The sequence below is a fragment of the Panicum virgatum genome, chromosome 4K, assembly GCF_016808335.1.
Source record: "Panicum virgatum strain AP13 chromosome 4K, P.virgatum_v5, whole genome shotgun sequence".
Taxonomy (NCBI): Eukaryota; Viridiplantae; Streptophyta; class Magnoliopsida; order Poales; family Poaceae; genus Panicum; species Panicum virgatum.
Genome location: NC_053139.1, coordinates 20,512,076 through 20,656,254, shown reverse-complemented (window position 1 = coordinate 20,656,254; position 144,179 = coordinate 20,512,076). Strand labels below are relative to the sequence as shown.

General features: G+C 47.0%; 3 protein-coding genes and 1 pseudogene across 4 annotated transcripts; all 4 read left to right on the top strand.

The window, feature by feature from the left end:
• The first annotated feature begins 54,124 nt into the window (after positions 1 to 54,124).
• LOC120703454 (vacuolar protein sorting-associated protein 45 homolog) lies at positions 54,125 to 66,342 on the top strand. Its single transcript, XM_039987548.1, has 13 exons — positions 54,125 to 54,307; positions 54,382 to 54,583; positions 54,676 to 54,755; positions 54,860 to 55,087; positions 56,074 to 56,199; positions 56,281 to 56,361; positions 56,454 to 56,595; positions 56,694 to 56,872; positions 63,135 to 63,290; positions 64,391 to 64,498; positions 64,569 to 64,690; positions 65,570 to 65,701; positions 65,825 to 66,342. The coding sequence occupies exons 1-13, from the start codon at positions 54,218 to 54,220 to the stop codon at positions 65,880 to 65,882; spliced, it is 1,704 nt and encodes a 567-aa protein (XP_039843482.1). The 5' UTR covers positions 54,125 to 54,217; the 3' UTR covers positions 65,883 to 66,342.
• Positions 66,343 to 80,611: 14,269 nt separating this feature from the next.
• LOC120703452 (protein MICRORCHIDIA 6-like) lies at positions 80,612 to 94,239 on the top strand. Of its 2 annotated transcripts, none has more exons than XM_039987547.1 (20): positions 80,612 to 80,809; positions 81,946 to 83,298; positions 83,699 to 83,773; positions 83,893 to 83,927; positions 84,226 to 84,304; positions 84,622 to 84,711; positions 84,794 to 84,869; positions 85,513 to 85,588; positions 88,515 to 88,649; positions 89,289 to 89,387; positions 89,727 to 89,819; positions 89,891 to 90,037; positions 90,251 to 90,343; positions 91,402 to 91,450; positions 91,593 to 91,704; positions 91,845 to 92,161; positions 92,232 to 92,338; positions 92,422 to 92,477; positions 93,310 to 93,352; positions 93,659 to 94,036. In XM_039987547.1, exons 2-20 carry the CDS (start codon positions 81,954 to 81,956, stop codon positions 93,794 to 93,796), a joined length of 3,165 nt encoding a protein of 1,054 aa, XP_039843481.1. In that variant the 5' UTR covers positions 80,612 to 80,809; positions 81,946 to 81,953; the 3' UTR covers positions 93,797 to 94,036. The 2 variants fall into 2 exon arrangements, with proteins under 2 accessions (XP_039843481.1, XP_039843479.1); XM_039987545.1 differs by having other exon boundaries at positions 80,666 to 80,809; positions 85,510 to 85,588; positions 93,659 to 94,239.
• A 4,968-nt stretch (positions 94,240 to 99,207) lies between these two features.
• Positions 99,208 to 110,787, top strand: LOC120703451 (alpha-glucan water dikinase, chloroplastic-like). The gene is given in 33 exon segments (XM_039987544.1): positions 99,208 to 99,271; positions 99,274 to 99,440; positions 99,521 to 99,562; positions 100,005 to 100,114; positions 100,238 to 100,316; positions 100,393 to 100,484; positions 100,575 to 100,758; positions 100,854 to 101,087; positions 101,166 to 101,501; positions 101,577 to 101,684; positions 101,784 to 101,882; positions 101,969 to 102,103; positions 102,213 to 102,304; positions 102,385 to 102,519; positions 102,996 to 103,158; positions 103,288 to 103,377; positions 103,456 to 103,641; positions 104,921 to 104,983; positions 105,066 to 105,128; positions 105,205 to 105,264; positions 105,434 to 105,586; positions 105,702 to 105,785; positions 105,943 to 106,119; positions 106,186 to 106,292; positions 106,458 to 106,671; positions 106,756 to 106,859; positions 107,500 to 107,638; positions 107,769 to 107,894; positions 108,739 to 108,849; positions 108,951 to 109,049; positions 109,124 to 109,390; positions 110,106 to 110,221; positions 110,302 to 110,787. Coding segments are annotated over 33 exon segments (4,389 nt in total). The 5' UTR covers positions 99,208 to 99,222; the 3' UTR covers positions 110,507 to 110,787.
• Positions 110,788 to 110,891: 104 nt separating this feature from the next.
• LOC120703453 lies at positions 110,892 to 112,614 on the top strand (annotated as a pseudogene).
• Positions 112,615 to 144,179: the final 31,565 nt, after the last annotated feature.

Below are 144,179 nucleotides of genomic sequence, written 5' to 3'. Positions count from 1 at the left end.
TAAAAAGATCTAATCCACGACGGTAAAGGCTTCACTGCTAGATCGGAACATCCTACACGTGATTGGGCCTAATGAACGTAACAGCTAACTAAACCATAACCAAAACAGAGGCCTAAGAACTAGCAAGAGCCGATTCCCGGATCAATTCCATGTTAAGACTAAAGCAGAACATCTAACACACCACCGGATCATCCAACCCGTTTGCAAGGCCTAACCTAGCAGATATTACGCCAACTCTCAAGAATAAGAGCAAACCGTAACAGATCAGATCTACTAAACATAAAGGAAGCAGGGTGTTGCCTTTACGCAGCTAACTCTATGCAACAAGAGCTAATGTAAGATGATAGCATGATCGCGTAAAGACAACATGATATTTGTAGACAATAAGCAACAAAGCACGACAGATCTACTAAAAGCCATGCTACGAACATCAGGATAACTAGTACTACTCGCCATCAAAAACGCTTCAGTACGAGTAATACCGAGGTAAAAGCAAGAACAACACTGCCCTGATCGCGAGAAGCGATCAGGGCAGCATGGCGCTTACTTGGATGAAACCCTAAGATTAGGGGTGGCGATGCGCCGAGATTGTTGATTGCGAGATGTGATGATGTCCTCCTCCTATGAATAACATAGGGTACATATTTATAGTCCGGAGACTTGGGAAACAATCTAAACTAATATTGTCCCGATCGGACTCTATCTCTAATCTTGAACTAATTATACAAATACATGGCCCATGTGGCCCAAATGCTCACGCAGGAGCCGATTTACAAGTCTTCTAATTCTCTTGCTTCAAGCACATCTTGCTTTCGGCCCATAAATTAATTCTGTTAATTTATGGCGATAACACATGGTCAACTCCCGGATTGTCTGGATGTTAGCCCGGATACTCTGGGCTATGCCCGGATTCTCCGGAAATTCACCCGGATAGTCTGGACGGAAATTTTCTCACAATTTGGGTGCGACCGGTCTGACCGGTCCGTCGGACCGGTCTGACCGGTCTAACTCGGTAACTGTCTTTTACCCCCTCCATGGGGTAAAACAGTCAAAACTTCACTCTTTTCACCGCTTTGACACTGACTCCTTCCTCCTCTCACCCGTGCGCCGCCCCTCCTCCACTCTCCTCTCCATCCACTCCTCGGTTGGAAATTTGAAGTTCTAGTCCTCGGACCGTCTACTTCTTCACTTGTTTTGAGGCTAGAATGCGTGGATTGACATGTGGTGCGGCTGGATTTGGAGTTCTCCACGAGTTCATCTCTCTCCCAAGGTATCAAACAATCTTCTCGCCCGATCTCTTAGCTCGGAACACATCTCTTCGATTCCTTTGGGTTACTAGTCCCTGCTAGGCCTAGGAACAAGTCCCTAAGAGATCAAATTAGTTCATGAAGCACATTGCTCGGAATCAAATCCTAGGGTTCGGGCGCCGCCAGACCGGTCTGACTGGTCCGCCCAAGCGGTCAGACCGGTCCATCTGGCCAGAACCCAAAACCATCAGCTTAAGACACACTTTGCTTTGTGAAGTGCTAGATAATCTTAACATTGTTTATCAAAGTTCTCTAGCATTTTTCCTGAACAAAGATCATCAAAACCGAGCCTTTCTCCAGTTTCTGTCAGGGACCGGTCTGACCGGTCCATCCGACCGGTCTGACCGGTCTGAGGCTAATAGAACTCTATTTTTTCAGTTTCAAGTGCAGCTATAATCTATTCCTATCCAGATCTTGTGGTTTGCTTCTCATGATCTAATTTCAGCACAAATTCTTCCTATCTCAGGTTGGAAATCATGCCTAAGAGACATCGTGAGAAGAGAAGCAAGCTCAATGAGGATAGAGTTGCATGAGCAGCTACTGGAGTGGGTTCAAGCAGTGGTGGCACTGAGGCAGCTACAAATGTGTTCGCTTCACAGTCTCTTGCAGCAGCTCCGAGTCAGCGTGAGTTGAGGCCTAGAAGGGCCAAGACAGGGGCACAGCAGATGGACATTGACGAGTCATCCGGCAATGACACAGAGGAGGATGCACCCTACTTGAGAGATCCTCGTGATGATGAGGACACTAAGACAGATGCAGATGCTGGTGCAGATGATGCTGATGATGACGATAATGATGATGACAGCGATGATGAGTCAGAGGAGAGTGCAGCAGGCAGCTCAGACTTGGAGGGTCCTATAGTGACCCCAGCTATTCAGGTTCCTGTCAGGCAGGCCGGTGTGGAGTTAGTGAGTTACTATAACACCGGGATGACAGTAGGCTGCATGTCTGCTGAGATGTGAGAGTCCTTTGGATGTCCCAAAGGACACAGTTGACTACAGGTTTCACACTCGCTTCCAGCAGGACTTCTATCAGACTGTCATTCTTGCCAAGGCAGGCATTGCTTCAGAGGCCCAGTGGGTAGATTGGACACACATGGCAAACTTGGGCAATGAGATTTGTGTTGAGGTGGCTCAGATGTGCCAGGACATGCACATCAAGGATATTATGGGGTTCCAGTATGATTGGAACAAGGAGGTGATAGCCCAGTTCTACGCGACTGTATATTTTGGGCATGATCCAGAGAATGGCAACGAAAGGACTATCTACTGGATGATAGAAGGATACCGCTACCAGTGTTCCTACACCTCTTTCTGTAGGTACTTGAGACTTGATGATCAAGATGTGAATCGTCCTAAGCTTCACTATGATTTACCTCTGTCAGCTGATCAGGTGAGATTCATGTATCCGAGGGATAGGGTTGGCAATGCAGGTAAGGTCACGGGGCTGTACACCTACTACTCCATCCTGAACAAGTTGTTCAAGAAGACACTCACACCCCGGGACAGGAATCCCAGTGATATTTCAGCGCATGCCAAGAACTTGATGAACAGGATGCAGCCAGATCCCAGAGGTGGTGACTTCAGTGTTGGTGACTACATATGGGAGGAGATAAAGCACATATCAGAGACTCCTCTGAAGACTTGTGGATATGCACCATACATCATGAAAGTGATACTGAAGGTCACCAGGAGAAATTTTGGGATGGATGTGAAGCATGAGCCACTTAGGATCAAGCATCCTAAGCATGTGAGAGTTCCTTCTGAGGGCAGATATGACGAGGTTCAGGAGGAGGATCAGGAGGATCAGGGTCCACTACCTGATCAATGCAGATGCACAGCAGTACGCTTAGGACGTGCCTCAGCAGGAGGAGCCAGCTGGAGGCTTTGTGCCTCATGAGGGTAGAGATGCTTCCCCTCCTCGCAGGTCTTCCTCTTCCTTCAGGCGGATGTTCAGGACATTTGCAGGCATGATCAAGAACCAGAGAGACATTCTGATTAATCAGGAGAGGGAGAGGAAGAACAACAAGAAGTTGAGGGATAATCAGAAGAGGGTGTACACTGCCATGCAGCTCTAGCCACCTCTGTCGCCTATCTCACCAGAGCCAGATGCAGCAGAGATCCCCTCACTTGACCAGATGATTGAGAGCTTCTAGAGGATGGACTTTGGGCAATATGACCATCTGGGCGAGCAGATGTTCTTTGGCTAGGAGAGCCAGCCAGGTGGATCTTCCTCAGCTCACCAGTTCCCTCACGGACCTCCACCACCCTTTGCTCCTCAGTTCCGTCCAGGTCCACAGTTCTTCACTTCGGGCCCATAGATGTTTGCAGGACAGTTTGTGGGGTCTCAGTTTGCTGGACCATACTCAGGGCCCCCACCGTTCACTTCCAGTTTCATGGGGCCGATTCCACCTTTCAATGCAGGACCTCAGTTTGGGACACATGTCAGTTCGTCGACAGTTCCAGGATCGTCGGCGACATTCCCTATAGCTTCTGCACCACCTCCACTTCACTTTGGGCTTGGAGGGATGTTTTCTTCACCAGATACAGGGTATGCAGGGACAATAGCTTCACCTTCTCCAGCTCCTGACTCAGTTGAGGCAACCATGGCCAGCTGGAGTGATTCGATATTTTCTTATCCTGGTAGTTCTGGTGGTTTCTCTTCGGGTGGACAGTGACTTCAGATGGCAACACACTCTTCTCCTCTTATGCGCTTTTTGTAGATGGATGACAAAGGGGGAGAAGTTTGGAGGATTAGAGCTTATTTTGTGGTTGTGTGTGTGCCATCTTGAGAGTAGATGTTGAGAGTAGATGGGATATGTACCTTGAGATCATCTTGTCTCATCTAGCTCTTTATGATATATCATGTATGGATGATGGATGTATGGACATCATGATTTGGATGTATTTGGATATGTTTGGTTATTCTTGTCTCATCTTGTAAAATCATATCCATCTCTTTCGTATTAAGGATTTGTGCGGACTTGAGAACACTTGTATTGAATGCTATTGGGTGTATTTATCATGTTTTAAATACATAAGGAATGTTTATGATAGTGTGAAATTTTTGAGTGATGTGATGTCTTTTGTTTCAGCCTTGGGCTGTTCTGGTAGTCTGTGACCGGTCTGACCGGTCAGAGGGGACCGGTCTGACCGGTCCAAGCGCGTGCCGGCTGGTGTGGACCGGTCTGACCGGTCCCAGGGACCGGTCTGACCGGTCTGTGGTAGCAGCACTGCTCTTGTGTTTGCTTGAGTGCGTTACATGACATATTGCAACACGGATTTATTTATGATGATCACACACACTTGTTACACCCCACGGATGCTAAAATTTAGGGGTAGTCTCATTTGTGCTCAATATGTGTAATTTGGCATGTGAGGCCAACTTGTGTTGAATTCGATTCATATGCACATATTGAGGGGTATTGAGGGGGAGCTCCAACTAAATCTAAGAATTCAAAAGCTTTATTGAATATTTTTTTGTAAGCTTTAATCGGGTTATCATCAATCACCAAAAAGGGGGAGATTGAAAGAGCATCTAGGCCCCTAGCGGGTTTTGGAGTATTGATTGACAACACGATTAAAGGACTAACTTATTTGCATGAGATCATGAGCAGGTATTTAATTAAGCAATGGATACTAAATGAGATGGCTCATGTGTTGCAAGCAAGTGTGTTTATCCCATTGGTAAAATGTGTATGTGACAAGCAAAACAAGAAAAGGAAAATAGAGCAAGGTATTCATGGTTGATATAAAAGCTCTAATATGCGAAGGCTTGTTTTGGTTTAAAATTGGATTTAAAGTGATAAGTAAAGATTTTGTGAATGAGATGTGATATGCTTATACACAATCTCAAATATGGAAGATCTTTTCACATGTGATAAATGGTTATTAACTAAAAAAAGCAAGCAAGGCAAAAGAGAATGAGACAAGAGTTGATGCATATATGATGTCTCAAATTGGAAAGCTTGCATATAAGATTGAATTGAGAATTCGAATTGACAATGAAGATTTCATGCATGACACAAATCAATATGAGTTCAAGATGGACGGCTAGGATAAAGGTAGAGGACCGATAGGCGTGTTTCAAGAGGCTACGCAAGCGACGGCTTGGGGGGAGCAAAGAAACCGATACGGGTCAAAGGTCGGAGATCCTAGAGTCATGGAGATCTCTATGTTGAAGAGTGTTATTATTCAAGTAAAGAAAGTGACTTGTGAATCAAGTTGGATTTCACTCCTATGCAAATCAAAGATTCAAAGTCACTAGCTCAAAGCAGGTATGCTCAAAGAATGAAGATGTTGATGCCCTCAAAGTATTGAAGAAAGGACGGCATGATCAAAATGTGAAGCTCAAGTTGTGATTGTGGAAATTGTATATTTCATTTATGCACTTGAGTATAGGTATGCTGTACTATCAAGAGGGATGCAACATCAGTAGGTTTAGACAATACTAAAAGTGCTCAAATAGTCCCTAGAGAGAATAGCCAAAGTGAGAGAGTGCTAACTGCATAAAACAGTGAGGGACCGATCTGACCGGTCCAAGGGACCGGTCTGACCGGTTTGAGCAGGGTGAGCCTCCAACGGCTAGTTTTGAAAACTGACCGGTCTGACCGGTCTAGGGGACTAGTCTGACCGGTCTAACACTGACAAGGCAACGGCTGGTTTTGTGAGAAAGGGTATTTATACCCCGTGACTTCATCCATTCTTGAGAGCCTTGTGAGCACTTGGAGAGTCCTCCCCAACCTCTCTTTGTGAGGATTGCTTGATTCAAGGTGAATCTTTGAGTTGGGTTGAGTGAATCCATTCTTTGAGAGCCATTTGAGCAAGAGAGAAACATCTCGAGCTTTGAGCACCTGAGGTTGCGTCGGTCATCTCGATTGAAGCATTTGTTACTCTTGGAGCATCGGCTCCTAGATGGCTAGGCGTCGCCGGCTAGCTCCCAAGGTTGTGGTGAGCAGCGGCAAGTTTGTTGCGGCTTCGATCATGTGCCAAGAGGGCACATGGTTATATAGTGGAGAAGAGGAGATAGCTTGACCTTGGCGTCACTACGATCTTCCTCAACGGAGAGTAGGATTCACACGTGGGTGCACGGGGTGAATCCGAACTTCGGTCAAACAAATCATCGTGTCTTCATTGCATCATCTCTATTTCGGTTTGATTTACTTACCTTGCATTTATAGTTTTGAGTTTGAATTGTGCTTCCGCTCGATCTACTTGGGTGTGCTCTACTTGTGTGTAGGGATTTGTTTATATTGTTAGAAATACTCTGCAAGACACATATCCCAAATTTCTTATAGGTTCAAGCTCGAGAGGGGACTTGTTCCTGCTGACTGGGCTGTCTGCCTGCATAGACCGGTCTGACCGGTCTGGTGGACCGGTCTGACCGGTCCAGGCAGTCCCAGCGGGGATTAAGCGCCAAATTTTGAAGAAACGCCTATTCACCCCCCCCCCCCTTTAGGCTACGACATCGCGTGATCAAGAGTCTTACAACAACAAAATGTTCTGCTTCAAATTGAATGAGTTGGTCGAGATTTTGCTCACCCATGTTACCTTAGTCTCCATGGGGTTTTTGGCTTTCTCCTTGTCTTGGGCGGTTGAGAGATAGAACGATTCCCATTTGATGGCAAAATAGTTATTTCACATGTTTGTTCGGCACCGTTAGATGGAAAAGTTGACGGAATGGCGTATAGATAAAAGAAAGTTTGTGCAATAGTATACAAGTGTGAGAGAATTTTTTAGTGGCACACAGGTAATTACCATCTTTTATAATAGTGTATAGGTAAAAGACTCGAATTTCAGCCAGCCTAGCCGGCTGAATTTTAGCCCATCGGAAGAGGCTAACAGAAGGAATGAATCAAAACTTCTAGCACTTAAAGATTTTTCAAAAATTTTACGGTAATGCTCGTTAGCAGGCGTCCGATGTCCACAAAATATCGGACGCTACGTGGCCGCTTCGTGTCCATGTCATACACCAGTCTGGTTAGATATTTTTCATCCCCCACCGCAAAACAGCATCGCAATCCTCTCCTTACTTGCAGTAGTTACTGCCCCCATCATCACATACACGAGCCCCCTGCGCTCCCTCGCGCCTCCGCTACCGGTCCAGGGGTTGACCGTGGCTAGGCCAGCGGCGCGCGAGGCCGCCGACTGCGGCGCGTGAGGCCGGCGGCTGCCGCGCATGAGCTCTGAGGTGGCAAAGCACGAGGCCGGCATCGAGCTCCGAGCTGGCGACGGGATATCCGAGGGCGGCGGCGGTGGCGGAGCTGGAGCTGGAGGTGAGGCGGGTTGATGGCATACGAGGCTGGCAGGCACTGGTGCGTGCGGTGGGGCCGTCGGCGCGCGAGGTCGGCGACAGCTACAGTTGCAGACACGGGACCGGGGAAGACTCCAGTGTGGCCGCTATCACGCTCTAGGAGGAAGAAGACTCCACCGTGAGAGGCACCAAGCATCAGTATGGCAGGGAGATTTGTGATGTTGGAATAGGTATTTTGAGATGTTTTGGATAGTGTTTCGCTAATGTTGCAAGATTGATTTTCGAGATATTCTATACTATGTTTGATTTTTTTTGTTACAATGTTTGACCTGAGATGTTGCAGCAGTGATATTTTTATGTTGCGTGGCTGATGATGATTTTCTTTACGAAGGTTGATGATGATTTATTACTGGATTTGGAATGTTGCAACTGTAAAATCGAGATGTTGCATTACATGATGTATGATGTTGCACAAGGTGTTGCGAGATGTTTTGGATTAAAGGAATTTTCCAATGAAATGCTGATTAAAACCTTGCCAAATGTTGCGATAGATCTCCTTTATATGTTAGAATTTTGTTCTTAGATTTTTTTCATGTTGCATGCAACATGTGACCCTTGATGCAGCGGGATTTTTTTTCACTTTTTGTTGGTATTTTGCAACGTCATGAATAAAATCCGCAAACGTACGGATACCGTTGTAACTTTCACTCAAGAGTACTCCAGGGTATCATATCCACTGAGGAATGTAAGTACACTATCTACAGATTTAGGCTCATCTAAGGACACACACGCCGGTATGGAGAAGACAGAAGAGAGGACTTTCTATATCTAGAATTTATGCCTAGTAGAAGAGATCACGTCGTCGTTATACTTCGAGCTACCGGTTTCGACCGGCTTATACAAGCCGATAGCTCCAGTAATAGTACTCTATCCAATATCCAAATGTGGAGCATTACTAGGGCTCGAACAGGGCTGTCACCACCTGCCGGCTACCTCTACAAACCATGGGACTATTGGACAACTGAGTGGTATAGTCCAGCCTAGACACCACGTCTACGCCTTTCCCTACTAACCTTAGCCCTGGCCAAGACTACCCTTTTCTATCCGGGGTCTTAAGATAAAATCAAATGCTATTTGCTAGCATACATATCAACTAATATGAGGCAGAGATGATAACTTGCGATCTAAACTCTAATTCTAAATAAACAAACAAATAAAGTCTCGAACCCTTACAACCGAATAAGCATCCGTCGAGGTACAAGCGGAGAAGAGTGCCGACAGACCCGGCACTTCCCTCGACTCCTCACTCTCCTCCTCTTCTTCTACACCTCATAGTCTACCTAAGCATCTAGGATGAAGGCCTCAAGCTCCAAAGGAGAAAGGTGAGTTGAGAGGGTGTGTTGTGTGTGTATCCATTTCTCTACCCCCTTTGTATTTATAGGAGGGAGCCACGGGGTGAGCTGCAGCCGAGTCTCATCAAACCGCCATAAGCAACCAATGGGAGACCTCCACATGGAACCTGAAGGTGGTGAGGCCCACGGGCAGGTCGCCCAAACCCCTAGTGGGCTCACCGACCTTGCATTTTGGTATGTGAGTCTCTTCCTGGGCCCACTTGTCAATGGCACGGGGATTGGCTTTTATCATGTCGGTTTCTTGCTCTGGTGGGCCCTCTACTCCATATTCTAACATGTGTCGCATCTTGATTCGCCGGAACGTCGTGTCTTGGATCAAACCTCACCATTATGCTGCAAAATTAGCTCAAAATCACCTGCACACATTCTAGAACATCATCTGTGGAATTCGTTAGTAAATAAATATATTCTAGCATTTATTCCATATTTTGGTTCCTTTTTGTGCAGGAGTTGACGGTCAAAATTGGTCGTTAGTGACCATCAACACTTCCCAACCGTCCGACGCTAGTGCCTCGGATAGGACGTCCGGGCGCTAGCAGCTCCCAAAATTTTATGACAGAGGACAACAATTTTGTGGCATTCGAAGGAATCAGCTCTGTTGGTGTTGGCGTTGGTCGGCGTGCGTTAAACTGCCTGCCAAGCCCGCGGACGGGTTCACACGCAAGGACCCGCAAGAACCTTCGCCGCCACCGCCGTCGAAATCCGGAGTGGATCCCATCCCCTTGTCACTCTCCCTTTTCAGGGTTTTTACATCGTTACCACTATAACGAATGGCACTAATCTGTTTAGCACTCTTAAAATGACGCCTATATTTTTACCACTCTCGTCTCGCGGTGCCTTTATATTTACCACTTTTGCCTACGTGGCACGCCACTGAGGCATGACACGCTGGCGCACAGTCTAACAGGGGCACGCGAAATGTCCTTCCTACCCCTGACAGCTTCTCTCTTCTCCCTCTCCGACAGCTCGGTCCCACAGCTCCTCTCACTGCTAGGTGGGCCCCACTCGTCAACTTTGTCTTCCACCTCCAGTAGGTAAAGGGAGTTGCGGCCCTCCGGCCGCACAGGAAGGAGCGGTGGTGCGGACCCGCACAGGGAGCAGTGGCGAAGCAAATTGCGTGGGGAGCGCAAGGCGCAGCCTCGCGGGGAGCTGGGGCAGGCGGCATGAGTGGAGAGCTGCGCCGGGGCGGCCGCACGAGGAGCGGGGAGCCTGCGTGGTTCACGAAGCAGCCGCATTGGTCGACGGCGCGTTGCCGCCCTCTCGCTCTAGTGCGGACACGAGCTCCCTGCCCAGGTTGCACATCAGCGTCAAGGTCGAGGTCTCCAAGGCCGCACGGCCAGGGGTGGCGCTCAACTTCAAGTGCTCCGTGTGGCCTGACGGAGCTTTTTGGATTCTTGCCATTATGGGAAGTGGGCTTCGGACATATGCCACTCCGCAAAGGAGTTTCAGAGATTTGCCATTATGAAACGTGTCACACCCGCTGGAATGCCATCCGAGAGTCTTTAGCTTATTTTCTTCCTCTTCTACCCCTGCTTCTTTCTTTTTCCTTTCCCCTGGCACGTAACGGAGCAGGCCTAGAACTGATCGAGCTCTCCTCTTGCTGCTCGCCTCGATCCCATGGCAGCGCGCACCACCGCCCCCACGGCGAGCCCCCTCCCCACACGGCCCCCACCCCCCATGCCGCCTAAGCTGCAGACCCTGGTGCAGATCCTCGGCGGCCTGCGCCCCGACGCCCTGCGTCAGCTACCTGCGGCCCGCTTGCCATGGCTGGCCCCAGTTCACCTTGGCCATGCGACTATGGCGCCTCCTCGCCGTTCTCCCCCATGGCGGCCATGGAGTCCAGCACGGCAGCGACGCCCCCAAGGCCGGACATGAAGGATAGCAAGTTCTCAGTGCCGCGAAGCCGAAGGATTTCAAGCAATGAACTCCCTCTTGTTCATTGCAAGGATTATCAGATGCATTTTCTCAAGGCCTTTATAGCGAGGATGAAGAAGAACTACGGCCGCCAATTCTACGTTTGTCCAACTTGAACGGTGAGATCAATGAGCTGCAAACTTTTGTGTGATTTGTTGACTGACTCGATTTGATTGGTTTCCCTTCATTTGGCGACAGAGGGAAGGTGCGGCTATCCATTCTGGGAGTGGGAAGAGGGATATGAGCAATACTTGGTTGATAGTAAATTGGTGCCTCCAGATTATCAACTTGTTTTCGAGTCTACTAAGATGCCACGGCAAGTCCCAATTGTCGAAAACAAGCCGAACTGTGGAGAATCAAGCCACGAACAATAACTTAAGCAGCTTAGGGAGATAGTAATGTTGCTGAAATGTTTGATTGTTGTTTGTGGGCTTCTGTTAGTTAGCAGTTTGTATGCAATTGTAAGGAGTGGGTGAATCTTGCGTACTTGTTATCAAAATGTATCAGTTGTGGCAACGAATCAATGAATCAATGATCTGTTAGAACACTGGATCCAGCAAATTCAATTTATGAAAATGACACATGTTCTCAAAAGACAACATCCGACAAGTCTAGTAGCACACAAGTTTTAAAATGGAAAAGGTTCACAAACTCATACAAGACACGTTGACAAACTCATACAAGTCAGGTAGCACACATGTTTTGAAATGGAAAAGGTTCATGAAAATGAGATAGATTCTCATATTTTTTTCATTTTCCTTGGTGTCAACTTCTTTGCTGTCGACCTCTTCTTTCTTGGTGTTTCTTGAGTACGCTGGCCATCTGTGCCTTCTCCCATCAGAAATGCCAAGCCTCTGAAAAAATGAACAAAATTAGAAAGATTGCAACTTCCAGAAAATATAGATGGCTGACATTACTGACTTTACCTTCATGTTAGCCTAATTGGGCTCTCTTGCAAGATTGTCTCCTTGGTACGTTTGGGGGTGTTTGTTACTGCAATTGCATTTTCAGATTGCACAATTGCATTATCAGGTTGGACAATTGCATTCTCAGGTTGGACAATTGCATTTTCAGATTGGACAATTGCATTCTCAAGTTGCATAGTAGAATTTTTAGACTTCTTAGACTTTTTAGCTTTTGGGACTTTAGCATTTGGCCCATACTTGGTAGTATTTTTCCTTGGCTTTCTTTTCCTGCAGGGTGCAAACAGGTTAATAAAAAATTTAAACCATGATGGTGCAATCAGCCAATAAATAAAATGAAGAATAAAAGATGGTACCTTTTCTTTGTCCCATTGAGCTTGCACTTGTAGCTGGTTTCTCCATGACCCAGCTCACCGCACCGTTTGCACTTCCTTTTTCCTTGTATTAATTGCCTCTTTCCCATAGCAGCTTCTGCAACTTCTATTTCTGCATCCTTATCAGTTTGGTTGGCAGCATCCTTTGCATCATTTTTGCTCTTGCCACCACTTCCCCCCTCCAGACATCCTTTGATTCGCAGTTTTCTAGGCTTTCCAGGAGCTCTTTTACCTAATAGTGCGTTAACTGTAAAGTCAAGCACAACTTCAGGCCAATGGGTCCTATCTGGAAGTGGCTCTATTAGTCTCTTGTAGGCATTCTTGAACCTCTCCACTGAGTAATAATCATGAAAAAAAATTTCCATCTGAACATCAGAACTTTGTTGTGCTGTTATGAGGACCAAGGCATGCTGACAAGGTTTTCCAGTGTGCTGCCACTGAAGACATGTACATTCATGCAACTGGAACTTGACAACATGTCTATTATGTGTGCTGGTTGTGTCATGCACCTCTGCAGCAAAAGGGCATGCCTTCACAATTGTTAGGTTTTCCAAGCCCCTAGTCCTTGCTTTCAATTGTTGTAGCACTGCAGGTAGGATCCTCCCATGAAGCTTCTCTGAAATTGCACGTCTCTTGTTCCATAGTGTCATTATCATCTCTCTAACCATGTCAGCAAGGTCAGTTATAGGTAGGTCTTTCCAATCTTTGACCCAATTATTGAAACACTCTGCAAGGTTGTTGGTAACATAGTCACACTTGATTTTTGGGTTGAAGGCACTTCTCATCCACAAAAAATTGTGATGGGCGCAAAGCCATTCCATTACTTCAGGGTTATCTGTCACAATTTGATCAAAGAAATATTTGAATGCTGCAAGATACATCTTTGAGAAAGTATCTCCCCCAAATCTTCTAGTAAAATTCTTCATTAGGTGCCTAAAGCATTCTCTCTGCTCAGCTTGAGGGAACACTTCTTTGACATCATTTTCTAATCCTTTGCAAGCATCACTGCAAATAGCAAGTACTGGTAGGTGTCCTATGGCCTTATGTAGCTGACTCATAAACCATGTCCAGTTGTCCGTTGTCTCACCATCTATGAACCCATAAGCAAGTGGGTACATCCAATTGTGCCCATCTATAGCAGTAGCTGCAGCCATATGCCCACTCCATCTACCATTAAGTGCCGTTGAGTCTATGCTAACATAAGGCCTACAACCCTCTAAAAAACACTCAATGCAAGGACTTAATGCACAAAAAAATCTGTGGAAGTAAACTTTCCCCTCTACCTTCTTAATGTCAATTTCAATGATGCTTCCAGGTGATCGCTTCAGTACCTCTTCCCTCCAATTGAACAACATTTGGAAGCTTTGTTCACAGGTGCCAAACAACTCCTGCATAGCAATTTGTCTTCCCTTCCATACGGTGTCATAGTGAATCTGACACTTGTGCTCATCTTCTAGCAGCTTCTTCATGGCTTTGGTCCCTATGTTAGAATCCTTCCTGAGGTGAACAATGGCCTTTGATGCCACCCAGCCACTTGATGGAGTGGTGGTCCTCCTCCTTGCGCTAGAAGTACAGGTATGCAGAGCGATCAAAGCTGTAACCTGCAACAATCCAATATCCAAATATTAGATATTTACAACAAAAAAAGGTGAAATATAGTTAGGAGATTGTTATACACCTTGACAGTCGTCTTATCAGGTTGTGTTCGCCCATTAATATGCCAAGGGCAACCATCTGCATTGCAATTAGCAATGTACCTCTTCTTATCTGTTTTCACTAAGTGCAGTTCAAACTCCTCATTTATTGCAAATTGTTTCATGGCCAGTCTAAACTCCTTCATGTTTGGATACACGGTGCCAATAATCATACAAGGCTTGTTAGGATCATAACCATATATTCTTTCCTATGGCACATGATCATCAACAGGAATTGCAGCATCAGTTGTGTCAATATCAATGTCAGCAGTTCTATTTCTAGCTGTGCTATCCTGTGACACCCTAGGTGTTTAAAAGTCAATCAAAATACAAAGGAAATAATTAGTTGAATTAAAGAGAGAGCAAACAAGTATTAAATGACAACAAAAGATAAAGGAAATTCAAATTCAAAATATTGTATTCACAATGTGAGGGCAAATTAAGAATGTTCCAACTATATATCATGTCCAAATCACCACACCAAAAGATTGTATACAAAATTCTGGTACAATTAGTAACATGTGTTTAAATGGAAGTGGGCCCAAATTCAGCCCAATTAAACAAATTAAATTGAAACCTTTTATGAAATATTTGAATCTTTTAATTTAACTCACAAACCGTTGCTCAAATAAAAAGTGCCTGAAACAAAATTTGTAGATCTCGAAAAACTGAACAAAAATGGAATTCAAAAGTTTTTTATTTGAGGCCAAGAAGAGGGAGAAAAATGGTGTTTACAGAACTGGAATTTTGGACTTCGAGAAAATTACGAAATTGCCACTCAGCATCTCTCTCCTCTCTCTCACGCCGTCCGTACGCCGGCGCCCCGGGACGGCAAACTCCTCCGGTTTGGGCCTATTCCGCCCCCAGTTTGCCTCCTGGACACCACAGCTAGACGCGCGGGCGCGCGACACACACCCCGGACCACTTCGACGCGCGCCACGCCACCCCGCGCAGCCTGCGGTGCCGCCGTCGCCGCCTCGACGCGTCGCCGACGCCGTTCGCTCACCCAGACGCCAAACCGGCTTCCCCTACATGTTGTGGACGACCCCCAGACTACTCTCCCCCTCATCCCTTGCCTATAAAAGGGGTAGACCCCCCTGCGCGCGTGCACAGCCGTCACCGCCCGCCATTGACGCCGGCAAGCTCCAGCTCGCCGTGGCGCCGTCGCTGCACCACCCCATTGCCCGTTTGAACCCATCTACCACCTTCCCAGACCTCCAGTGAAGCTCCTAGGCCCGGTTTTTCAGCCCAATCATCGCCGGAGCGCCGTCGCCAACGGGAACCACCACCGCCGGCTTTGCTCCTCCACGGACCCGCCTCCTCTGGCCATCTCCCGACGAGCCCATACCCTCCAAAGGTAGCCCTTGGTCTCCTCTTGCTCTTCCCTTGCGACGACCATCCTCGCCGGGAATAGCGCCGCCGTCTCCTCCTCTGTTCCCAACCGGCCAGGGACCTCGAGTTAAAAGAAAGCAAAGTTACAGGGTCTAAACTGCAAAAATGTAAATGAACTCAAAATAGCAAACTTTGAAAATGCGTAGAAATTCTTAGAAAAATAGTAAAAATACAAATCCAAATGTTCTGGAATCCTTGTCACAAGATCTACAAGTTTTGTTACATGCACATCTTCAGAATCTATCTACATTTTAATCTAGGAAAAAAATTAGATTAAAAAGGCTATGTTTGTTCTAGTTGTGCTCAGTAACTATAGATGATTTTTGGCTAGAATATGTCTTGTACTGTTTATAGTCGCTGGTAAAAATTTGAACACATTTTGACATCAATAACTAGGTCAAAACTCCAAGATTCCTAGATCTACTAGTGTGCTTCATATATTAATACTGGTAGAAATAATAAGGTTCTGTGTATGAAACTTTTTCCTTGCATGCATATCACTAAAAACTTACTGTTGTTCAAGTTTGAGAAATTTTCGATCTGATTAGCTATATATTTAAGTTAATGCTTGTTAAGTAGGCTTCATTTGTGATAAATAGTTCCTTTGTTTAGAAAAATCTGAGAATATTTGTGAAACACTACTTTGGTCATAGATGCATGTCTGCAAAAGTTGAGATATATTTTATTAATAGAACTGTAGATACAAATTGTGCATGTTATGCCATGACTAGAGTTGTTATTTTTGTTCTGGTAACAATCATGCTTGAATGCTCATGATATTTTCGCCCAAGGTTAATCAGTGTGACTAGATGCTATAGAAAAAGTTTGACATGCTTTACTGCACAGTTATAGTTCGAATAAAAATGCATGTGTATCCATTGCTTTATTCCCTGATTAATTTATAGTTGATGAAAATGCTTTATATTTTTACTGAAGCATTATTAGATAGAAACTAAGCTCTCGTAAAAATTTTAGGTGCATAAACCTGGTAGAACTCTCTGTATAATTTAAGTTTGATAAATGCATGTTCATTTTCTCTATTTTGTATCTCCTGTTATATGGGTAGATTAAATCTGGAAAAAATACAGCACTGTAAATATCATTCCTAGTTGTTACTTTTAAATTTTGAGCTCCAGAAACCATGCATATCAATCTGTACAAAATTATGAAGTTGTTAGTATAATCTGAGTTAGTGAATTTTTATGCTTAGATGCCTTGCTGATAAATTCTGAAATTTTTTACAGTGTATTCCTGAATACCTGATCTGTTAGATGTAAAATTCACAGTGCCAGTTTATGTCTACAGCATCTGTTTTGGTTTTTGTAAATAATCTCATGTTTCTAGTCTAGAAATTAAAAACTACAACCCAGTTCATTTTAGAAAGTAAAGTAAATTTAAGAACTACTCTATAAACGAAGTAATTAAGAAACTTCATAATAAAACTTGTGCTACAACTCTATAGTGAAGAAAAGAAATGTAATTTGTTGTCATTTTTGTAACATGAACGTTTTGCATTCATATAGACGCGACTACTCTCATCGACAGAACGAACGAGATGGTGCCAAGTCCAAGAATGAACCACATGAAGCTCAAAATAATCTAACTAAGTTGCCGAAGACCCGAACCAATGTTCGGAAGAGCCCAAGGCTAAGTTTTGTCTAGGAAGGCATGCCCCGGTGCATCTAATGCCTATATTTTTAATCGAGTAAATTGCACCCACCATACAACAACTTGTCATGTGGGTGCAAATTGGTCCAATAACCTGTAAAGTACTCAAATTAGTACAATAACTTGACAGATGGGTGCATATTGATCCAACAATTTCAAAAATACTTAATTTAGTGCAATAACTTGGTAAATTGGTGCATTCTCAATCCAAATGTTATACTACAATGTGTTTGCTAACGTCAGGTCACAATAAAGACTATATTCGCATCGGAATGTATTATTTGACTATAGATTTTCGTATCGCAATGGACGCCAATAATTTTATTATCATAATAAATTAATTATAGTTTTATTAAAAACAATATATTATTTAACCACTATTACAACAACAATATATTAAGCAAAGTAGATGAGCGTTAGTAATTTGTAAATTTTATAAATGGAAATTATTGATGGTGATCCTGTTGTTGTTTTTCAACTATATACAAATTTTTATTAGTTCAAATTCAATGAAATTTTAGAATTACACCATTAGCATCACTCAAACACTGAAGTCGATAAGAGAGACTCTAAAACTTTAGGTTTCTTCTGCGCTTCGGCTCATGTATTCAACAATGCTCATGTTTGTTTCTATTTATTTAGATCATTTTTCCTTTCTAATGAATATAGGAGGCTTTAAAAATATATGTACCAAGCTCCTAAAAGGTACCAATAGTTTGTATTAACATATTGGCTTTTTTTAGCTTAACAGTGCATATAATCAAACATATCCAAAATAGTGAGGGTGAATTTTCAATATTGAATATAAAATTAAATAGTTTTAACCAAAATTAAATCACTATACAAAATAATTATGTAAAGACATAACATTAATATCTAAACACTGAGGGTTCTTATCTTGACCTAATATATTGCCATGCATGTGAAGCATGAAAATCAATGGTCAAGTAATACTTAATAATTTGTCCTAACGTGAATATACTCTCTATTGAGACTTTGCGCTAGTTACATTGCCGTGTAATGTTTGGACTGTGAATGCACCTATTTACCAAGTTATCGCATTAAATTGGGTATTTTACAAGTTGTTAGACCGATCTGCACCCACCTGTCAAGTTATTACAGTAAATTGGGCATTTTACAAGTTGCTGGACCAATTTGCACCCACCTGACGAGTTGTTGTATGGTGGATGCAATTTATTCTTTTTAATCTATGCAATCTATGTTGTACTATTATTTATTGTGCATTTACGTTCAGGCGTTGGTTGAAACCATAGATGCATGATCCTAGGTACCCATGTTTTGAAAACTAGAGGTTAAGCTCGACTAGATGCTCTGCTAACTAGGACCGGTAAAAGTCGAGTAGTTTTACTACTCGCGAGATTATAGGATCTGACTGTTTTACCACATACTGCAAATATAAGGTTTATGGACGGATCATGGGACTCCGTCGTAGAGAGAAAAATGGATAAGGTTGCAGTGCGTGGTACAAGTTGTTAAGCGTTTGAACGTACTAGCCACATGCCGAGAATATGGTAATCGGTAAGCTCGGTACCTGATTGGACCGGCAAGTGGACTTCTCCCACCCTTCTAACTTCGGTCCCATTTAATGGTGAGTACACGTGCTGGCTCGACCCGGCGCCATCCGTAGTCTATGAGGCCATGTACTCTGGGGGGTGGCCCTGATCCACGAACCGGAAAGAAAGGAGAAAGGTTGCTTGGGGTGACCCATCGGTGCTCCGGGTGTGTGTGTTAGGTTAAGAAACTCGATTCGAATCGTTTCACCGCTCACGGACAATGAGACTGCTTAACACTTCTGCTACATAGAGTAACAGGTGGAATATGTTGATAATGATAATACTGTTGTATGATTAATGTTTTTCACTACCATGCTTGATTAGAGATAGATGCTCATCTAGAATGGTTAATTGGACTAGAATATGAAAAAGGTAAAATCTGAAATTAAGGATCTACTCTTAGTCGCTTTTTCGGCAAAACAAACCTCTCCAGCCAAAAAGCCTTGCATGTCTAGTTAAGTGGACTAAGTTATATCCGTTGACGGGTAAGTCTTGCTGAGTATTAGTATACTCAGCCTTGCTTGTGGCTTTGTTTTCAGGTATTACTTTTGAAGATATGTTTGCTGATTTAACTACTTTACCTCCGGGTTGGTCTGTGGTGTGGGATGGATCCTTAGCTGTTGCTGACGCTTCTACTCCCGAGTGATCTCTCGAACGGGCTTTATCGACATGTCAAGTTATCGTTAGTTATTGTGTTTTTACCTTCTGCTGAATAATTGAACTCTGATGAACTGTTTTAGATAAGACTTCTATAGTACTACTATTTCCGCTGCAAGACTTTGTGATGTATGAAATGTGTGTTATTGTACTCTCTGGACTCGCCTTCGTGTGAGGTTTGCTTATTCGATCCCAGTTTTTCGTGGCTTTAATCGAGATTTTACTCGAGGAACTGCCGAGGTACGTTCGAGTTAGATCAGAGTTGCCTTTGCAACGATGGTTAGCGCACTAATCCAAGCTATTTTGGGTGGTTCCGCCACATGTCCCCCTCAGCGGCAGCCTAAGCATCAGCCTCACTAGGCCTACCATGCTGATCATCATCATCATTTCTCAAACCTAAGAGATAGACCAATCGATCCTCATCGATTACATCTAGCACACCCTCGCCCTCTTCATCAACTATATCATCAATCTGTAATCCGTCCCAATCAACACCTCCATGACATTCTACAGTGTCTGAACCGCCAAAGACACCACCAACAGCACCCAACAACTCAGGCTCTATAGGCTTATCATTGCTATTAACATCTGCAATATGTTCTACCTCATCTACACTGATCTCAGGCTCTGCATCATCGAGGCTGGACAAATTGCAAAAAAATAGATCTACTGTTAGAAACTATTGGACAAGATCATTGTGTTGGCTTCCCAATCCGAGTTAGTGAAATACAAATGCAGCAAGAGAGAGGAATCATACCAAATTAGATCAATCTAGCTGCAGTCCATGGGACTCGCTTGGAGTCACAGTAGCAACCTGAAGCGGAGGTGCGGCCGGGATGGGCTGGGCGAGGGTACTAGGAGGGCGGGCATGGGTGCTGGGAGGGCGGTCTGCAGCTTAGGCGGAGTGGGGGGTGGGGGCCGTGGGGGGAGGGGGGCTCGCCGTGGGGGCAGTGGTGCGCACCGCCGTGGGATCGAGGCGAGTAGGAAGAGGACAAGTGTAACACCCGGTTTATAAAAGAACATAAACCGAGCAATCATATACGTGCCAGGATCAAGTCACACGTATATACAACAGAATGAACAGTATATCATAGCACATATCACGTATAAAGATATAATAAAGTGAATACGAATGTTATTTATTACATTAATGACAAAAATGTCTGATATAGCGGAAGCGAAGTACAAAATACGAAAAAGCTCTCCGAAGCTGAAGCAGGGCGCCACAGGGACGTCGACTGGGAGACGAAGCACCTAGAAGTCCTCGTAGTCCTGGTAGCGCTGGACGAACTCCCTCGTGTCGGCAGGAACTGAGCAGCAGTAGCGTAGCCAAGAGGAAAAAGTAGAGAAGAGGCAAGAGTGAGTACACAACTTGTACTCAACAAGTATAACACAAACTATGAGGCTCTAGGCTGGCTGACTCAACTGCATTAGCTTTTAAGTGTTGGCAAAATTTTATTAAAGCTATTTACTACGAGTTGATGAATTACCATTAACCCAGTTACATAGTAATTAATCAAGATTAAACATGTTACTACTGAGAAACCAAACCAAAACCAAGCCACCAAGGTAAACCCCGAGAAGCACCTCCCTCGTCGGAAGGAGATAACTTCACTAATCAAAAGGAGGATCTGGGCCGCTCATAACCGTGAGCACGGCTAGTATACCAGTTTTACACTCTGCAGAGGTTGCACATCTTTACCCACAAGTCGTGAGCTACGCCAGTTGTTCATCACACTTCCTTAGGTGAGATGGCCAGCGACTCACTACGAGGCCTTTAAAAAGAATCTCGTTGGTAAAGCGTAACCGCGAGAGTTAGGTCGGCGACGATGGGGCCCACCTCCGGGGGTACAAGCACAGGAGCGCAATCCAAGCACAGACCAAGCCGAAGGAGCAGGGACCATTGAAGCTTACTACTCTTGCTCCGCAGGTAAGTTACTCCAAACCAAAAAGATCTAATTATTATGCCAAGTCTATCCCATTCTAGCCTTGTGGTAGCGCTGTTGTCCCAGGTTGTCGCTCTATGAACCGGTCCTTATGGAGAGTGGCCAACCAAGCACTAAGCACCGTGCTGGCCCCCTAAACCATGTTTCTAACAAAAGCCAATTTTAACGAGACGTGAGCCACTCAAGCCACACAGAGTGCCACTCTCAGAATTAAGTTCAAGTAAACCATTAATCAATTTAATTAAAAAGGACCAGAGTGTGTTATAGCGCAGCAACCTAGCACAACTAACCATAATGCAACCCAAGGATATATATAAAGGATATAAACTGGCTAGGAAATCCTTAAAGGCATACAGTATTAAAATGCAGTATGAAAATGTATTTAAAAGTAATGGGTTGTTCATGTTATACTTGCCTTCCTCGTACTGCTCCTGCTGCTGCTCAAAGTGCTCGGAAGATAGCTGCTCCTGGTACTGGTACTGAGGCTCCTCAGATGGATCAACGTCTACTCACGAACACATGGCCAAAACAATGCACGAAAAATAAGCATACAAACAAACATTAACAAAAACTAAGAAACATTACATCAATACATAAAAACAGTGCACAAAACTACTCTAGAACTATTCTACGCGTTACAACGATCGCGTGGACATAAAGAACGCTAAAAACGGAGCTAAAACGCACATTCTAGGCCAAAAACAAGTTCTAGGGGCTTAATTGTAAGAAAACTGAAGTTCCAGGGGGTTTTCTGCTAAAACCGAGGACTAAAATGCAATTAACCATTAAATCTAAGGGCTAGCGTGCAAAAAGACCTAATCTGGACTGCGGGTACTAATATTAGGAAGGTCAGGGGGGTTTGGTTAAAAACCGGGACCTAACCGTAATTATTTTTGACTAAGGCTGGATTGCGGGTTGATATCAAGAAAACCGAGGGGCTCTTTAGCAAAAGACGCAGGCCGAAGGGGTATGTTTAGATCTGGATCGCCGGATCTGGATCCGATGGCTCAGGATAGACTGGATCCCGATCTAATCTCAGGCGTTGAGACGAGATCTGACGGCTGGGATCGATTTGGGCGCGGGGCGGCGGCGGGACGTCGCCGGCGGCTCTGTTTCGCGGCGGCGCGGCGGAAAACTCGCCGGACTTGGCCAAATCTGGCCGTCCGGGGGTCAAATCGACCCGTTCTTGGGTCTGGGGTGACCTACAGGGCATGGGTAGTCTACCTGGGCTCTAAACGGAGCTCGGGGAGGCTCGGTTGAGGCTCGCCACGGCGCGGGGCGGGCTGCACGGCGGCGCATCGCCGGAGCGAGCTCGCACGGCCTCTGGGGTGCGCTACAGGCTAAGGCAGCTAGCGCAAAAGTACGGCGGGACCTTGGGGGCGCTCACCGTGCTTTGGATTGAAGGGAAGGCCGGCGCGGTGTGCTCGGCGACGAGGATCGGCGGCGGGGAGACGGAGCTCGCGTCCTGGGTCGAGGGAGGGGGTGCGCCGGGCTCCTGGACGCCACAGATCGACGCGGGGTGCTCCTGCGGCGAGGCCAGGGGTTCAGGGGGGCGGAATCGGCACCGGGGTGAGGATAAACGGCGGCAATGGCACTTACCGGCGGCGGCGGTCCTGGCGGAGGGATGCGGCGGCGCTGGTGGTTCGGGCGTGGAGTTGTGGGGCGAGGATGGGGAAGAGAAGGTCGCAGGGCCCAATTATAGGAGGGATCCGGGGATCTCGGCGGGGCGCAGCGGGATAATGATCCCGGCGAGCTCGCCGGGGATATCGGGAGCGCTGCGGAGCCGGGAAGGAAGGGGGAAGAGGGGGCTGACGCGTGGGGCCGGCTGGTCAGCGGCGGGGCGCACGTCGCGCGGCTGCCTGCCAGGTGGGGTCAAGGCGTCGGGGGAGCGGGTGGGATGCGCGCCGCGGCGTGGGCCGTGCGGGAGAGGTGGAAACGGCGCTGGGCTGGGCGCGTGGGAACTGGCCGTTGCGGTTTGGGCTGGGCCGAGTGGGGAGCGGAGAGAAGAGTGGGCCGGTGCTGGGCTGCTAGCTGGGTTTTGGGCTGGGTTTGGGTTTGAGTTTTGTTTTGGGTTTTCTTTCTATTTCTCCTTTTCTATTTCTAATTCAACCAAAGTTTGAATTCAAATTTGAATTTGAATTCAAACCACACTCAAATAAAATTATGCACCAGCATGAATGCAACAAAAATTTAAACCTATGATAAATTTTTAATTAATTAAGGAACAAAAATTAGATTAAATGCCAACTAAACACAATAAACCTTAGAAAAATAAATAAAGCCAATTAAATTTATTGATAAATACTAAAATTTAAATTAGGGTGTTACATACCCTACCCCCTTAAAGAAATCTCGTCCCCGAGATTTAGCTGGGCTGGCTAGCAAAGAGATCTGGATATGTCTTCTTTAGCTCATCTTCTCGCTCCCATGTTGCCTCAGCTTCACTGTGGTGACTCCACTGAACTCTGCACATCTTGATGCGCTTGTTCCGCGTAACCCTCTCTGATGTCTCCAGAATCTTCACCGGATGCTCGGTATAAGTCAAATCTTCCTGGACATCGACTCCATCCAGAGGTGCCTGCTCCTCGGGTACTCGCAGACATCTCTTCAGCTGAGATATATGGAAGACATCATGAACTCCTGAGAGGCTGAGAGGTAACTCCAGGCGATAAGCAACTTCGCCTTTACGCTCTAGCACCTTGAATGGCCCCACATAACGAGGTGCTAACTTCCCTTTGACATTAAATCTGCGGATTCCTCTCATCGGAGACACCTTCAGATACACATAATCACCGACACTGAAAGTCAGGTCTCTCCGTTTGCCATCAGCATAGCTCTTCTGTCTGCTCTGTGCAATCCTCAGATTCTCTCGCACAGCCTGAACCATCTGCTCTGCATCATCTATGATCTCAGGACCGAAGAGCTGCTTCTCACCAATCTGATCCCAATAGAGAGGAGTCCTGCACTTTCTGCCATACAATGCCTCAAAGGGAGACTTCTTCAGACTGGCCTGATAGCTGTTGTTATATGAGAACTCAGCATATGACAGGCACTTATCCCAACTAGTACCGTACTGAATGGCACAAGCTCTTAGCATATCCTCCAACACTTGGTTGGTTCTCTCTGTCTGCCCATCTGTCTGAGGGTGATAAGCCGTACTGAAACGCAGCTTCGTATCCAAGGAATCATGAAGCTGCTCCCAGAACCGAGAAGTGAACTGAGACCCTCTGTCAGATATGATCCTCTTGGGCACACCATGCAAGCAGACAATCCGAGAGATGTACAACTCTACAAGTCTAGCACCGGAGTAAGTAGTGTTCACTGGAATGAAGTGAGCAACTTTCGTCAATCGATCCACTACTACCCAAATGGAGTTGTACCCTTTCTGAGTACGAGGCAATCCAACAATGAAGTCCATCGTGATTTCCTCCCATTTCCACTCTAGAATCTTCAAAGGCTGTAACAGACCTGCTGGCCTCTGATGCTCAGCCTTGACTCGCTGACAGGTGTCACAAATAGCCACGTACTCTGCCACTGAACGCTTCATCCCATACCACCAGAAACGTTCCTTCAGATCATAATACATCTTCGTGCTGCCCGGATGAATAGAATAAGCTGTATCATGGGCCTCACTCAGAATCAACTTCCGGAGATCATGCACATCAGGCACGCAGATCCGGTTCTTGTACCACAAAGTACCCTGATCATCCTCTCTAAAATGTGGGGCCTTGCCCTTCTTGAGCAACTCCCGAATCTCCTGCAGCTTCTCATCATCTTTCTGATGCTGCCTGATCTCTGCCTCTAGAGTCGGTACTGCCTCAAAAGCTGCACTGGAGGTATGATGCAAGAAACCCAGACTCAACTGCTCGAACTCCTCGCATAACTCTGGAGGCATCTGGAAAGCCACGGCCATGTTGACATAACTTCTTCTGCTCAGAGCATCTGCTACAACATTGGCCTTGCCCGGATGATAGTGAATCTCCAGATCATAGTCCTTGACCAACTCTAACCATCTTCTCTGCCGCATGTTCAGCTCATTCTGCGTGAAAATATACTTGAGGCTCTTGTGATCAGTGTAGATATCACACCGCTGCCCATACAAGTAATGCCTCCAAATCTTCAGAGCATGCACAACTGCGGCTAACTCAAGATCATGAGTAGGATAGTTCAGCTCATGCCGGCGTAGCTGCCGTGAAGCATAAGCTATCACTCTGCCCTCCTGCATCAGAACACACCCAAGACCATCCTTCGAAGCATCACAATATACGGTGAACCTCTTCGTCTGGTCCGGCAGAGTCAGGACTGGCGCCGTAGTCAACCTTTTCTTCAGCTCATCAAAGGCCATCTGACGCTCATCAGTCCATACAAAAGCCACATTCTTCTCCAGCAAGGAAGTCAAAGGCTTCGCGATCTTGGAGAAATTCTCAATGAACCTCCGGTAATATCCAGCTAAGCCCAAGAAAGATCTGACTTCCTTCACTGTCTGCGGTGTTTCCCACTCGAGCACATCTTTCACCTTGCTCGGATCAATAGCAATGCCCCCCTGAGAGATAACATGACCGAGGAATGGCACCTCGTCAATCCAGAACTCGCACTTGCTGAACTTGGCATACAACTGATGCTCTCTCAATCTCTGCAATACGAGTCTCAGATGTTCCTCATGCTCTTCTTCTGTCTTGGAGAAAATCAGAATATCATCAATGAAGATCACCACGAAGACATCCAGATAATCCATGAAGACCATGTTCATCAGATGCATGAAGTAAGCCGGGGCATTAGTCAAGCCAAAGGACATGACTGTATACTCATATAGCCCGTACTTGCAGGTGAATGCCGTCTTCGGAATATCCCCAGGACGGATCCTCAGCTGAAAATAGCCCGAACGAAGATCAATCTTCGAGAATATACGAGCACCTCGAAGCAGATCGAAGAGATCCTCAATACGGGGCAGTGGATGCTTGTTCTTGATAGTGACTGCATTCAGCTCCCGATAATCCACACACATCCTCTTCGAGCCATCCTTCTTATCTACCAGCAGTAATGGAAAAGCCCAAGGAGAGAAGCTGCGATGGATATAGCCCTTGGCTAGCAACTCATCAATAGTCTTCTTAACTTCTTCATGCTCTATAGGTGCCATACGGTAGGGCCGCTTTGCAATAGGAGCTGTGCCAGGCAAGAGATCAATACAAAACTCAATGGCGCGTTCAGGCGGCATACCTGGCAGATCATCCGGAAAGACATCCGGGAATTCAGACACCACGCGAATACCGTCCGTGGGTCTAGCCTCCATCTGATGAAGAAATCCAGAAGGCTCTACTGCACTGATAACAACCTCTTGGCCACTGGAAGCTGATAATAAGACTGTCCTCTGAGCACAATCTATCCGGACTCCCCACTTGGCCAGAGTCTCCATTCCCAGAATGACATCAATGCCCTTGGTGTCTAGCACCATCAGATCAGTACAGAACTCTACTCCCCTCAAAGAAACACTGACCCTCGGGCAGTAAGTGTGAGACCTCAACTGTCCTCCCGGTGAAGATACTAACAGGCACCTCTTTAATGTGCTAGTATGAATACCATGATGCTCGACAAAAGACTGAGTAATGAAGGAATGCGTAGTACCAGTATCAAAAAGCACTGTAGCTGGATATGAATTAACCATGAACGTACCAATAACCACGTTGGGAGCCTCGGCCGCTGACTCGGCCGTCACGTGGTTCACCCTGCCCTGTGCTGGCGCCCTGGGCTGAGCTGGGCGTCCCTGCTGTCCCGCCTGCGCCTTCCGGGGGCAAGCGTTGGCGTAGTGCCCCGGCTGGCCGCAGTGAAAACAGGTGCGAGGAGGTCCCTGAGCCTGCTGTCCGGTAGGAGCTGCCGGACGTGGAGCCTGCGGTGCTGGTGGAGCTGGTGGAGCACGAGCCGGAGGTGCTGGTAACCTCTGGCCCTGACCTGCCTGCTGCTGTCGAGGCGGGTACTGCTGCGGTGGCCTCTGCTGGTACTGCTGAGGAGGCCGGTACTGCTGCTGGTACTGCTGGGGCTGCTGGAGTCGAGGACGAGTGTTGCTGCCGGAAGCAACGGGGACAATCTTCCTCTTCTTGTCCTCCATCTCCAGGTGCTTACGCTCAGTGTTGAGCGCACTGTCAACCAGATGGTTGAAGTCGTCGAAGCGGAGGTTGAGCAGCACGTACTGGAGGTAGTCCTCAAGACCCTCCATGAAGTGCTCCTGCTTCTTGCGGTCATCCGCAACGTCGGCAGGGGCGTAGCGAGCCAGCTGAAGAAAGCGATCACGATACTCCGTGACCGACATAGTCCCCTGAATTCACAAAGACAGATAGATATCGGAAGATTAACTCAAGATTCATAAGGATAGAACAAAGGGGCATAAGCTCAAAAGAAACCGCTGAATGATTATACTTAAGATTACCTGCTTCAGTGCAAGGAACTCCTTCTGCTTCATCTTCATAACGCCCGCGGGGACGTTGTGGCTACGGAAACGCTCCCTGAACTGGAGCCAGGTGAGAGACTCGCGGTCGTGAACTGGGTGGGACTCCCACCAGTCCAAAGCTGCCCCTCGCAGCTGTCCTGCTGCGTACAAGACGCGCTCACGATCATCGCACTGGGCGATGTCCAGCTGACGCTCCACTGCACGGAGCCAGTCGTCAGCCTGAAGAGGGTCGGACGTGTGAGAGAACGTCGGCGGGTGACCCCTCAGGAACTCAGCACGCCTGTCGCGAGGCTGCGGCGGTGGAGGAGGCGGAGGCTGAGTGTGAGCGTGCTGAAGAGCCTGAACGGTGTTGTTCAGGGTAGCCATCATCTGCATCTGAAGCTGGAAGTACTGCTCCGGAGTCAAAGGCGGAGGCATCGGGATCCCGGTACCCTGGTTGTTCTGACCCTGCTGCTGGCCAGAACCGGAACCGGTGCTCCTGGTGTTCACCATCTGATTTGAATAAAAGATTTCACGAGTAAGGATATTGCAGGAATAAATTCAGATGGATATGATAACTCTTTGCGGAAAAAGACTCAGCCATGATAAAGTAGACCGGATAGAGTTGACTGTTTTACCCCCAACGATCTAACACATTTTATTAATTAGTTAACTTTAACATCAGAGTGATTTTCTTTGAACAAATTTAAACTGCTAAGCTATGCAATCAGTCAAAAATCCAAATCAAACATGTAGCATAATAACAAGCAGACAATTTTCACGACTTAGCCGAGTTTAGCAAAAGACTCGACTAACACAACGCGTCGCAGAACGTGCTATCGTGTTATTATAAAAGGGTCACCTAGCTATGCTCATGGTGGTCAGATGACTGATTCAGGCCAAAATCTACGAAACTATTCTTCAGAGAGAGAAATCAAGGCAAGAAGGGTAAAAAGTCAAAGAAGTCAAGGGGTATAATAGTAAAATAGTTTCAGCAGGCAAGGATTGGTGAGGAGAAGTCCTAAAACTCGACCAGTTCTATCTAGGCTTCGTCCTACAGTCGATATGGCTCTGATACCACTCTGTAACACCCGGTTTATAAAAGAACATAAACCGAGCAATCATATACGTGCCAGGATCAAGTCACACGTATATACAACAGAATGAACAGTATATCATAGCACATATCACGTATAAAGATATAATAAAGCGAATACGAATGTTATTTATTACATTAATGACAAAAATGTCTGATACAGCGGAAGCGAAGTACAAAATACGAAAAAGCTCTTCGAAGCTGAAGCAGGGCGCCACAGGGACGTCGACTGGGAGACGAAGCACCTAGAAGTCCTCGTAGTCCTGGTAGCACTGGACGAACTCCCTCGTGTCGGCAGGAACTGAGCAGCAGTAGCGTAGCCAAGAGGAAAAAGTAGAGAAGAGGCAAGAGTGAGTACACAACTTGTACTCAACAAGTATAACACAAACTATGAGGCTCTAGGCTGGCTGACTCAACTGCATTAGCTTTTAAGTGTTGGCAAAATTTTATTAAAGCTATTTACTACGAGTTGATGAATTACCATTAACCCAGTTACATAGTAATTAATCAAGATTAAACATGTTACTACTGAGAAACCAAACCAAAACCAAGCCACCAAGGTAAACCCCGAGAAGCACCTCCCTCGTCGGAAGGAGATAACTTCACTAATCAAAAGGAGGATCTGGGCCGCTCATAACCATGAGCACGGCTAGTATACCAGTTTTACACTCTGCAGAGGTTGCACATCTTTACCCACAAGTCGTGAGCTACGCCAGTTGTTCATCACACTTCCTTAGGTGAGATGGCCAGCGACTCACTACGAGGCCTTTAAAAAGAATCTCGTTGGTAAAGCGTAACCGCGAGAGTTAGGTCGGCGACGATGGGGCCCACCTCCGGGGGTACAAGCACAGGAGCGCAATCCAAGCACAGACCAAGCCGGAGGAGCAGGGACCATTGAAGCTTACTACTCTTGCCCCGCAGGTAAGTTACTCCAAACCAAAAAGATCTAATTATTACGCCAAGTCTATCCCATTCTAGCCTTGTGGTAGCGCTGTTGTCCCAGGTTGTCGCTCTATGAACCGGTCCTTATGGAGAGTGGCCAACCAAGCACTAAGCACCGTGCTGGCCCCCTAAACCATGTTTCTAACAAAAGCCAATTTTAACGAGACGTGAGCCACTCAAGCCACACAGAGTGCCACTCTCAGAATTAAGTTCAAGTAAACCATTAATCAATTTAATTAAAAAGGACCAGAGTGTGTTATAGCGCAGCAACCTAGCACAACTAACCATAATGCAACCCAAGGATATATATAAAGGATATAAACTGGCTAGGAAATCCTTAAAGGCATACAGTATTAAAATGCAGTATGAAAATGTATTTAAAAGTAATGGGTTGTTCATGTTATACTTGCCTTCCTCGTACTGCTCCTGCTGCTGCTCAAAGTGCTCGGAAGACGGCTGCTCCTGGTACTGGTACTGAGGCTCCTCAGATGGATCAACGTCTACTCACGAACACATGGCCAAAACAATGCACGAAAAATAAGCATACAAACAAACATTAACAAAAACTAAGAAACAGTATATCAATACATAAAAACAGTGCACAAAACTACTCTAGAACTATTCTACGCGTTACAACGATCGCGTGGACATAAAGAACGCTAAAAACGGAGCTAAAACGCACATTCTAGGCCAAAAACAAGTTCTAGGGGCTTAATTGTAAGAAAACTGAAGTTCCAGGGGGTTTTCTGCTAAAACCGAGGACTAAAATGCAATTAACCATTAAATCTAAGGGCTAGCGTGCAAAAAGACCTAATCTGGACTGCGGGTACTAATATTAGGAAGGTCAGGGGGGTTTGGTTAAAAACCGGGACCTAACCGTAATTATTTTTGACTAAGGCTGGATTGCGGGTTGATATCAAGAAAACTGAGGGGCTCTTTAGCAAAAGACGCAGGCCGAAGGGGTATGTTTAGATCTGGATCGCCGGATCTGGATCCGATGGCTCAGGATAGACTGGATCCCGATCTAATCTCAGGCGTTGAGACGAGATCTGACGGCTGGGATCGATTTGGGCGCGGGGCGGCGGCAGGACGTCGCCGGCGGCTCTGTTTCGCGGCGGCGCGGCGGAAAACTCGCCGGACTTGGCCAAATCTGGCCGTCCGGGGGTCAAATCGACCCGTTCTTGGGTCTGGGGTGACCTACAGGGCATGGGTAGTCTACCTGGGCTCTAAACGGAGCTCGGGGAGGCTCGGTTGAGGCTCGCCACGGCGCGGGGCGGGCTGCACGGCGGCGCATCGCCGGAGCGAGCTCGCACGGCCTCTGGGGTGCGCTACAGGCTAAGGCAGCTAGCGCAAAAGTACGGCGGGACCTTGGGGGCGCTCACCGTGCTTTGGATTGAAGGGAAGGCCGGCGCGGTGTGCTCGGCGACGAGGATCGGCGGCGGGGAGACGGAGCTCGCGTCCTGGGTCGAGGGAGGGGGTGCGCCGGGCTCCTGGACGCCTCAGATCGACGCGGGGTGCTCCTGCGGCGAGGCCAGGGGTTCAGGGGGGCGGAATCGGCACCGGGGTGAGGATAAACGGCGGCAATGGCACTTACCGGCGGCGGCGGTCCTAGCGGAGGGATGCGGCGGCGCTGGTGGTTCGGGCGTGGAGTTGTGGGGCGAGGATGGGGAAGAGAAGGTCGCAGGGCCCAATTATAGGAGGGATCCGGGGATCTCGGCGGGGCGCAGCGGGATAATGATCCCGGCGAGCTCGCCGGGGATATCGGGAGCGCTGCGGAGCCGGGAAGGAAGGGGGAAGAGGGGGCTGACGCGTGGGGCCGGCTGGTCAGCGGCGGGGCGCACGTCGCGCGGCTGCCTGCCAGGTGGGGTCAAGGCGTCGGGGGAGCGGGTGGGATGCGCGCCGCGGCGTGGGCCGTGCGGGAGAGGTGGAAACGGCGCTGGGCTGGGCGCGTGGGAACTGGCCGTTGCGGTTTGGGCTGGGCCGAGTGGGGAGCGGGAGAGAAGAGTGGGCCGGTGCTGGGCTGCTAGCTGGGTTTTGGGCTGGGTTTGGGTTTGAGTTTTGTTTTGGGTTTTCTTTCTATTTCTCCTTTTCTATTTCTAATTCAAGCAAAGTTTGAATTCAAATTTGAATTTGAATTCAAACCACACTCAAATAAAATTATGCACCAGCATGAATGCAACAAAAATTTAAACCTATGATAAATTTTTAATTAATTAAGGAACAAAAATTAGATTAAATGCCAACTAAACACAATAAACCTTAGAAAAATAAATAAAGCCAATTAAATTTATTGATAAATACTGAAATTTAAATTAGGGTGTTACAACAAGCTCTACTCGATCCGTTCCAGGCCTGCTCCGTTACATGCCAGGGGAAAGGAAAAAGAAAGAAGCAGGGGTAGAAGAGGAAGAAAATAAGCTAAAGACTCTCGTATGGCATTTCAGCAGGTGTGACACGTTTCATAATGGCAAATCTCCGAAACCCCTTTGCAGAGTGGCATATGTCTAAAGCCCACTTCCCATAATGGCGAGAATCCCAAAAGCTCGGCCTAACGAGATGGAGGTGCAGAGGGTCTTCCCCGTCCGCCACAGCTCTAAATTCAGGTGATAGCATCTCTAAATTTTACATGGGAAGATAAATTTTTTGGCTGCCATGTTGCCCTCTCAATAGCTGATTCGAATGTTGGTAATTGTTGGGCGGGGCGGCCGCACGGGGAGCGGGGAGCTGAACCCGGCGTGGCTCATGAAGCAGTCGCCCCGCTGCAGCTCCCCACTCAGGCCGCCTGCCGCAGCTCCCTGCGAGGCCACCGTATCGTGCCGACCTGGCATGCCACGTAGGTAAAAGTGGTAAATATGAAGGCGCTGCGAGACAAGAGTGGTAAAAATATAGGCGTCATTTTAAAAGTGCTAAATGGACTAGTGACATTCGTTATGATGATAAAGAAGTAAAACTCCCTCCCTTTCCTAGTAGCCCTCCCACCCCTCGTCTCCACCCTCACCGGAGTTGGCGGCACCAAGGACCGCAGCGAGGCGAGCATCAGGCACGCTAAGCACTTTGATTTGCAGTAATTTCTTAAAGACCATAATAAATTAGTTCTTTGTAAATAGCTGAATTGTAGATGCTATGGTGACACGGAGCTGTCCCAATGTCCCAGCAGGGTTCACAAAACTGTTGGGAACCAGTCTGGTTTGGCCGGTTACTGGTCAAACCGATCTGGTTTGGCCGGTTACCGGTCAAACCGGTCCGGGTCGGTTCCGGTTTGGGCCGGTATCAAATCAGCCCAAATTCAAAATTCAAATTTGAATTCAAAAAAATGAAAAATTCTCAAAATATTACAAAAATACTTCAAGGTGCGACGAATCTAATGGTGTCAAATTTTCTCAAAAATTCGTTTATTTAGTATAGTTTGCGGGGATTTAAAGTTAAACAAAAAAACATGCATACAAAAGAATACAAATACAATGTAAAAGTAGTACAAAAGAGGGTTAGAGAATTCATTTAGGCTAAAATATGTTATACAAACATTCATTTAGTATACTTTGCGGGCATTTGAATTTAAACTAAAAAAGAAAAAAAATTTGAATTTGGCGGGTTACCAGTCAAACCGACCGGTAAACCAGTACGAACTGTTTGCACAGAGGATTTTAAATTCAAATTTGACTTCGACCAATTTTGTCGGTGTCCTGACCCGGCGGTCCGGACCCAACCAGTGATGATGCTGCGTGTTCCTCATCCCAGATGTTGATGCAAGAGGCAACACAGTAACACACGGGTTTATCCTGGTTCCGGCCATGGGGCCGTATGTCCAGCAAAGGGGTGTGCGAGAGCACTGCACTGTCCTACACCGGGGGTGCCTATAGTAGGGAGTACAAGCGAGGCGAGAGAGGGAGGGAAGCTCCCAAGTCTCTGCTATAGAGGGAGTTGATTGAGGCGAGTGCCAATATCGAGGTTCAAGAAGCGAAGCGTATGTGCTCTGCTAGTAGTGCTGAGCGTTGTGTTCTACCGAATGGGCCGACCCCCCTTTTATAGACACAAGGAGGGACGGTGTACATGCACAGGGGATCGTGGAAGTCATCGTCTTCTCCCCGAATTGCGGGGGTGCAGTGTTCGAGCACTGTGGGAAGTACACTGTGGGGTATGGCGCCGGTCGTGGTAGTCGTCCTGGGCATCGTCCTTGACTCCATCTCACCGAACCAATGGTCCCGGACCCGCTTCCCGCTCGGGGACGGGTCCGGGGTCACCACGTGTCCCAGAGGTGGAAATGCTCAGCACCTGTGGCCGCGGACCCGGACCCCCGCAGGTCGGTCCGGGACCTCCACGTGCTACCCGGACTCCCGCGGATGGGCCCGGGACCTCCACGTGCCTATCCGGACTCCCGCGAGCTCTCGACTCAGCTAGCTGCTCGGGAGGGGTCCGGAGCCGCCACGTGCCGGTGTCCTGGCGGCTCCAGCGGGCGGCGTGGTCATTACTATGGGAGGTACCGTCCTCCAGGCGTGGCGTGGCGGCGTCCTGAAGGTCCTACAGGCTAGGGTCTTGTCCAGGTCAAGGCCGGAGCCTCTTCCGAGGGTCGTGCCCATGCCGTTCGAGGGCTCCGCGGAAGGGAAAGTACGAAGGAGGTATGGGGAGTTGGCAGTATAGTAGATGGAGCTGTGTCGAGCACGTCTTGCACTGCGTCGCAGGTTCCCACAGCGTCCAGAATGGCGGAGCAGTGATCGGAGTTGGCGGATGAGACTCCGGTCACCGCCTCTGTTGGGAATTGCGGCCTGACGCCATTTGACCCGGGCACTGTGGAGGAGTGGTTGGCATTAATGCCTCCGTACGGCGGACGGGTGAGCAGAAGGGCCGTTTGTCCTTTCCGTCGAGGGGTGGCCTCGAGCGAGGCGGAGATGTTCTGCTCGCTCGAGGGCAGGCTCGCTACCCTCGAGCGAGGCGGAGGCATAGGGCGTGGTCGAGGGCTTCGGCGGGGAGCCCTCGAGCGAGGCGGAGATCACCCCGCAAGTCCGAGGGGGGTACGGATGGGCCGCACTACGTACGTGGGCCGCATGCTGGGCTTCTTTGAATCCTTTTCTTTCTTCCAGATTGGAAGGAGGCTGCAGGACTTCGTGGGCCCGGTTGCCTAGCATGCGTTTGCATTTTTAGGGTGGTTTTAGTCCCATGATTAGGGCGCCCCTAAACATGGTATCCGACAGTAGCGCCCGAGCCTTTGGTCGAGTCAGGGGATTCGGCCAAAGGGTATTTCGGCAAATTTACCCCTTGATGTGATCGATCGGTGTTGCGCTCCCGCCAAACGCATTCGGACGCTGGCCTGGCAGATGCGACAACTCGTCGGTCGGGGTAGTGCGCCTGCGGAAAAAGTACTCCGAGGCGCGCCCCTTCTTGTCTTGTTTCGGTGACGAGTCGCGTCAGCGCGCTATGCAGGCTAGGGTCATGATGGCGCCTGCCGCTTTGCAGCTGGTGCGATTGCCGCGCTGTCCCGCGTTCAGGGTCTTAGCCCAGCTTTCCCCAGTCGCCTTACGATGCGCCGTTTGAGGGCAGTCGGCCACCGCAGAAGCTGGGCTGCTCAGCATCCAGGGGCTCGGCTTTGCATTGTTTGGTCACGTCTCGGCACGGTAACCGAAGGCATCTTTTACCCATGGGGTGCTGAAACAAACCGGATTACCGAAAGGTGAACCTGACTCTCTATATCGTCGTGATAGTCCCTGGATCAATAGCTATCACATACAGAACTCATTTCAATCGAATATCATAGACATGACTCACGTTTACAACAACGCATGGATTTAATTATTACATAATCCAAAGGATTGTATTACGGATCTCAGAGTACAAGCCCCTTGGGCTAAAAGAAAACAAACAGAAAGCGGAAACGATATCTAGTCTTCTGGGCAACTTCATCTTCTCGAATCTTCTCGATCCTCCTCCACATGCAGCTCGGAGTGTAGCTCGGGTCATCCATCACATCGTCATCCTTTGTCGTCTTGTCGACTCCTTTATTCGGATCCTGCATCTATCAAGCTACCCCCAAGGATGGGATAGGTTCACGTCACCATCCGTATGCAAGCTTTATGTGGATGCAGACGGTATAAAAGTAATGCCAAGGGTAGGCTATGTTTTCCTAATGCAAGCAATATATGTATAAGTCATCCAAAACACCTTTCAACACGGGCAGCTCCGGCAACCCGGACTCCCGGTCTCCTATCTTCCACTACATCTGTCTCAACCCTGTTTCGGTGCGGGTACTCCCTCTCCCCGCACCTCAGCTACTATTCGAGCAGGAAAAGTAGACTAGAGGGAGGTAGAAAAGTATATGTGGATCTACCTATAGTGTGGTGCCAGATCTAGAGTTGTACATGACCGAGTACGCGGCTATACGTATAGTTTTCACCCTGCAGGGGTTGTACACCTGTACCCACTCGCGCCGTCGCTAGCCGGGGATCAGCCGACCAACTCCGAGGCACCAGTCAACGTAACTAACGACTACGGCACCATCCTACTCCCGGTCTGGGGCGCGTCCTCCCGCAGTAGGTCACCCGGGGCTGTGAAGCTATCTAGAATGGAATCTCCATGGATCCTGCGATCGGGGGAGATAGGGTCCTGCCCTCTCCCCCTGACACTAAAACACTATCCTCCTGCAGTAATGGTGCCGCGCATAGCTAGCTCGGACTGGGTCCCCCCTCATAAAGGATAAGTGGTGTGTACGTTTGACATAGTTCCGTCACTAGGGCCACAAAGTCAAGTCCTTCATCCAGCCGAGGCGAGCGTCTTCATCCAAGTTGGCATTCCGTCAACACGGTCTGCAATCGATACCCATTACAAGTATCTCCTCCAAAACTACACCTCTACTATGTTCCCACAGGAACGGTCTAGCACCCGCCACAAGTGCCCGTCACCCATCACAGGTGCTCACAGGATCGTGCCCAACACACAATCCCCGGCTCTCGATCCGAAGATCAGAGAAAAGGGTCTGCTCGCCCCTACTGTAACCTAATCACCAACTCCCATATATGTGGAGGCATCTTCTAGCAAGCAAGGACTATCACATCATATATTCCCATACCCCAAATCTCACTCATAGTAGCAATAGCATGTATCAATCAAAGCTAAGTATGGGAAACAAGGAATACGGAAAGTAAATGGCCATGCAAGCTCATCTCATCACACTCAGTTTGGGAGCGTAGCGTATCTAGCAAGCAATGCCTAATAGGAATTCAATCGCGGACGGGCGTGAACCTGATAGGTCTTCGTAGTCTTCCTTGATCTCTGACGTCTTCTAGTCGTCCGTACGTCCTTCTGGATCCTCCGGGTGTCGAGGTAGTCCTTCTAGATCTTCTGGTCGTCCAGGATGTCCTTCTAGATCCGCTGGTTGCTTGGAACGTCGATCAACACCTTCTCGTCAGGACCTAGTCGTAATTACGTATAAATACAGGGGGCAAAGTGCAAGAATGCACAAAACAGGCCCAAAAGAGATCCAACTCACAATAAAACCTATTCTAACGCGTAGTTCATGATTTGAGAAGAATTATGAAACTGGTTTCATATTTTTCGGAGCTCCGGTTGAATTACTATGAATTTTCTACGGTTAAAGCATTTTCTGGAATTAATAAAGGTTATCAAAAAAGGAAAAACAAGAGGTGACACGTGGCAGCACCAGAGCGTGCCACGTGGCATGATGACATCAGCATGACGTCATCATGACGTCACCAGAAACATCAGCTCTGCTGCATCAGTTGTGGGCCCTGCTGACGTCAGCGTTGACTGGTCAACCGGGTCAGTGGGGTCCGCGAGTCAGTGGGTCCCATCGGTCAGCCTCACATCAGACGCTTACAGGTGGGACCCGCATGTCAGGTTAAACCAGGAGAAGAAAAAGGGTAAAAGGGTTTAAGGTTTAACTGGGCTGAAAAGAAGAATTGGGCCGGCTCAAGGCCCAACTCGGTTCGGCTCAAACTGGTGGGTCGGCTCGGCCTGCGGCTTGTAGGCCAGCTCGGCTTTGGCTCAGGTAACAAGGCCGGCTTGGGTCTGGGCTAGCAGGCCAGCTCAGGCAGCAGCTCACTCTCTGGGCTCGATGGGCCGCAAGCGGGCCTTCCTCTTTTCCTCTTCTCCCTTCTCCTCATCTTTTCTCTTCTCCCCTGCCTTCTGCCTCTGCTTTCTCCTGCGGTGGACAGGCTCGCCGGCCTGTGGTGGTGGCGGCGAAGTTTCCCTCGGCAGCGACGGCTTGGCTCCAGATCCGGCAGTCCTTCCTCTCCTAGCGGCGGCAGCAGCCCTTGCTCCTCCCCTCATCTTCTCTCCTTCCTTCCTCCCCACCTTGCTTCCTTCCTTGGTTCCTGGCGCGGCAGCGGCGGCGCTGTCAGTCCTCCCGAGGTTGTGGCTCGGCGAAGCTCCAACGGTGGCAGGGCCTCCCGATGGCATGGCTACGGCGGTCCGGCGGCGACGAGTCTTCGTGGTGAGAACGCGTGGCGGCGAGGTGGCTTGGCCGTGCGCACGCGGGGCCCGGTATTCCAGGTCCGTGGCAGCGCTTGGCAGGGCGAGGCCGAGAGGTGAACGGCGGTGGTGAGGCGGCTTGTGCGCGTGGGGTCCGAGCATCCTCGGCCCGTGGCGGCGGTTCGGTCAAGGCGGCCAAGGGCATGGCGGCGAAAATCCCGGTTCGGGGCGGCCAGGCCGGGCAGGAACCAGGGCTGAGGTCCGTGCGTGGCGTGCATGCAATGGTTCGGCCAGCGGGGGTGCGGGCGCGTGCGCGTGTGCGCACTCCCGGGGTGTGCGCGTTTGCGGTGTGCACGGATGGGCACGGCCATGGCGAGTGCGGTGCTCCGGCGAACCGGGCCGCGGTGGCGCCAGGCTGCAGCGGGGTTGCGAGGGCGTCGGCATGGCTCCTGTAGAAACAAGGGAATGGGTGCACCTACGGCTTGCTACATAGGAGGTTCATCGGCGGCGTTCTGCGCACGCCGGCAGCAATACACAAGAAGGGTTCACGGAGCTAGGGACGGCAGCCTACCGGTGGAACGCGAGAACGACAGGGGCGGTGCTGTGAAGAGGCACAGCTGTGGCGAGTCGACGTCGTGCCGTGTCGGGCTGCTGCGTGATGAAGGGGCTCCGGCAGCGACGTCCTCCTCACGCACGGCCCTGGGCGCAGCAGCGGAATGCCCGGGCGATGGCGGCTCCTTCTCCTTGGCTTGACGACGATGGCGGCGGCGTGGTCCAGCGCATCCTCCTCCCTAGGCTCAGCGGCGCGGCCGACTCCTCCTTCTTCTTCCCTACTCCTTCTTCTCTTTCCCCCTCTTCTTATTCTTCTCCACGACTCCCCTGCTCCTCGTGGCTCTCTCTCCCTTCGTCTCTGTTCCAGGCGGCGGCGGCGGCTAGGGGAAAAGTACCCCGTGGTGGCTCTAGGGTTTTCCAGCGCTCGATTGGGCTCTTATAGGCGCGCTCTAGGGTTGTGCGGGCTTGGGCGAGGCCGGACGGCCGGTGATTTTCGGCGTCCGCGCCGGGACGCATGGCTCGCATCCGGCGGTGCGGCGCTAGGGTTTGCGGGGCAGCCAAGGCAAAGGCGCGGCGCTGGTGGTCAAGGGTGACGCGAGCAGGGCAGGCGGGGCAGCGCGGCGGGCAGTTTTGCTCTATTGTCACGGAACGGAGACGGCGTCTGCTCGGCGCGGCAAAAAGTAGAGCAGAGCAAAGACGGGCGGCGTCCGCGTGGGGGACAAAGGGGAACAGCGCCGACCGACAGGGCGGCCCCATGAGTCAGCGGCAGCAAGAGAGAAGGGCGCGGTGCTGGGCTTACTGGCGTGTGTGGTGTGGTGAGCTGGTTTGCGAGGCGGGCCGGGGTTAGCAGTCCGGTGCGGGTCGCGTGAGCGCGTCCGCGCGCGGGATGCGCGCGTGCGAGTCGGGCCGAGCGAGGTATGCTGGGCCGGTGCTGAAAAGGAAAAAGGCCACATGGGCTGGACTGGGTTAGGCTGCCGAGTTTGGACTGGGTAGCGGATTGAGGTTTGGACATGGGTTAGAAGCTAGGGTTAGAGTCCGAGTTAGGGCAGAGGTTTTGGATTTAATTTGAATGGTTCGATTCAAATTAAATCCCACGCAAGTGTTAGCACTTGAAATTAAATTGAGGGGCGCACCTCAATTTAATTTCCACACAATTTTCACACAAGAAAATAAATCCAAATAAGATTCGAGTAAATAAGGTAGATGCAAATAAATCCGGGTAACTCCAAACATTGTTACACTAGCAAAATATTATCCTTAATTCTCATCAAAATTTTAATTACTAGGAACTTTAGATAAAAGAATTCTTACTTATATGAGATTATTACAGCACTGCCACAAAAATTTTTGAAACTCACATTTTTCGACTAATTAACATTCCGGAAAAATCCAGGATGTTACAGGTGCCGCACCATCACGGGCAGTCCAAGCCTTCCCCTTGCGATAGGCTTAAAGCTTGGCGCCCGATGCGGCTATAAATAGGGATCGTGGGACTCCCTTTCCTCTCCAACTTCTCTGCTCTTACTTCTAGCATCGCCTAAGTCTAGTAATGTTTCCCTTCGCCTTTCACGGTCGTCCCCCGGACGGGGTGGCCTGGCCTCTTTAGGCTTGGATGCTAGAAGAATGTTTGCAAGCGGCGAGGGAAAGCTGGAGAGGGCGTGCTCACCATCCCTCGGCTTCAGTGGGATTAGCAGAAGAACACTAGGCCCGAGGGGTCCTGCCTCTGCGATGTCCCTCAGCCTGAAGGGGCGTTGAGACGCCTGACCATGCCGTCGGCGCCAGGTTTGGTGGCCGTTCTTCGCATCGTCCCTCTTGGCGACAACGTCGCTCTCGGGGAGATGGTGCAGAGGGTGCTGTCCGCCAGCTTGACCCCCCGCAAGGTCTTCGGTGGAGGAGACGCTAGAAGAAAGCTTGCGAGGAGGGCATCCCGCCGGACCCGTGCATCTGGGGGCTGCCCCTCGCAATCCCGAGCATCCTGGTTGCGATGTCGGCCTAGGACTCGGTGCTCTTCATTGGCGCTCGCTCCTCCCCAAGACAGGGAAATTTGCCACGCAGGTGGCAACGTGTTTGTACTTTTCGATGGCTTCGAGCCGGTAACCCTTTGTAATCTTTGTTTGCAAAGAGCAATGAAGTCTCCTTCTCCTTCGCGGAGAGGACGACCGAAGGTGTATGGGTGGGCATCACCCTTGCAGGGGATTTTGGTCCTCGAATGTGTGAAGTTTCCTCCATGGGGGCGCATCAACGCACCCTCGGGTGTAGCCCCCGAGGCCTTGGAGGAGTGTTTGCACTCGTCCAAGGGCTATGAACGTCGCCCTGCTCAGCTGCTTTACTGGGGTGGCCGTCTAGTGTCTTTTTCAGCCAGCATCGGCACTCCTTTCAGCCGGCCTCAGCGTTTTTCGTGCTGGCACAGCGACCCAGAGTCCTGCTGAACCATCTGGTAGGCGCGCGTTAAGAGTGGGAGTTTTGGTTAAACACATGGAACTTCATAATCGATGGTCGTCGATCCATTCGAGGGTGCGGCCTTAGCCGCGGTGTGCGAGGAGCCCCCGAGCCCCGGCCAGCGTGAAGGCATTCAGGGGACCCTCGACTTTTATTACAACCCTCGTCGCCCTTCCGCAGGGAGGAGGGGTGAAGCACACCATGCTACCCATGCCCGGGCCGCGAGCTATGGCTGCTTCAGTGAGCTGTTATCGGGTGGTCCAAGTGGACGTCCATGCCCCATTCGATAAGGGTCGGCTCGTGGTCCGTGGACACGTCACATAAAGCGCTCGTAATGGTTCGCTAGGTAGGGCTCGGACCCGTTTGATAGGGTCCGAGGGCTCGATGCTCTCCCTCGATGGGATCCCCCTGCTAGGCACCCTCGACTGGCCTTGAACACTGCGTAGGATGTCTCGAACTCCACGTTCGAGGGTAGCTTGTACGGTACATCCATGCAGTCCTTGACTTTGGGGATCTGGGGCGCCTGTCGAACCCTCGATGGGCCAGGCTTCGAACCCCCTGATCAGTAAGGCCTCGGAATGAGGTTCCTTCAAGGGTGAAGAGCCCCCAGAAGGAATATTCCATCACGGTTCGCAAACGGTGCGGAGTCGCAGGTCGTGCGTGCGGGTCTTCCGTTAGTTGTGGGTGACGTGGCCCGGTACGTGTGGTGCAGTGCGGGCGCGCCTTTTCAGGCGGCTGCCTCGGGTAGACGAAGAGGCGTGGGCGGCGGCTGACGGATGGAACAGTGCTACATTTGCGCCGCGCCCGTCGGCTACCGCGCCGTAATTATTGCCAAGTGCGCGCGTGGGGGACTCCGCGGTCGTGGGGCCCAGCCGTCAGCGACAGCAAAATCTACCGCATTGAATGCGGTGGATTCGGGCCACAGCGGCGAATCCGCCCATCTTGACAGATAAAAACGGGGAAGGGGGATTGTTTGGGCTCACCTGGCCACTTTGCCTTCGTCTCCGCTGCCTTCTCCGCCTCCCCTGCATCCTGAGCCCAGAACCAAGAGCGAGAGGAGGAAGAAGGAGAGAGCGAGAGCACACCTTAACCACTGTAGAGCTTGCCTTCCCGCATCCCCTAGCGGTTCGAAGCGATGTCGGATGTCCAGGAGCCGTTGCCGTGGGGGAAGTCCGCCGCCACCGCGGTGGTATTGGAGCAGCTGGCCGCAGATAGGCTGCTTCCGATTAACCATGACTCAGAGCGGCCGGGGTGAATTCCCCCGCGGCCGGAGGAGACCGAACCGAATCCCCCCGAGGGCTATGTCGTGAGCCTCGTGTAACTCCACGAGCGGGGATTCAGCGTCCCCGTTGGCAGATTCATGCGGGTGCTATTCGAGTACTACGAGGTGGAGCTGCACAACTTCGGCCCCAATTCCATCTCGCAAGTGGCGGTCTTCGTTGCTGTCTGCGAGGGGTATCTGGGGATCGAGGCGCACTGGGATCTGTCGATCCATTTGTTCCGCGGAGAGCTCTTCATCGAGAATGTGCGGGGACAACCGAAGAGGTTCGCCCGCGCCGGCGGTCTGATGCTTCACCTGCGCCCATCCCGGAGGACTTTGTACATCCCCAATAGGATGATGACGAACAACGTCGGGTGGACCCAAGGGTGGTTTTACCTGCACAACTTCGGCAACTGTCTCCCGGCGCTCACCAATAAGGTGCTCCGGGAGACGCCGGAGAAGTGGGACTGGGGGGTATCGCACCCAGCGCATCAGGCCAGGCTCGAAGTGCTCACCGAGGCGTTGCGGCACCTGGCGAGGTAGGGGTTGTGGCGGCAGCCGTCATCGCGAACTTTCACCGGCAGAGGGTGATTCCTCTCACGGAGAGGAACCTGCCGATTTTCGACCTCACCCCCGAGGCCCGGGCCTCGGGCTCGAGGACGTCGCTCGTGCTGCTCCCCCGTGACGTCGCTGCCTGGAGGGCGAGGAATGCGGTGGCGGAGTTCCCTGACAACCCCGAGGATCTTTGGAAGATCAAGATGCGCCCTGATGCGGGGTACCTTTCTGTGGTGAGTTCCAGTTTCAATTCGTTGCTGATTTGTGCTTCTCCCCTCCCCACTCCCCGATTCTGACTCGGTTGCGTTACGAAGGGGTTGAGCCGCAGGGGCTACACCTCGAGGCCTCCGGTCCCAGAGGAACGCGAAGTCAACAGCCTGCACGCAGAGGCGGTGAAGAAGCAGAAGGATGCGGCGGAGGCGGCCACCGCCTGGAAGAGGAAGAGGAAGGAAAAGCACAAAAAGGCGTGCAAAATTGCACACGCGGAGGGGAAGCTGCGGCCCGCCACACCCGAGTCCACCGAGGAGGAGGGCTCCTTGGATGCCGAGATCAACTTCTCGGACGACGAGGCGGCGACAGGCGCGGGTTCCCCGCCGGTCTATCGAGGGGCTGGCGACGAGGGTGTGCCCGTGATGCTGGGTGAGGCAAGGCTCACGCCGGGGTCGTTGGAGGGTCCGCCCCTCGTAGGGGCGGAGCGGGGGTCGCTCACGCCAGCGGCGGGACGAAGGTCGTCCACGCCGGCAGCGGGTGGGAGGTTGTCTACGCCCGTGGCAGGACAGAGGTCGTCTCCACCGGCGACGGGTAGGAGGACACCCGCGCCCGCGGTGTCGACGGGTGGTGGCGAGTCCGTGGCGAGTGCGGAGATGCCCACGCAGACAGCCTCAAGGCTCCAGGCCGATCTGAGGACGATGCCCTTGGGTCAGTCGTCAAGAGGTGTCAGTGTGCCGCGGGCCCGAAGGAGCGGCTCCGGCAAGCGCAGCATGAGTGCCCAGTCAGGGTAAGTGATTTTGATTTTATTCTTCGCGTTCGTTCAATCGACCCCCTAATCCTGCTGACTTCAGCGCTTCTTCCCCGATTACCAGCTTCGGGGCCATCTCCAGGGACTTAGCCCCGCTTGCGCCGACCAAAGCCCTCAAGACCGGGGCGCGCGCCACACCGCACACGGCACCGCAGCCCCAGCCCGTCGTGGATATTGTGGCGGAGGCCGCAATGCTCCAGGAGGTGATGGCTCGAGGGGCCCAGAAGGCCTAATAGGCTCGAGCGCCGGGGAGCAGGGGCGACACCGGCCAGGGCGGCACCGTAACAGCCGCTTAGGCTGACGTCGAGAGGGAGGTCGACCGGGGCGGCGCAAATGACGCTACCCGGCCGGACGTCGAGGTCGAGGCCGATCGGGGCAACGCGGATAGCGCCGCCCGGCCGGTCGCAGGAGAAGGAGAAACTGGTGGGGGCATGCAGGAATGCTCCACTAGCCAAAAAGGGGTGGAAACCCTCGTCCTCGAGCCCCCGAGGGCTGGGGTCAAGGATGTCGCGGAGGAGGAGTCGGCGCCAGGGGCGCCAGTAGAGGAGGAAACCTGCGTTTCGGAGCTTGCGGGGGCCCGGGACGACAGGGCTGTTGCAGCGGTGACGGCGCAAGCGACACCGGAGAACGTGGTGCCGGTGGTGCAACTACCAGAGAGCAGCGAGGAGTACGGGGACTCAAGGGACATTGACCCTACTGCTGCTGCTGGCGCCACCGACCAGATTGCCAAGTTCATGTCGGCCTCCGAGGAGGTACTCAACGCGGGGACGTCCGAGGGGCCCCGTCACGGGGCGATCATCCAGTCCAGGGTCCCCTTGGAGTTTCTCCACGACGATCAGGAGCAGGAGGCCATCTGGAAGGCGCAGATCGAGGCCGGCTCTCAGATTCTGGGCCACGTCGACCGCGCCTTGGAGCTCCATAGAACAACAGAATTCTAGATCAGCTAGGTAGGTGGCTCCCTCCCCGGAATCGTTTGTGTTTGGCCATGATTTTGTGCGTCTCATTCACGCTCTTCCACTCGCAGCGGCTGAGGGACATCTCGCGCAGAAAGAGTGACGAGCTAAACCGGCTGTACTCCCAAATGCGCTGGCTTGGGTAGCACAATGCCGACTTGGTGCTGAAGAACATCGACGCCAACACCAAGATGACAGATCTAGGGGCGCGTCAGCAGGCGCTAGAGGAAGAGCTGGCGCGAACCGCCGGCGAGCGCGACGTCCAGAGGGCCGCGGCAGAGCAGAAGGCTCAGGAGGCCGAGGCGCGGACCACCGAGCTGTAGCGTGTTAGGACAGCACTCGAGCAGAAGGAGGCCGAGCTCCAGCACAAAGAGGCCGAACTCCAACACGAGAAGGCGACCTGCGCCACGATCTCCGGGACCCTCGAGGAAAAGGAGGTGGCCATCCGGAACGCGGAGGCCGCCCTCAAGGAGAAGGAGGACTCCTTGTCCTCGCTCGAAGGGGACATCCGAGTCCAGCAGGCAGAAGCGCAGAAGAATATCATGGGTGAGTGCTCGAGATTTCACTGTTATTGGATTCTAGTTCATCGCAGCTTATCTTGGTTCCTTTGACCAGAGCTGAGGTAGAGAGTGGCGGACGAGACTGCGGCGAAGGAGGCAGTCAGCACCACGCTCATGGCGGCGCAGGCTGAATATGCTGACCTGGAGCGGACCGCCGTGAGCGTGTGCCAGGAGCTTGAGGGGGAGGGTGCCGTGTCTGGTAGCTCGGTGATCAGCCACCAGCGAGCGCTAGGTGGCCGAATCACCGAGCACGCCAAGAGCACCTTCCGCCTTGGTGTCCTGCAAGCCCTCGCCGTGGCCTCGACGCACTACATCATGGACCTCCAGAGAGTGTCGTCAAGGCACGTGGTCCCCAGCGATGCCAGCCCGGATACTGCATCGGCCATCATGGACGATGCCGACGCCACCATCGAGGAGTTCGTCACCATCCTGGCCTCGAAGCTAGAAGCCGACATCCCCCCATAGCCGAATTCGATGCTATAGAAGACCCGCAAGGGGGGATGATAACCTGTAGGTAGTCTGGGCCTCGGAGCCCATGTAATTGATTAGTACTTTATCGAAATAGTACTTGTGGATGTAAGAAATTGGTAATTATGAATCGACAGTGTGGCCCATCGAGGCCTTTTGCGTTCGAGCCCTCGTTTTCTTTACTCTATTTCTGTGTTCTCGTATGCGACTTTGGTAAACTTCTGCGAGGAATTTCGCGTTCATAAGCGACTTGGGCGTGAGGTGGTGAGGGGGTGCCGTATCCCGGAGGCGTAGGCGGCCCCATGGCTCGGCCGGCCCCGTACCGTAGTTGCTCAGGCCTTGCGTCCATTTTTCCCAAGTATACGAGAAACTTAGATATGAAAATTTTTCGAAAAAACGTTGGAGGTTTTTTGGGGACGTTCAGGGGTTCCCCCCGTACTAGCCCCCGAGGGAGGCTTGGCTTTGCCGAGGGCAAAGCCAGGCGTACCTCAATGTTCGTGTGCCTTCGAGCCCCCAGGGTCCGGAAGGTTCCTAAAAAATAAGCAAGTAAAGCATACTCCTTTATTGTTTCGGGAAATCGTAAATGCAAGTACAAACAATGCACAAATAGCTTGGAACTCGAAGGATAGAAGCAACATAGCTGCTGTATGTTCCAAGCATTGGTGAGGACTTCGCCGTTTTCATTCGCCAGCTTGTATGTGCCGGGCTTGAGCACCTCGGCGATGATGTATGGGCCTTCCCACGGTGGTGAGAGCTTTGTGGCGGCCCCTGTTGTCCTGTCGGAGCCTCAGCACCAAGTCCCCTTTGTTGAGGTCTCGGCGCCAGACTCTCTGCGCTTGATATCTTCGCAGGGACTGTTGATAACGCGCAGAGTGTAGAAGCGCCATGTCTCGAGCCTCGTCCACTTGATCCAGCGAGTCCTCGCGGGCATGCTGGTTCTACTGCTCTTGATAGGCTTTGAGCCTCGGTGACCCGTACTCCAGGTCCGTGGGGAGCATGGCCTCGGCGCCATAGACGAGGAAGAACGGGGTAAAGCCTGTGGCTCTACTTGGGGTCATCCTCAGACTCCAAATAACCGAGGGTAGCTCTGTGAGCCACCTCCAGCCAAACTTGTTCAGCTTGTTGAAGATCCTTGGCTTCAGTCCTTGGAGGATCATGCCATTGGCACGCTCTACTTGCCCATTTGTTTGTGGGTGCGCCACAGCCGACCAGTCCACGCGTATGTGGTAGCTGTCGCAGAATGCCAAGAATTTCTTGCCTGTGAACTAGGTATAGTTGTCGGTGATGATTGAGTTCGGGACCCCGAACCTGAAGACAATGTCAGTAAAGAACAGAACAGCTTGCTCGGATCTAATCTTGCCGATGGGTCGAGCCTCGATCCACTTGAAGATTTTGTCGATTGCCACCAACAAGTGGGTGTAGCCCCCGGGTGCCTTTTGCAGCGGGCCAACGAGGTCCAATCCACACATGGCGAACGGCCACGTGATGGGGATGGTCTGCAGAGTGTGGGCCGGGAGGTGCATCTTTCGAGCGTAGAACTGGCAACCTTCTTGGGTCCGCACGACGTCGGTGGCGTCGACGACCGTGGTGGGCCAGTAAAACCTTGCCGAAACGCATTACCCACGAGGGTGCGTGGCACGGCGTGGTGACCACAGATGCCAGCGTGGATGTCAAGGATCAGCTCCTTGCCCTCGGGGATGGGGATGCATCGCTGCAAAACACCCGAGGGACTGCGTTTGTACAGCTCGTCGTCGATTAGGACAAAGGACTTGGCCCGCCTAGCGAGGCGCCACGCCTGAGCACGGTCCAAGGGCAGAATCCCTCAAATCATCCAGTCGAGGTACAGGGTGCGCCAATCTTGCGGCGACGGGGCCTCGTCGATCTCCATTGCTTCGGCTTCGTCCATGGAGGAGGTCTCGAAGTCAGTGTCCATGGGCTCGTCCTCATTCGCCGAGGGATTCCTGCCGGGGGCCCGGCGTTCGAGGGGCCTGGTTCCGCCGGATCCTTGAAGTCGACAGAGGGCTTGGCGACGTCGCGAGCAAAGATGTTCAGGGGAACAGTGGTCCGCCCTGACACGATCTTGGCTACTTCGTCGGCATCCTCATGGCGTGGTTGAGTTCTAGGCCGTCAAACTTATCTTCGAGGCGGCGTAATGCATTGCAGTATGCCTCCATCTTCGGGTCGTGACAGCTAGACTCCTTCATCACTTGGTCGATGACGAGCTGAGAGTCACCGCGTACGTCGAGGCGCTTGACGCCAAGTTCGATGGCGATGCGGAGGCCACTAAAGAGGGCCTCGTACTCCGCCATATTGTTAGACGCAGGGAAATGCAGGTGTATTACGTAGCGCATGTAATCTCCGAGGGGTGAGATGAAGAGGAGGCCGGCGCCGATGCCAGTTTTCATCACCGACCCATCGAAGTACATGGTTCAGCATTCAGCTTGGATTTGTGGAGGGGGTAGCTGAGTGTCCGTCCACTCAGCGATGAAGTCGGCCAAGACTTGGGACTTGATCGCCTTGCGAGGGGCGTAGGTGAGAGTTTCTCCCATCAGCTCCGCGGACCACTTGGCAATTCTATCCTCGGCCTCCCTGTTGCGGACTATCTCTCCCAAAGGGAAAGACGAGACCACTATGACGGGATGGGCCTCGAAGTAGTGGCGCAGCTTGCGCCGGGCCAAAACCACTGTGAATAGCAGCTTCTGGATCTGTGGGTAGCGTGTCTTGGTTTCGGACAACACTTCGCTGATGTAGTACACCGGCCGTTGGACAGGCAGAGCATGGCCCTCCTCTTGTTTTTCGACAACGATTACCGCACTAACCACTTGGGTCGTCGCGGCTACGTACAGATAGAGGGGCTCGCTGTCTATGGGTAGTGTGAGAATAGCGGCATGTGTGAGTGATGCCTTTAGCCTGTCGAGGGCTTCTTTAGCCTCGGGGGTCCACGTGAAGCGCTCGGTTTTCCTCAGGAGTCGATACAGGGGCAAGCCTTTCTCGCCGAGACGCGAGATGAATCGACTGAGGGACGCTAAGCATCCCATGACCCTCTGTACCCCCTTTAGGTCTCGGATCGGTCCCATCCGAGTAATGGCCGAGACTTTCTCAGGGTTGGGTTCGATACCTCGCTGGGAGACAATGAAGCCCAAGAGCATGGCTTGAGGGACTCCGAATACGCACTTCTCGGGGTTGAGGTTTACCCCTTTGGCCCTTAGGCAATCGAACGCGATCCTGAGATCGGCTACCAGGTCGTCCGCCTTCCTGGATTTTACAACGATGTCGTCGACATATGCTTCTACGTTCCGCCCGAGATGGTCCCCGAATACGTGGAGCATACACCGCTGATATGTAGCTCCGGCGTTTCTGAGGCCAAAGGGCATCGTGACGTAGCAGTACATGCCGAAAGGTGTGATAAAAGAGGTCGCGAGCTGGTCGGACCCTTTCATCTTGATTTTGTGGTAACCGGAATAAGCATCGAGAAAGGATAAAAGTTCACATCCCGCAGTTGAATCTACGATTTGATCAATACGCGGCAAAGGAAAGGGAACCTTCGGACATGCTTTATTTAAACTAGTGTAGTCTACGCACATCCTCCAACTCCCATTCTTTTTCTTCACTAATACAGGATTAGCTAGCCACTCGGGATGGAATACCTCCTTGATGAATCCGACCGCCAGAAGTTTCTACAGCTCCTCACCGATCGCCGGCGCTTGAGCTCGTCAAAGCGCTGCAAGCGCTGCTTCACCGGCTTGGAGTTGGGTCGGACATCAAGGGAGTGCTCGGCGACCTCCCTCGGTATGCCAGGCATGTCCGAGGGGCTCCACGCAAAGATGTCTGCGTTGGCGCGGAGAAAGTCGACGAGCACCACTTCCTATTTGCTGTCGAGGGTGGCGCTGACCTGCAACGCCTTGTCGTCGGGGTGATTCGGGTCGAGGGGCACCTCCTTGATACCTTCGGTGGGTTTGAAGCTGCCTGCGTGCCGGTGCATGGAGTCCAAGGCCTCGCTTGCCATCTTGTCGAGAGTGGCTGCGAGGGCCTCGTCCTCTGCTTGAGCCTCCACGTGCTCGACGCACTCGACATCGCACTCGTAGGCGTGCTCGAACGAGGAGTCGACGTTGATGACACCCTTTGGACCCGGCATCTTCAGCTTGAAGTAGGTGTAGTTGGGGATGGCCATGAACTTGACGTAGCAGGGACGGCCAAGGATGGCGTGGTAGGCTCCCCGAAACCCCACCACCTCGAAGGTGAGCACTTCCTTACGGAAGTTGGCTGCCGTGCCGACATAGACGGGTAGGTCGATCTGGCCGAGGGGTTGGACTCGCTTCCCCGGCGCAACGCCATAGAATGGCGACATGCTAGGGCGGAGCTTGTTCAATCCGATCCACATGAGCTCCAAGGTGTGGGCGTACATGATGTTGACGATGTTGCCTCCGTCCATGAGCACCTTAGAGAAGCGGGTGTTGCCGATGATAGGGTCGACAACGAGCGGGTACCGTCCCGGGTGTGGGACGTAGTCGGGGTGGTCCTCGCGGCCAAAGGAAATGGTATCCTCCGACCAGTCGAGGTAGGATGGCATGGCCTTGGTGACGGAGAAGACTTCCCGGCGCTCTCGCTTGCGCTGCCGAGAAGTCATGTTTGTCGTCGGTCCTCCAAAGATGAAGAAGGCGTTCTCCACCGGGGGGAACTCGTCGTCTCCACCTTTGTCGCCAGCATCCTTCTTCCTGTCCTCGTCGCGATGCGCGATGTGGTTGTAGTCCTTCCAAAGCATCTTGCACTGCTCGAGGGTGTGGTTGACCGAGCCCTTGTGGTAAGGGCACGACATGTCGTCGAACAGGCCACCATCGCCTCGAGGGGGGCCCCGAGGTCCTTTGCGGTACGGGGCAGCGACGAAGGCCTCGTCGGAGTCTTCCACCTGCCCCCGGTCCAGGCTGGTTTGGTGGGGCCGGCTTCTTCCCTTTCTTCCCCCGCTTTTGTTTCTTGGCGGGGGCGTTGATCTTGGCGTTGCAGCCCTCTGCGGGCGCATCTTCCTTGTGCTTGTTCGGCTTGTCGTCGAAAATGGCACCAACGGCCTCCTCGCCGGCGGCGTAGTTGGTGGCAGCATCGAACAACTCATTGGTGTTGGCGGGATGGCTTCGCGCAAGCTCGTGCTCCAGGTTCCTGCACGTCGTTCCCTCGAGGAAGGCGTTGATGACCTCGATGTGGGTGACGCTGGGGAGCTCGGTGCATTGCTTGGAGAAGCGCCGCAAGTAGTCGCGCAGGGACTCATTGGGCTTCTGCCGACACCCTTTGAGGTCCCAGGAGTTCCCAGGGCGCACGTACGTGCCCTGGAAGTTGCCCACGAAGATCTGGACTAAGTCGGCCCAGTTGTGGATCTGGTCCGCGGGCAAGTGCTCGAGCCTCGTTCGTGTGGCGTCAGCAAGGTGAAGGGGAAGGTTGCGGATGATGACCGTGTCGTCCGTCGCACCGCCCAGCTGACATGCTAGGCGGTAGTCGTTGAGCCAGACTGCGGGATCAGTCTCGCCCGAATACTTGACGAGGATGGTAGGCTGTCGAAAGCGCGGGGGAAAAGGAGCGGTACGAATCTCCCGGCCGAACACGCGGGTGCCCGGAGGCTCCGGTGACTCACCCCTGTCATGTTCGGGGTCGAAACGTCCACCCCGTTGAGGGGTGTACTTCTTGTCGTTGATGATGTTACGGGCGTCGCCGTCGCCATCATGTCCGCGCATGTCGTGGAGTCGCTCCCTTACGGGAGTCTTTCCGATGTGGTCGTGCACCGAGGGTGCCTTCGCACCGGGCGCTACGGCTGCTTTTCCCTTCCCTTCTGGTGGAGTGTGCACCGAAACCTCGTGGTCCTACCGTGCAGTCCCACCGGGATGCTTCGGGACTATCGAGCGCATGCGAGACGCAGAGCTCTCGGCCTGCTGCACAGCGGCTTGCTCGATGAGTCGTCGACGGCTCGGGCATCGCTTGGAGTAGGTAGGCCACAGCGACGAGTTTTTCGCCGGCCGTTTTCTGCTCCGGAGGTTTGTCGACATTGTCATCGGCTAGGATCCGCTCCCGAGCGACGCGTACTGCCGCCTAGGCATGTGCGCCACGCGTGGTGCGCTGCTGCTCGAGTGCGATGCGCAGCTCCTGCGTCTGCCGACGCTGCTCGTCGAACTTAGCTTGAAGCTCCTTGAGCTGCGCCAGCTGCGCCTGCCGCGCCGCCGAGCTTGACGAAGAAGAAGGGGTCACGGATGGCACCACTGGTTGGTTTGCCTGCGCGCCTGCCCCGCCGTTCCCGTCATTGCTTGGAGCGTTGACCTCTTGCCCGTCCGCGAGCTGGACCATGAAGCACTCCCGAGTGGGATCGTAATCCCCCTCGCTGGAGTCCTCGGAGCAGGTGAGGCAGTAAACCGCCGCGAGCTGGAACGAGCGGAAAGCGTCGGGGTCGCAGACCCCGGAGTAGTCCTCGGGCTCCTCAGCCGTGAAGTTGTCCATGAAGAAGCTGATGAGCTCGCCGTCTCGGGGTAGGAGTTGTCAGGAGACGATGCGATGAGGTTGCGGATCGACAAGAGGTGATGACCCGGCAGATCCTCGTACTCGGCGAAGTTGGTGCTGGTCGAAGAGGTGTAGGTGGCAGCGTTGTGCATCCCGAAGGGAAAGGGCGACGGCGCTGTCGTGCCCCCCTAGGAGGCACTGGGGCTGCAGTCGATGATGGTGCCGGCGTAGCTGACGCCGAGGTACATGATGACGAAGCGGTGGCCTCGTCGGCCACGATGCTGAGCTGCGACATGGCAACCTCAACCCACGTGGGGGATTAGAGGCGCACTGCCCAGCGCCGCTCCACGCGCGCTTGTCGCGAGTGCTGGCCCGAGCGCCTATTGCGCTGGGCTGGTGAAGTCGGAGTGTCAGGGTTGCGTCTGGCGAGAGGAGCTTCATGAGGTAACCGTTGCCGGTTGCTCTGAACTCAAGACTCCCAAACCAGATCAGGTATCCCGCTGGAAGCGGATTCGAGACGCCCATGGGGAATGGGTTGGATCTGCTCGCCATCCCTGGAGATCAAATGGGAACAAAAGAGAAAATATCACGCAGCGCCTCCCCCTACCTGGCGCGCCAACTGTCGGTGTCCTGACCCGGCAGTCCGGACCCAATCAGTGATGATGCTGCGTGTTCATCGTCCCAGATGTTGATGCAAGAGGCAACACAGTAACGTACGGGTTTATCCTGGTTCCGGCCGTAGGGCCGTACGTCCAGCAAAGGGGTGTGCGAGAGCACTACACTGTCCTGCACCGGGGGTGCTTGTAGTAGGGGGTACAAGCGAGGCAAAGTGAGGGAGGGAAACTCCCCAGTCTCTGCTAGAGGGGGAGTTGATTGAGGCGAGTGCCAATATCGGGGTTCAAGGAGCGTATGTGCTCTGCTAGTAGTGCTGAGCGTTGTGTTCTACCGAATGGGCCGACCCCCCTTTTATAGACACAAGGAGGGACGGTGTACATGCACAGGGGATCGTGGAAGTTGTCGTCTTCTCCCCGAATTGCGGGGGTGCAGTGTTCGAGCATTGTGGGAAGTACACTGTGGGGTATGGCGCCGGTCATGGAAGTTGACAGTATAGTAGCTGGAGCAGTGTCGAACACGTCTTGCACTGCGTCGCAGGTTCCCACATCGTCGCCACAGCATCCGGAATGGCGGAGCAGTGACTGGAGTTGGCGAACGAGACTCCGGTCACCGCCACTGTGGGGAATGGCGGCCTGACGCCGTCTAACCCGGGCGCTGTGGAGGAGTGGTTGGCATTAATGCCTCCGTACGGCGGACGGCTGAGCGGAAGGGCCGTTTGTCCTTTCCGTCGAGGGGTGGCCTCGAGCGAGGCGGAGACGTTCTGCTCGCTCGAGGGCAGGCTCGCTACCCTCGAGCGAGGCGGAGGCGTTCTGCTCGCTCAAGGGTAGGCTCGCTACCCTCGAGCGAGGCGGAGGCGCGGGGCGCGATCGAGGGCTTCGGCGGGGAGCCCTCGAGCGAGGCGGAGATCACCCCGCGGGTCCGAGGGGGGTGCGGATGGGCCGCACTGCGTACGTGGGCCGTGTGCTGGGTTTTTTTGAGTCCTTTCCTTTCTTTCAGATTGGAAGGAGGCTGCAGGCCTTTGTGGGCCCGATTGCCTAGCATGCGTTTACATTTTTAGAGCGGTTTTAGTCCCATAATTAAGATGGTATTTGAAAGATTTGGACCGGTTTCCAGCCAAACCGATCCGGTATACCGGTACCGAACTCCGCCGGACTGGGCGGTAAAGTGAACCCTGTGTCTTAGATCGTTCCAACTTCCAACCGGGCGGAATCGGGAGTAATCTGCTACCGCTGTCCTTCTTAACCACTACCCCTGTAACAGGACCGCTGCCCCTCAACCCACACCCCTCTATACCAAATTCGAAGAACCAGCCGCCGAGGCTCACCATCAGCAATGGTGCTGATCCCTTTCGTCCGCGTCTACATCGATCGCATGCTCCACGACATCCCGGGAATGAAGGTCCTCGTCCTCGACCCCCAAACCGTACGTCCGCCGCTTCCCCGAGGATCCTAGCTTCGGCTCCTCCCCAATTTTGATCTGACCAGATCCGTGCTCAGGTCGGGATGGTGAGCGTGGTGTACAGCCAGTCGGATCTGCTGCGGAAGGAGGTGTTCCTCGTGGAGACGATGGACAACGCCTCCAGCTCCAGGGAGTCCATGGCGCACCTCAAGGCCGTCTACTTCCTCCGACCCTCCGCTGACAACGTCCAGAAGCTCCGCAAGCACCTCGCCATGCCGCGCTTCGCCGAGTACCACCTCTGTGCGTGACCATTCACCGATTTACTATGGAATTTTGGTGTGGTGGGGATTTCTCTTATTCATTTGGTTCTTTTACGGTTTGTGCCCTCGCAGTCTTCTCCAATATATTGAAGATTCCGCAGATTCAGATACTAGCTGATTCTGATGAGCAGGAGGTTGTTCAGCAAGTTCAGGTCAGTGGTGTTGAATACGTTTCATTTGTTTATTGTAATGGCAATTGCAAATGGTTGAGATGGAGGATAACATTTGCATGTGTGTTCTTATTCTGTTTCTGCAGGAGTTCTATGCTGATTTTTGTGCCATTGACCCATACCATTTCACTCTCAACATTCAATATAACCATATGTACATGCTTCCAATGGTGGTCGATCCTCCTGGCATGCAGAGCTTTTGTGATCGAGCTGTTGATGGCATTGCTTCTGTCTTCTTGGCTCTCAAGCGTCGCCCTGTTATTAGATTTCAGAGGACATCAGATGTTGCAAAAAGGATCGCACAAGAAACTGCGGTTGGTAAATTGTCACTGCAAACAGTGATAAGAAAGTCCCAAAATTAGATGTTTTTCAAAATAAAGTTTAATATGTCATGTCAGGTCACAGCTCTTTAGATTTTTCTTACTCCAGCACATAACCAGTGTTTTAAAGGCGATGAGGCGACCCAAGGCGAGCTGGGTACGCTTGGACGCCTAGGCAGCACCTAGGCCACAAGGCGTGGCTATTGCCCAAGGCGAGCTGGGTCCGCCTGGACGCCTAGGCGACGCCTTTAGAACTATGCACATAACACAGTGTTAACTCACACAGGCCTAGTTTATGTATGCTAGGCTTTAGAATCTAGTTGTTATGAGAATCTATGTTTAATTCTAGTAAGGTTTTTCTACTTTGGTTCTACAAAAAATGCTTTCAACTAATTATTATAATGAAAACAAGAGAAATATAACTTGTTTCTAAAAGCATTTTTTTCCTTCGATGTGGTTGTGGATTTTGATCTGTTTTATTTATGAATTGTTTATAACACCTGAGTTATTATCTCAACGTATGGCTTTGAAATGGGAAGAACATATGACTGTAGCCACTGGAACAAGCATAGGATTGTTACATAGACACAAAAGGTATAGTTACCTTCTGTCATCTAAACATGGAATAGTATACATAAACATTAAAGCTGACGTTTGGAGTTACATTTTTGTTGTTTTGGTGATTTTTGAGTGCCATTATGAACTTTTGCATGTTACATTTATCAATGTGAGTATGGCCAAAGTGTTCATTTCTTTATTGACTACACAAGCACCATTTCACTATACACTTCTTGGCCTACAAGTTAGAAAAAGGTCAATTTGTAGAAGTAGGGAGCACCAAAATATCTTCTGTAAGCCCCTTTTTTTTTCTTTGTGACATACTAAAAGGCAATAATGGTTGCAATAGTAATATTTATTTGGAATGACAACTCATATCATATGGAACTTGTCCTGAAGCTTTTATAATTTGGACCATGCAGAGATTGATGTATGAGCAGGAGAGTGGCCTGTTTGATTTTAGACGCACAGAAAACTCTTCGTTGTTATTGGTGATTGACAGGATGGATGATCCTGTTACGCCTCTACTTAACCAGTGGACATATCAGGTGAGCCAAAAAAAACTTCATCTATTTTGTCCTGTTCAAATGTACTTTTCTTAATTTGCAAGCAATCTTATATGGATTCAGGCAATGGTACATGAGCTTATTGGAATCGAGAACAACAAAGTCGATCTTAGGGGATTTGCCAATGTACCTAAAGACCAGCAGGTTAATATATGTTGAATTTCTCCTATGTAACATGATGAAACAATTGCTAAGTATTTGTTGAATGTTAATCTATTTCAAATATACTTAAATAGGAGGTGGTTCTATCATCAGTTCAAGATGATTTTTTTAGAGCTAACATGTTTGAGAATTTTGGGGACCTCGGTATGAACATCAAAAGAATGGTAGATGACTTTCAGCATCTTTCAAAGGGCAGCCTTAATCTCCAGAGTATAGGTAATTTAGACTTCATTTTGGGTTTTATCCTGTGAAATAAACAAATATTTAAATATGGCAATAGCATTTTGCAAAATCTAATGCATTGGTGGTTTTAGGTGATATGGCAAAGTTCGTGAGCAACTATCCTGAATATCGAAAGACACATGGAAATGTAACAAAACATGTTGCTTTGGTGAGTGAGATGAGCAGAATTGTGGAGGAAAGGAAGCTTATGCTAGTTTCACAGACAGAACAAGAGCTTGCATGTACGAATGGACAAGCAGCAGCCTTTGAGGTATCCATTTTGATGCATGTGAATTATACTCTGCCATCAGTGACAACTCTCAACTTGCCCATAATATCCTGTGTGCATTTTCTCGCCTTGGACATAGTTATCAAAATTTGAGCTTGTGCTGATAAACTGATAAGGCTTTTCCTTTTTATGTAATATATTTAGCTTGGGTCAACAAATATATTCTATAGTGTACTAGCTAAGTATATTATTATTTTGAAATTATCATTTATTTTTGTATAAAATCCCTGCAAGGTGCAAAGTTTTGATAAGCTCACCAAAGTCTTGCTTTCCTGGCAGTTAAACCCACTATAAGTTTTATGTAATTCTAGATTCGTTGTGGGCACTTTGTCCTTGGACCAGTTGATGTGGCGCTACGTGGCGCTAAGTTTGCACCAACAAAGTTCAGTGTAGCATAGCAAGTCTTGATCTCTGCCCCTTTCAATTTCATATTCAACAATGATTCTAAATGAAGTATTTTTCCTCACCACTCAAAATATGCCAAATCAATCCTAACGGCCATAAGAAAACCCTACACTGGAATAGACCATCGTTTTTGAAGGAAGATATGGCTGGGAATTGATGATTGATTAGGGTGCAAAGCACGAGTACATATAGGCAAGGATGCTGAGGAATATGGAAATATCCTATCTAGGGGATCCTTGCCTATCCTAACCAATCGAGGGAAATCCCGAGGGGGGGCGCACCTAGACAGGTGTGGCACCCAACCCTAAAGACCAACATGGCCAGCTAACCAAGGCCCATGGGCCAGCCTATACACCTTGCTAACACGCCCCCGCAGACTGGACCTGAACTCCGAGAACACTGAAGACGGAAGTCCCTTGGTGAAGATGTCGGCGTACTGTGACGATGTTGGAACATGCATGACGGGGACATCACCAATAGCAACACGCTCCCGCACGAAGTGAAGATCAATCTCAATGTGTTTGGTGCGTTGATGCTGGACCGGGTTGGAGGACATGTAGACGACGTTGATGTTGTCACAATAGACCAAAGAAGCACGCCGAGGAGGTGCATGAAGCTCGAGGAGAAGCTAGTGCAACCAGGTGGCTTCGGCAACACCATTAGCCACAGCACGGTACTCTGCCTCTGCGCTGGATCTAGACACTGTGTTCTGCCGCTTCGACGACCATGAAACCAGGTTGTCCCCGAGGAATACCGCATAACCCGATGTGGATTTGCGAGTATCTGGACAGCCTGCCCAGTCGGCGTCAGAGTACACAGTCAGCTCACCCTGCGAAGACGGCCGGAGAAGAAGCCCCAGGTGCAGTGTGCCTCGAATATAGCGCAAGATACGCTTCAAGGCAGCAAGGTGCGGCTCACGCGGATCATGCATGTGCAAGCAAACCTGCTGAACGGCATAAGCGATATCCGGCCTGGTGAAGGTGAGATACTGCAGGGCACCGGCGAGACTCCGGAAGTCAGAAGCATCCTGAACAGGTGGACCATCAGCCACCAGCTTGGGGTTGGTGTCCACCGGAGTAGAGCAAGGCTTGCACTTAGCCATACCCACACGGTCCAGGATGTCAAGCATGTACTGCCGCTGAGAGAGAAGAAGTCCGGAGCCACACCGCTGTACATGCATCCCCAAGAAGTGATGACGTTCCCCCAGATCCTTCATACTGAACTCTTGCTGCAAGGCCTGAATGGTGCGCTGGAGAATAGCTGGTGAGGAGGCTGAGGACGATATCATCAACATACAGGAGCAAGTAGATGATGTCGGTGCCACGGCGGTAGACAAACAGGGAGGTGTCTGACTTGGCCTCGACGAATCCCAGACTGAGAAGGTATGTTGCGAAGCGACTGTACCATGCTCGGGGAGCCTGCTTCAACCCGTAGAGAGATCTGTTGAGCCGACAGACGAAATCAGGGCGTGCAAGGTCCTCAAAACCAACTGGCTGAGCACAGTAGACTGTCTCTGAGAGCATGCCGTGGAGGAAGGCGTTCTTGACGTCGAGCTGGTGGATGGGCCACCGTCGAGAGAGCGCCAGGGACAGAACAGTGCGAACTGTTGCTGGCTTCACCACAGGGCTGAATGTCTCATCGAAATCCACACCTGGCCGCTGAGTGAATCCATGCAGAACCCAGCGAGCCTTGTACCGCTCCAGAGAACCGTCAGCTTGGAGCTTGTGTTTGAAGATCCACTTGCTGGTGACCACATTAGCACGCGGTGGCCAAGGAACCAGATCCCAGGTCTGATTCTGCAGGAGGGCAGCATGCTCTTCTTCCATAGCCGCCCGCCAATTGGGGTCGGCGAGGGCGCTACGGAAGGTCTTCGGGACCGGAGACAAGGGAGCCGCGGTGAAGAGCGCAGGCTACCGGAAACCGAGTTTCGCACGAGTGACCATGCGATGCTCGTTGAAGGGCTGCACCGGTGGAAGGGGACGCGCCACCTGGCGATCTGGGCCAGGTGCAGGCGATACGCCTGCTGGGGTGGCCGGACTGCGAGGGGCGAAGCCAGGCGGAACTGTCAGGGCCGCACGTGGCAGTGCGGGGGAGGCGGCGGGGGCCGCACGTGGCTGTGCAGCGGAGGCGTCGAGGGCCGCACGTGGCAGTGCGGGGGAGAGCGCTCCAGGGGCCGCACATGGCAGTGCGGTGGTCGACGGTGCTGTGCCACCTGGCGCAGAAGACTGGGGGGACTGCGCTCGGCGAGCAACGGGCTCAAGCCAGCGGCAGGGCTGTGCTCGGCGAGCAACGGGCTCGAGCCAGCACAGCGGGGAGGTGTACCTGCAACCACAGGGGGGTGTGACAGTCCAACAGGATCCGGCACAAAGTCAGTTCTATCCAAGAACTCGAAGGCCGCCGGGGAGACAGGCTGGGGATGCTGCTCAGCAAACGGAAAGGAGGCCTCGTCAAAGATGACATGGCGAGAGATGATGACCTTGTTGGTGGCAAGATCAAGGCAGCGAGATCCTTTGTGATGAGCAGAATAACCCAGGAAAAGTCCACAAATAGTGCGAGCGATCATCAAGAATGACAAGATAATATTTAAAACCTGACACACTGACAACTGGAGAGGTCCATAAATCACAGTGTATTAGATCAAAATTATTAGGCGCACGAGACGATGATGCACTAAAGGGGAGGCGAACATGACGCCCAAGCTGACACCCATGATAGATGGAAGACCCGCCATCGCTGGAACACGCCGGGAGGATGGAAGCGAGCTTGCTGAAGGCGTCGCGACCTAGATGACCGAGGCGACGGTGCCAGAGGGAGACGGTGGAGGTGGCGAGCAAGGAGTGAGCAGCAGCCGGAAGGTGCAGCAGGTAGAGCGGCCCGGAGCTATTGCACCTGACGATCACTTTCCTGGACAAGAGATCCTTCACAGAACAACCAGAAGGGTCAAACTCCACAGAACAGTTGTTATCAGAAGTGAACTGACGAACAGAAATAAGATTCTTAATAAGTGGAGGTGAAACCAAAACATTATTAAGATGTAAGGATCTGTGTAGGTCAGTGGAACCAGTTGCAGTGACAGACAAAAGGGAACCGTTACCGACAACAATAGAGGAGGGAGTGGAAGACTGAGGTGGCAGGGAGTGAGACAGGGCTGTCACATGAGGGGTCATATGAGAGGAGGCACCTGAATCAAAATACCACTCGGTGTTCTGTGGCGGGTTGAGCGTCATGGTGCTGAACGTCGAGGCGAGCGACTGCTGGTCCCATGAAGGGAGACCGGCGAGCGGGTTGTAATAACCCAGTGCTGGTGCAGTCTACTGGCAGGTAGGAGCGGTGGGAGTCGGTGGAGGAGCCGACTGTTGTGCGGTCAGCAGGGCCTGCTGGTAGGCGAGCAGGGCCTGCTGTTGCTGTTGCGCCTGCTGCGGAGGACGGGCTTGGGGAGGGCGTGTGCCTGGCCACATCTGGATGGACCCGGACCACGGGTTCCAGTATGTTGGCCAGGGGGCAGGCTGCTGCCCCCCCCCCCCCCTAGCGCCACCGGCAGGCTGCTGGGAGGAGGTGGCGGCTTCCTTCTTGTTCCCACCGCCGCCGCGCTTGCTGTGGCGGCTCTTGGAGGGCTTCGCCTGAGCGCCCCCGGAGCCAGAGCCGCCACCGCCCTTGGAGTTGCTGGTGCCGCTAGCGGGGGAGGGCGCGGCTGTCTGCGTGGCGACGAGGACTGTCGGTGTCGCAGCTTGATGCGTGAAGGTGAGCTCCTCCAAGCGTAGGGCCTCCTTTGCCTCGAGGAAGGAGGGGGAGGGCTGACTGCGCCGAAGATGGAGGCCGATGTTGGCGAAGCGCTCGTTGAGGCCGCGGATGAGGTTGAGGACGAGGGTCCGATCCGAGACGACCTCGCAGAGGGCGCCAAGGTCGGAGGCCATCCGCTGGAGCCGCCTGCAGTAATCTGTAATGGACAGATCACCTTGAGAGAAGCCGCGGAACTCGGCGTCGAGGTAGAGGGCGCGCGTCTCGCGGTTGCCGAGGAACTGTGTTTCCACAGCGAGCCAGGCATCGCGCGCGGAGATGGCCCCCGTGGAGATGGTGTCGGCAAGATCATCGGAGACGGAGCCAAGGATCCAGGACTTCACGACGAGCAATCCATGCGCGCCCAGTCGGGTTGGGCAGCAGCGAGAGGAGCGTCGGAGAGGACGTGGTCGCGGAGGGAGAACTTGCCGACGACGAGGAGGAACTGATCCCTCCAGCGAGCGTAGTTGCCGGAGACGTCGAGGACGATGGGGGTCAAGCTCCGAATGTTCTGGACTGCCACCGCCTGCGCGTGAAGGTTGACGATGGCTGCAGCTTCGTGAAGTAGCAGGGCGTCATCAGGTGGGGGGGGGGACGTCGTGAGCGTCCCCGTCGGCGTCCTCGTCGTTCGAGGTGAGGGCGGCGTTGCGCTCGCGCTCCGCGCGCGCGGGCAGCAGCGGCGTCGCGCTCCTTGGCCGCCGCCGCGGCCTCGATCTCTGCCTCGACGGCGCGGGCTAGGGCAGCCTCGCGCGCCGCCCGGCGCTGCTCCTTGGCGGCCTCGGCTTCAGCTGCCGCGGCGACAGAGGGGGTGGGGGAGCCGGCCATGGGATGGCGGGCGCGGCGGTGCAGCAGGGCTGGCGCGCGCAGGGGAGGTAGGGGCGGCGCGGAAAAGGTCCGGCACGTGCATAGGGGAGGGGGGCAGGGGGCCAGCGCGCGCAGGGGACGGAGGGTGGACGCAGCACGGCGATGGCCGGCGTGCTAGGGCAGCGGAAATCGAATCGGGGAGAGAGCCCGGACTCGTGATACCATGAAGGAAGATGTGGCTGGGAATTGATGATTGATTGAGGTGCAAAGCACGAGTACATATAGGCAAGGATGCCGAGGAATATGGAAATATTCTATCTAGGGGATCCTTGCCTATCCTAATTAATCTTGGGAAATCCCGAGGGGGGGGGCACCTAGACAGGTGCGGCGCCCAACCCTAAAGGCCAACACGGCCAGCTAACCAAGGCCCATGGGCCAGCCTATACACCTCGCTAACATTTTTTTTTATAGAAATACTTTAAGGGAAACCCCTAAAGCTTATTGGTGCGGCACCCAGGGTTTGAACCCTGGGCGGGAGCACCCCGACCAGTGGCCTTTGCCACTGCACCGTGAGCCCCTTCGCCGAATAGACCATCGTAGCCTCACCAGACTGTCTATTCCGTGTCACGCTGAAAAGTCAATGGGCAAATTGCTCCTGATAAAATCTGGAACTATGTAAAATTTGTGGGTGTAGGTTAGTCCATCTTTGTAACCTTTCCAGTTTATTGAACTAGTTATACACTTGTGACTCTTTGTTATTCACTCTAACGGGAAAAAAAAAGCTTGTGTTGTGTCTGCTCATGAGTGATCAGTTTATGCCTACGTGTCCAAGGTGGCATTGAAGTTCTCGGTTCATTTTCTGCTAATGAGTGATGAATTTATGCCTGTGTCCAAGGTGGCATTGCGCGAACCATATCCAAAATTGTTCAGAACTCATCTTCATGCTTTTAGGATTGAATTTCTTATTTAATGCAACTGCAGGTTTCAGAAAATTGGCTGTAAGCTTTCTGAGTTCATTGCTTAAGTAGTTGATTTTTCCTTAAAAGTGAGAATACACTTCTTATTGCTTTACTGCTACCTGCATGTGTCAAAGCTATGCCTCTTTTTACAATTGTTGAGCTGTCTTGTTGACCTGCTTGTCAAGATTGAATATTATATGTATGATTCATAACCCATTTGTCTCATCAAATTTGATAAGAAGTGTGCTTGTTATTTTATGTTTGTTCATTACAGATGTTTACATGTTGATTTTCTTCAGGCTGTCACTTCCTTGCTAAACAATGAAAGTGTATCTGATATTGACCGATTACGACTAGTGATGCTCTATGCTTTGCGGTATGAAAAAGAGAGTCCAGTTCAACTAATGCAGCTTTTCAACAAACTGGCTTCTTGTTCTGCCAAATACAAGTCTGGGGTATGTAAATTTCACTAGCTCTCTGCTAGAATAGGCCATGTATTTTTCTTAAGTCTCTACACATGGTGTTTTGACTGTGTCACTGTTAATTGCCTTACTGCCCCCCCCCCCCCCCTCATGTAGGATCATACATGTTTGCAGCATTGGCATAACTGAAATGTGTATTGTGTTTATACTTTATAGCAACAATGTACATTTCATGGACAGCTCCACTTGTGGACTATGGAGTCAACTATACATTGGATTCTAAAATACATCTGTATTCCCTGTGATACATTCGTAGTACCGATCGGTTGTTGGATCAGTCTATAGCTAATGATATTTCTGTTTCCTTTGGCTAGTAATCAGGGCTCAGTTTCACTTTTGTGGAAACCTGACAGTTACCTTTCCTAACAGATTGCACCTTTAATAAGTGATTTGGCCATTCGGGCTCGATATTAAAAGGAATGCCATCAAATTAGCCATTTGAAGAACTTTGGAAAGCTAAGGTAACAAAAATTGAAGAATTTGGGTGGAAAAAATAAAGAAACAAGCTGATTAGAAACCCACCGAAAACCGCTGATCAGAAACCCCCGGAAACCGCTGATTATGCCTTTGTTTCTGTCTTATCAATCAAGGCCTGTTCATCTACTGGTTAATAGGACCCTTGGTCATGACTTACTTATCAATTGGCACAGAACAGAAACTATGTTTTTAAAGCGGTAAGGCGAGGCACCACCGCCTTATTGCCTAGGCGAGGCCTTGGCGGGCTAAGGCGGACTAAGGCGACACCTTTAGGCAGAGCGAACCACCACCGCCTTGTCGCCTAGGCGACGCCTTGAAAACACAGGATAGAACTAAAGAGTTATGTGCTTGTATTGAGATGTAATGGTAGTTTTGTAGTCAGACTATGCAACTATCCCTGATTTGAATTTAATTGGGCTTTGAACGCTAGAATTATATGTTATAATATACATATACAAGGAACACCAGTTGCTGGGATCTCATTTAATTGACTAGCTATTTGCTTTGTATTGGAGTTATATCAAAGATGGGATGCATTGTTTTTGTTCCCCCTAGTACTTCACAAGTCTAATGAGTATTACAATTTTTATATGCAGCTTGTTCAATTCCTCCTTAAGCAGGCTGGTGTTGATAAGAGAACAGGCGACTTGTATGGGAACCGTGATCTATTAAATATTGCTCGTAACATGGCTCGCGGACTTAAGGTTTGTACAAAAGTTCTACAAATGAATGTACTTGAAACATAGCTTCTTCTAATGTGCTTATTCGTTGCAGGGAGTTGAGAATGTCTACACCCAACACCAGCCTCTTCTCTTCCAAACTATGGAAGGTATTGTTAAAGGTCGATTGCGAGATGCGGACTATCCACTTGTTGGCAACCATTTCCAACAGGGCAGGTTAGATTAAAAATGGTTGTGTTGTGTGGAATTAATTAAAATACTTTTATTATTGGCATGTACAAGAAACTCTTCCTTGAGCACTCCCTGTGAAATGAAGGTTATTTATTTTGAAATCAATAACTTTTAGTTCCTGCCCCCTTTTATTTTGTCAACAAAGATTATTTATTTTGAAATTGGCAAAATAGCCAAAATCGTCCCTAAACTATGGGGCCGGCTCAATTTGGCCCCTGAACTATGAAAACGTCCAATTTAGTCTATGAATTATCCTAACCGACCTAACTTCATCCTTATGTGACGTGGCACGCCACGTAGGCTACTCCAGTCACCTCAGTCAGTTTGGGGTGTGAAATATCCTTTTTACCCTCCATCCATAGAGCATGTTTAAACACAGGCAGCTTCTAGCCCGCATCAAACCGCTCCCTCCCCTGCCATTGATGACCTGCGCTACCTAGGAGGGGTGACGACCTGGCTGGAGAGGGAGCGGTCAGCTCGATGTCCGCATCGAGCCGCTCCCTCCCCTGCCATTGATGACCTGCGCTACCTAGGAGGGGTGATGACCTGGCTGGGGAGGGAGTGGTCAGCTCGATGTGTGGGCTGGAAGCTGCCTGTGTTAAATCTGCTATATGGATGGAGGGTAAAAAATGTATTTCACCCCAAGCTGACTGGACGATGACAGGAGGAGCTTACGTGGCACGCCACATTGGATTCAAGGACGAAGTTGGGCCGGCTAGGATAGTTCAGGGACTAAATTGGACGTTTTCATAGTTCAGGGACCAAATTGAGCCTAGACCAATAATTCAAGGATGATTTTGGCTATTTTTCCTTTGAAATTTGAATCTTTACTGAAACCATTGCTGAGATTCTTGCTTCCCACAGGCCTCAAGATGTGGTCATATTCATTGTTGGAGGGACAACTTATGAGGAAGCAAGATCAGTAGCCCTTTATAATGCAGCAAATCCTGGAGTTCGTTTCTTCCTTGGAGGTTCAGTGGTTCTGAATTCAAAAAGGTATCAACTGGGAACCAATCTTTTTTTTTTTGCAATTCATATGATTATTTGGAGGTGGATGTGCAGGGTTTTGGAAAACTTGCTGTTTCTGCACAGATTTTCTCAAATGTTGATGTACTGCAGATTTCTTGAAGATTTGGGGGAGGCACAAAGGATATCGAAATCAAGCACTATAATATGAGCTAAATTGTGTATCAACTGGAAGATTTCTTGAAGATTTGAAGAGTACCAGAATATGATAATTGACAGTATTGACTCCACTTCTACATAGAATCAAATTTGTGTGATAAATTTTGTAACATAAGCTCTAGGTGCATAGTGCAACGTCATACCAAATAACAATATCTGTAGCCCGTCCAGCATCTGTTCATGCTCATCCCTCCCCCCCCCCCCCCCCCCCCCCCCCCGTCCACAGTTGAAGCAAGTATGTGTTTGTTTCTATACTAGTGTTGATTGAGATTGTACCATTTAGGTAGTATGTGGAGTCAAAGATCATGTATGTAAAAGAGGACATATTTTTTCAGTTTCTCTCCGTTTTCTCTTTTGAAGTTGTGTGAATTGCTGTCTATGCGGTTAGGTTTGGACATCTATGGGATTCATCAAAAGTGATTGTCTCGACTGGAAGCTGATGCTTTCCTGCATTGTAGCAACTAGCAAAGCACTGCAGTACCTTTCCTCCATTCATCCTGATGCAGCAGTTGAGATCGCGTTGGTTTTTCATGGCTATGTTTTATTGTTTTTTCATCTTAGGGCAAATCCACGTTGATCCAGATTTAAGTGCTTGCTTCTGCGTCCATGCTGCTTGCCGGCTTCCCAGTCTAGCTAGCTTGTGGTCCCAGCAGTAGTCACTGTCCGGTATTTTGACTGTTGAGTACATTGTCTATCAGAAGCGTGGCCTCACCCTTAAATGCTTGATCTTGGTTGTTTTTGGCTCTGATCGGTGCGTTTAAGCTTCTATTGATTGAAATTATAAGAGCAACACCAGCAGATTCTCTAAACAGTCCTTTATCTCAAGCTCAGAGTGTTAAACAAAAAAAAATGCAATTTAGTAGACTCTCTATTGGATCCTCTATTTTACAAAGTGCTCCAAATTCCCTCCTCCACCCTCCATTCATAGGGGTTTTCTAAGGAACCCTTTATTATACGGGACTACTAGCGCTCGAATGTCCTATTACAATTTTTTCATCGGATGATCCATCGCAACATTGGTAAATAACAGTTGCAACATCAAAAATCAACGCTTGCAGCATAAAAAATATATATATACAAATGACTCTAATATCCTATTCGAGGATGTAAAATTCCCACCACAATATTAACATCATGTTTCATGCAACATCCACTAGGTAACATAAAGAGAGAACAATTACAACATCGATACTTGACTCTTGCAACATGGTCGGAGCGCTCGTTTTTTTCTACGCATCGGACGCCCTAAATCCTGGCATTACCGTTTATTATAAGTTAGAGTTAAGAGCTATTGCTGAAGTTGAAGCAAATTTGAAAACCTCTAAAAAAATAGAGACAGCCCTCATTTAGCATTTAGAGGGTTCGATTTAGAGGCTATTACTAGAATTGCTCTTGCGATGCATATGAGAAGCGATTCGGTCGAGTCCTTGTCCATTTGGGTTCTAGTCTCTTAACACTGAGTTTTTTTAGGCATTATAGCTTTTCTAAGTAGCGATTCTCTGAAAATCTCGCTACCCTGTAAAGTGGATACCCACATACTACCGGCACAAGAAGCTGATGATATGCAACCCTATTTTCTGATTCTCTGTACATATATGCCCCTGGAGCTGATAATAACTTGTTTGTAGCTGAATAAGCATGCATAGAAAGAAATCATTATTGCATTAATTTTTGACATTACAAGATGGTGTCAATATAGCCAATTACATTCTCTCTTAAAATAAGAAGAAGAAAAAGGAAAAGAAAGAAAGAATACAGTCTGCACCTAGCATAAACCAAGCAAGGGATTCATGTTGCTACTTGCATGCAACAATTAAAAGAAGCATGTACTCATCAGTTTCATGAAGTCTAGCATCTAAGAACACCATGAAGTTGCAGAGACTTCTCATCCACATTTTTTAATGTATTGTTTATAATATATAAAAGCATCCAGTTCGATAGATGCTATGTAAGTTTCAGTAATTAATGATAACTATACGTGACTAACATGTGTTTTGAAGGGATTGTCATTAATTGGTTATGTCACAATATGAAATGTGAAAGAGAGACCCTCCTCAATTTATATGAAATACAACCTCCATCCAACTATCGAAGGCCCATTTGTTCATGACTCAAAGACCAAGTAAGAGTTAACCTCAAGAAAAAATGCAATTACTTCATCCACGTTTAACGCGTACAGTTTAGCATCTTAATTATGGCATTGGGCTGCTGGGATCCACTGCGCATGGGTGGACGTGCGATAGGTTTGAAAAAATCATGGTGCCACAATGGATCCGGGGATGGAGTTACTCCACAACGGTCCACGAAGCGTTGCATGCCATGACTCCGAGAAAAACTGAAATAGGCCTTGCATACCTGAATTTTTCAGATTTCTTAATGGGCCTTGGATAGTTGGATGGAGGGAGTATGGGCTAAGGACTTGGGTATGAAGATTAAAAGATTAAGGAAATTTCTAGTATCAAGTGTCATAAGGAGACGAATGAAACTTGATTTAGTTCAGGTTTTATAGTTTTTAGTCTTTGACTGTACTATTAAGGGGGCTTGAAAGTTTGTAGCTTGACCTAGCAAAGCTTGATCTTGAAATAGTTGCACACTTTCTCTCGAACTCAGTGTTAGAAAGTTCAAGGAATTCAAGGAAATACTTAGAAATGGAAAAGATTGATGCTGGAACTTAATGCAAAGTGGCTTGAACAAGGAGTGGCATGAAAATAGGCATAGGATGAATCGATACCCTAATTATTATAAGCAATGATTACTGACAGTTGTTAAGTCACAAATTTGACCGTCAATTTACTCAAAAAATAAGAAGATCTGGCATATCTTACATGCATATTTATTTAGAAAAATATTGTTCCACATGTCCTTTGGATTTTATTTGCATGCAGAAATTAGAGCAAAAGAGAGGGAGAAGCTAATGGGGACATCACCATGCTGGATACACCCGAGCCTTGGTCTTCCAACTTATAATATAAGTTGCCACCAACTTGGTATTCACATTCAATTCGAAATCAGCCGACCACCCTAGACGAAAACAACAATATCTCCTACCCTTCATAGGACATTGAATCGAGGCGTTCTTTGATGCATTGGAAGGAAGATGGCATAATCTTTCATTTGATCCTGGTCCTAGCTACCGAAGCATCGTGGATCATTTTGTGTGACCACGGTAAGGTGCTGCATCACAAGTTTTGGACCATGTTGTGGGCATCCCCCATGTCGCTCCTAACCCTAGCTCATCCCTTTTGATACAAACTTAGTTGACACTGCCATAGAAACTAAGGGTTTTGTTTAGTTCTAGTTTTCCACTGAGAAACTAGGTTTGCATTGATTCATTATAACTGTGCCGACGAGTCCTTTTACCATGATCCAAGACCCCTATTCTTGGTCTCCTCGACTGTGTCAATTAGTCCTTTCGAATTGAAAGCTTGAACCTTTCAGATCTTTTTCATATACATCTACAATTTCAGATTGCATATTTATACTTTCTTTCTTGTGTTCTTCGATTCGCTAGCAGGGAAAAGTCTTCTTGGCGAAGTCACTTGAGTTTTGCTTGGTTGATAGCCAACAGAGCAGCGATGTAGCCATTGCAGGGGTTCGAATCATGTCTAGTTAGAAGTTGGATCGTCCACTTGAGTTCTCCACCAAACAAATTACTCATACCTATTGGAAGATCAGACCAGTGTCACATCAAATGGTATCAGAATTCCAAGTTTCCCATGAGGTATATTATCGTGCCCCCCTTTAGGTTCATCTTGTTTTCATTACCTAGAGTCCAAAAAAACCCAAAACACATACACTTTCCGTTGTCCTATCGACTTTTTAGCCTTTGCAATTTCATTTTAGATTTTTCTTTGTTGAGTTGGTGTCCGCAGTCGAGTCTTGTTGTTGGTTTACTGTGTTTGTCATTGTAGTTCAATCGCCCGTTGCTGTTTTGTTTCTACCACTATCCCATCCACCTTTACCCATACAATAAGTCGATCCATCACATTACTTGACTTGCCCTGCTAGCCACCTTGTGTGAATTCTCTGTAGGATCTAGGATACCAACTAGAGGGGGTGAATACACAAACACAAACACTTGAAAATTCAAGTAGGAACACAAGAGAGCACCTATCTCTAGCAAAGCCTATCACTAGTAGGGGTTTGCAACCTAGGGTGACAAGAAGAAATTTGAACTCTAAGAATGTAAAAGCTCAAAGTAAATTGAAAGAAATAAATTGAGCAAAGTAATAATCGGCTTGAGACAAGAATTTTCTCGTGGTGTCGATGACTTGCCGGTCACCCCTAATCCAAGTTGAGGTGGATTCAAAGAATCAACCACTCCTCTATCAAGACTCCTCTTGGTCTTAAGCAATCTTGAATCAATTAACCACTCCACACCTCGATTTCACTAGAGTTACTCTTCACCACTCTGACGAGGTGAGCACAAGGACCTCTCACAACCAAATCGGAGCACCTCCACAATCTTCTTGAAGGGCTCCATGAAATCACCTTCTCCAAGCCATCTAGGGAGCAGCAACTCCCAAGAGTAACAAGTCGATGATGCTTGCTTGAAGGTTCCCTAGTGCCACAAAACTCAAACTCTTGATGCAATGCACTAAGATGCTCTCACACCCACAAGAATGCAATATCTAAGCAAAGACTGAGTGAGAGAGGAGGCTTGCTCAAATATATTAAGGAAGCTTTCAAATGGGCCAAGAGCCCTCACCCACGGCCGGGCATGAGGTATATATAGCCACCCCCTTGAAACCCAACCGTTACACTCAAATCTCGTAAAAAAAAGAGCTTTCGCGGACAGCCAGTCTGATAGAAACTGGACTAACCGCCAACTAAGAGTGCAATAATTGCATGCCAGAGTCGACAGTTAGAGCCCTGGCGAACTATCTGCGCTCGTAGGGCGGACTATTCGCATTGCAAAACTCTGAACACCGGGATACAAAAAAAATGTCTCTGACTAAATCTGGAAGTGACCTGCGAACCATCCACGCCCAAGGGGCGGACTGTCCGCAGTACAAAACGGTGCACTAGAGCCAAACTTCTTTCTGTCCAAAACCAAGCTTTATCTGGCGGACTGCCTGTCCCCTAGGGCCGGACCATCCTCCCTAACCATTTTCAGCACACACCAGAAACACAAAGTTTCTATCCATCGATTTGCAAAAGGTGGCGGACCGTCCGCCCCCTAGGCCGGATCTTCCGCACTAAGCAGTCATCACTCAAGTTCAAACCAAGCTTTTGCCACTTTCAAACGCAATTAGCCCTAATGCATGAATGTAAGTGTTTGAGCAAAATGACACTATATAATTGACAAGAAAAGACTCAATGACCCCTCTTGATAGTATGGCTATTTATCCTATTAATCCGGTTATTTTTCATCCACTAAGCACCTTATGACCGGCAAAATAGAAAATCCCTATAGTATACTTTGTGTTGAGGTCCTCCTTTGAATCTCATCCCCAAGTCATCTTCATGATATCAATGTAAGCTAATTTCAACTTGGACCAACCTATACTCATTTCTTCTCAAGAAATTTTTAGTCAAATATGTTTTCATTAATTACCAAAACTCGAATTAGGGGCCTAGATGCTTTATTCTTGCCGAGCAAGCCCTAGATAGGTTGCAAGTCACCTTGTGCCTTTCGCCTTGCATCGTAACCCTTCTTGATTCATCTGGTGATACCTTTTGTTGCATATAGCATGGAATCATTGCTCTTGGTTGCTTGCTGAGACCCTTGGCTCAGCCGTGACCAGTGTTGGGATGATAGGGAAGCTTTGCCCTAGCCGCAACCACCTTGTATGCCCAGTTGTGCCTTCCAAAAACTCTGATTCAGACCCTGTCGTTACCCTGCAGCTGGGGTATCCACTCCTACTGTGCCAAGACTCGCGTAGTTATCTGTAACTACGCCCTAAGGAGCTGAGCAGCCGGACCCCTAGGGTCCGACTCCATCTCACCGGACCAACGGTCCCGGACCCGCTTCCCGCTCGGGGATGGGTCCGGTGTCACCACGTGTCCTAGAGGTGGAAATGCTCAGCACCTGTGACCGCGGACCCGGACCCTCGCATGTGGGTCCGGGACCTCCACGTGCCATCCGGACTCCCGCAGATGGGTCCGGGACCTCCACGTGCCTATCCGGACCCCCGTGAGCTCTCGGCTCAGCTAGCTGCTCGAGAGGGGTCCGGAGCCGCCACGTGTCATGCAGACGCGGGCGCAAGCCTTCCGCTGGAAGCTCCCTCACCCACCCACATTAAATGCGAGTGGTTGAGGCGGGCTCTGCTGCCTCTGGACACGGTGCAGCTTTTGTCAGTCCACACTGTGGATCGCCAGTTACCGAGGCGGCTCGTCAGTTACCAAGACAAGCATTAAAGACTCAGCGTCGTGCGCATGGGCGACGAGTCATGATGACCAGCTACTGACTGGAGCAACAGTGCACGCTGCTACAGTGGACTGAGTCAGTAGTTCGGCGCTTCATCATGACCTCGACGCGCGGCTGCAGAGGCTAGACTCTACTCTGACAGGACAGCTCATGACCATCCCTGGTCAGAAGCTACGCATTGAAGGCCCAGAGGGTGAGTAAATGTCGTGGTGTGGCAACCCGAGTAGCTAGCTGAGCCGAGAGCTCACGGGGGTCCGGATAGGCACGTGGAGGTCCCGGACCCATCTGCGGGAGTCCGGATGGCACGTGGAGGTCCCAGACCCACATGCGGGGGTCCGGGTCCGCGGTCACAGGTGCTGAGCATTTCCACCTCTGGGACATGTGGTGACACCGGACCCGTCCCCGAGAGGGAAGCGGGTCCGGGACCGTTGGTCTGGTGAGATGGAGTCGGACCACAGGGGTCCGGCTGCTCAGCTCCTTAGGGCGTAGTTACGGATAACTACGCGAGTCTTGGTACAGTAGGAGTGGGTACCCCAGCTGCAGGGTACTGACAGAGGCCCCTGGGCCCCACCTCGGGAGAGTCAACGAACCTGCATGTGGGGCCAGTACTGTGAGCAACTAGGCTGCTTCTGGCGCCCAGCGGTGCGCGCCGCAAGGGTCTTGTCCTGCGTCGTCCATCTTTTGAGTCACCTGCTGCATCATCACGTTTGGACCTGCACATGACTCAAGGCAGATGCTTAGTAGCGTGCCCACGGGTCCCAAATCCTGTTGGCTGTAATCCTTTGAGATAGATAGCTAGGTTCAGTGAACGGAGCTCAAGGGGCCGGCCTTTAGGTTAAGAGAAAGTCCGAACCTCCAGGTTCCCAGTCCTAGGTACTACGGCACTCATTCACAGGAGGTGGTGCGTGCAGGCTTAGGGTACGGAACCAAGGCTAAGTGGCTACACGGCTCCGGACCTCCCCGGAGAATGAGTGTGCTTCCCTGAACCTGCAGGTTCCCAGGGGTCCGAACCCCACTCTTCCATGAGGGGTCTCGAGCTAAGTCACTAACTAGCCAACTCAATTCAGACTACAATCACCGCACAAGAGTAAGAAGCCACGTGGGGGTTAGCTCAAACAGAATGCGTAGATTGAAATTGGAATATAACATCCTTAGAGGCGAACTTAGAATAAAATTTTCCTTTATAACTAGATGTACATGAGATGTGCGATGTAAGCCAGAACACGGGTTTATGAGGCCGGAGCTGTCCGGACCTCCGGGCCCCCAGTCTTAGGTACTACGATACTCGCCCTAGGGAGGTAGAGCATGCAGGCTTAGGGTACGGAACTAGGCTAAGCGGCTACACGGCTCCGGACCTCCCCGGAGGGTGAGTACGCTTCCCTGAACCTGGTTCGCAGAGGTCCGGACCCCTCCACGGGGGAGGCTCACTGGACTGGACCACACGGAAGTACTACCTAGTTACAAAGGAAAAGGTTTTATTCCCTGTTGGGCCTCTAAGGGTAGGACTTACAGAGATGTAGAGTCGGGGGTGCGACCGGAGTCGGCTTTCTGCCGGAGAGAGCCACCAGAGTCGGCTTAGTGCGACCGGAGTGAGCTTTCCGCCGAAGCGGGCTTGGGGCGACCGGAGTCGGCTTTCCACCGGAGCGGGCTTGGTGCGACCGGAGTCGGCTTTCCGCCGGAGCGGGCTTGGTGCGACCGGAGTCGGCTTTCCGCCGGAGCAGGCTTGGTGCGACCGGAGTCGGCTTTCCGCCAGGGCGGGCATCCTCACATGAGTGAGGTATGATGCGAGCTGGGATTTGTCGCTCCGCCGCTCGCAGCTTGTGAGGGGGCCCTTGACGAGCGCCCTGACTCTTGCCGACGTGCAGCGCGCGCCGCTGCTGACGGTGGCTGCTCCACGGGCACGGTTGCCCCTGGCGCAGAAAGGCGAGAGGCGTGTGGCGCGGATGATGCCACACCCTCCGTCATCTCCACGTCGTCGTCGTGGTGGGAGTGCTCAACCACCTGAGCCATGGAGATGGGCAAGAGATGAGCTAAAACTAGCTAAAGCCCCCTACCTGGCGCGCCAAATGTCGTGGTGTGGCAAACCACAGCCGGGTGGCGGAATGCACCCGCCTAAGCCCAGAGGGTGAGTACTCGGCGGTTAGCTAGGATTAGCCCAATCTCAGAGGAAGAACACGATGAACACAGCTGGTTTAGAGTGGTTCGGGCTGCCGGAGCGTAATACCCTACGTCCACTGTGTGTTGTATTGCTTGTGCTCTCCAGCTGAGTCTCGAGAGAGTCTGAGGATCTGTGTTCTAGCGGGCGTGCCCTCCCTTTTATATGTCCAAGGGGAGCACGTATACTGAGCGGAGCGCCGACATGTGGACCCGGCGATGTATTCTACACTTTGGCCTTCAATGCCTCAGATCCGGAGATCTTGTCGTTGGCTTCCGTGCATAGCTTCTGACCAGGGATGGTCTTGAGCTGTCCTGTCAGAGTAGAGTCTAGCCTCTGCAGCCGCGCGTCGAGGTCATGATGAAGTGCCGAACTACTGACTCAGCCACTGTAGCAGCGTGCACTGTTGCTCCAGTCAGTAGCTGGTCATCATGATTCGTCGCCCATGCGCACGGCGCTGAGTCTTTAATGCTTGTCTTGGTAACTGACGAGCCACCTCGGTAACTGGCGATCCACAGTGTGGACTGACAAAAGCTGCCCCGTGCCCAGAGGCAGCAGAGCCCGCCTCAACCACTCGCACTTAATGCGGGTGGTTGAGGGAGCTTCTAGCGGAAGGCTTGCTCCCGCGCCCGCGTCTGCGTGACACGTGGCGGCTCCGGACCCTCCCGAGCAGCTAGCTGAGCCGAGAGCTCACGGGGGTCCGGATAGGCACGTGGAGGTCCCGGACCCATCTGCGGGAGTCCGGATGGCACGTGGAGGTCCCGGACCTACATGCGGGGGTCCGGGTCCGCGGTCACAGGTGCTGAGTATTTCCACCTCTGGGACACGTGGTGACACCGGAGCCGTCCCCGAGCGGGAAGCGGGTCCGGGACCGTTGGTCCGATGAGATGGAGTCGGACCCCAGGGGTCCGGCTGCTCAGCTCCTTAGGGCTTAGTTACGGATAACTACGCGAGTCTTGGCACAGTAGGAGTGGGTACCCCAGCTGTAGGGTACCGACAGACCCCTTCCTTAAAACAGACTTAACTTTTCACTTGTAACTTGGATTTGAATGAATTTCTTTTTAAATCGTCTGAAATTAAATTTTGTACCTAGATTTCCTCGGCTTCTCTAGGTTTGTCATTCTCAAATTTGCAAAATTCACCCTGGAAGTAGGAGTACTCAAGCTCCAAAGTTGTTGCATGCTTTTCAGAAAATGTGCTTGATTTTCTGTGGACCATATCCTAACTCTGTTTCAGTCCTAGGTCCCATCATATTCAAGACACATGCATGCATAAAAAGTAAAGATGTGTATTAAAGATTATTAGGACCGCAATATGGTCAAGGAACATGTGTCTTCTTCAATGAGCTGCTGCTGCTCAGAGTCTTCAAAGCCTTGGTCTTATCGATCTTCAAACTACGCACCCTTTATCGCATCACATGAGTAAATACAAGCAAACAAGTAAAATAAATAAGAAATAGTACACCAAAAATGTAAATAGAACAAAACAAGGTTATAAAGCTACTGTGCCCATCGCAAGGGTCATGTGAGCGCAAAAATCAACGAAAACGGAGCTAAAACAAAGAAGTTATGCCTAAAATAAGATTCGAGAGGCTAATTTGTGAAAAATAAGAATGGAAAAGGGCTTTGACTGAAGAAATCAAGAGCTAAAAATAAGTGAACACTAAACTCGGGGGGTTAGCTTCAAAACCGAGAGTTTTGGTTGGTGGGTTCTATTTTAGAAAAATGCATAGGCCTAGAAAAAGATAAAGGACCTAGATCTAATTATTTTTGAACTAGAGTGGAGTGCTGGATTATTTTAGAAAAGCCCGGGGGTTCCTATGAAAAATAGGATTGGTTTGACCGGTATTGACCCTGATTAGATCTAATCAGGGCCACCAGATCAAGATCGGGTGGTGGAAAGAGGCTAGGCTCTCGGGTGGCGGTGCTGGGGGATTCCGGTGGCAACACGCGGCGGGGTCACCGGAGTTGACAGAGGGGAAAAGAGCTCAACGTGGAGCTTTTTTAGCAGCTTGGGATGGCGAGTTGGAGGCCAGGAGTGGGCTCACGATGGCGGGAAGCAACTCGGCGTGGTGAAGCTTTGCTTCCACGAGCAATTTCGTGCGCGGGAAAACAAGAGAGAGGGGGAAAAGGAGGTGGTGAGGGTGCTCATCATGGCATGGAGCTCCGTGTAGCCTTGAAGGCGGCGAGGGAGCGACGAAACAGCAGCGTGGCGATGCACTAGAGCTGGAGCGGTGGCGTGGCGCGGCTAGGGCTGCAAGACGAGGGTGGAGGCGGCACGTGTTTGGTAGGGTTCAGGAGGCGCAAAGGCTTGAAATTCCCTTGTAGGCAAATACTGTGGCTCTGCACGCAGGGGCAGAGCTACTCAGGTGCACATGCACCCATGGAAAAAAAACAAAAAGTACTTGTTGCTATCAATTATTCACCACTTGTGCAACAACCCCCCCCCCCCCACCAGAAGAAAAGCTGCATCAACATACTTTATTTTTCGAAATTAGCAGTAGCAAATAAACTTGATGTAGTAACAAGCTAGGAACTTCCTAGCAACCTAGCCAGGATCCCAGACTCTAAGCTTCTTACCTATCGACTATCGTCATTTGGTATTAATTTGTGCTTGATCATACTCTTAATGCTTCCTTCTTGGTTCAACTTTCAGGTTCTTTCATTAATGCTTTCTTATTGGATCAAGTTTCAGTTCTTCCAAAGTTCTAACTCAATTAAGAAAAATAGATTAGGTACACATGAAGAGGTTTATATGCATATGTTATAAGAGAGCTGAAGAATAGCTTGAGTGTTTAGATGATCAGAGATGGTTCTACCCCTCTGCATCAAAGATAAAATCCCAAATTTGACGTCATGAATGTCTTATTTATATTTTTACCACTCAGTGGTAAGCAATGCGCCTAACGATAGTGAGGAGCTTGATAGTGACTAGCCAGGGGGCTTTTCCACCCGCGCCGCGTCATGTCACTCTGCGGTGGATGGTGGGAGTGGACCCCACCAGATGTCGCGTCCAGGCAGTCCCGAGTCAGGTGGCTGCATCCCGAGACTAGCACACGAGGAATCCTCGGGAGGGCAAAGGTCCCAGGGTAGCGTGGAAACCATCCCGGGACTCCTAGGGGGGCGACCTCAGGGTGATACAAGCCTACTCATAGGCCTAGCCTGCCTGGCCGGCCCGGGTGACAGGCTCGGGCCCCGCAAGTTGACACAAGTAATGGTGCCCACCATGCAGGGCGACGCATTAACACCAACAACAGTAGAGGAGTCCTCCTTCCAAAGCCCCTGGGGCTATAAAAACAGGACTAGGGCAACATGTAAAGGGATCGACTCTTTCTGGGATCTAGATCACTCAGAGGCGAAGACCACTCTTACAACTAAATCAGATAACCCACAGGACGTAGGGTGTTACGCCCTTGGGCGGCCCGAACCTGTCTAAACTACTGCGTCCATTGAGCCCCGCAACGAACGGAATCCTTGCACGTGTTACACCCTTAGCCGAATCTCTAAATGAGGGTTCCCACGAATCCCTGCTAGCGGTACTACCCCACCGTCACATTGGCATTTAATTTTGCTAGTGTGGTGGGATATTTATAAGGAGAGAGAACGAAGAATTTCATAGAACGAGAGAGGAATTTCATCCCCATGATACTCATCAAGCTCGGTTACCAAGTCTTTTTTTCTAGGTAACTATGTAATGGAACCATGCATTAAGATTGGCCTGACACAAAGTAGATCTGGTATAGAATGAAAAGAAAAGGATGAGGGTAAAATTATCTTTTTACCTCTCACGTCAGCAGTAAATGTTTATTGGGCTTTTTTGCATTTTGTCCCTATTTCTCGAAGTTAAATGGTGATTTTACCTTTATTTTTTCAATAGGAAATCTACCTCTGTTTTTTTTTAAACGAAGGGATTGTTTATCCCTATTCCGTGAAGACCAGTTAACTGTATTAAAATTGATATAAAAATATTAGTTTGTCCATACGGATTTTCCCTTATTGTTATGTGCACTTTGTGATTTTACCTTGTATTGAAAAGAAGAACTGGACAATATTTGATAGATCCAAAAAGAATTTTGTTAAGCAAATTCTCATATTTTCAAATATGCACGGTATTTGATTAATTTCTTCAAAATTTTAGTAACAACGTGACACAATATGCATTTAAGTTCAAGTTCCAAACCAAGTACGTTCATGCCTGTCGGGCTACCTCAAGCACTTTGCATCAGATGGCAGATGTAAAGGGGTTAAACGACTGTCAAAGATTATCAAGCCTTTTCTTTACTCAAATGGTTAGAAATTTCACAACTGCCGCAACTCACAACAAATATTTTTCGGGCAAGACACATCGAGAGGTAAAATTACAAGAAAAGATGCATCCTACCAGAACAAAAATCCTCCGATAGGAGCTCTGATTCACTTCGTCGGCGGCCCCAGCCACCGCTGATCCGCTCCTTCTCGTACTTCATGAACAGCGCGGCGGCCGCGGCCGCAGCGACGGTGTAACTCCTGCAGGAACAGCATGGCCGGCTGGTGGTACTTGACCAGGGCCTGCCCGGAGCCAGTGCGGCGAGCCCAGCGCCACGAGCGCGCCGTTGAGCTGCTCGTTGTACGCGGTGAAGCTGAACTCCACGGGCGTGGCGAGGAACTTGGGCTCCAGCGCGCGCACTCGTGTCGGGAGACTGTGCGTGCCGGGAGGCACAACAGTCAACAGGAGGCCGTACCGGGGGGCAGCGCGGGCTCGCGCTGGGGCCGCCGTGCGTGCTCGGAGGCCGCGGGAGCCCCGTCTCCTGGTGCCGCCACCGCCGCTTGGTGCCGCAATAGCTAGGGTTCCAACGGAAGAGTCCGGGAATGTGAGAGTTTGAGACGAAAGAGTAGAAATTTTGGAAAAGGTTAGAGGCGCTACAATCTTTTTCCATTATTCTAAATATTTTTCCAATCGGTTTCCATATTTTAGTGGGACATCCAACTAACAAGGTTAAAAATAGGGTAAACGATGCTTCGTTTTCAAAAAGCGAGGATAAAATCGTCCATGAAGAGGTAAAATCATTGACTTCGAAAAAGGGGCAAGAAAGCCAATAAACCATTTTTATTTTATCTGCCGACGTTGTGGATAAATTCACGTTTACACCACATGGCACCGATAAATCAATGAGTAAGATAAGTTAAACAAAATCATTCTTATTATCGTAGTAATTTAGAAATGGGTGGCTGTGCGTATCAGATCCCTCCATCCTGGAATGTAGGGTATCCTGAGTTGTAGACAGATTATGAAGGTAGAGAAAAGATGCATGTACTCCTCATTAGTATGCCTTTTTATCCTACCCGCACCAAAATCAAGAAGATTAGTATACTTTTTTTACTCACATAGCCTTGCCACAATTGATTTTTTTATAAAACGAGCACCAAAATCAAGGAGGTTAGCATGCCTTTTTGTTTAAAAAATCTAGGATGTCTTACATTTGGGTACATATTTTAAACTCTCCAATATCTTATATTCCAGAATGGAGGAAGTACCTGGCAGTAGTCGATGTTCCATCCTCCATTTTGTTGTTTGGCTCCATCATTAATGAATATATATAGGATAGCATTGTGTTCACTCCTAATCGGCTAGCTTGGAATGCATGGGATCATTTGAGCGAGCAAACCATAGGATTCCTGGCTTTTTCCAGAGCCACCTTTTGGATCCTTGACTTTTCTCAGGATGAGCAATATGATGTTATTTGAATAAAATATTTAATTCTCAATAGTATGTTTTCTTCTCTCGATTTAGCTCCCCTTGCTTCCAAATTAGACCTAATTGTTTACGGCTCATGTCCCTCGCCTACCCTACTGCAGTATTTGCTCTGTCCCCAATTAAGTGTCGTCAGTGGTTGGTGCCGGAAGTTTGACTTGATTTATATAATAGATGCAATATTTATATCTCTAAATAAATTTATTAAAAACAAAACTCAAATATCTATCTAAGGATATTAATAATATACCATAATATTTTTTTATAACTAGTTAAAGTATATAAATATTTAAGGACGGATGTAGTAGCAGTAAAGAAAAGATTCTCAACTGGAGAAATCTACTGCAGCGCATGTAAAAGTGAGTACTACGAGCTGTCAAAACAGCTGTACCGCAGTGTACACCGGACGCCCGGCCTATCCACCACGCACCACAGACCATAGTAAAAGAGTGAGTGAATCAGTAAATGCCGTCCGTCCAACCACAAGCAAAACCAGCCGACTCAAGAACCTTCGCAGCCCACTCCCACCGCCGCCATCCCTCCTGCCTGCTGTCCTACAAAGAAAAACCCCAGGCTAAACAAAACCCCATTTCCGTCCCTAGTTTTCCTCCCTACCCTCATCAATCCTGCAGTTTCCAGGAGCAAAGAGCGATTCTTCCCCGAGGTACTTCCTTCTTTCTAGCAGCGAATTTTGATTCCGTTTCTTGGATATGAGGTTTGGTGCTCCGATTGTTGGGGTTTGGGTCGCGGAACCCCCCCCCCCCCCCCCCTATATTGCGCTAATGTGGGTATGCGCGCGCACCGCCGCATCCTCGATTCCTCGCTTCAATCATCTCTACTGTTTTTTCGATCGCGATCGTCTCGCGCAGGAAGCTCACGGTTCCTTGTGCTCCCGTTTCCCCCGATTGCCTGTTCCTACGGCACCCAACGGATGTGAGAAATTTGTTGTTTGAGGGCTTTTTGTTTGGTTCAGTGGGCGAGATTGGAGTTTCCCTGTGGGAGTATGGAGTCGCAGCGGGAGAAGCGAAATGCTTCCTTTCTCTCCTCGCAAAGCATTCTGCGAAGTTCATTCCACGATTGTTGTGGCTTTCTGCGTGCGGTTCGTGAAAGGGCCTTTTTTTTATTTCACTCCCAATCCCAAAAAGAAGAAAGTGAGATGAGTCTTTCATGAGACTTTCTTGATCGACCAATTTCGCGGTAATAATTGTAGCGCAGCTAGGCCCGGCACAGGCACTTTCATGCAGCTTTGTACAATTGTACTTCCATTTCTGGTTCCTACTCTCTAGTTTGTCACTACTGCTGCTGTTAAAAGGACTAAGGGGCTCGGCTCGTAGCTTTATTCTTATCAGATGATAAATAAATGAGGCCGTGCCACAAAAATCATCTGCTAGCCTACTAACGTGCTGATCAGTCATAGATGAAGATGTTCTTCAAACCGAATCCCAAACATGATGATTCGATTGCACCAGAGGGAGAGATGTGCAAGGGTTGTCTAGGTGCATCTGGCAACAAATGATGTGGAAAATGGGTGAGAGGGAGATAAATGATATTGTGCATGCCTGAAGGGCCACATGCATACCACAAGTTTTGAGGGGCAGAGAGGGATGCTACTGATAGATAGCTTAGTTAGAAGAATGGAATCCCTCTCTTTATAACATTGTCGCATTAGCAATTGAGATATTGTTTGGATTTGTTTTTCCTAACACCTTTTCTTTTTGACAACTTTGCAACGGGTTGTGCTTCTGATCGTTCTGCATTTTCCCTTTGCCATGCTCTATTGCTCCCGCACTTTTTTTTCAGGTTAAGCAATGATAGTGGACTTTGTTGATCTATCCAGTGATGATGATGATGATGCCAGAGAAGAACACAGTGTTATTGGAAAAGGTCATTCAGTTCATGTGAAGGCAGATTTTGTTGACTTGACTAGGGATGAGGACATCTTTGAAGGAGAGCATCTTGCTTATGGACAAGGTGATGCTGCTCGGGTCACATCATTTCTTAAACAGCAGTTCTTCGCTGATGATGTACAAGCTGAAGCTGCCCAGTGCACAGTAACGCTACAGACGCAAGAACTTATAGCAGATGATGGGCAAGGTGATGCTGCCCAGTGCACAGCAACATTACAGATGCAAGAACATACAGAAGATGATGGACAAGGTGATGCTTCCCAGAGCATAGCCATATTAAAGATGCAAGAACTTAGAGCAGATCATGAACAAGGCGATGCTGTCCAGTACACAGCAGCATTACAGTTGCAAGAACTTAGAACAGATGATGAACGAGGTGATGCTGCCCATTGCGCAACAACATTACAGAGGCAAGAACTTACTGCAGAAGTTGGACATGGTGATGCTACCCAGTGCATAGCAACATTACAGATGCAAAAACAACTTATAGCTGATGATGTACAAGGTGATGCTTCCCAGTGCGCAACATTACAGATGCAAGAACTTACTGCAGGTGTTGGACAAAGTGATGCTGCCCAATGCACAGCAACAGTACTAATGCAAGAACTTGGCGCAGATGGACATGGTGATGCTACCCAGCGCACTACAATTTTGCAGAGTCAAGAACTTACTGCAGATGATGGACAAGGTGATACTGCTCAATTCACACCAACATTACAGAGGCAAGAACTTACTGCAGATGATGAACAAGGTGATGCTGTCCCGTGCACATCAACACTACAAAGGCAACAACTTAATGCAGATGATGGACAAGATGATGTTGCCGTGTGTACAACAACATTACCATGGCAAAAATGTATTTCAGATGGCACACAAGATGATGTGGATTGCTGCACAACAGCATTACTGAGGCAGAAATCTATTTCAGATGGCGCACAAGGTGATGTGGCTTGCTGCGCAACAGCATTACAGAGGCAGGAACCCGATACTGCTCATGGAAAAGGCAATGCAGCCCAGCCCACAACATTACATAGGCAGGAGTTTCCAGTAGTGGGTGATAGCATGCAAAAGACTTTGCAGTTCAGAAATTCAGAAGATGCTACTACATCCTTGTCGAGAACACAAGAAGGGAGTCACAGGGTAACTGAATTTCTTAATACCTCTCAAGCACCGACTGAAGAACCATTTCCTCGGCAATTTTGGAAAGCTGGAGAGGACAGATTAGCTACTCAAGCTGCTATCAACAGTATGTTATTAACTTTCCTTTTCAAGCTCATCAGTCTATAGCCAATAAAAATCAAGCAAACATATCTGTCCTATTTAGAGTCCACATTGTGCCAGAAGCCAGGTAAAGGTGAATTATCCTTCCACACTTGTGTGAGAACCTCTTACACGAACCCCATTATTCTATGGTATCCCGCTCCAAAACATGAATTCCATAAAAGCAAAATATTATATATGTATATAAATGATAGAACTGTAGTTATCCTGCAGTGCGAATATAATGAAAGGAAACCCCCAACTGGTTATGTCATATGATAGTTTTCCCAGGGCATGCTTCTGACTTTTGACAACCCTATTACCATTTGCACTCTCCCTTATTTCTTTCACTTACTTTTCTAATGCATGAGTTTCACATTTTGTAGATGGCCAAAACCGCTTACGGATTCATCCCAAGTTTCTTCATTCTAATGCTACTTCGCATAAGTGGGCATTTGGTGGTTAGTCATACTAACACTGAAAGATGGCACTTTTATGCTTTCGCATGATCGCATCTGTGCTATTAAGTGTGGAAATCTAAACTAGCTAGTGATGGTACTTATTAACTTCTGTTATACAGCTATTGCAGAGCTGCTCGACAACGCTATTGATGAGGTATTGATCCGAATTATCAGCATTAATATAGTACTTCCTCCATTTTAAATTACAAGGCGTGTTTTGTTTCATTAGGACAAGGTTTTGACTGATGATTTTTGTGACAAACTTGATGTTAATGATGATTATGATTTTGCATCACATGGAGTAATTGTTGGTCAAAACCTTGTCCTAATGAAATGAAATACGCCTTGTAATTTCAAACAACGGGAGTATCAGAGTACGGTTTTAACTAACTTCATTCTTATTTTCCTTCTTTTGTATATTATCTTCTATTTTACATGGACAAATGGAGTAGATGAACAATGGGGCAACCTTTGTCAAAATAGATAAGAAAAAGCATTCTCCTAATGGGGATTATTCATTGGTGATAGAAGGTGATACTCCCTTGGTCTCTTTGTACATATGTGCTTGGCACTTTAATTTCTAAAAACTTGACACTTCCACAATGCTAATCAGTGTTTTCCTACCTACCCTATTAAACTTGTTCATTCCTCTTTTGTCACCTCATTTTACATGCATGAAAGCATGATATATTATTGGATTGCCAATTGTAACTTCAACGTAAAAAGGACTTGCCTAGTTAATTGTGCATTTTTTTCTGAGATACTAGTTAATTGTGCATTGGCCTGTGTCGGTTATGTACCATCAACCCTGTTTTTACTGTTGATATTCTTATTGCTCTCTATTCAAGACAATGGAGGCGGCATGAGTCCAGAATCTCTTCGACATTGTATGAGCTTTGGATTCTCTCAGAAATGCACCACTTCATCCATTGGGCGATGTAATGATTCTTAAAAATATTTTGTGTTGCTTGTTCCATGGCTATATATGAAATTCACTGACTTGCATAGTCACATGTACAGATGGCAATGGCTTCAAAACTAGCACGATGAGGCTTGGGGCAGATGCTATTGTATTCACATGTGCAAAAGATCATAGGTATTTCCTCATTTGTATATTCAATTCGTGGCATCAGCAAACACATTTAACTCGATAGAAACAGGATTAGAGTACACCACAATAGGCCACCTTTAAATAACCTAGTTTTGGCTAAACTATGTAAAATGAACTACTTCTTTATTGTTGAATTTGTTGCAGAGAGTGTAATTTCTTATGGAATCCAAAACATCTAGTTTTGTGATACTTTATCAATTTCTTGTTGTTTATATGCCTCCACCCTTCTAGGGCTGCTATAGATCCTCTAAAAGTATCCAACTGGTTACTTGTGTGATTAGGGTCTAGGACTCTAAACTGACGTTTGTAACCTAGTATAGAATTTAGTTTGGGGATTTCTACCAACTATAGTCTCCAGCATGGGAATTTCAAATTGAGGTTGTTGATTAATGTGCCCGAAGTTAGGAAATGAATATACAGCCTAATAGAAATATTTCTACTATCAAGCATTTGTGATCGAATAGATTACATAAGCTGTCCTCTTCTGATCAGTATATCCTAACCTATCAACTTCTACTACAAAGTTATTTTCTACTCCAGCTTTTATCCCAATCTATCTTCAGTATATTGTTCAGTTATTTTTTATTCCACAACGCAAAAATTCGTAATGTTTTTTACTTGATAGGAGATTGACACGAAGCATCGGATTGCTGTCTTACACATTCCTTATGAGCACTAGGTGCAATGACATATTTGTACCTGCGGTTAGTTCGTCAAACTTTTTTACTTGTATGGTATATCATTACTGCTGAGGGATGGCATATATGCTATTATTAATTTTAGCTATAACTGAAACTTGTATATGTATATAATTGGTGATAAGTTACTATTATGTAATTCTAATATCTCCATGTGCAAGCATCCTCAAAAGCAAAAAAAGCTTGGCCGTTAATTAGTTTTGCTTCATCTTACACCAACGTAATAGATTTTCTTTAGGAAGGATAGATTGCATATGAATCGTGGGTTGTATTGCATTGAGACTCGAGGGCGAATGTGTAGGGGTACAAGACTTGGAGGGCAAGAAACCTTGCTGATATATTATCTTTACTACCAAATATACTCTGGCATCCCTCCGCAGTCGTAGCAGTAGCAACACGAACGGAAAAACTGGAGAACAATGGACACATCCCCTGCAGTCGGAACGCTGGTACGAATGTTATGGCTGGAGCGAAAACCAGGAAGAGCTCATGCAAATGATAGCCCCTTAGTGCCGAAGTACCTGAGGTCGAGGTGTACGTGGTCGAAGCCTTGGAGGAGGGTGTAGGTCCGAAGCGGCAACATAGGCGCACTAGTACACAAAATCAACAACCTTTTGGTGACATGTTCAGCAGGTCGATGAGCCGACTAGATGGCGATGATAGACGGTGCAACTAAAGAGCGCAAATGCCTCTTCCTTCAGCAACATTAACGGCGGTGTCTGCGAGCTTGTGGCAATTGGTGCGAACTCAGACCGAGAGCCAGCGTGACTGTCGGTGTTTTACTAGCAAACCTACCTAGGGATACCCTAAGGTAGTAGATTGTAGGCAGGGAGTCGTCGAGATCAGAAACACGATGGTGCAAGCAACACAAGGTTTAGACAGGTTCGGGCTGCATGTTGCGTAATACCCTACATCTTGTATGGTGGTTTATATTGCCTAAGGGTTGTAGATCGTTTGGAAGGGTCCCTGTCTGCTCTTATATAGACTGGGACAGGGTTACATGAAACCCTAGATCTATATTAGTCTAAGAATCATTCACGAATACTATACAGACTAGTACTACTCGTATACGAGTACATTACATGGCGTCAGGGTATGGGACATGCCCCATCCCTTATTCCGTATAGGTCCGTGCCACGTCAGGTGTGGCCCAAGTCTGTCAGTCACAAAGCGGACCAGCAGCATGGGTAGTGCCACCACCTGAAAAGCGGTGACACCGGCGGTAATGGCTTGATTACGACATTGGCACTGTAGCCTGGCGCAGCGATAACCTCGTCCTAGGGAGACGAAACGGCAGGGCGACGCAAATCCGATCTCTGATCGGAGAAAAAGGAACACAACAGCAAGATTAACCATGGATACGGAGCTCCACGACGCTGCGGTCCGCCAGCGATGGTGGTGAAGCGGCGTGGTGAAGTGGGGTGGTGTACGGGGCGGGGCAAGGTGGCCCTGATGGATCTCGTTCGGCAATGAATCTTGACGAGGGCACCGGCCTGAGCGGGAGTAGCAGCCCTGCGACGATGTAGGAAGGTTATATTGTGTATGAATTGTGGGTTATATTGCATTGAGCCTTGAGGGCGAATATATAGGGGTATAAGACATGGAGGGTAAGAAGCCTTCCCAAGATATTTCTTATACTACCAAATATACTCTGAAAGGAACACGAATGGACAGACTGGAGAACAATGGAGACCATAGTCACAAAGTTCCTGGGTCGACCGGGTCGAAACGGGGTCGAGGGTCGAGGGTCGTCACTTTATAAAATTGTGATACGAAGAGGTATACATCTATGGAACGATAATTATTATGTGGAACGCGACCCTGATTCATCGGGGTCGATATCTCGGGTCGATAAAGACAAAAACTATATATGTGCTACTAATGAAGAAACTAATCTGCACAAGCATATAAGAAACGTATAATGAAGAAACTAATCTGCACAAGCATATAAGAAACGTATAAAAGAGTACATTTAGACCATGCTACACGTACTCAGCTCATTGTCTAACAAAAACCACACCAATCCACTGTCCTTAACCTCCTTAATGGAGACACTCCAATGGCGACGCAAATCCGACCTCTGATCGGGAAAAAAGAAACACAGTAGGAAGATGAACCTTGGGTGCGAAACCCCATGGAGTTGTGGCCCGCCAGGGATGGTGGTGAAGTGGCACGGTGAAGGGACGTGGTGGACAAGGCAGGCGAGGTGGCCCTGATGGAGCCAGCGATGGATCTCGATGAGGGTGCCAGCCCGAGCGGGGCGTAGCAGCCCGACGACGACATCCCCCGCAGTCGTAGCGGTAGCAACATGAACGGATAGACTGGAGAACAATGGAGACACTCCAATTGCGTGGCAGCCCGACGCCTACCCGTACAACCTATGTAGCGCGCGCTCGAGCTCAAGGAAGCGATAGCGTCGCAAGAGGTGCGCAAGATGTCATGAGGGGAGAGGGTGATGAGGCAGCCTAACGAGATCGAATCACCACAAGAGAGTTGGCTCATCTGCTGCTGCTTGACCATGACGGGCGTGGCAAATCGGAGGGATCAATCGCGCATCCTATGAGGGCGCTGCCCCTGGTGGAAATCCATCTCCCCGCGGATGGCGCGAGGGCAGTGGAAGCCGGAAACCTAGATTATAAACCTAGACTCGCGGTACTAGTGGAAGGATAGATTGTGTATGACTCATGGGTTGTATTGCATAGTGCTTCGAGGGCGATATATAGGGGTACAAGACTTGGAGGGCAAGAAGCCTCCCCGAGATATTTCCTATTCGACCAAATATATTCTTAACATTTTCCATTAGGAACAGTCTTCACTCTTCAACAATGCAATTAATGTTTTAAGTTTTAACTGTGCCAACCCCATATGGTACCTCACCATTCCTATCTCAAAAGGTGCCATTTATTGCCCCCCTCATCCCTCCCCCTTCTAGGTTGACTATGAATTTGATGCCTCATCTTCAACTTTCAAGAGGATAATGACATGTGGTGAAAAACATTTTTCATCTAATCTTTCCACTCTTTTGAGGTGGTCTCCATTTTCTACAGAAGGTGAATTATTGAATCAAGTAAGTTGCCTATCCTCTATTTATCAGCATAACCATTTTATTTTGTCTCTTCCATGATTTGCACTTTTAAATATCTGTTGAAAGTTTAAAATAAATCAACTGCTATGGATATAGTAGTTGCTTCTCATTCTCAAATGCAATGTTATTCGTTTCTTGTATATTGTTGTCACCAAGGAGGTATTCGATAGTAGGATTTAGGGACAAGGACTGGTGCTAATTTCCTAGTATAGCAAATATTAACTGTTGGTCGGCGAAGTAGTTCCTGGAGCCAGGTGTTGTATAATTGAAGCATGTAAGGTGCAGTTCTTGTATAGGTTGTGTGGTTTACGAACTGTATTACTATCTTTATCCAAAAATGCTAGAAAAGACAATTAGATATATTCCTAATTTTCGCACACTTGGTAGTTGCCTTAGCAATTGTATTAAATGAGAGGATTCGGATACTAGTAAAATTAAGGTGAGAATTGATATTCTGAATATCCAACATTTGTCTCTGCTACTAATTTTGCATAACTTAAAGTTCATGATAAATTCCAAGCCATTTGAGGAATATCCTTAAGAATTTTATGCTGCTTAGCTACCGCTAAAGGATGCTATGTTGTTTAACTTGGCTTACTACTTCAATGCTTGTCCTGACAGTTCAGCGATATGGGGTGCCATGGCACAAAAATCATTGTATTTAACTTGTGGTTGAACGATGCACTGGAAATGGAGCTTGACTTTATGACTGATGATCAGGTCCAGATTTGATTATGTCCTTTCAATAGCTCTCAGTTCCATGCTTGTGTTTAGCTTGTCCTATGTAAATTTGCTATAAAGTATGTTTTGTTTATTCTTTTTTGTTCTTACGCACTTAGTTGTCAAGGTTTGTGAAGTTAATTAGTTCATTTTACAGTGGTATATATGTTTGTGATTTCTACAAATTACACTGCCGGGTCGTAAATCATGTTCTCATACATGATGAGGGTGGGCCATAGTTCTAATGCATTTTCATTGCTCCTCAGCTTTACCTTTTTCATGTTATATGCAGCTGTGCACAGAATTTTGCTCAAATAAAACTATCACATGGTGCTGTAGGATATTATAATCTCAGGAGCACCTGAGCTACGAGCAGGACATAATAAATTAGAACAGATGCATGTAGCAAACCGTCTTCGATATTCTCTCCGGGTAAGTTTCATGTAGTAAGTAGGGTTTTGCAACTTTTATTTTGAATGTCTTACAAGCTATTACATTGGCAGGTTTATGCATCCATACTATACCTACATGTACCTGAAAGCTTTCAAATCATCCTGTGTGGACGAGCTGTTGAACCACATTGTGCTGTCAATGATCTCATATACCGTGAATGTATCAAATATCAACCACAAGTTGATGTAACCACGGAGGTTTGTTCTAGCTGACTAAATTTATAACTAATTACATGTGGACCTATACACAATTTTCCAACATGAAATGATTGTACGCTGGAGGACTCATACTAGTTTGAAGCAGTACCCCTTTTGTGTCAAAGAACATTCTGTCTAATTAAGAAGATACTTTAGATTACTGGAAAGTATGCAAGTGCACTAACAGCTACATGTTTGTTTATTCTTAGCCAGGTTGATGTCATTACTACAATTGGCTACTTAAATGGTGCTCCACAACTTGATATCTATGGATTTAATGTCTACCATAAGAACCGTCTGATACTGGTAAATTTTTAATTTACTACATGGCTTACTGCATTTGAATTTGCCACGCCAGTCTTACTGAATTTTGTCCATGCACTTTTATTAGTTATTTACGAAGCAAAATTTTACAAGATAATGTGGGGAACCTATAGTTTAAACTTTAAAATCAATGAGTGTATGACTCTATTACGAATGGGAAAGTTTGCATATAAGACAGGAATTCAGACTCTTGAAATGCCACACCAATGGTTCCTCAGAATAAGCCACTACAAAGGTGGGCTTGAGTTTTGAAAATATCAGTTTGGGGCGCTGATCCTGTTTTAATGGAAATCACATTACCTTTTCTAGCCCCCCCCCCCCCCCCCCCCCGACCAAACTAGGATCAGGTGTGGCTCCATGATCTATTTCAGGACTCAACTCATATGGAGTGCCGTATTGTGAATATCATTCTTTGGAGTAGCATTCCAATAGTCTGATTCTTTGGAATGGCATTGTACAAAATTTCCCCCTTGTCAATTTGTAGAGAACTGTTGGAATGTCAGGATAAAACTAAGAGCCACTGCTATAAACTTCTCCTTCCAAGGGGGCACTGTGCATATTAGGTAGAACATGTTTGGGTTTTAGGTTTTCCCTCTTTTTTACATTCACTTTTTGTGTATTTTTATGTCATAATTCACCTTATTCCAAGCCATGTCGTGTGCAGCATTGGTTACTGTTCGTGCCAGTATGGCACTATATCGTGACATTGACAAGTACCTGCAAAAACTGGGAATTAAAGTCATTAACTTTCCTAGTTATTTTGAGTTCTATAATCTTTTGGTTTCACTTCATATAGTTTATATTTTTTACGAGTAGTTAAGCATAGGATTCTTATCATTATGAACAAAACAATGAATGTGAAAAGTTCCTCAGCCATCCACGTGGTGCGGTTGCTGTTATCAGCATGGTCATATTGCTTGGGTTCAGGGCCATCTTGTTCATAACAAGTCACCGCTCCTATTCATTTATCTTTATACCTCATATTTAATGCTGATGGGTCATGTTTCATTAATTCCTTGATCCACATTTTTGTTCCTCAGCCCTATTGGCGTGCAGGCTCATATAACGCAAAGAGAAGAGGCATTGCTGGTAAGAATTCCCACTAAAATTTTTTGTTGCCTTGCTCCATTCTTTTTGTGTGTTCCTGGCAGTTTTTAGTATTAAAGATTATTGACTAGAATGATTATATGCTTTTTGAAATTGAGATTACGGTAATTTTGCCATTTGCTAGGGGTTTTGGAGGCAGACTTCATAAGACCTACACATGATAAGCAAGATTTTGAGAGGACAGGACTTTTCCAGAGGCTTGAGACACGATTAAAAGACATGGCAACGGAGTATTGGTCAGTTCACTTTTAGTTTTCCTCATAAAAAAGGTTCACTTTTTGTTTGGGTCTGTTTACTGCTTTACATAGTGGATATGCACTTTCTTTTATGAGGGTCAGATAAGGAGTTGACAAATTGCACCATCCATGTATGACAGGACTTACCATTGCCATCTGGTTGGTTACACTCAGATTGCAAAAAAGCCTCCTCCAGCACATTATATATCAACTACTGCTGACAATGATGATCATAACTTAGTATCTCAAGCTGCCACAAATACTTGCAAATACAATTCAAGAACCAGGGCATCTGTAGCATTGCACCCTTGTTCCAGTGGATATAGCATGCAATATCCTTTGCATGTTGGTCTTGATGCCTTGACGGATCAAATGGACTATGCATGCCCTTCTACGAGCATAAATGTGGGGACTACATCATATATATCACAAAATGCACCTCAACAATCTCAAACTGGTCAGGTTCACTTATATTTCATCTCCTTTGATTACCCTTGATGTTTTTCTTACTGATGTTCTGAAAGCAGAATTACGCAAACGAAGAAAGTCTTGCTCCGAGATTTTCTGGAGAGCTCAAAAAAGGCGGAACACGAATGTTTATTCTGATGAACCTGGAAGTGATAATGGCACTGAGGTTGGAAATGTGTTCATTACTTAATTGAGCTATTTTTACAGTAATCAATCTCCTTTATCTAACCATCATTCCCATATTTCTAGGAGGCAGAGGAAGGGTTCAGAGTTGTACTCGATCAGAACACCATGCTAAAGGCTCAGTGAGTAAAGCCAACTTTTTTTCTTTACTTGACAGCCATTTTAATTACTTATTGGATTCTGCACGTCCATTGTATAGAAAAGCTGTCTTAAGAATCTGGATCAACAAAATATTATGAAGCCGCCTTAGGACCATAGGAGGGGGCTTTTGTATTGACCATTTAGATCATCACCGATTAAACACCACGAGGATGTACAGATAGTCAACTTGGGATGAGAGGAGAGACTATAGATGAGCCAGATGAATCGACATGATGACATTTTTATTGCAAAACTGAATAAAATTCTAGCAGTTTTTCTTGTTATCATTAAGCAATAAAATTAGGAATCACATGAATAAGCACAATGAATTCAAGATTACAAACTGTAAGGGAAGCCATACAAAATTACAGATTGACTTCCATCGGCAGAAAGTGTTCTATAATGCATCTGGTCAGTAACTGAGTTAATGCCCAAACAGCTTGTACCCATAATTACTTGACAAGCTTGTTTACAGCCCATGATTTCTTCTATGTAGCTTGACTTGATGCATAGTGTCTAATCTAGCAGGGTCAGGATCCACTGGCTTCGGTAATTTGTTATGTTTTATTTCAGCAAATGATCTTACTGGGCTCAAACCAAGCAACATAGCAAACAAGAATTTCAGGGGCCCTGTAGTTGGTTCGTTTGGTTGGTAGATGCACTCCTTTGTAGAGTTGTAAAATTAGTAAAAGTTAATATCTTGCTACCCCTGCATTTGTTATTCAAAAATAGAATAATTTGTTCTAGGCTTCTTTCTCAAAAGAAACTTGGTTAGTCATGCTACCAAAATAACCACTATGCTTACTCGTGAAGGTGCTCTGAACTCAAGGCGGCAGGAAAGCAGTTGACATCTAAGGTAATGTGTTCATTAACTAACAGTAATAGCTTCACGCACAAGTTAATGAGTTAATTTATAGATTAGTTCAGTTCAGGTCTTGTGAACGCAAAATAATTGTTCCCCACCAAGGGAAAACGAAATGTAACACGTGGTTTATCAACACAAATGACACGTGGTTTAAAGAAAGAAACTTATGCTGCGATTCTCTGGTAAAATGCCTTTTGTTCCTCCGGTAACTGTTAAAACTCACAAAGACCTGTTTATCAACACAAACCTTTCATCTTGTTTCCTGACAGCTGTTGCGCTTGCTTGTCACTTTAACAGGCAGAGAAATTGAGAAAGGAACTTGCCGTGTGGCGACGGGTGTACAAGAACCTAACCGACGAATTGCATCTCTACAATGTCCTTCAAGGATTCCGTCACGGTGGGCACGACAGCAACCCCGGCATTGGATTCATATAAGTGAAGGTGGAAAAAGCGGCAGAAGGCCCTCAAGTGTTTTGGTAGCTGTATTAGATCTGACAGATGATCTGAAATATGCAGTGCAAGCGTAGCGGAATAGCTCCAAGAGCTTCTTAGTCCTTAGACAATCACTTGAAAGACCACACATTGGACTGAAGATATTTACAGCCTGTGTCGTTGCCCGGAGAGATGTGGCGGATGATGTTTACATCCCAAGATATTAGCAGGGTTTTTTTTTCATGGCTGTGGGTCCGAAGGCTGCTGGTGGTTGCATTCTACGGCCTGGCAAATCTAGCTTCGGCATGATTGGCCACGATGGGTGTACCTATGAGATATCGTTCTGGTGTCCCTGTCGGCTTGGGCAGGAAAAGGGCCCCACGCGGCCTGTGTAGCCCTGTTCATTGTCCCATAATCCGTGTCTTATTTTTCAGCTTTGGCCGCTCCTTCTCGTAAGAAAAAACCTTAGCCGTCCATGAATACAATCGAATCCCAAAAGAAACGGACGATCAGGCAAGCAAAGAAATGTCGCTGACACCGAAAGCAACCAAGTCTCAGGAAGCTAACGCAACATCGGGAAAGAACCCAAGCAGAGCGACGCTGATCCAGATGTGCACTTCAACGTCAGCTCCCACGTCAAAATCAAACCATCTTTGCCATGGCTACTGCAAACTGTTTTATTTCAACACTGCCCGCGTCATGCACGGTTTCTATGTGCGTTGCTTTTACCTTTTTAGTATTTGTTGCTTTTCATCGTTTCGTAGGGGTACAAACGGAAGGGAAGGGATATGATATGCACGGCTCCGTGCCCGTTCTAACCTTCAGCGCCCTCGGTTTGACATAAGACTAGGGATGTAAACGGATCAAATACGGACGGATATTATTGATATCGTATTTGTTTTCATATTTGTGTTCGAATACGGAGTCGAATACATATAGTGTTAGTTTTTTGCCGGATAAGATTGTAATGGATATCAACATCATAAAAATGTAACTTTTGAGCATTCGGATACGGATCGGTTACGGATATTAGATACTCGGAATCGGATACGGACAGATAAAAACTCTTCCAGACCGGATCGAATTCGAATACGATCGGAAAATATCCGTACCATTTACATCCCTACATAAGACCCTCACAATGTGAGCCTTCAGTCATGCTAGAAAAGGAGAGAGAGAGAGTTTGTATCACTTCTCGCATTGTAACATATGATGCTAACTTGGAGTGACGCTAGGGAAAAAAAGAGAGAGAGAGGCAAGAACTTGCGCCGGTGCCCAGTTAATAAAGAAATATCATTGGTCCTCGCTAGTCCAGGCTCAACTACCACGGGGAGCAAAGCGAAGGTCGGAGCACTATTTTATATTCATATAAATATCGAGAGGTTAGACGGCTCTGGGGGCTTAAATTTCTGACGCTGCAGCTGTTGAGGAATCGATGCCCGTTTTTACCATGGGACCCAATTTTTTTTTACTGCCATCACTCCACGCTATGGAGGGTCTAAAGGTTGCTCATCTTGTTTCGCGAGTCATGTCAATCCCAAGCGTGAACTGTTTACTGTTTTCTTATCTCCGCGTTTTGGCGTACGTGCATCTGCAAAAAGCAATGTGCATGCTCAGAGCATCTTCAAAAAATTACTCATCCCTCTTTTTAATATTAAAAAATTGATATTTTGGTGATGGAGGTGCTACAGCAGATTATCAATCTAATTCCCATTATCTACAAGTTTTTTATATTCACCAAAACACATCTCTCACCTAAATGAAGGGAATTTTTCCTCTACCCTATTTTTAGTGATTGAATTTCGGTAGTATGCTGCGGTAACCATTACCTAAAACACAAAAATAGTTATTAGTAATGGAAAGAGAGTATATTTTAAGTATAGAATATAAGTAATCTGTTGGAGATGCTCTCACACTCACACACATGAGTGAGTAAGGAACCAACGATGGTCGGTGCTAGCATCACCACACGATAAAAAGCAGTTGGATGGATCCATGATATAGTTGGGCCACTCACGAGCCTCGGGTAGTATCTTGAGCTATGAATAATTGTACACCGCGTTATCCTTCGATTGGGTAATAAAAATGTTGTATCAGCATCTACATCGGGCATTTTACATACCTGATGCAAGCTTCGGCGAGGCGCGGTCAATATGAAATTTTTGATGTGGCTCGTACGGCAGTGACTCCTTTTCTTTTCAAAAAAAAACGGCAGTGACTCTTCTTTTTCATTTTATAAAGCTGCCCAATTCTCCTACATATTCTCGAAATCATTCTACAAAAATGTAGCATTCGTAGCGATTGACCGTGTTATTCGTATATACGTCACTCATAAGTTTTGCACAATTGGAGTGCATCGCTAGCCTTTCCAGAGTCTACGGTACACGAAACAAGATCGTAAGGTCTCAAGAACACACGCCTAGTTGCAGTTTTTTTTTAAAAAAATTTGCGGGAGCTCCGCTTTGTCATTTAAGCCTAGTTGTAGTTTCTGGCTGCCGATTAGAGCAAGACTAATAAGCTCGCCGACTGCTGGCTGCGACGAGAACGGGTTGGTGGCGGACCTCATTGATTTTAATGACCAGCAGCAAGCATCAGTGAATAGGAGCTGCGCAATCACATATCCATCTGTTGAAACCGTCGTTACACGAGTTGTCCGCTCTCGCTTTCTCTCTCTCCACACGCCGGCTCCTCGCCGCCTACTATACTTGCTCTTAGAGCAAGGATAGTGGTTGCGCCGGCCAGCCGGCTGCATGTGAGGCTTGGCGCCTGCGCCCACGCCCGCTGCGGGCTGCAAGCCGACGAAGAGCTTCATCCGGGCCCATCAGCAGCGAACAGCGCACTCCATTCAGCCGGCGACAAGCGGAGCGCCCACGTTTCTCTCTCTCCCCTTCACTCTCTCCTCCACATCGGACTTCGCTGGCTTGCAGCCGATTATAATACCTGCTCTGCTCTTAGATTGACTTCAACAGAGAGTGGATTTGCATTTTTGCCTCTTCGATCGACACTGTTCACGCAAGGGATGTTCTCTAACAGAGAAGGCAAATGTTGAAGGCAGATTGCATCGTCTCTCTCCTCGAATGCATCCGCAGGGCCCTTGGGTCCAACCACCTCGTCTCTCCGCAGCGGCTTCCGGCTTCCGGCAGTGCGGCGGCTTCCGGCGGGCGTTACGGTCACGGCGGCGAGCCCCTCCTTGCTCCCTCTCCCTCTCCTCTCTGCACGGGGCGGCGGAGGCTGTGGCAAGGGCGGCCGGCCAGCAGGCGTGGCGCGGCTGCGGCTCCCTCCGCTCGCTCGCGCTCCGGCCGCGGCGGCGGAGGTCGAGCTCGGGCGCCGGCCGCGGTTCTCTCCGCTCGCTCGCGCGGCGGATGACGGCACCGACAACGTTCCGGCGAGGATGCGGTTCTTCCCCGTGGCGGGATGGGGAGCAGGCCGCGGTGGCGGGATCCGCCCACACCTGGCCCGCGGCGGGATGGGGAGCAAGGGACGACGGGATGGGGCGCAAGCCGCGTGCGAGATGGGGAGGAGGGGGCGGTTGGCTGGCGGAAGCGTCGACTGCATTTGCCTCTCCAACTATTGGAGAGACTAAAAAATACAATTTTTTTATCACTGTTTACAGAAGGCAATTCTCGTTTGCCTCTCCGATTTGCAATTTTGCTGTTGAAGTCAGTCTTAGGCGAGCAGCTGCGCCACCCGCCGTCCGCAGTCCGCCGCCGTGCCACGGGAGCCAGCCATCGCAGGCTCGGTGCCTCTGGCCCTGGTGTCAGGCACGTGGGCTGGCGGCACACGTGGACGCCTCGCGTTCGTCCGCGGGATCCCAGCCGCGCCTGGCGCTGCCTGCTGTTGGATCTCGTGACGCCTTTGCTTTCCCCTAGAGAGCGCAGCTCGTTAGCGTATACCACTGGCCATTAGATTTTTTTCTTTTCCGCCTTCTTGGGCCTGTCGCGACGCTAATCGGGGCAGGGCGCGCCGGATCCGTTGATGTTCGACAGGCACCACCACGCTAACTTCACCCATCACCCTCGCACAAATGCAAGCGTTTCTGGTTAACAAGAGGCATGGTATGAGTGCGTGCTTCTTCTTTTCTCACAGTCACAGGACGCGCATGCTGTATTCACATAAAGCTCGTGTTAAAACACCAGGTTTCATCGTCTTTAAAACCTTCATCAATTCACATATATGTTTGCTTCTTTCTTACTAAAGGCAAACAGAGTCGTTTATTATTTGTTAGATAGCGGTGCAAGTGTGCAAACATGGAGGGGCTCCCTTCCCCAATTCACATACTCGCTCCGTTTCAAATTATAGTTTGTTTGATTTTTTATTCAAGTTTGACCACTTGTCTTATTTAAAAATTTATACAAAATATCATTTCTTTTGTTGTGCCTTACTTTATCAATATAAGATCTTCAAGAATAACTTAAATTGATTATATTTGGCATAATTTTTTGAATATGACGAATGATCAAACTTAGGTTCAAAAAAGTCAAATGAACTATAATTTGAAACAGAGGAAGTATATGATAAGAATCTTTAATTGGTCCGTATCATATCTAACTTGTTCGTTTCATTTTTTTTTCGCAAAGCGCTTTGTTCAAAGCTAGGTTATCAGTCCAAGTAACACCAAAATTCTTATGCCAATTAGTATTCAAAATAAGTCAACGACAACATCATTGAGAAATTGAGTGGAAAACCCCAAATTAAGGCTAAAGGACCATGCTACATTTTCAGTTGTCCGTCTTTGAAAGGTGACATGTGATGTTTTCAAATTTTCCGGTTGATATTTGCCCTGCACTACCTTGGAAAGTGGTGGAAATAGGAAGGGAGTGGGACGCAAAATTGGTATTTGGTTCTCTCTCGCTGCCTCTCTCCGCGAGAAGATAATTGCGTCGCGTCGCGTCGCGTCGCGTCGCGTCCACCCACGCCAGTCCGTGAGATTCACACACCCGCCAGCCCAAGCACACTTCTCGGGAACGGGACAGAGGGGAGAGAGTGAGAGAGAGAGAGAGGCGAGCAGCGCGCAACGAGACGCGGCGCTGCTGACACCCGCGCCCATTCCCCACTCCCCCTCCTCCGCAGCCCCCGCTTCGCCTCCCACTTCCTTCCCCCCATCCTCCTCCCACCATCAACATTAACCAGCAGCAGGCTCGCTTGCTCTTCGTCTCTCTCGGTGCCTCGACCCTGCTAGCATCCGTGAGTGTGCCAGGGATAAATGATTTTGTTTTCTATTTGATCGGGATGGTCTCGGTTCTTGTTCGAGGCTCCGTCTCCGTGCGCTGCATTCCACTCACCCGCTGCCTCGTGATAATATCTGCCTGATCTTCGTTTTCTTCTCTTTTGTTTCTTTCTAGTTTCTGCAGGAAGCGAGCGAGGAAGCCGGTTGAGATTCGTCTGGGAGCGCGAGGGAACGAAGCGAGGGAGCCGTTGAGATTCGTGCCATGAGCGGATTCTCTGCCGCGGCCTCCGCTGCTGCAGCGGAGCGGTGCGCACGCTCGCGATCCGCGCGCGGCCCGCGGCCTCCTCGCCGGCGACGAGACAGCAGGCGTCCCTCCGCCGCAGCGCGGGCCCGCGCCTCCCCGCCACGCTCGCCGCATCCCGCCGCGGCCCCGTCGCGCCCCGCGCCATCGCCACGCCCGCCGACCGCGCATCCCCTGACGTAAGGGCCTCTGTCTTCCGCTAATGCGCTCAGCCTGTTTGACGATTCGCGTGCCTCACTCGCCGTCGCTCTTTTTGCAGCTTGTCGGAAAGTTCACGCTGGATTCCAACTCCCAGCTCCAGGTGCGGCGGCAGGATTCAAGTTCATTCACCATTTGCTAGGACTACGAGTTTGTGCTTTGCCCGTGTTTGGATAGCCTTGAAAAAAATTTCATGAAAACTTTTCGGTGCTTGGACCACTAATTAGGGGTATTAAATAAAGTCTAATTACGAAACCACCTCCACAACTATGGTACTGTAGCAGCTATTGTAGATAATGAGGCCTTTGGCCGTACGAACAGGGGATGATTAGGCGCGATTACTGTAGCATCACTGTAGCCAACCATGATGGAACTTGGCTCATTAGATTCGTCTCGAAAAGTTATACTCATCCGTGAAAAGGTTTCGCAAATAAATTTCGTTTAGTACTCCATGCATGCATTCGTCTTCTTGTGAAAAAAATTTCATGGTTTAAACCAAACAGCCTTTGTATAACATGATTAATTAAAGCATTGTGTGGGAACAGGTTGCAGTCAACCCTGCGTCACAGGGATCAGTGACGGAGATTGACCTGGAGGTGACAAACACCACTGGCGCACTGATTCTGCATTGGGGTGCCCTTTGTGGAGACAGGAGGTGAGATAGGCCCTGCTTCTGTTGCCACTTTTGATGAGACAGTACTTTATCCCTTATGCTCTCATGTTACTTACATGCATGTTTTTCGATTGAGGTTGCTATAATTGACATATATGGTTGCAGAGATTGGCTCCTCCCATCCAGGCGACCTGATGGAACGGCAGTGTACAAGAACAGGGCGCTTCGGACGCCTTTTCTAAAGGTTAGTCTTGTTACATTTAGGATTTCTTTGTAACCACAGAACAGTATGGTTAGCAGTAATGCCCATAACTGTGCAGTCAGGAGATAACTCTACTCTGAGAATTGAGATAGATGATCCTGCGGTGCAAGCTATTGAATTTCTCATCTTTGATGAGACACAGAACAAATGGTAACCCAGCTGTTTTCGTTACCATGTAGCACTGTTTGTTTGTTTGAATGCAAAAGGTATATAAACTATGCAAAACTCTACATTGCACAGGTTTAAAAATAATGGCCAGAATTTTCAAATTCAGCTCCAATCGAGCCACCATCATGGTAGTGGCGCATCTGGTGCCTCATCTTCTGCTACTTCTGCCTTGGTGCCAGAGGATCTTGTGCAGATCCAAGCTTACCTACGGTGGGAAAGAAATGGAAAGCAGTCATACACACCGGAGCAAGAAAAGGAAAGCTTTTAGTTGTTTTTTTTTTATCTTCAGTCTGGAAGGAACTCAATGTACTAAGTTGATTAAAAATAAGAGGTGGTGTATTTTTTCTCCAGGAGGAGTATGAAGCTGCACGAGCTGAGTTAATAGAAGAATTAAATAGAGGTGTTTCTTTGGAGAAGCTTCGAGCTAAATTGACAAAAGCACCTGAAGTGCCCGACTCAGATGAAAATGATTCTCCTGCATCTCAAATTACTGTTGATAAAATTCCAGAGGACCTTGTACAAGTCCAGGCTTATATAAGGTGGGAGAAAGCAGGCAAGCCAAACTATCCTCCTGAGAAGCAACTGGTAATGCATTGATTCAATAGCGTAAAATACCTTGTTGGCTTTACACTTTATGGAGGTTCTTATCTCACAATTCGCTAGGTCGAGTTTGAGGAAGCAAGGAAGGAACTGCAGGCTGAGGTGGACAAGGGAATCTCGATTGATCAGTTGAGGAAGAAGATTTTGAAAGGAAACATTGAGAGTAAAGTTTCGAAGCAGCTGAAGAATAAGAAGTACTTCTCTGTAGAAAGGATTCAGCGCAAAAAGAGAGATATCATGCAGATTCTTAGTAAACATAAGCATACTGTCATAGAAGAGCAAGCAGAGGTTGCACCAAAACAACTAACTGTTCTTGATCTCTTCACCAATTCATTGCAGAAGGATGGCTTTGAAGTTCTAAGCAAAAAACTGTTCAAGTTCGGTGATAAACAGATCCTGGTTAGGATCCTTAAGATATTCTTTGTATCTCCAGATCTTTTTCTACCATGCTAATTAAGCTTCTCTCTTCTTAAGGCAATGTTCACCAAGGTTCTAAACAAACCAAAAGTTTACTTGGCAACAGATCATACGGAGCCACTTATCCTTCACTGGTCACTAGCGAAAAAGGCTGGAGAGTGGAAGGTAAAATTTCAAAATTGTTTCCAGTAGTTAAAGCCACAAACTGAGCAGCTTTTTTAAACACTGCTATCAGTACCAATGCTGTGATATTTAACTGTCCAGGCACCTCCTTCAAACATATTGCCATCTGGTTCAATATTGCTAGACATGGCATGCGAAACTGAATTTACTAAGTCTGAATTGGATGGTTTGCATTATCAGGTGGAAATAACATCTTCAACCTGTTATTTTCTTCTTCTTTTTGCATATATTAGCCCTCCTGCTATCTCAAGGCTCTTAATTTACAGGTTGTTGAGATAGAGCTTCATGATGGAGGATACAAAGGGATGCCATTCGTTCTTCTGTCCGGTGAAACGTGGATAAAAAATAATGGCTCCGATTTTTACCTTGATTTCAGCACCCATGATACCAGAAATATTAAGGCAATTGTTTCTGACCATTTTACCTTTCAAACTTTAAACTATTGTCTTTGCTTTGACTATGCAACAAGTCAGCTTACTTGTGAAGTATCCGATCTGTTCTTAATTGAAGGACACTGGTGATGCTGGTAAAGGCACTGCTAAGGCATTGCTGGAAAGAATAGCAGATCTGGAGGAAGATGCCCAGCGATCTCTTATGCACAGGTCAGGCTCTAAAGTATCCATAATAATATGACAGAATTTTACATGGAAAATTCTCCTAAACTACTTCTACTCCTTGACAGGTTCAACATTGCAGCAGATCTAGTTGACCAAGCCAGAGATGCTGGGCTGTTGGGTATTATTGGACTTTTTGTTTGGATTAGATTCATGGCTACAAGGCAACTAACATGGAATAAGAACTATAATGTGAAGCCCCGGTATATACCTGTCTTTATCATTTACTTCAGTGATGTTTACTCTCTGCTTAAAAATTTAAAGAATCTGAAGCTGTCCTTTTCTTTTGTGCGGGAACATAATTGAGAAATTGGTGTTTTTGCCACTACTTCATGATGCAATTGTAATTTTTCCCTCATTTTTTTCAACTTTGTGATTTTGCCCTTTACTATTCACAAGTCAACGCAATTTTGCTCCTGTTTTGACCGTTGACTGAGGGAAAAATCGCGTTAACTTGTGAATAGTAAGTGCAAAATTGCAAAGTTGAAAAAAACAAGGACAAAATCACAATTGCACTGCAAAGTAGGGGTGGAAACACAAATGCCCCAAAATAATTTGGCTGTTTGTCCTGATAGAAAACAATACAATTCAGTACTCAGAGAATATTATATTTCTATAAATGAAAAACATAACTCATGTCACATTCTTTGGCATCTCATATCGATCAATAACTATGCAGTGAGATAAGCAAAGCACAAGATAGGTTTACAGATGATCTTGAGAACATGTACAAAGCTTATCCTCAGTGCAGAGAGATATTAAGAATGATAATGGCTGCTGTTGGTCGTGGAGGTGAAGGTGATGTTGGTCAACGTATTCGTGATGAGATATTAGTAATACAGGTAAAATTAATGGTCCTAGGTGAATATACACTTACTTTTATTCATTGCTTCACCGAATTATACGGTTGGTAGTTCTCATCCAAAAGATAGACATTGTGAATAATAATAAAATGCTTGCTGCTTTAATAGAGAAATAATGACTGCAAAGGTGGAATGATGGAAGAATGGCACCAGAAATTGCACAACAATACAAGCCCAGATGATGTAGTGATATGCCAGGTAATGGATATTTTGAATTCTTAATACAGTAAGTATTTAAGCATTGAGGTTTTCATGGTTATGTCTCTCCTTGGGCAGGCACTAATTGATTATATCAAGAGTGATTTTGATATAAGTGTTTACTGGGACACCTTGAACAAAAATGGCATAACCAAAGAGCATCTCTTGAGCTATGATCGTGCGATTCATTCAGAACCAAATTTCAGAAGTGAACAGAAGGAGGGTTTACTCCATGACCTGGGTAATTACATGAGAAGCCTGAAGGTATGTAAAACACTTAATATGGATATAAAAAAAGGCATGCAAAAAAATCTGTGCATTATCTTTGAAATTGAGTATGGTATTTTCTAAAGAAAACATAGAAAAACACATATTGCCCTTTCAGTTCCGGAAAAAAATGATCTGCCATAAAGAGCATACAGTCAACTCATGTATTAGCACTCGCCTTTTCTGCTAATGGTATGTTGTGTTGTGTTCTGTTCTATTCAATATATGCTTTCAGTAATAATATTCTAGTGTTGACAACATCATTGCTCACAACATACAGAAACTGTAGTATGCCCGGTACAGTATGAACTTGTCCTTGAGTCTCCTCATTTTTTCCTTATTCACGTCACAGCTTTATATCCTTCCAATGAATAATGATCAACTTGGAAATCATTGGTATCTACAGTGAACCGTCCATTGTATTCTGATTTTGAACAACTTTTTTTCCCCTCAGAACACACAGTAATAGCCAAGTATAACGACCTTACATGGCCAAAACAACAACCTTACATGGCCAAAATAGCCAGGTAGGGGACAGAAGAAGAGAGAGGGTTGCCCTGCGGCAGATGTGGACAATGACTGATGATGTGGCTGTCCCAGTTATCAAAACAGGCAAATCCACTGTTCATGTGGCCAAAGCCAGTAATGAGCTGGTTTTGGAAACCCTGGGGATTGAGTAAACAATTAGAGGGTTATGTGGATTTGGCCATAGTTGGGGGTAGGAATTTGGAAATTTCCCTTTTGCTTGATAATTATGTTAGTCAAGAGATTAGACAAGTATTGTTAGGAGTTTGTTTCAGCTGGTTGAGATTGGATTTGGTTTCTTAGGTGATTGGTTAGTGCTACCCTTGCTCTATAATTGGGGATTTGCTTTTAATAAAGAAAGCAGAAATAAACCCAATCCTTCTCCGGTTCTCCCTCTTTTGTCCGATGTTCGCAGATGCGGCCACTGATAAGGTCCAGGTCCATGTCCTCCCATCAACCACACACACATACAGCCTAAGATCTAATTCACCCCAGGACACCCAAGCTCGTGAAAATATACCACGTCATCCCACTATTCATACTTTTTCAAAAAAATCCCACTAATCCTGCAAATGTCCTAATATAAGAACAACATCATTTTCAGTCATGTTGTACCTTTTCTTGGTGACAAAAAGAAGACATCCATTTCATCTCTTTTTAAGGGGCATTTTCTCATCGTTTCTGCGATTGAATATTCTTTCCCTGATGTAATCTTTGAATGAATGCTATTGTGATTTGCTCATTCTGTTAGGCTGTGCATTCTGGTGCTGATCTTGAGTCTGCTATAGCAACTTGCATGGGATACAAATCGGAGGTATCATTCTCATTCCTTTTCATTCCGCTAGAATTCTTTAGATACCTGTGCTCATATCTAATGAACTAACTTTTGGGTACAGGGTGAAGGTTTCATGGTCGGTGTTCAGATCAATCCAGTGAAGGGTTTGCCATCTGGATTTCCTGTAAAAATCCCTCACCTTCTTTTCTCAACACATGTACTTTCTAAGTTTCTTATACTTGTGACATTTACCTTTATAGGAATTGCTCAAATTTGTGCTTGACCATGTTGAGGACAAGTCAGCGGAACCACTTCTTGAGGTCAGTGATATAATCGAAGTTCCTGTTTGTAATAAAACGAAGAGAAGAAGCTGGGTTTTTCATCACAACTCAAATAATCAGATCTCACATAGCTGATTGAATTTTTAAACCACCATTTTTTGCGGTTACTATGTGAATCACTTGTTGCTAACAAAATGCTACCTTGTAGGGGTTGTTGGAAGCTCGAGTTGAACTCCGCCCTTTACTTCTTGATTCACCTGAACGCATGAAAGATCTTATTTTTTTGGACATTGCTCTTGATTCTACTTTTAGGACAGCTATTGAAAGGTCATATGAGGAGCTCCACAATGCAGCCCCCGAGGTTGGTCACACAAATATTGTCTCAATGATGCATTTTTCCCCATATTGCATGTTACTTTTTGTACTTTTTAACTTATCCAAATTTGTAACCTCATGTTGCCCTTTTCTTAATCCAGAAAATCATGTACTTCATCAGTCTTGTCCTTGAAAATCTTGCCTTGTCAATTGACGACAATGAAGACATCCTGTATTGCTTAAAGGTACACTTCAATTTTTTGAATGGCATGGATATAGACATGACACTTTCTATAGAATGGCATTTGTGCCATTGAAAACAATTCTTTGTTTGAATTTGTTTTTTATTCTCTTTTATGACACTTAATAATGGGGATGCTGTCTAAATGTTTTTTCCGGAAGGGATGGAACCAAGCCTTGGAAATGGCTAAGCAAAAAGACGACCATTGGGCTCTCTTTGCTAAAGCATTCCTTGACAGAATAAGACTTGCCCTTGCAAGCAAGGGAGAACAATACCATAATATGATGCAGCCCTCAGCTGAATATCTTGGCTCATTACTCAGCGTAGACCAATGGGCAGTGAGTATTTTATAGAATTCAAATATAGTTTTATCAAAAAGTTATTATTAAATATTATTTCGGCAGGTCAATATCTTCACAGAAGAAATTATACGTGGTGGATCAGCTGCTACTCTGTCTGCTCTTCTGAACCGATTTGATCCTGTTCTAAGGAATGTTGCCCACCTTGGAAGGTAAAATGTAAAATCTATGACTTCTGTTGAATTTCGTTTCCACTACACTCTCTGTTTCTAAAAGTGATACTAGTGATCGTCGCCACAATTTTATGTGAACTGCTGAAATTAAATCTGGTAATATACCCTATTACTCTGCACCTGACATCTGTCTTCTGCTAACAGTTGGCAGGTTATAAGTCCAGTTGAAGTGTCAGGTTATGTAGTTGTGGTTGATGAGTTACTTGCTGTCCAGAACAAATCTTATGACAAACCAACCATCCTTGTGGCCAAGAGTGTCAAGGGAGAGGAAGAAATACCGGATGGAGTCGTTGGTGTGATTACACCTGATATGCCAGATGTTCTGTCCCATGTGTCAGTCCGAGCAAGAAATAGCAAGGTTTTTTCTCCACAATTATATTGCATTATTTCTAGGATTGTTTCCCTTGTACTAATGTGACATACTATCCTGTTCCTATTGAAGGTACTGTTTGCGACCTGTTTTGACCATAGCACCCTGTCTGAACTTGAAGGATATCATCAGAAACTGCTTTCCTTCAAACCTACTTCTTCAGATATCACCTATAGGTACTTGTAGCTATTTTTTAAACTTTATGACTGATGAAGCTAGGTTACAAAAGGCTTCATTCATTTGGTGGCTTAGATCTGTTTTGATATTTTGGAAGACAATTTTGAACCTTCCCCCTCCCCACCCCCCAACAATATGCAGAAGTGCTTATTCTTTTGTATTAAGAGAGGAAGTCTAAAAAGCAGCACAAATGCACCCCCACAAAAGGCAACACTTAAACATTGTGTGTGCATGCTGCAACACCCATGCTAGCCACGATTGGAGTAACAGTACCCAAACATGCTCGTGTGCACACACTTGCAACACCTTCTCTAACCAGGTTCAAGTATTACAAACCATGTGACTAAATAAAAGTTAAGATGACAACCAAGCGCACTTTTGGTATTGTTAGCAACGGCAAACAAGATTTGATTACAGGGTTAATGTAAACTTATTCTGTAAAGTGTCTAAATCCCTGCCTAACTATCACCATGTGGTCATACTTTATACTTTATACACAACTTATCATTGAACTACACTTTTAGCACATCGTCAACTAGGCCATCATCTGGGTGGTCCCGCATATCAACTCGCCAATATTTGACAGCCGACCTACAACAACCTGTCACATGCTTGCAACTCATATGTTCCATGCAATAGGGAGATCTCGGAGAGTGAACTTCAGCAATCAAGTTCTCCGGATGCAGAAGCTGGCCATGCAGTACCATCTATTTCATTGGTCAATAAGAAGTTTCTTGGAAAATATGCAATATCAGCTGAAGAATTCTCTGAGGAAATGGTTAGTAATATAAAATTTTGCATTAGGAAATCTGCCATTCGTAAGGAAGTCTTGATGAAACCAATTGTTATTATGCTGGTTTCCTTTTCTTTTGGCCTTGTGCTTCTAGTACTCACTTTTATGTTTTCAGGTTGGGGCTAAGTCTCGGAATATAGCATACCTCAAAGGAAAAGTACCTTCGTGGGTTGGTGTCCCAACATCAGTTGCGATACCATTTGGCACTTTTGAGAAGGTTTTATCAGATGGGCTTAATAAGGTTGGTTGGTGGTTTATTTTGATGTATATACTTGAATAATAGAACTGCATGGTTCTTGGAGAAGTCAGATTCTTTAACATGTTTGAAATACACTACTGGGAAGGTAACAACGTGCAATTTAATGTCCACCAATATCTAAACAGCCATTTTTGGCATTCAATTCACTATATATTTTATTTCATGAGCCTGCTCTATAAGTAGCGTCTTTAGTAGTTGTAGCTCATAGCTTCATAGTCTCATTCTACCATGAACTAATTTTGCTAACTTACATCTACTCTTGAAATAAGTAATACTTGTATATTATTATCTTTGATTGTAAAAGAACTTCCCTTGCTCGTTTGTCAAGGTGTCTTTTAGACAGGAGATGGAATTGACTGTTATCAAAGCAAATGATAACAAGAAACCTCTTGTTGATTGGTTGAGCAGTTTCAACTAATCAATTTTTTTTTCTTTTTGGCATGTGATCTTTGTATTATTGGCCCAAATGAAATTCTATTTCTCCCATTAACCACCCACAATGGCAGGTTTGGGTACATATAGGCCAACCATGGGTAGGTGGCTTAAAAGTTAAGTAAAGCATAATTGGGGATAAGGTGCACATAGGCACGGACCACCCACAGACAAAGTGCTTGCAGGCACTACTAATACATTATTCTATCACCATCAGGATTCAATTCTAACATGTACTGTTTCTTCTTTTTTTTCTTTGTACAGTTCCTGTATAGACCCTTTTGTACAGTTTCCTAACAAATGAAAAAGATCAGTAGGAGACCCTCTTCTCCTGTTCCACAAAAAATGTTAAAATGGTCTTTCTAATATTTGATTGTTCTTTCTTTTATGGCAGGAAGTAGCGCAAAACATAGAAAAGCTTAAGAACAGACTCGCTCAAGATGATTTTAGTGCTTTAGGTGAAATAAGAAAAGCTGTTCTCAACCTTGCTGCTCCTACACAATTGGTATGATATCTCGTTATGCATATATTTGTTGCAATTAAGTTTTAGTTATGACATTGATCTTTTTTGTATTTCATGTATGCCTTATTTCATTTGTGTCTCAGGTTAAGGAGCTGAAGGAGAAGATGCTAGGTTCTGGAATGCCCTGGCCTGGCGATGAAGGCGATCAACGTTGGGAACAAGCATGGATGGCTATTAAAAAGGTATCCTGATCTACACATACTCCTAATAACTGAAATGGAATGATGGTCATTGGACATCTCAATTTCGTTTTTAGGTTTGGGCTTCAAAATGGAATGAAAGAGCATTTTTCAGCACACGCAAGGTGAAGCTCGATCATGACTACCTTTCGATGGCTGTTCTTGTGCAAGAAATTGTGAATGCAGATTATGCATTTGTCATTCATACTACAAACCCATCATCTGGGGATTCTTCTGAGATATATGCTGAAGTGGTTAAAGGGCTTGGAGAGACCCTAGTGGGCGCCTATCCTGGTCGTGCCATGAGCTTTGTTTGCAAAAAAGATGACCTCGACTCTCCCAAGGTGAAACCATCTCTATCTAGTTCTTAGTATATTGCTTATGCTAGGTGAATATCATGCAATCTGGCTTCAGTTGGGATCTGAATGAACATGAATCGACTCAGTTTATTTTTTTGTTGAAAGCACCCAGGAGCACTAGGGAGTCGTAAGAATTTTAGGCACTAACACTGGCCGGACCCAATGCAGACGAGGCTGCCCGAGTAGTCTCGTAACGTGCCATACTGAGGCACTCTCGCGCGCGCGCGCACACACACGCTCGCCTCAGTACCTGGTGCGACACCAGCGTTGCGATCACAGGGGATCGAACGCTGGCGGGCAGCCTCGCCACCGTGAGTGCTACCACTGAGCTACTGGCTCGTTCGCAAATTGACTATGTGTAGAAGTTGATGAATGTTATTGGGTGCTGTATTACCCTCTAAAATTTCAACTGAAACTCGAAGTGTGTTATAAGGAACACTTTTCTTTTGGTGAATAATAACATCATCGCCCCCCCTCCCTTTGTTTATCATTTATCAGAATTTCCTCATTCTTTAATCATAAAATAGACTGGATTTGAACATATTTTATACATAGGTGGAGTAAATTAATAAATAAGTGGACAGTAAATAATAAATAGGTGGACTCTTTTTTTGGGGAGAAATTTTCATGTTGATTAGGTACCCTAACCAGGCCGGATTGCATAAGGGTGTAGTTAACTATTTTTTTGCACAATTTGTAGTTACTTGGTTACCCAAGCAAGCCCATTGGTCTCTTCATAAGGCGATCAATCATCTTTCGTTCTGACTCCAACGGCGAGGATCTGGAAGGTTATGCTGGAGCTGGATTATATGATAGGTAGGGAATACTCCTGGAATATATTGTTAAGGTGCTTAACGATTGGTTTGAAATTACATATAAATTATTTGTTTCTTCAGTGTACCGATGGATGAGGAGGATGAAGTTGTACTTGACTACACAACTGACCGTCTTATAGTAGACCATGGATTCCGAAATTCAATCCTCTCAAGTATTGCACGGGCTGGCCATGCCATTGAGGAGCTCTATGGGTCTCCTCAAGATGTCGAGGGAGTAGTGAAGGATGGAAAAATCTATGTAGTCCAGACAAGACCACAGATGTAATATGTATGTATAGCCAGCTCAAAAAGGCACGGTTGTTCCCTTGTATGGTGGATATATGGGTTCTATAGCATGCATAGTTGTATGTCTTGATGTACAACATATGTACATGTACACACATGTACACTCTCTTATACATGCGTAGATATGCTGAAATAAGCATTGGTGGGATAGATGGGTTATAGCATGCATAGTTGTTTGTCTTGATGTACCACACATGTACACTCTTAATATGCATAGACATGCTGAAATAAGAATTGCTCATGTACGGTATAGTTTGTAGAGCTCTTTGTGACCATTACGTGTTTACTTCTCTGACTGTGAAGAGGAATGTGTTGACTTGAGCAATATAAATTTACATATACACTTCTACAAATATCCACACAAGATGCTGAAAAGTGATAAAGTTCCTGCAAATATCTAGTCTATGAAAAGGATAGCTCTTTGGAGATATCTGTAGCAAATATCTCAATAGAGCTGTCCAGTTGCCAGGAATACCAGACACAGAAGGAATCACCACAGCACAAAAATGCTAAGGTTCTTCGGCATCTCTGCTGCTTCTGATCTCTGTCATTTGCAGCTCGGGAATGGATCAGTTCACCATGAACTGGTTAGACCAAACAATTACAGACAAAGAAGTGTGATCAGGTGCTGCAGCACAGCGAGGGGAAGGACGAAGGACTACTACTACCAGGTTCTTGGGGGTCACAGTTTATTCCACACCTAAGGAGATCAAGGAGGCTTACCGGAAACTTCAGAAGCAACACCATCCCGACATTGCTGGCTACAAGGTGCATCAGTTTCCCTCTGCTTCAATTTACCTTCTGCTTTCATTCTTTTTCCCCCTCTGTCCAACCTTTTCTTTTATTCATAATTAGAATGTGTAGAAGAAAATAATATCTGCTGTTGTTACGCTGTGAGCATGTGTTTTAGAGCTAACCTTAAAAATCTGGTATCTTAATGTTCAGGGTCATGACTACACACTGTTGCTGAACGAGGCATACAAGGTATTGATGAGGAACCTTTCCAGGCACGCTGATGGCAAGAGTAGGGCCCGCTTTGGAAGTGGTTACACTGGGGATGGATATAGCTCCTGGGATGGGCCTGTGAGAAGCCAAGGTCTCTTTGTAGATGAGAACAAGTGCATAGGTATGTACTACCATCAACATCTCTGTTCGTAGAACATGGTTACGGATTACAACTAACTCAGGTGCATCACAAAAAGGATGTAGGGAATGCGTGCATCATGCTTCGAGGACATTTGCCATGGACGACGTTCTCGGCAGTGCACATGTGGAGATCCAGTTTGGAGACCTACAGCAACAGATTCAGGTTGTTTGGTTTTGTTTTCCGACCCAGCAAAGATATCACGTAGTGCTTTTGCTAATTAATTGATCGATTAAATTTTGTGTGTAAGGGCAGCTGGCTGTGGAGTCCTGCCCCGTGAACTGCATCCACTGGGTTGACAGCCAGGAGCTGCCGATGCTTGAGTTCCTGTCCCGTCCACAGCCGAAGGAAGGCCACGGCATCTTCGGTGGTGGGTGGGAACGGCCTAGGAACGTGTTCGCAGCAGCCAAGAACTTCGCCAAGAGACTCGAAAGGGTGGAGCAGGAACTTGAACGGGAGCAATCCTCCAGAAGCCACGGTGGTAAATCAAATCAGTGTTGATCGCTCCAAAACATGAGGGTCAGAAACGTAAAACTACCCTCTGTTTGAATATTGTTGCAGGAAATGCAGACTGCGAAGCTGAAACGGAGGCGCAGGCCGAGGCGAGGCGCCGCGCTGCGGAGGAACTCAGATGGAAGCCTCTGGTTGATGTTTGGAATGGGTTGAGAGGCTGGAGGAAAGGTGGAACAGATCAGTGAAGTGGCAGTTCATTGTGGTTGGTCATTGATCCTTCGCATGGACAAAAAGCCCTGCTGCACCAGAAACCATGATAACTTTTGCAACTGCAGAAAAAGACTATAAGGAATGTACCATGGACGCTGAAAGAATAATTAGTGGTATATGAATACACGATGTTTCTTGGCATCATTGCTTGTACCGAAATACCAATGGAATATGTCATACGGATACACATTTACTCCTGCAAGCTAGCTAATTCTATCTTACCCTTAGAAAATCGTCTCTACCCCTTGCCTCGGTTCTAGTGTGGTGCCATTGGATGAAACTGAACCTTAGATAATATACTTACATTCCTCAATGGATATTATATCATGAAATACTTTTGGATGAAACATACAACGGTATCCGTGCGCTTGCGGATTTCTTCATGACGCTATAAAATACCAACAATGGTCGCTTCTGGCAGAAATAGTTCTAGGTGTTTCCGGAATCTTCAAAAAGATCATCCTGGAAACTATTGAGAAACTCTAAAGGTTGGTTCGGGATCGGTTGCTAAGGGTTCCTCTTAGTGTATCTCGTGTTCTACTTGAGGGGGTTCACATTTGCAGATAATGGAGGTATTTTTCATGATTGTGTTGAGGATTTCTCTACCTTCGGCTGGACTTTTGTGTGCGAAGGAACCTCTGGAAGTGATATCAATATACAATGTAGACTCCTTGCCAAGACCCGCATAAAAATGTTAGAGTAACAAATAATTGGATAAGGACAAGGACAATTGGGCCCAAGCTGCACCGGCAGATTCATTCCTATCCCGTCAAAATTTCCACTCGCAAGGCACATATGTGAGGAAGTGGAAAGAATGCAAGACAATCTTTCTCAAAGATCATTACAATTCCCGTTCATGCTCCTTACGATGTGATCGTACCATTGCTTCGCCTTATCTACAAGAAAGAAAGGAAACAACTACCATTTAAGTGTTTCGTGTGTCATACCTAAAATCTTTAGATACGAGCACACTTGTTCAAATTCGCGTGGGTAGTGGTAGGGATTTTCATCATCCCATCCTGAAAAGGAATGCTCCTGAATTATGGTTGTAGACCCGGGGCTGAGTTCATAGCTGGATGAAAGAATTGAATCAGAAGAAGATGGTGGCTCACAGAACTTGCCTTTAGGTGCGGAGAGCTGTTGGATAGATGACTGCTCCATGGATAGTGGGGGTAGAGAAGAATTAAAGAAAATAAAAAAAGATATGAAGATAAACAAGATCCAAAGATAATATAGCCAACAGCGCCATAGCACAAAAAAGCTTGTTGGTATTTTGTAGCATCACAAAAAAATCTGCAAGCGCACAAATACCATTGTAACTTTCACCCAGGAGTATTCTAGGGTATCGTGTCGACAGAAGATTGTGAGTATATTATCTAAGGCTCAGATTCATCCAAGGGCACCACACTACAGCAGACGTAAGGGGTAGAGAGGGTTTCTAAGGCACAGAATATAAGGTAAGACAGAACTAGCATAATTGTTTACTTCGGACTACTAGCTTCTTCCTAGAAAAAACCAGATAAGTTCAGGTAACATGGCTGTCACTAACTACCATCTACCTCTACAAAACTGTGGGGTATAAAACAATTGTTGGTACTTTGTAACATCACGAAAATAAAATCCGCAAGTGCACGGATACCGCTATAGCTTTCACCCAGGAGTATTCCGGGGTATCGTATCCACTGAGGAACGTGAGTACACTATCTACGGGTTCAGGCTCATCTAAGGACACACACTGGTATAGGAGGGATAGGACAGAGAGGACTTCCTAAGATTTAGAATTTATGTTTAGAGGAAGAGATACTTTGCCGTTATACTTCGAGCTACCGGTTTCGACCGGCTTAAACAAGCCGATAGCTTCGATAATAATGCTCTATCCAATTTCCGGACGTGGAGGGTTACTAGGGCTCGGATAGGGCTGTCATCACCTGCCGGCTACCTCAACAAACTGTGGGACTATCAGACAATTGAGTGGTATAGTCTAGCCTAGACACCACGTCTATGCTATTCCCTACTGATCCTAACCCTGGCCAAGACTATCATTTTCTATCCGAAGTCTTAAGATAGGATCAAATGCTATTCTAAGCATACACTCAACTTATATAAGGCAGAAATAATAACTTGCAACAAAACTCTAATTCTAAATAAGAAAGTCTCGAACACTTACAACCGAATAAGCATCCGTCGATGTACAAGCGGAGTAGAGTGCCGACAAGCCCATCACTTCCCTAGACTCCTCCTCACTCTCCTCCTAATCTTCTACACCTACTAGACTACCTAAGCATCTAGGATAAAGACCTACAAGCTCCAAAGGAAGAGAGGTGAGTTGTGTTGGGTGTGGTGTGTGTCTCATTTCTTGACCCCCCTCTATATTTATAGGAGGGAGCCACGGTCAGCAGGGGTGCATTCTGCAGCTAATACTCCAAGAACCAACCTCTACATCCAATGAGAGAGCTCTGCGTGGTAGGCTTAAGTCGGTGGGGCCCACGGGCTGGTCGGCCGACCTGGTTGGTCGGCCGGCCACCTAGTGGGCCCAACTGACCTCGGCCTTCTTCGGTTGGGTTGAGCACTGGGCCCACTTGTCATTGTCACGAGGATGAGCTTCTGGTATGTCAGTTTCTTGCTCTGGTGGGCCCTCTAATTCATATTTTGACATGTGTCGCGTCCTGATTCACTGGAACATCGTGTCTTGGATCATGCCACACCATTATGCTGCAAAATTAGCTTAAAATCACCTGCACACATTCCAGAACATCATCTATGGAATTCGTTAGTAAATAAGTCTATCCTAGCATTTATTCCATATTATGGTTCAATTTTGTGCAGCAGTTGACAGTCAAAATGGGTCGTTAGTGACCATCAACAACAATCAGGGGTAAAGTCTAGTATAGACACCGCGTCTACACCATCTTTTACTAAATCTAGCCTTGGTCAAGAACATCCGTCTTTATTAGAAGTCTTAGACTAGAGCATCCACTAAGCTACTGAACAATGATCCCATAGACAACTAAGGACTAGCACTAAGATTAACTTAATAGACTAGAGCACAAAGTAAATCACGAATAATTACTATGATTGATAAGCATCCGTCGAGTACAAACTAGAGAAGAGTGCAGACAAACCTAGTACTTCCCCAACTTCCCCTCACTCTCTCCCTATTTTCTAACACCTCCGAAGAAGCATTACACCTCTAAGATGAGCTATAGCTTGGAATGAGAGAGGAAGAGAAAAGTTCGTTTAACGTCGCCAATAGGTTCTGTGTGTCCCTAGAAATTGCGCCAGGAAATGTTGTTGGTATATCTTATGTATATAGACGGGTTCGCAAGCGCACATATATACCGTTGTAGCATTTCACCCTTAAATATTCATGGTATCGTTATTTATATTTTCATGTAGGATGGCATTTCACCTATAGCAGGGGTCGGTATAACTTTATACCAACTGATGATGTGTCGGTACAAGGGCTTATACTGACCCTTATGGTGTCGGCGATGAGGGGCTGTGGTATAGTGAAAGTTACTAGGTACATAATCAAGACAGTATGAGTAAGTACTAGGCTATCTTTCAATCAGGGGTAAGTTGTCATAAAGATAATAAATAGGGGTTATGTGATACACACACAAACCAATCTCAAGAATAAAGAATAACAAATAAATTAAAAGTTAGCGACAACATGAGTAAATAGACTATCTTTCGTATTGAGGTAAATTGTAATAAAGATGATAAATAAAGGGTAATGTGATATAAACACAAGCCAAATAAACCAAAGGTTAGAGGGCGCATAGGCATAAAAGGGGTTGTCCTAGTGGTATCTACTCATATTAGCAAGGGTTATACAATACAAGGTTAGATTAGCATTAAGTGTTCAACAGCAGGAAGACTGCCCCAATACTGGTGTGCCAACAACTTGGAACAACACTTAAATTAGACTCCCACACGGCATCTGAACGTGGAGGATACGAAATACGGTCAGGGCTATCACCACCTACTGCCTACCCCTACAGATTGTGGGATGCAGTCATGTTCGATAGATCCCTCATGGCTAGAGCACCACACTCGTGCATGAGATCACTACTCTAACCCCACGTAACCCCCACCATGATGATGGACATGCATAGAGCATAGAGCAAGCCCGAGAGAACACCAAACTGATGTTGAGGCTTAAAACTAAGCAAAACAAGATTATATAACTTGAGAAAGCATAAGATATGGTATAACATATATACTATCAAGATAGCAATACAACCATGAACAAACTCTGTATTAAGAGCATAGTACCGAAAAGTAGAATACAAAGTCATACCAAGAGCTGAGGATTGATCAACAACCATGAGGATGACTTGGATTCGCTAAGGAAGATAACTAGCCTAGCTCCACTAACCTAAGGATTACAAGTCACAAGTGTAGAGAGAGAGAGAGAGAGGCTTCAAGTATGGTGTGTGCTGAATGAGAGGGCTCCTCCTCCTTTTATACTCTCCAAGGGCAGTCACAGGTGTAGAGAGGGAGAGAGGCTTCAAGTGTGGTGTGTGTTGAATGAGAGGGATCCTCATCCTTTTATACTCTCCAAGGGCGGTTACTCACCGAGCTAAGGATGGAAACATGCACATCCGACTTCTAGAGGATCATATCAGCCTCCCCACTAAAATGCACCTGGACGGGAACCAAGGTAGGGTCGGTCGATCCCCAGTGGGGCCACTAGCCATGGGACCTTTGGTTGAGTGGCTGGTAAGTGGGCCTTGATCTTACCCTTAGAGTGTTTGCCATTTTTGTATGTCGATTTGACCTGCCAAGTGGGTTTTCTTTGTAAGTGTGATGCATGACGGGATTTTCTGTGTAGTTGTTCTGCATCTGCGGCGTGTTTTCCTCTTATTTCAGACTTGTAACCTGAAATGGCCAAATATGCAAATACATCTGTGGAGCTAGGTTAGTGATACATATATGCGAGTAAGTAAGGTGATTTCTTTATTTATGAGTATAATTGACGATCAGATTTTCCACTTAAGGACCGTCAACACGAGGCTTATGGAACCGCTTTTGGGAGCCAATGAGGAAGCTCCATGTTGAAGATGAAGGTTGGTTCGGCCAAGCCGCTGACCTGGTCTAGTGGCCCAGTGACTTCAACTTTGGCTATGATGCTGACAGATGGGTTCCACTTGCAGGTAGATGTGCCAGCTATGTTTTCTCCTCGGGTATGGCTACCAAGTGTGTTAGTGTTTTACTGCCAAGCTCTCCGAGGTATACCCCGAGGAGATTGATTGTAGGTAGGGACTCGCCAAGATCAGAATGTGATCGTGGAAGGAACACAAAGATTTAGACATGTTAAGACCACCGGAGCGTAATACCCTACGTCCTGTATGGTTGTTTGTATTGCCTTAGGTGTCGAGATATTTTGGAGGGGTCCTTGCCCACCCTTATATAGTTTAGGGGGACAGGGTTAAATGGAAAGTCCTAGCCGAGTACTACTAGAGTCCTACTACAATGGGGTCGAGTAGTTTCCTTGTACATCAACTAGTTCTACTGCTATTCGAGTAGTTACAATAGAGGTAAGGTACATCCATGTGCTATTACTTACTCTAGAATATTTCACACCTTTGAGAAGTCCCGCTTCCCCGGGTCTCATAAGCCCCCGAGCTCTTTGTAGTCGAGTCTTGCAGGCATCGAGTACTTCTGAAGGCATCTTCGAATGCTTCGACTACTTTTGGAGTTCATCATGTCATCTGTGAGTCCATCGAGTGCTTCCAGTAGTCTTCTAAGTACTTTCTTGGCTGCATGGAGGCTATGAGGTGCTCAAGCCCCGAATCTTCTTTCGTATATGGTGCGTGATGTACTCGCGCTCCATATGGAGTAGCCCCCGAGCCTTAGGTTGAATTACAGAATCAGGCTGAGGGTCAAATCAATCTTCAAAAAATCTTTCAAATCTTCATTTGAAATTCAAATCTTATTTGAAAAATACACCATTTATGACACATATCCAGTAGCCCCTGAGCCTTGAGTCTAAATCCCATGATTTGGATTTAAGGATCCAAAGTCATGGCATATTTTTTACTGCTAAGGAAACTCCGTAACTGGTGCATGTCCTTTGAACTTCCCAATATTTACGAAATTGCCACTGAACAAGTTATTTAAGCACTGCAAACCAATCTAGGATTTCACACTTGTTCTTGCCTTCTTCAATTTGAATCGCCATTTGCGAGTTTCCTCAAAGTAGTCTGCCCTTTTGCAATTCTTCGATTCCCCAAACCAATCCTTCAGCCCCCGAGCCTATGCGAGAAAAAGCTCGTGACATTCCAGATGGCACCGAAGAAGTCGAGCCGCCAAGGAACGGGGAAGGAAGCAACCATGGCTGATGGCCGGAAGAAAAGTAAGTTATCAGAATCTGAAATTTCCTGTCTTGTGAGTTGTCGTCTGCTGCAACCAAGATCCATTATCCAATGGCAATAGGCGGAAGGGCATAACAGGCCATTTGAGAAAGTTGCGGAAGTGGTTCTGTTCAAATCTTTTGTTGAATGTGGACTTTCTATTCCAATCTGTGACTTTTTGCAAGGTTTATTGTTTTATTGGGGAATCCAACTTCATCATCTGACGCCCAGTTCCATGCTCCATATCTCGATTTTTGTGCATTTGTGTGAAGCTTTCCTTGGAATTCATCCCTATTTCGACCTTTTCAAATGTCTCTTCTCCTTGAATCCCCATCCAAATATTAGAAACATTGCCAGAGTGGGAGGGGCTGATCTTCAACTTCGCCCAAATATGGCAGAAAAGTATATTCCATATATTCCTCGTCATCAAATTGGAGATTGGAGAGCCGAGTGGTTCTATGTAGATAATCACGCTCCTGCTATTCCTGAGAGAATTCGTGGTCCTCCTCAACAATGTAGCAAGTGGCTTGCTCATGGCCAAAACAAGGAGCAAGAGGATGAATTGTTGCAACGGATTGTTGCTTTGAGGAATAATAGCGTGGCTGGAGCAACAATGATTCTATCTTGGCTTAGGAGGCAGATTCAGCCATTACAGAATCGCTGTAATCTTGGCTTTGTATATACTGGTCTGTCGGATCCATCCCGATTTTCTTTGGAAAAAATTTATGTAGACGAAGCTATGGTACTTATTCATAATGTTCTTGAAGGTGTGAATGCTGTGCCAAAGATCTTGCAACTGTATCATGTCAGATATCCTCCGAACCAGGTGATAATCTGAGCCATTGAGTAGTTATATTAAGACAACTCTATTGTCATAAGCTGATGATTGTTGTCTGTTCTGCAGGATGACTTGTTGGTATTTCGGAGCGATCCTCCTTTGTCTAAGGTTTTCCGACCAGTCGATCAGAAGCCTAGCGCTCATCAGCCATTTTATTGTCAGAATTTGGATCCCAATGTAACAGGAGCACTATCTAACTCTGACTCCGATGATCATGCTACCCTTGCAGAAGTATTGAAGGGTAAAATGGGAGGTGTTGAATTTGACAAGCGTAGCGAATCACCTGAACAGGATGCTGCGACTAGTTGCCCCAAGAGGCAGAGGACAACTGTACGCAAGAGAAGAGTAGTGCTGCCACCGGGTAAGTAGTCGATTGTTATATATTGACGATTGATGTGATAATCCCTCTGTTGAACAACTCGTGCTATTATTTCTTGTTAGTCCTGATGAATCGCAAAAACGGAAATGACAGACTGAAGAAAAACCCGCTGCAGCTGCTGCTACACAAGATGCCGAGAAGGTTCCTGATGTGCGGGAAATGTCTAGACAGGGTGGTAGCGCCATTGGATCATCATCGCAAGAAATCCCCTCTGGTGATCCAATCGTGCCACCGTATAATGGATCTAAAAAACTGCCTGTCGCTCGAATGCTTTATTCGGATGAACCAACAGGTGCGCCAAAAGGACTCACAGAGGAAGTGGAGTCAGATGATGACTTGGTAAATGAAATAAGTGCATCACCTCCTCCCTGTGAGTAAAACCATGATGAAGATCTTGAGGATGATCCACAATTAACACTTGGTAATTTGAAAAAATTCCAAGCAAACGTCCGTGAGTTCTCCAAGTTTACTGTGGTAAGTTGTAAATCGAGGTCTGTCCTTTTCTTTAGATGGTTGACTCAATACTAACTGACTTTTGTGCAGCAAATGGCCAACCATTCATATCTGAAGTCACAGAAACTAAAGGAAACTGCTGCATATCGTCAAAGGATCAAGCTGCTCGAGAAGGAGAATGATATCTTGAAAAAGGACAAAGCATCTCACGAACAGAAAGTCGAGTTGTTAAAGGAAGTAATTCAGAAGAATCGAGGTAACTTTATGTGATATTTGTAGTGTTTGGTTGTTACGTTGCTGCAAATCCTGATATTTTGTAATCAACAGATGGGACTGAAAAGAACTGATAGAGCTCAGAACAGCTGCTCAAGCTTTAGTTGACTTGCTTGATTCAGACGAAGAAGCTGCGCCATCAAACAAGACTTCGGTGGAGCGTCTTCGTGAAGCTCCTCAGAAGTTTGCAGGCTACCTGACTGAATCATCAAAGCAGTGTGTAGCACATGTCCTTGGATTTGTTAAGTCCTATTGGCCAGAGGCAAAAATAGCTCTTCTTGGTGACGGCATGTCTAACGAGTGTGATGATGACAAATTCACCAAGTATGTAGAAGAAGCTGAGCCTGAAACCTAACAGATTGCAAAGATGTTAGAGCAGTAGTTTAGAACAGTATGCCCCTAATCTTGTGTAATGTGAACATGTTTGCCTATTGTGATGTATATATGACATGATTACTTTGAAAAAGTGTCATATTCTTATTATCAAAGGCTTTGCGTAAGGAATAGCTTGACCTTGCGACGCAAAAAAAAAGTTTGGCAGATAGGGAGTTCGTCTCTAGAGCGTCGAAGAGCGTAGCTCCTAGCCTAACTACTCGATAAACCTATGCCTTTGACCGTGCGTAGCAAAGAAAGATTTGTATTCGAAGTAGTTCTTGGAGAGAAAACTCCGAAGTAAGTAGTAGAGAGCTTGTCTCTGGGGCGTCCGAGAGCGTAGCTCTTAGCCTAACTACTCGATAAACTCGTGCCTTTGACCCTGCGTAGCAAAGAAAGGTTGGTACTCGAAGTAGTTATTGGAGAGAAGTGCCCTTGCATAACTCGTAGAGTAGAATAGGGAGAGTACTTTTTAATGGGCATCGTGACCCAGGATGCTCGTGCCTTTGACTCTGTGTTGCAAAGAAAGGTTGGGCTGGAGTCCCTTTTGTGGAAACTGACTGACTTTATACTGCTTGGACTGCTGACCATTGTTTGATATAGTAGAGGATAAATCAGAAAATATTTCTTTTGTTAATAGTATGGAAACAGAGGTCATCCATTTATCGAATCAAGGATAAAACTTCGTAGATGCTATATATTCCATGAGTTGGGCACTTCCTGACCTTCTGGATAAATTTGCCGATAAGAACCTGGCCTTGTAACTTTGGAGATGATGAAAGGACCTTCCCATCTTGAGTTGAGTTTGTGTAATCCTGACTCATCTAGAATTCGGTGAAGAATCATATCTCCAAAATTAAAAGATCTTTCTTGAATATTGTGGTCATGATAGCGTCACATACTCTGAAGATATTGTGTAGATCGTAGCAAAGCATTGCATCTTATATCATTGAGTAAATTCAGTTCCAGTTGTCGAGTTCCATTGGCCGCGACTTGATCATAGATCTCTAGTCGAGGTGATTTCTACATGGCATCTGTAGGCAAGATTGCTTCAGACCCGTAGACTAAGAAGAAAGGTGTTTGCCCAATAGCCAAACTATGAGTGGTAGCTCTGTAAGCCACTTTCCTCCTTTTTTTGCTTGTTTCGTCGAAAATTCGCTTCTTGAGTCCATCAATGATCAGTCCATTGATGCGTGCCACTTGACCGTTGGCCCCTTGGATGTGCAACTGATACATATTTGACATCAATGTAGGAGTTCTCGCAGTAGTCCCAGAAAGATTGTGAAGTAAAGTTTGAGCCCAAATCTGTTATAGTGGTATTGTTAAATCCAAATCTGTGAAGAATCTTGCTGATGAATTCCACGGCACGATCTGATGATATCTTCGTAATTGGTTTAACTTCAATCCACTTAGTAAACATGTCGACTGCCACCAAGATGTGTGTAAAACCTCCTGGCACTATTGAGAGTGGCCCGATCATGTCTAAACTCTAGCATGCAAATGGCCAAGATGGAGGTATGGTGATAAGATTGTGAGTAGGCAAGTGATTCTGCTTGGTGAAGTATTGACATCCTGGACATCGTCATATGAGTGCTTCTACATCTGATAGAGCTGTAGGGTAGTAGAATCCTGACCTGAAGACCTTTCTGACCCAGAGTGCGTGATGCTGCATGCTTGCCGCAAGTTCCTTCATGAGCTTCTTGTAGGATGTCTTTTCCTTCTTTGGTTGTAACACATTTCATGAGTACTCCTGATCCCGCTCGTCACTTATATAGCTTGTCATCAATGAGGATGTAACTCTTGTTGCGGTGCATGATGCGTGTTGTTTTAGCGTCTTCTTTCTTGATACTAGGAGAAAGTACATGTTCTTTGATATAGTCGATGAAGGGTACTCACCAGTCAACCTCCGCCATCATGACCTCCCGACTAGTTTCGGAAGAAACTGAGTCGGTGTTAATTTGTGCGGAGGTGATGACGGAGGGATGATGTATTTCATGGATGAAGATTCCCGGGGGGGACTTCTACTCGATCAGAACCAAGCTCTGACAAGACATCAGCTGCCATGTTGTTGTCACGGATGACATGATGAATTTCCAGTCCTGAGAATTTGTTCTCAAGCTTTCTGATTTCTGCAACATAGGCATCCATGGTCTCTTTGTTGATATCCCAATCCTTGTTAACTTGTTGAACAACGAGGAGGGAGTCACCGTAGACGAGTAGTCGCTTGATGCCGAGTGATATGGCTAGTCGAAGACCATGCAGAAGTGCTTCATATTCTGCTTCATTGTTGGAGACTTCAAAGAGAATTTGGAAAACATATTTGAGTTGTTCGCCTTTGGGAGAGATGAAGAGCACACTGGCTCCACCTCCTCCCAGTTTAAGGGAACCGTCAAAGTACATGATCCAATGATCTGGAATGCTAGCTGGCGCAGGGATTTGTTTTTCCCTCCATTCAGCCAAAAAGTCAATTAGTGCTTGCGACTTGGTAGCAGCTATTGGCTTGAAGTGCAGTTCGAGTGCTCCTAACTCGGTTGCCCATTTGGAGATGCGACCGGTCACGTCTCGATTATGAGGATTGCATATAGAAGCTTCTGAATCGATAGGTATCATACCTTTGATTCAGAGAGTACTTTACTGACGAAGTAGACAGGGCGTTGAACGCTGAAGGCATGCCCTTCTTCAGGGTGCTCCACCACAATAGCCGTGCTGACGACGTGGGTGGTAGCTGCGATGTAAAGAACCGGTCACGTCTCGATTATGAGGATTGCATATAGAAGCTTCTGAATCGATAGGTATCATACCTTTGATTCAGAGAGTACTTTACTGACGAAGTAGACAGGGCGTTGAACGCTGAAGGCATGCCCTTCTTCAGGGTGCTCCACCACAATAGCCGTGCTGACGACGTGGGTGGTAGCTGCGATGTAAAGAAGTAGCTCTTCTCCGGGCACTGTAGCCGTGAGGATGGGTGGTGATTGGAGGTGCTGCTTGAGATCTTCGAGTGGTTCTGTTGCTTCTTGGGACCACTGGAACTTGTCCTGTTTCTTCAGTAGTTTGAAGAAAGGTAGGACTCATTCTCTGAGTTTTGAGAGGAATCTATTCAGAGCTGCCATGCATTCGGTAAGTTCCTTGACATCTTTGATTGTTGCTGGCGCTTCCACATCCATGATAGCATTTATCTTTTCTGGGTTTGCTTCGATCCCTCTGTGGCCGACGATGAAGCCGACTAGTTTTCCAGATGGTGCATCAAAGACGCACTTGGTGGGATTCAGCTTCCACCTGAAGCTGCATAGATTGTTGAAGGTTTCCTCCAGATTAGGGATGAACGAGTCATACTCCCTTGTCTTGATGGCTACATCATCAACGTAGGCTTTGACATTGCGATGTAGCTGATTGGCGAAGCAAAGCTGTATAGCACGCTGATATGTCGCCCTAATGTTCTTCAACCCAAAAAGACATGGTCTTGTATGCATATGCCCCGAATGGGATGATGAATGTTGTCTTTATCTGATCTTCTTCCTTGAGGGCTATTTGATGATAGCCCGAGTAATAGTCATGGAAGGAAAGCTCGACGCAGCTGGCCGTTGAGTCGATGACAAGGTCGATGCATGGAAGCCCGAAAGGATTCTTTGGGCAGTGCTTATTGAGGTATGTGTAGTCAACACACATCCTCCACTCGTTGTTGTTCTTCTTGAGGACGAGAATGGGGTTATCCAACCACTCGGGGTGGTAAACTTCTTTAATGAACCTAGCTGCGAGTAGTTTGGCGAGTTCTTTTTTGATGGCTTCCCTCTTTTCGGCTGAGAATCTCCATAAGCGCTGCTTCTTTGGGATGGTTGTTGCTTTGACATTTAAGGAGTGCTCAATCAACTCCTTTGGCACACCTAACATGTTCGCTGGTTTCCATGTGAACACATCTCGGTTAGCCCTAAGGAGGTTGATGAGCGCGTTTTCCTATTTGTCAGTGAGCCCTGTACCAATCAGGGCGGTCTTAGAGGAGTCACCATCTGAGAGCTGGATTGCCTTTACACCCACATTGTCTGGTGGTTTAGGGGCAGAGTGATTTGCCTTTTTTGTAGAGATCTCCATCCCTAATGCCGAGAGTTGTTTTGCTGCTGCGAGTACTTCTCCTGAAGTGTCTGGCAGGCGGTTGGTGGAGGCGTAGGTGATGGCTTCCTTCTCACACTTGAACGACTTCTGGAGGTCGCTACGGAAAGTGGGAACTCCTATTCTTCCTGGCATCTTGAGTAGCAGGTAAACATAGTGTGGGACAGCCATGAACTTGGCCAGGTCTGGTCGTCCTAATGTAGCATGATATGAGGACTCGAAGCTAGCCACTTCAAATTTGATAAGCTCTGTTCTGTAGTTGTCCGAAGTGCCGAAGGTGACCGGGAGCGTAACGGTGCCGATCAGGGTAGAGGCATTTCCCGGGACAATGCCATAGAATGGAGCCTTGCTTGGAGTTAGTTTGTCTGAGATGTCCAACCCCATCTCTATGAGAGTGCTTGCGAACAGGATGTTCAACCCGCTACCTCTGTCGATGAGTAATCGAGTAAGTCTGGACCAAGCCACCACTGGGTCTAGGATGAGCGGAAATTTTCCAAGCTCAGAAAAACTAGTCCATTGATCCTCTCTAGTGAAAGTGATCGGAACCTTGCTATGACTCAGTGGTTTAGGGATGGCAGGTTCCAGATTCAAAACTTCGTGCCAGGCTAGTTTCTGGGCGCGTTTGTTGAAGGTAGAATCTCCTCCGTAAATAATGTTGACCATTTTGGCTGGTTGCTGAAAACCTGGTGGTCCCTCTTTGTTGTTGTCTTCCTCATCTTGCTTGCCCTTCTTCTTTTTGTCTTCTTCGAGAGGATGGTCCTGTAGAGACTTCTGTAAGTTGATGCACTAGATGATCGTGTGCTTCGCCTTTGGGTGTAGAGGGTAGGGCTTGTCGAGAAGCTTCTGAAAGTCATCTTGTTGGTTCTCTTTTTTGCCGCGCTGGCCATGGTCCATTATTGCGATGGTGTCATCTGGTTTGCGCTTCTTGTCGAAGTTGCGCAGATTCTTGTCATAGCGTGAGTCACCGTTGCGCTTGGGATTGTTATCATTGCATCGAGGAAAACGGTCGCGCTCTTACTCTTCTTGATCAGCCCAATCTAGCGTCATGTCATGAAGGACCATGATCGAGCGAGGTTGGTTTCTTCTGAAGTCGCGATACAGCTACTGAGTGATGAGGCCGTTGTGGAACCAGTCGATGATGTTGTTGGTGACGATGTTGGCGATGGTGGAGCGTGTGTCAAAAAACCTTTTGATGTACGACCTCAAGGTCTCGCCACGTTCTTGTTTACACAAGCGTAGGTCATGGCGAGTGGCAGGTGGAGCCCTAGAAGTTGTCGATGAAGATCTGCTTCAGGTCCTCCCACAAATGGATCGAGTCGCGCCTTAGGTTTTCAATCCACGTGAGGGGCGCAGATTCCAAGGTCATCGGGAAGTAGATCACTTTTGTAGAATTTGTCCCCCCTGCAACTTCAATAGTGGTAGAGTAAATACGAAACCACTGACGAGGGTCTTGCTTACCATCTTATTTCTTCAGATTCTGCATGTTGGCAGGGTTGAAACTGATTGGGTACTCGGTGTAGTTGATGTTTTGGCTAAAAGCGGTGAAGCGATTGGTTTTGTCCACCGGGCATCCATGACGTCGAGCGTTGATGATTTCCCTTGCGTCGCGGAAGTTACCGCGACCATGATCATAGCTCCTCGATGGGCCTGCATGGTAACTCTCGTCTTGATATCTTGGATGCTGGTTGTGAGGTGGACGTGGTTCCTGGTTAGCTCCTTGATCTCCTCATGGCCGTGTGGAGGTACGGCTGTTGCGGGAACCAAAAGGAATCGGGTTCTGCCTCTCAATCTGGTGGAGGGCCTCCCTAGGGAGGCGCTGCATTCGACAGACCTCCGGTGTGTCTTGTGAATCTTGCATTAATATAGCCACTTTAGCCAAGTTGACTACTGGGCTAAAAAATGATGCCCCCCCCTGCCGCGTCGAAATCCTGCTGTAAATTGCATGGACCATAAGGTTTTGTAGGGGCGTGTTGAGCTCATGCAGTGGCATTTCTTCTATGGATGGTACGCCGGCGATTCCTCCGATGTCGATCATCTTTGTCTTATTGGAAATCACCTTGAGGAGCGTTTGTCGAGAGCTCATCTTCGGATACTTGATTTAGGTTTTCATTGGCATAGCGTTCGGCTTGCGAGCCGAGTCCACTATCATCTTCATGGATCGAAATATATACTTGGCGATCAGGTGTCGAATGGGTGGTATTGTAGGCGACCAGACAAGCGTTGTTGAGTAGTTCGGCGGGCTCAGAGCCCTACCAGTAGACGAAACGACTCTGAGGTGTAGCAATGATAGTCAAACTCGGGTAATCGGTGAATTCCAGATCGAGTTCGTCGTCCGAATCAGGGTAAGAGTCGAAAGCAGGTGCCTCCCGGCAAGCAGTGACCTCCCGGTTAACGATCTTATGGTTGATTTTGTGACGTAAGGTTGTTACGTATGTTGTGGCCGCATTCTGTAGGCCCAATGGTAGCTGGGGGCGGGAGGATTCGGAGTATATTGAATCTATTCTGAGTGGTGCTAAGAGAGTCGAAGACGTGTCTGAGTGGGACAACTTTTCAATCTCATCGGCGAGTTCAGGCATTAAGAACTCAGCGGAAGCGGTTCCGTTGGGTTACTTTTGCTGAGGATCCTCCATGCTCATGGTGTTGGCCAGATGACTGTCGAAGCCGCCTGACCCGTTGGCCATGTAGAGCCATGAACCGAAGATGAAGGTGGTGCATGCGCTAATCACAGGGTGGTCAAAGTTGAAGGATGCCATCGAAACTCTTCTGATAGTCGTCGGTGAAGCCCCCTACCTGGTGCGCCAGCTGTCGGTGTTTTACTGCCATGCTCTCCGATGTATACCCTGAGGAGATTAATTGTAGGCAGGGACTCGTCGAGATCAGAATGCAATGGTGCAAGGAACACATAGATTTAGATAGGTTCGGGTCATCAGAGCGTAATACTCTACGTCATGTGTGTTTGTATTGCATTAGGTGTCGAGATGTTTTGGAGGGGTCCCTGCCCGCCCTTTTATAATCTAGGGGGACAGGGTTACATGGAAAGTCATAGCCGAGTACTACTGGAGTCCTACAACAACAGGGTCGAGTAGTTTCTGATGGGAACAGGGGGTCCCAATCTTCCGTCAGGTGGAGGTAACTATCGATTTGGCAGAGATGTCACACAAACGATCCGGCTTGCAATCAACACGACTAGAACCCCGCAATCGCAGCACCACTTCTCCTCTTGTTATCAACCATGCGCTGCACGATTGACCTCGCCACGAAGGCTAATCCTTGCCTGCGAATCGAAGACACAAGCAAGAATGCGGAAGAACACAATCTGGAAAATTGCGGATGAATGATTAAGCACTCAAGTTGGGGTCTCACAAACTGACACGACGGCGAAACTTTTCTTGACAGAATAATCTAAGCAAAACCCAAACCCTAACAAGGGTGTGGCGGCTGCTAATAAGCTCCCTAGGGTCATACAAGACCCCTGGACACACTCCTAATGGGCTCGAACACGATACTAGGCCCAAAGACCAAAAGACGGCGTCGCAGCGCCAGGACAGATTCTGGACGTCAACTTATTCGGACGATTCCCGATGACTCCGAATGAATTTAGGACTTACACCAGTGCCATTGGAAGCATCTTGAAATTATCTTTCCATCCATATGAATAACGTCCAAATCCGACTCCGTATGCGACCTGGACATCCATTTTAGTGCGGGCTGCTCCTAGAGCCCGAAACCGAAACAAAGTCGAATTGGTTTGGGCCTCCATCTTGTTCCGGACGTCCTCGCTGGTCCTCCACACCTCCAAGGCCTTCCCCACGCCCTTTTTGGTCCTCTCCTTTGTTCCTAAGTACAATTAAATCATTAGGTAGCAAACTATTCTCAAAGTGACAAGAATAATTACTTAAGAACGAGTTCACCTGTAAACTCAAAAGTTGAGCGTGTGCGCGAGTAATTGGACTTTGTCCATCAACTTGAGGAGTGTTGTTTGTACCCATAGGATTGATGTCCTCATCATCCTTCCCCTCTTGAAGTGGAGTCATCATCAACTCAAGCTCATCCTCTTCTCCCAAGTATGGTTTCAAATCTGAAATGTTAAAGGTGGGACTAATCCCAAACTCGGAAGGCAACTCAAGCTTATATGCATTGTCATTAATCTTTTCCAAAATTTTATATGGTCCAGCAGCACGTGGCATCAACTTAGACTTTCTCAAATCTAGAAATCTATCTTTTTCTCAAGTGCAACCACACTAAATCACCCGGTTCAAGTTTAACTTCCCTTCTACCTTGACTACCAGTAATTCTATATTTTTTAGTCATCTTTTCAATGTTTTCTTTAGTTGAAGCATGCAATTTCAAAATAAAATCAGCATGCTCCTTAGCATCACTATGCACTCGCTTAGTAGTAGGTAGAGGCAAAAGATCAATGGGAGCACGAAGGTTAAAGCCATACACTACCTGGAAAGGACTTACCTTGGTGGTGGAGTGTTCCGCCCGATTATATGCAAACTCCACATGCGGCAAACACTCTTCCCACATCTTCAAGTTTTGCTTCAATATTGCTTGCAGCATTGTAGACAATGTTCTATTCACCACCTCTGTTTGTCCATCAGTTTGGGGATAACATGTTGTAGAAAACAACAACTTTGTCCCCAATTTGTTCCATAGCGTGCGCCAAAAATGACTCAAGAATTTTGTATCACGATCTGAAACAATAGTAGAAGGCATACCATGCAAACGAACAATCTCTTTGAAAAAGAGGTTAGCAATATGAATGGCATCATCCGTTTTATGACAAGGTATAAAATGTGCCATCTTAGAAAATCGATCGACCACCACAAAAACACTATCGCTCCCCCTCTTCGTTCGAGGCAATCCCAGAATAAAGTCCATAGAAATATCTGCCCATGGAACCGAAGAAATAGGAAGAGGCATATACAAACCGTGTGGATTCAATCGTGACTTGGCCTTTTGACACGTTGTGCATCGAGCAACAAAGCGCTCAACATCACGCCGCATCCGAGGCCAAAAGAAGTGTGTGGACAGCATGGTCTCCGTCTTCTTAGCACCAAAGTGGCCCATCAAACCACCACCATGCGCTTCCTGCAACAACAAGAGACGAACAAAACCGACTGGAATGCATAGGCGGTTAGCTCTAAACAAGGATCCATCATTTAGCACAAATTTATTCCATGTACGTCCCTCTTTGCAATTCAATATGACATCTTTAAAATTATCATCTAGAGCATATTGTCCCTTAATCATTTCAAGTCCAAAAATACGATAATCAAGTTGAGACAACATGGCATAGCGTCTAGACAAAGCATTAGCAATCACATTATCATTCCCCTTTTTGTGTTTAATGATGTAGGGAAAAGTTTCAAGAAATTCCACCCACTTAGCATGTCTACGGTTCAGATTTGTTTGGCTACGAAGATGCTTAACTGATTCATGATCCGAATGAATAAAAAATTCCTTAGACGATAAATAATGTTTCCACGTATGTAAAGATCGAATGAGAGCATATAATTCTTTATCATAAGTGGAATAATTAAGAACAGGTCCATTCAATTTCTCACTAAAGTAAGCAACGGGTTTATCTCCTTGCATCAAAATAGCACCAATGCCAACTCCACTTGCATCACATTCAAGCTCAAAAGTCTTACCAAAATCAGGAAGTTGGAGTAGCAGTGCGTGAGTAAGCTTCTCTTTCAAAAGAGCAAAAGAATCCTCTTGTGGCGGCCCCCAATGGAATGAAACACCCTTCTTGGTCAGCTCATGTAAAGGGGCAGTGATGGTGCTGAAATCCTTCACAAAACGGCAATAAAATCCTGCAAGTCCAAGGAAACTCCGCACTTGTGTCACCGTCGAAGGCGTTGACCAACTCGGAATGGCATGCACCTTGCCCTCATCCACCTCAATGCCCTGTGGAGTCACAACAAAGCCAAGAAAAGAGGTTCGTTCGGTGCAAAAGGTGCACTTCTCGAGGTCACCAAATAAGCACGCAGCTCGCAAAGCATCAAAAATAGCACGTAGATGATCAAGATGTTTAGATAAACATGTGCTATAAACCAAGATATCATCAAAGTAAACCACCACAACTTTGCCTATAAAAGGACATAAAACCTCGTTCACTAAACGCATGAAAGTACTAGGTGTATTAGTTAATCCAAAAGGCATTACTAACCACTCATACAATCAGAACTTGGTTTTAAAAGCAGTTTTCCATTCATCGCCCAATTTCATTCTAATCTGGTGGTAACCACTGCGCAAATCAACCTTAGAGAAAATCTTAGTACCACTCAACTCATCAAGCATGTCATCTAATCGAGGAATAGGATGATAATATCGGATGGTGATGTTGTTAATGGCTCTACAATTTACACACATGCGCCAACTGCCATCTTTTTTTGGAACCAAAATGACAGGAACAGAACAAGGACTAAGGCTCACACATACATACCCGCGGTCCAAAAGGTCTTGGACTTGGCGCTGAATCTCCTTAGTCTCCTCAGGATTTGCCTGATATGCAGCACGGTTGGGCAAGCTCGCTCCAGGAATCAAATCAATTTGATGCTCAATCCCATGAATGGGAGGAAGTCCTGGAGGTATTTCAGAGGGGAAAACATCTATGAACTCCTGCAAAAGGTTAGTCACAGGCACAGGCAAAGTGCTAGCAATATCATCAATGGAAAATAAAGCCTGCAAAAGGTTAGTCACAGGCGCAGGCAAAGTGCTAGCAATATCATCAATGGAAAATAAAGCATCTTTGCAAACCAAAGCATAGCAGCGAGCATCATCATCATGAATTTCAGCAAGATCAGATTTTATTGCAAGCATGACAGGAGCATTCAATTTAATTGCTTGCTGATTTTCAGGTTCTTCTTTAGCAATTTCGGCTCTATCTTTTTCAGCTTGTACAATTTCAACAGGAGTTAAAGGCAGCAAAGTAATTTTCTTCCCCATATGCATGAAGGTGTATTTATTACTTCTACCATGTGTATCATATTCCCAAGGTCTACCCAACAAAAGAGAGCATGCATCCATAGGTACGACATCACAATCTGCAAAATCAAAATATATACCAATGGAAAAATGCACTCGTACCGTGTGTTTTACCTTAACCTTGCCGGAATTACTGAACCACTGAATGTGATATGGATGTGGACATGGTCGTGTGGTCAAGCCAAGCTTCTTGACCAAATCTGAACTCACCAAATTGTTGCAACTTCCTCCATCAATAATCACACGTGCTCGCCGATTCTAGATGGCGAAGAAAGTCTGGAACAAATTATGGCGCTGCCACTGCTGTGAGGGCTCAGGCTGAGTACTAAAGACATGCTGCACAATGATACTCCGGAGATTCGCCATGGTAGCACCACCAAACATGGCATCATAATCTGTGGCAGTCTCACTAGAGTCACCATCATCATCATCCTCAGCTTCAGAAGCACTAATGTAGCCATCATCTGTAGCAATGTATGTTCGTTGGCTAGGCAATCCTTCTTCACGTGTCCAATTCCATGGCAGCGGTGGCACTTAATGCTCGAAGTGCGACCACTGGAGGATGTTGGAGGTGTTGCCGAATTCGGTTTCTTGGCGGGTACCTGCAAAGGAAGCTTACCATTGTGTGCCGCAGGTGTACCGGGAGTCAAGGCAGGTCGCGTGGCTGATGGAGGGGTCGAAGGTGTGTGACTCGAAGAAGGTGCACTCGTCTTTGGCATAGGTAAAGCGCCAAAAGTACTCCGGGGTCGCTGTTGTCATCCTTGTAATTCCTTTTCTGCAAGCATAGCAAACTAGAACAACTTGTCGACAGTGTTAAAGTCTTTATAATCAACAATGTCCTGAATTTCACGCCTTAAACCCGAATAAAAACAACAAATAGCATCCTCGGGTCCCTCAACTATACCACAATGCCACAATACTTTTTGAAGCTCACCATAATAGTCCTGAACAGATTGATCCCCTTGGTCTAAACGCATCAGTTTCTTACGCAATTGTCTATGATAAGATGGGGGAACAAATCTATCATGCATAGCTACCTTAAGATCATGCCAAGTCGTAGGAGCTCTACCATCAGCAACTAGACCAGTCCACCAAATGATAGTAAAATCTTTAAACTCACTAGTGGCTTGCCTAACTTGATGACGTTCAGGTACAAGGTGTGAAGCAAATTTTTGTTCTATTGTCATCTCCCAATCAAGATATCCCTCAGCATCATAATGACCCGAAAAAGATTGTATGGTAAACTTAATCTTTGCATAAGGGTCATCAGGAACACGATTGTTATTACCTTGGTGACGGTGTGGAGCACCAAAACCCATACCTTCCGTGTTCTGGCGAAGGCGGCATCGTAGGCATAAGTCTCTGGTGGCTGCTTCATCATAATTGCCATGTTCATCAAACACCGCATCATCTGGAAAACGTGGAGGTGGCGGTGGTGGTGGCGGTGCCTGCTGCTGTTGTTGTCGACGTGTCTCCAATGCAGCAAGTCTGTCGACAATGTCGGACAACTGTCGATCTAGCCTCTCATAAGTATTGTCAAGCTCCATGGCAATGATCGCATCATGGACTGACTTATTCACCGTTTCGTCCATCCTTTCTAGCATCAGCTTGTTGACTGCCTCAAGCTCTTCCCGGCTGACACATTCATTGAAATCTGTAGGGATCCTTGCTTCATCATCACCGTCTTCTGCCATTGCAAACACCAAAACAGGAACAAACGGTGAAGGTTATTCCTAATAATCTCACTACGCGCTCTCTGGTGGAACAAAGATACACACTATGTCTTACCAAGCTCTTACAAGTATCTTACAAAAATACAAAGCAAAGGATGGTACAATCAGAGGCTAGTTCATGATACTTACTAAGAGGTAGTGAAACCGTGATTGCCAGGTCAAAGCTGTATTGATCAGAACGTGATATGTGGAGCTCGGAGGGCACAATATGTATGTTAGTGGAACACAATTCAATAACAGATAGCAATGCTGAATAAAGGTCCCAAGTACTGGTCCTAGTTGCTGGCCTATACGTGCCCCAGAAAGGTAGTGCTAACAAGGAAGGATCAAGTATGAAGATGATAAAAAGCACAGAAATCAGGAACAAAGCACATTGGACAGTTGCAGCAACCACAGCAAAATAAGGCTCAACGGAGCGCATCGTGAGTTGGAGGCACTAGTAGAAATCAACTTTTTCTCTTTTTCCTTTTATTTTTCTTATATTTTTCTCTCTTTTTGCCTCACAAGAATAGGCACGCCACAAAATTTCAGATCAAATGGATATAAGATGTGGCCTATGGAATTTCTGCAACAAACTTTAAAAATCGTGCAAAATCTTTAGAGCTCCGACAGACAATTTTCTGAGCCGAATTTAAAAATTCTGAATTCGCCAAACCCGGCAACGCCGGGGCTGGATGGATGCAAATTTTCTTTCTCTTATCTGAAGTGTTAAAGTTTGTCTGATTCCGAGTCCGTATGCGAAAGTTATGGCCGATTGAAGTGGGAAGGGTCCGATTAGGGTTTCGGCGGAGGCAAAACATAATTGGTTCGAAGGCGATGGTGGATCTAGTGGCAGTGGAGGATGAAAAACACTACTAAACCAAAACATGAACTAACCAGCAACAAGACTAGGAACTAGGATACAAAACTCAACACTACGAACTCTGAAAAAGAATTATGCAAAGGCTAAACACAGCTATGGGATGGAAAACTAAACCCTAATTTTTTTGGCTTTTTAGTGGACGATAGGACAAAGACAAGTAAACACTCGAACTATGGTAAGCCTGACGGTAATACCTGAGTCTCTGATTACCACTTGATGGGAACAAGGGGTCCCGATCTTCCGTCAGGTGGAGGTAACTATCGATTTGGCGGAGATGTCACACAAACGATCCGGCTTCCAATCAACACGACTAGAACCCCGCAATCGCAGCACCACTTCTCCTCTGGTTATCAACCATATGCTGCACGATTGATCTTGCCACGAAGGCTAATCCTTGCCTTCGAATCGAAGACACAAGCAAGAACGAGGAAGAACACAATCTGAAAAATTGCGAATGAATGATTAAGCACTCAAGTTGGGGTCTCACAAACTGATACAACGGTGAAACTGTTCTTGATAGAATAATCTAAGCAAAACCCAAACCCTAACAAGGGTGTGGCGGCTGCTAATAAAGTCCCTAGGGTCGTGCAAGACCCCCTGGACGCGCCCCTAATGGGCTCCAACACGATACAAGGCCCAAAGACCAAAAGACGGCATCGCAGCGCCGGGACAGATTCTGGATGTCAAATTATTCGGACGATTTCTGATGACTCCGAATGAATTTAGTCCTGAAACTGGCTCCATTGGAAGCATCTTGAAATTTTCTTTCCATCCATATAAAGAACGTCCAAATCTGACTCCGTATGCGACTTGGGCGTCCGTTTTAGCGCGGGCTATTCCTGGAGTCCGAAACTGAAATGAAGTCGAATCGGTTTGGGCCTCCATCTTGTTCCGGATGTCCTCGCCGATCCTCCACGCCTCCAAGGCCTTCCCCACGCTCTTGCTGGTCCTCTCCTTTGTTCCTAAGTATAATTAAATCATTAGGTAGCAAACTATTCTCAAAGTCACAAGAATAATTACTTAGCAACAAGCTCACATGTAAATTCAAAAGTCGAGCGCGTGCGCGAGTAATTGGACCTTGTACATCAACTTGAGGAGTGTTGTTTGTATCCATGGGATTGATGCCCTCATCAGTTTTCTTGTACATCAACTAGTTCTACTGTTATCCGAGCAGTTACAATAGAGGTAAGGTACATCCATGCGTTATCCCTTACTCTAGAATATTCCATGTCTGTGCTCAGGGTCTGACAAAGTGGGCCCTTCAATCCTTGTACTCGCTCTTGATTGGCTCAAAGTTTGTACCTTGGATTATTCTTGCTATTTTCATGTATTTTTAGCTCAAATCCATCTGCTCATATTTTTAAATTAGCATATGTGAAATTTATCAATTTATTATCCTATACTAACATTTTTAGATCAAACATTAATCCCCTTTGATGTATGAATTTTGTGCAGAAATTGATGGTCCAAATGGGTCTGTAGCGAATAGGCCAAATAAAGTTGCTATATAGCTGTATAAATATTTCGGTGTTGAGTATATAGAAAGCTATTCCAAACACGCTATTCAGTCAGGATGGAGGGATATAGACAGTAGGATATACCTTCCTGCAATTTCTATTAACTTGAGTCACCTACCACTTAAAGCATACAAACTGAATGTGTAGCAATCTTACAAGCTTTACTACTGCACAGATGCAACTTAACAAGAAAATCTTGTGTCTAAACACAAATTAATTAAGAATCTGATTTGTTTAATCATTGCCCGGCAAAAAAAGTATACAACTTGCTAGTTGTTAATATGAAGTTGCTAGTCGCTAGTTGTGAATTTGAAAGGTGTCGACTGAATGTTTATTTCAATCCATTCCTAATCTGATATTCCAAAGTTCATATTCGCAATATACATGTCATCTTTTTTGGATTTAGTATCTTGGTGAAATTGAAATCCTTACGCTTCCCTTAAACTATGCGCAGATTCCTATCTACTTTACCAAAAATATATAGCTCAAGAGTCAAGACCCTAATTTGTTCTAGCTACGGCCCAGAATGTCCTACTAATGCTTGCTTCAGAGTGCAGGGCCGCACAGTGATCACATATTTGTCTCTCTTTTTTTCACATGAGTTGTAATAAAAATAATTAAGGATATATCTCTCCACACAGTAGCAAATTTTCTACACAATTTGCCGCACAAGCTCAGCAACTACCTCGCATGAACACACGTGTCACAGATTCCACGCAGTAGGGGGGGGGGGAGGGGGACAAGGGGCGGGTGACCTTGATTTGCAGCCAGGGTCGGTTGGTGCCGTGCGGATCTAGAGATCCGGGAGTAGCGCACCCCGTGCTGGATGCTGTTTCTACTCCAACTAGGTGGGCTATCCGCGTATTTGCGCGGTTACATATTATATAAGGTTACATTTTTTTATTTTTTATTCTAACTTTGCGCTTTTAAGTTTTGAGTACAAACTATATTTTATATGCGTAATTTTAAATTTTTAATTTGTTTTTACATTTTGTAGATAAAAATAGTATACAAAGTTGTTTATTGAGGGTATGTACAAACTCTCAAATGTTAATAAAATAGTGTAGACAGTTCACATGAAATAGAGAAATGATCTCAATAACCTTATCAGCCTTATCTATTTCCGATTCAATTTGTCTTTATCTTCCATTATCTTAGGCTATCCACACTCGTCATACTCTAAATCCATCCTCTAAAAGAAATATTCTGCTTTGGTCATCGAGATTCACTCTTCTATACCAATTTCTTCCGCACCCCTCATACTCTATATCTCATCCTCTGTACCATCTCACACATATTTTATTAAACTACCTCCAACTACCATCTTCAATTTAATTTTTTTTTGTTACCAGTCTAGAGACAAAAGTGTGAGGAAATGGAAATTCTAGAGATTAGAATGTGAGGAAATAGAAATTTTAGGGACTAAAATATAAATATTAAAAAGAAAAGGGGCAAAATAAAAAAACTCAACTTTATCTTCACCCTCTCGATCCATCTCCCCTGTCTCTCTGCACACTCTCTCTCTCGCACCGGTCCCCCCCTTTCCCGCGCTGGCGCTGCCCCCAATACTGCACCCTCATTGTGCCTCCGCGCTTCCCTGCCATGCTTAGAGTGCAGTGGTGTTGTTAGCCTTTTCTCGTTGGCATCGATTTGTCCTTGTCTTTCAGTTGCAATAGTTGATCTAAAATTATATAAATGTCATACCTCATTGTATAATGGGTTCTCATGTCCCATTTCAATTATTTCTGTAATGTCTTTCTATTGTAAAATATTTGCTCCTCCTGTTTCCCTTATATACTTTTGTTAACCCCCATCATTTGGGTAAATTTTCTCCGTGTGAGTACCTATAAAAAAAGGAAATTAATTGTGTACAAATAATTATATAAATTAAGAAAATAACTCATTAATAATTTATTATTTTGTTTGAAATATAATATATTGCTTACCTATGTATAAGTTTCCAGGTATATGATATGTCCAAATCTTTATACAATCTTGTAGCGCTAGTTGTTTTGAGAGAAGTAACACCTATACCACACACACACACGTTACCTTTGATTGATAGGGATAACTGTAATCACACAATTAAATTTGCAAACCTTTGAATTACCTTGGAACTTAAAACTTTCAACCATTGTCGATGTAGCAATAATAACTGTCTGATTTTCAGTTAAATCTTCACTTATATAATGTGCTAGCTCTCCCCATAATGTTACCCTAACCTTTTCACAACCGAAATTTGATGTACAATATTTTAATATTGAATCTTTATGCAAGAAATTATTTTAGTGATCCTAAATTTAATGAATAGGATTCTCTTACCGAATAAGAGAAGTTCGACGACACGAATATCTTTCATTCGCTCACTGGGGGTGTGTTGACGGCCATTATTTCCCATTTTGACCGTCAACTCTCGGGAATAACATGAGCTTTTACACCATGTTCCATACATATTCTACTTATTTCTAAAAGTGCAACAAGTTTTCGATGAGTTGTGGTTGCAGGAACTAATGTACCAAAAATGAGCCAAAACTGGGGAAAACTCAGGCCGACCGGCCTCACCTAGGCCGGCGGGCCTGGCACCTCGACTAAGACTGCCCCGTCTTCAGTACAGGAGCGAAGATACATGTTTACAAAGTCTCTAAACCGAGGATTGCAAGTTGGTTTGATGAAATGAACCGAAAGTCCTAGCACATGGATTAAAGGACCAACCTACAGCACTTACCCTGACCTTTTGGGCCAGAGCACCACTATGGACTTCATGCACCCGTTGATCAGCAAGCCAGTGAAACAGAGGGCCGAGCAGTGCCACATTCAGGCCAGCCAGCATAGGGGAGGCCGGTCGGCCAAGAAATTTCATCATTGAACCAACACAACCTCCACCGACACCAGGAGGAGATCAGTTGCGTCCATGAGAAGGTCGGCGCCAAATGGAGGAAATCACAGGATGGCGCCTAGGAGAGGCCGGCCAGCCTCACTTTGTAGCGGCTCGTGCCCAACTTCACGTGGAAGTTACATCAACCGTCCTAGTTGCTTATAACACACGCGCCCACCTCGTACCAACCTTGGAGCACTATACATAGAGAGGCACACCCTCACTCGCAACACACACCAAGGAGTTCTCTTCTCTCACTTTTAGTTTCTAGAGTAGGTTAGGTAGTCTGGTAGTTAGAGTCGAGTCGAGCTTGTCTCGGGATTCTGGAGTCGTCATCGGAAGTTGGGTATAATATCTTGTATCTTTTCCTTTGACATTTATCAATACATGTTATCTTCTTTATCTTTTCGAGTCATCTTTACTTTCCGCATTTATTTATCTTCTCAAGTTATCTTGCTTGAGTACGGAAGTAAGTTCCTCTAGCTTAGGCTTTGTATCTTTCTTGTTTATCGGGATCTTACCTAACGGGTTTTCTCGCCCGGACTAGGGAGCTCAAGTCAGTTCCCTAGGTTGAGGGGGGTTTCTCTTGAATGCATCAAGAGAAATCCTAACACCGAGTACGGATATGGTGTCCGAGTTTAGTGTTAGCTAAAAAGTGTGTTCCGCCCCACGGAACTGTTGTGGTATGCGGCAGGTGGTGACAGCTCTGTTCGTCTCTTGTATTCCACCATGTTCGGGTGTTTTCATAGCAGTAGTTGCAGGTTGCCGTTGGACTTCCCTCTCATCTCTTTCTGAAGTCCTTCCTCTTCTAGCCGCCAAAGTAAGCTCTAGGCTCCCGATAACTAGTTAGAAGCAAGGTTTAGTCTAGAGAGGCTAGCTCGATAGTTTAGAAGTGTTTTAGGAGTCTTTCTCGCTCGTTGTCCTCCCAGCTGCTTACCTCTCTAAGAATTACAGTCTCCTGTGTCAGACGGTCTTCGTTGTCCATTATCTTATCTATCATATCAGGCTTACCCCCACCAAGTTAGTCGGTTGATATCCCTAGTAAAGTTTGTCATTCAATTCCTCGATACTCTTTACCATAGTGCTTCCCTGAGAAAATCTACGATATCCTGGAATACTCCAAGGTGAAGTGCTACAGCAGTGATTCTGTGCGCTTGCGGAATACATATTCTATTGAGCATAAGAAACGCCAACAGGGTGTTCTTCTTTATTATTCTTTATTGCCCTGGCCATATATTGGTGAGTAGTCCAATAACATCTAAAATTGAGAATAAGTTAAAAAATAGTATACATGATTACAAAATAGATAACAATAAAACTAAATAGTTACATGAACATTGATGATCTTTATTTTCTCATTCTAGCAGTGTATCTTTTGTAACAAACTCAATGTAATGCTGCTTGAATTTATCTGATGGCTCATTCACATCCTTCATCATTGTATTATATGTAAAAACATTTTTTTCTCATTACTCAATGGACGGTACCTAATGGATCCTTCTACTTTGAAGTTACTAAAAACATATATAGACCCTCATTTATTTGTGGCCTATAAGTATTTAATAGACGCTTCCATATAGTAGCATGTATTGTATCATTCTGTTCAAAGATACAATAATTAAGCAAAGTCAGGATAATATATACAAACAAAAAAGAAATTGGTAAAAAAGTTACATGATCATCCATTAAAATCATATCCATGCTTATAAGTTCATCAGTTGCATTGTTGATTGAATTCCAAACTCTGATACCTTTCACTTTAATGCTCCACGTTTGTCCTTTAGTTGTAAGATTAGTCAATTTTTTGTATGTCATATCGTCAATATCCTACTTGAAAAGAAACCATATATATTAACTGCAAATTCATATTAGTTGAAAATATATGATATTTTAATAATTTTTTTGCAAATATTATTCATGAAAGAAATTTGCATGAAAGTGTGATAATAGCTTACCAAGTGATCGAACAATTAAAGGAGAAACATGTAGCATTAATCAATCTGCCTACTATAAAGTTAAAATAAAAAATATGTAGCATTACCTCGATTGCTGTCTGCTGTAATTAATTGTAGCTACTCTGGCTGATGCCTCGTTCACTCAATATGAGAGTTTCATCGACAAATATGCTTTGCTTTAATAAATTTTATTACTTAACTCATCGCCACATATTCCTAATGACCTATGGACGAATATGCAAGCGTGAGAGTTTCTTTGTACGGGGGTTTGTTATGTTAATACTGCAGCGGATGGACAGGCCGAGAACTTCAAGCAATCTGATGTTCAATGCTTTGAAGATCTCCAGTGAGGTGTAGAGATCGCAGAGGCAAATCCTGGAACTCCGGCGGTGAGGCATAGAGATCGCAGAGGCAATCTACATTGTGGAACTCCGGCGGCGAGTCCTACATATTGCTTTTATGAAGTCAATCTATTCTCCTCCTACGGGTTCTGTTTAGATTTTTTTAAAAAAGTAAATCGGTCTCATTTATTAAAACGTGATGATGATAACGTTAACTTGTTTTCCTCATATGGATTCTGTTTAGATTTGTGCTTAACGTATTCATGTGCCGCACATTACGTACATTGGTTGCGGTGGCCTGGCTTATAAGATAAGGCGTATTTTTGACTAATTTTATTATAATGCCAGTGGTGAGTAATTTAAATTTCTCTTATTTTCTCGATAAGCGGTATTTTTGACTAATTTTATTCTAATGGCATTGGTGGGTAATTTAAATTTCTCTTATTTTTTCCGATTAACGTGGAAATTTCTAGACCTTGAGAGCGAATGTGGAGGCTCTGTTTGTTGACCAAATAATAAGATAATAGATGCTCGCGGATGCTACCCTCCTCACGGAGTCGCCGCCTCCCGTGTGGCTCGACAACCTCGTTCGCATGCGGCCCACCACTTTGTCTGGGGCATTCTCGAAGGAGCCTGCATCAGTGGAGGTAGCTGATGCCGTCGGCCTAGGGCAACATCGCACGGTCGCACCCCTCCCTCAACGTAGCCCCCCAAAGCACCCGCCCCGCTGCACACCGCTGGTCACGCCGCAGCCAGCACATCCCCTGAGGCCTCCTCTCCAGCGTCGCTAGCGGACGCTCCCAAGTCCCACCTCTCCGCTTTGCAGTGCAATCGCCGCCTCCTCGCTCGCTCACCGTCTAAAGTTTGGAAATGGGAAACCACCGGGATATGTTTTGGGGAGGGAGGGGGATGGTTGGGTGGGGGGGTGGTCTGATGGGCTGGACGGTTGCTCTGGAGCGCGATCGTTCGTAGGTTATTAGATTTTTCATTTTTTTTGAGAGCAATAGGTATCTTTCATTGATCAACGGCGATCATTACAGAGTTTTGACAAAATAAGTTCAGGAGGAGAATGAAACCATTCTGACACACAACTGATCAGCTGACTTAGCCAAAGCATGAGCTACCTCATTACAATTTCTACTTACATGGATAAAAGAAAAGACAACAGAGGAAACTCTCATCAGTTGTTTAATATCTTCAACGATAATCCCTGTATGTGAACGATCCACCTTTCTTGATCGTAACTTGTTGATCAGCGTCAGGCAGTCAGAGGCCACCACAACTTTATCATATGGTAGTTGCATGGCAAAGAAAAGTGCATGCCTGAAAGCAATCGTCTCAGCCAACTCTGGGTTTGTGATTTTGTCGATCCCTTGCCTGAACGCGGCCAAGAATTCTCCTCTATGATCACGGACCACTAAGCCCAGGCCCATACGATTTGCATCCACAAAAATAGCTGTATCTACATTAATCATAATCCATCCCTCCGGCGGTGGACTCCATTGATTTGGCATTGTGGATTCACACCTTTTGGGGGAGATAGATTGATAGCAATGCAGGAAGACCATATCTACATATGCAAGAATTTTTTCCACCAAGCACCATGGGTGCAGTTCAGTTTCTCCATTTCTCATTGCATTTCTAGCCTCCCAAATATGCCAAAATGCAATAGCTAGAATTGTAGTCTCTCTACTGGTGCACCTGGACAAGATGTCAAATAGCCAATTCCTTGCAGAACCACACCATTTTTGGTTAATTTTGAGACCTGTTCGTTTCTTTAATTCCTTCCATACCTCAGCCACATACTGGCAGCCTATAAATGTGTGATGCAGATTCTCCTCTCTAGCACAATGGCAGCAAACCTCTGATGCTGTAATGTTCCTATTCTTCAATTGTTGACCTGTGGGGAGACAATCATGAACAAATCTCCACAGCATATTTAGCATCTTGGGTGGTACTTTAATTTTCCATAGCCTCTTCCAATCATTGGCAGCTTGATCTTGGTTTGATGTTGCACCTTTACCTTGATCACTGGTTTTCAAGTACACTTGCTGACACCTCACCATAATATACGCCGATTTGACAGTGAATGTCCTCGTCTTTGTTCATGGCCAAGAGACACAATCTGGAACCCTGTTACAGCTCAACGGGATTTGGAGGATTCTGCTTGCATCTGCGGATGAGAAGCAAGCAGCAATTAATTCTTCATTCCATCGACCTGTGGTTGTGTCAATTAAAGCACTCACTCTTAGCTCATCAGGAATAAAGACAGTGGGTTTAACTGTATGGCACGGTGCATCTAAGACCCATCTATCTCTAGTAATTCTTATATTTTCCCCATTCCCAACTCTCCAGACAATGCCTCTTTGTAACAAGTCCTTACCAAACATGAGACTTCGCCAAGTAAAAGAACATGATCTGGTTACAGCGGAGTCCAAGAAAGAACCCTCTGGGTAGTATCTTCCTTTCAGTACCTTTGCACATAAAGAATGTGGTTCCAACATTAGTCTCCAACACTGTCTAGCTAGCATTGCTTGATTAAATAATTTCATGTCTCGAAAGCCCATCCCCCCCCCCCATGAACTTTGGAGTTGTTAAACAATCCCAAGATTTCCGGTGCAATTTCTTCTTCCCCCCTTCAAAACCCCACCAATGATTGGAAACAATAACTCTCATTCTATCACAAATAAAATCCGGAAGCTGAAAGCAACTCATTATATATGTGGGAA

Bases quoted from the DNA above. Each gene is read 5' to 3' on its own strand.
- LOC120703454 (XM_039987548.1), top strand. From the start codon at position 54,218: ATGGTGCTGATCCCTTTCGTCCGCGTCTACATCGATCGCATGCTCCAC. The intron at 56,362-56,453 runs GTTAATATATGT...ATACTTAAATAG, and splicing joins ATGTACCTAAAGACCAGCAG to GAGGTGGTTCTATCATCAGT. The intron at 65,702-65,824 runs GTATCAACTGGG...GATGTACTGCAG, and splicing joins GTGGTTCTGAATTCAAAAAG to ATTTCTTGAAGATTTGGGGG.
- LOC120703452 (XM_039987545.1), top strand. From the start codon at position 81,954: ATGATAGTGGACTTTGTTGATCTATCCAGTGATGATGATGATGATGCC. The intron at 83,774-83,892 runs GTTAGTCATACT...TCTGTTATACAG, and splicing joins GCATAAGTGGGCATTTGGTG to CTATTGCAGAGCTGCTCGAC. The intron at 91,451-91,592 runs GTAAGAATTCCC...GCCATTTGCTAG, and splicing joins AAAGAGAAGAGGCATTGCTG to GGGTTTTGGAGGCAGACTTC.